Source organism: Nelusetta ayraudi, unplaced genomic scaffold (assembly GCF_046127955.1).
Source record: "Nelusetta ayraudi isolate G7.1 ecotype Tasmania unplaced genomic scaffold, CSIRO-AGI_Nayr_v1 ptg000084l, whole genome shotgun sequence".
NCBI classification, from domain to species: Eukaryota; Metazoa; Chordata; class Actinopteri; order Tetraodontiformes; family Monacanthidae; genus Nelusetta; species Nelusetta ayraudi.
Window position 1 is genome coordinate 161,608 of NW_027466134.1, and position 118,393 is coordinate 280,000.

Here is a 118,393-nt window from a genome sequence, read left to right on the forward strand (position 1 = left end):
TCTTTGCACGGTGGCGGTGTGCCTGAGCTCATTTACATGCTACGCAAAACCCAATTCGCCCGTGTTTTAGGGGAAAAGGTGTCCCTGGGATCAAAGCCACAACCTCCCAGTCTCAGGGTGGACTCTCCACCTCGTGACCACTAAGCTGAGCCTGTAAGGAACTCCTCTGGGACCTGGGCTTGATGCGGCCCTTGCTGCTCTACTCACGGAAAACATTTTAAGAAAGTGCAAAATGGGACCTGTCAGACATTTTATGGAGCGGGGGTGGTGGGGGGGGGGGGGGGGGGGGTTGAAAGCCTTTGGTGCCACATGTTGAACATAGAAGATCTTCTGGTGCTTGGCTACATTTTATAACAGGAGGCAGTTATAAATTTACATATCGCCAAAGAGACTTTCATTTTTTTGCTCTCTAGCCCGACTGACACACGAATCCTCTTTGACTGAGGGGAAAGGGAGAGAGAGGCTTTCACTGGAGAACATCTATAAACCGGCACAGCCTCCCTGTTCTCTCCGTGCATAATGTGACTGTGAATGGCTGCGTCGCCTTCCCTCCTCTCTCTCGCCCGGTGAATGCCAAGCTAGCAGCCAGCCGAGCCCGCCCGCCCGCCTGCCGTGGGTGGAAAAGCTGCTCCTGGCAACCACAAGGGCGGAAGAACAAGAAGAAGAAGAAGAGCTCCCCGCCGAGTCCCCACAATGCCCCGCGTGGCTTCTGCAGGCTGCCCGAGAGTCGCTGACAGACGTGCAACGCTGTATATCCGAGCCCGTGGAGGAGGAAGAGGAGGAGGAGGAGGAGGAGGAGGAGGAGGAGCCGCATTTAGCGTGCAAGGGCCTTCGGAGGAGAGATGGCGAAATCAACCTCCTTAATCCAGCCTCCGAATTTGTTCCCTCCTCCCGCCATCTGTGCGCAGAGCGGCTCCTGGCAGAGTCAGGTCCAGACAATCACAGTTGTCGGTGGGTTGAAAATGATTGCGCGTTGCCAAGTGGCTGAGCCGGGCAAAAAAAAATAAACAAACAAAAAAAAATAAACTGAGGCATGTGGACGGTACCGCACGAGCGCTTCAGTCGGAGACCGGCCACCTTGGAGCGGGACAACCTGCCAAAGAGAACAGAACCAAGCGGAAAGACTTCAAGTTTCCACATTACACACATTTTCACATTTCGATGTTTCATCCGGGCTTGCAAGTGGAGCGGCCTTGCATGATGGAAAAAAAACAAAACAAAGCACAAAACCCACTTTAGATAGGCGGGGACCATCATATCGGGCCCTCCGCTTACAGCGTTAAGCCGCAGGGCTCAGTCGAAGCTTCCAGCTGAGTCCAGTGTTTTCTTTGCTTCCACAAGTTTGGAAGGAGATGGAAAGGCTGAAGAACAAACACCTGTCTGCCGGTGCTGTCATTGAGGGTGCCACTTCCCCACTGTGACATCACGAAGGGCATGCTTTTTGGGCAGGATCTTTCAGAAAAGCATGAAGCGAGTGAAGGAGAGAGAGTCAGTGCCTTTAAAACATCACTAGGTGTGTGTGTGTGTGTGTGTGTGTGTGTGTGTGTGTGTGTGTATTAAATTATACTTAAATGTATGATTCTACAGCAGCCACCAGCCTGTTGTGTAACAGGAACATCACTTAATGTCACATTGTCCATTCTGATAATCACTCAATTATTCGGCGCCACCGACTATTACTCAAAAAATGTGCGAATTGTGAAATGCTGAAGAGCAGCGATACCAACCAACCAACTGGCTGTTTACTGCCCCGGTGCATTAACACATCCAGGGCAAAACCATGCTGCAAAAAAACCCAACTCAAACTGGCCCTCTGAATGTCTGTAACAGGATGATAAACAGAACGAGTGCAGCAATCAAAGTACATTCAGGTGGAGTGTGGGGGGGTGAGGGTGAGGGTGGTGGTGGTGGGGGGGGGGGGGTAAGTTGTGTTGCACAATAGCCAGTGCCTTCACTGACAGACTGGGGGAAATGAATCACTGAGCAGCGGCTCTCTGAAAAGACAGCAGCGACGACTCGCCTGTCATGCCGGCTGATTTTTTTTTTTTTTTCTTTCTTCCTCCTGGATGCATGAATCACCCCACTGAGTGCTAAACAGCGTTTCCGTGAGAGAACAATTAATTTGTTCTCTCACTCCCCACCGGCACAAAAGCATGCCAGCAGCATATTACACTGAAAAACACACACACTCACACACACACACACAGAGACGCCCACTCACCTCAAACCTCACTCATGTCAGCCTTCAGCCGCCTCTTGTGTTTTCCAAACCATTATTTATTATTATTATTATCATTTTTTATATAATTTTATTTTTTTGCTCAAGTCAACCCCTACACCCCCCCCCCCCTTCCCCTCCCCCACCGCTCCATCTTGAAACGTTGAAACGCAACAGCCCCGCGAGCGCCTGAGTGTGTCAGCCGGTGATTCACAGCCTTTTGGAGTGTATAGGTGGGAGTAGAGAGGAGGGGGGGGGGGGGAGGGGGGGGGGAGGGGGGGCACCGCTGCTCGCCGGGGCTGAGAGCGCGAGGACGTGGGCGGCTGGAGTGGCATGAACGGGCAAATCAGGCACCTGGGATGTGCTCAGTAGGCGTGAGGACGGGAGGGCAGGTGGAAGGGGGGATGAAGGAGGTGGGGATGAAAAACTAAATGGCAAAATTTGCTCGGCTGCGCGTGGGAGTGGATGTGGAGCGCGTGCATGCACATCCTCGGCCGCGTGCGGACAAAACCGCGCGAAAGGAGCGGGACGGACGGACGGACGCCGAGCTGTCGTCAGCGATCAGGGATGCAGCCTCTTTATTTGCCTTCATTTTTCGCTTTGCCAGCACCGGAGAGGCTGAGAGACACGATGTGACCTACTAAGAAAAAAAGCCAGAAAGAAAGGCTGACCCGAGCCCGTGAGGACAATAAAAGCCAGAGTTTGCTCTGCCCAATTGGTGTCCTAATTACAGCGGCCCAAAGCGCTTCATCTCCACGTCTCCTGTAATGTGGCCAGCAAGTAAATTGGTAATGAGAAAGCTGCGCCTCCCCCCCTCCTCCTTCCCCCCTCGACTCCAACACTCCCCGTTGCCCCGACTTCGAGGGCCCACGTTCAACGCATTTTTCAGATTTTATTTTATGGTGGCGCTGTGCATAAAAGGCTGTGCAAAAAAAAACACACAAAAAAAAAAGACAACGGAAAACCACAGTGTTACAAACTCATGGACAACATTTTCCCCCTCTTCCTGAATTTGCTGTCCACTCCACACGTTAACATACAAGGTGGTCCAAAACATCAGCATATTATTCTTCCCTTTTCTCTTTCCATCCCTGCATTGTGCTGTTCGTCACCTTCTCCCGGAAGGAAGGTTTGCTACCGTGGCAACTCAATTTTCACACAGTTTCCACACTTTTGCCCCCCCCCCCCGCGCCGTTTTGGAAAAGTGGCTTCTCAAAGCAATTACCAACTTCTGGAAGTTGCCCGAGTGCAAGACTTGCAATTACGCAGCCATACTGTACGTGCAGCCTGAGAAACTGGGTCCTCTGGACTGCACAGAAGACGACACGAGGCATTCTCCACAGTGCACGTCTGCCAAGGTACCAGCTTGGCAGAGAGCGGGACTGACTGAAATGACCCGAGGGTGCTTGGACAGCAAGCTCAGCGCTCTAATTCACAGCACTTGGCATCGTGGCGCAGCAGACAGCTCGAGACAGAGCGAGCGGCGTCACATAAAGACACGGCAGCGAGGCGGAGGTGTGAGTGACAAGCGGACGAGGTCTGTGGGAGACGGTGACGGGCGAACTGACGAGAACAGAAAAACAGGAAAGAGGGCTTTCAGCCTCCGGCTGTGCCAAACGGCTTCCGTCCGTCCCGAAGTCTCAGCGAGTTGAGGAGCTCCAGGCTGCAGACTGAGCACATTAGCTGCACCTGTGACCTTTTCCTCACAACAGACGGAGGATGAAGCAGCTTTGCCTTTATTCCATCTTTCATTGAAACAAACCATGGGTCCAGGCTGGAACTGACTGTTCGTTTAATCATCTCTGGTGGTGTCAAACTCAAGTCCAGTGGGCCAAATCCAACATGTCACATTTGATGATACTTTAAAGTATTGTGACAATAAGTCCTCCTCTTACAAATTATGACTTGGGGGCAGGGGGGGATTTAATGATATTCCTTAATGTCCAACTGACGTCCAGGTTTTGCTCACATTATTCTACGCATCATTAATTCAATGCATTTAAACTATAAGATTCATAATAAAGTGCTCCACGTGGCCACCGACATTATTCCAAGGAGCGTGCCAAGCATGTGCCAAAGGGGTAAAAGATTCAGGCAGCTGCTGCTCTCAGGTCAAAGCGAAATGATAAGAAACCGCACTGATGTCTACAAATTGTCACACGCTCAAGAGTGAGGGAGCTGAGGGAGGAAGCCGGAGAACCCGGAGAGAAGCCACACACACGCAGGGAGAGCAGGCAGACAGACAGACAGAGCAATAACCAATTATGAAAAACAGCCAACATACCAATGATTTACATCATTTGGGAAAAGCAACCTGAAACCACTATTTCTGGTGCAAGATTTAAATAAATGCACAATTACTTTCTTTCTTTTTTTTTTTTTTTTTAAACTTCTGCCCTTTTAGAAACAGGACACAGAAAGCCTTCGTATTGTAGAGGGGGAAAAAAAGTAGTGAAGTGCTGCTTCTGCAAAAATTTCTCTACTTTATACATAAATAATTTGGTGATATGATGCCCTTTAAAAAAAAGAAAAAAAAGAAAAAGAAAAGGCCTCCATTCTCTTTAGAGGTCGAGACAAAGACCAAGGCCGGTCCAATCAGCCTTATGGTGTTCTGTAGAACCATGTTGTCTCTCCATCTGTCAGGCTCTCTTTGGCAGGAAACGCCGTACGTACAGAAAGGCCTCATAAATAACTGATAGGATCTTCCCAGGCAGCGCTGCTCTATTATTCCCCCCTCTCGCAAATGCCACGACCTACTGCCAGCAGCTGAGCAGCACACCAGGAAAAAAAAACACACTCCCTTTTGTATCTCTAAGTACCAGGATGACCATTTTACTGTGATATGCCCCATATGAGTGGAGCAGGGGTCAAGACCTACACTGAACCTATGAGGGTGTGCTCATGCCGGGGCTCAGGCACTAAAATAAAAGGGGAAAATATGTGGCTGGTATCTGTTTTGATCAGGCATCAGGTTGAAAGAATTGGATGGTAGTTTTCTGCTTGTTTTTTTTTTGGGACACTAAGAGGTCAGACAAACTCCTCAACCTCAAGTCCATAAATAAAGAATAGTTGCAAATAAACATTTCAGGACAGCACCCATCTAGTGCAACACGACAGTATTTTTTTTTTTTGTCAACAAAGAAAGGCAGAGATCAGTGGAGTTAAAGTGTAAAATGGTCTTTATCACATTCACATTGCAATAAATCTCGATTTGATACTCTTATATGATACACGAGGGAGTGATGTACACATGATCCTTCAGTACATTAATTCACGTGATTCAGAGTGTTCTGACACACACACACACACACACACACACACACACACACACACACACACACACACACACACACACACACACACACACACACACACACCTGTAAATACTGCTTAAAATGTTCTACAGTAAAAATAATGCTTGCCATAAGAATCTCAATGTTGAGGGGAACCGAACAAGACGAAACAGAGAAACCTCGAGCCAACGCACAAAATCGTGGTAAAAAAAAAAAAAAACAGCTCCCAAGACTGCATTTGATCCAAAAGCTGTGCTGAAACACTACAAGGCCGCTCTGCTGCAGCAGCCTGATGGAAGTCCTACAGTGACTACAGGCCTATTTGGTCATTAATCAGTGAAAGGATGCATTACATACGTTTTTTTTTTTTTCTTTTTAAAGTTTGTCCGTGGAGAAATAAGCTTTCTTAAACATCTTGGAGACACAATTTAACTAGAAGACTCTCAAAAAAAGTGTTTTCATTTATTATTTTCTTTTACAAGTACTGCCTGCCATCCAATATGGACCTAAGGAAAAATAAATCTTAAAAAAAAGAAGAAAAAAACAAACACACACACACACACACACATCCAAGGCATCGGATACACGTATATTAAGACGCCATGGAGAGACGATTGAAGACGCCCAGCCGAGACACGGAGGCCTCGCGCCTCTGCTTTTCATAGAGGTTAAAAAAATACAGAGCAGGGTAGCAATAACTGGCGATTCTCTATTTACACGTCATGACCAATCTCCCGAGAACGGAGGGAGACTTTTGTTTTTTTTGGCACCCGGATGCGACCGCCGATTTCACCAAACCAGCTGAACAATCAAAGGCGAGGAGCTGAGGTCGGGGGAGGGGCTCTGCCTACGGATAAAAATAGACTGATTCCACAATCTCACAATTCTCTAAAACCATCTTGGGGCTTGGAAATCTTATAGTTGAGAGCATCACAGCCATACAGTCTCACACACACACACACACACACTCGCTCGCTCTCTCCCACACACACACACACACACACACACACACACACACACACACACACACACACACACACACACACACACACACACACACAAGTAAAAACAGACATTTGACAATAAAAGACATTTTGAGTGGTTAACCACAGAGGAGGTGACAGGTGGGCGGGGCCACCGCTGTCATCGCGCCTTCATTGGTTGGCTCTGTCCAGGAGAGGCGAGTCCTGTCTTGGAGCCCGGCTGGCATCAGTGGCAGATTTCTGCACTTTATCGCCACCTTGGGGTGGAGAAGGAGGAGGAGGAGGAGACGAGCGTCGGCGAGCCCTCCTGGCCGCACGCTAGAGTCCCCAGTAACGTGGGCGTCGCCTTCTTTAGGCTCCCCAGGTCCCCCCGGAGGACCGGCTGCTTCTGCAGCAAGCGTCCCCAACTCCCGCCGTCCACCAGTTACACAGTGAGTGAAGTCCAGTGAGCAGCCCAGACTGGACAGAGACCCTGAAGCAGCAGATCAGACGCAGAGTGAAGAGTCTCACTCATCATCGTCCGCTGCTTGTCAACGTTTTTTTTTGTTGTTCGTTTTAAATAAAGTCACTCCCCCTCCCTCCCTTCCCTCAGACTGACGTGCATTATGTACTGCAATACACCAAAACATGACCGGTTTCCGCGAAGACGTTTGCAGGTAATGACAATGACAATGACGAGCCCTGAATATGATGCATTAGTGACAGGAAGTGAGCGAGTCGGCGCCGCTCAATCCCGCCGCCGAGCCTGGATTGCGTTAGCGGACAATCTACAGCTTCAATAAATAGTAGAAAAATAAGTTTTCCTTCCTTTCGCTCTACTCTGTCTATATTTATGCAAGTGATGACTCCACCCACTACTTTCGAGTTAGCAGAAAATGCAGTGGCCAGAGAGTCGGAGCGGAGACGGGCCGATCACGCTCTTCATCTTTCTTGTTCTTTCTTTCGGCCCTGCGCCTCGGCCATGAAGAGTTTGTCCTCCCGTACGGATCCCAGCACCCCTCATGACTCGAGGAGTCGCTCCCAGGGGTGCTGCGGTTCTCCTCGCCAGTCAAAATTGGGGGGAGGGTGGGGGGGCTGACAGAAAAATGCGACTTGTGTTAAAAAAAGCACATCGGCTGAATTTCTGAGTTGGTGACGTCGGCACAGTGGAGCTCGCGCAAAGCTCAGCGTCCAATCGCGGCAGCAGCTCCAAGGGATTCTGGGAATCTGGCCGTCCGCCCATCTGCCCGCTCGCCCCGTCCACAAAGTACCGACTGATTGTGCTCGAGTGCAATCGAGCAAAAAAAAAAAAAACACAAAAAAAAAAACACGAAACAAAACTTGTTTTTCCACGACGAGTTCCGTCTCCGATCAGCACTCGGCGTCCACGCTGTGCACGGTCACGGCGGCCTGCAGGTGGTGCGCGTGCAGCGGGTGGTGGTGCGCGTGCGCGTGCCGGTAGGGGTGGAACTTGTGGCTGAGCAGCGCCGCCGTCTGCGGGGGCGTGTCCAGGTCCAGGTCGTCGTCGTGGTTGCCCACGTCGACGCCGGCCGACAGCGGGTCGTTGTTGCCGGGCGGATTCTCGCTGTCCTCCTGCGGGCTCATGGTGCTGTAACCTGGAGGGAGGGAGGGAGGGTGAGAACAGAGTTTAAACTCTGGAGTGAAACCAGAAGTTTCCCCACACGTGATGAAAAAAACACTTAAAGCCAGTCAGAAGCTGCGGTTCTGTCACCCCTAGAACTGCACAAAACCTAAATATTGCAATAAAAAAAACTGTCAATGAAAACACCTAAACTTCCCCCCAAAAAAACCTCTCATATCGCTAAAAGGTTTTCATGTTTTCAGGTTTTACTTAAATTTTTTTGAAAAACTGTCATGGAAACGCAGCAAATGAAAGTGACAGCTTGTTCATTCATGGCACGACTGCTCCTTGTGATGAAGAAAAAAGGTTCAATACAATATGTTCTACGCGTCAATCAACTTAAGGTACACCAAGATATTTTTTTTCAATCACTCAGTCAATCAACTTTTACTTGTAAAGCTCTAAATGACACGCAAAGGCATCGCTAAGCATTTAAAACTGAGCTATTACTCAAGTTGTACAAGGCACAGAGGATTTTTCCCCACTTTAGTTAATCTTGGTTGAGAACGTTTAAAGGACCAATATGATACCTATTGAATACCAACATTGTTCTGGCTGGCTCAGTTTTGCCTTCCTGCTACCATTGGTTTGGATGACTGATTTTTTTTTTTTTTAACTGGCCATTAAACTTTTAAGCACCAAAAGTACCACCAACAGTAGAATCAATCTCGAAAGTTGCAACAGGACTACAAACAAAACCATCAAAATGAAACCAAGTCTTAGGAGCAAACGAACCGAGCAGCGCAGGTTCTGCCAAGTGCGGCGGCAGCACAATTTTGAACGGAACAGAAATATCCGCTTTGGTTGGGCACGTGCGATTTTGAAAGAATACTTTGATGGCGAACGCACCTCCCTGACGGGCTTCCTCCCGCTTCCCATTTCAGCTCCTCATTCAGTTTGGATTAAAATAAAAATGATAAGAAGCAGCAGCAGCAGCAGCAGCAGCAGCAGCAGCATCGAGATTGAAAGCATTTTGCTAAACATCTTGCACATACATTTGGCCTGAGGAGGTGGAATCCCATGCCAACGTGGCAGCGAGGGCGCACTGCTAAATGGAGCAGTGGGAGGGCGCCATCACAGGGAAAATGGATTACTGGGTCACACGACAAGTTTGAACACACAGGGATTAATGTTTGACGCTGTTGCGTTCGGCTCAACAAAGTCGCTGTCGTTGGTGCTGTCGCAAACTTCCGAGAGAGGCATCCGAGCCGCCTGTGACATCACAAAGGGCCGATTCTTAATACTGACTGTATCAGCTTACGTTTTCTGATAAGGGGAGCTGGAGAAAGAAGTGAAGGGTAGTTTGGGGGAGTTCACCACCAAGCTGGAGACGCGTTCATTACCAGCAGACCTTTAACTTGACTGATTCCAGTCGAAACACTCGGAAAAGGTCTTAGCAACCAACATTTATTGGGGGGGGGGGGAATTAAAATCTTCCGTGAGAGTGAAGGTGAAAGACGAGAGAAGTCGGAGATAAAAGCCAAAGACGGACACAGGAAGTCGCCGGCGAGGACGCGAGGAGAGGGCGGAGGCGACGGGATGGAGAGAGGCAGCGAGGGATTAGAGCGGAGAGACGCAGGGAGGCTTCAAAGACGTTCAACACGCGACGGCTGCCAACTCTGAGCGCAGTTTATCCCTCCATCCAGACCAGGAAGCAGAGATTAGACAGGTGCACCGCCAGCCACGAGACAATTTGCAGCTCCCCCCAAATACAACTCGTTGCCAAGACATGAGGAGGGGCTCTGAAGAAACTACCATCTTAGGGCACGCTGGTGACACCGACACACACACTTAGACGCACACTCCTTAATTAGGACTAATCCTCTCCTCCGGACTGTTGGAGGTGACGCGGGGGTGAATTTGTGTGTGCTGGCGGTGAATTGACAGGTGAGGTCGCTGGAAGATCCAGCCAGGTTGCGGGTGATTGCCGTCGTCCCTGAAGCGAGAGAACCGGCGAGAGGGGAACTTGAGAGCAGAGGTCAAGGGTGACCGCAAGATGCACCTCTGCAAGAGTCACTGGGAAAACTGGGATCGCCGCTGAGGAAGTTTTGATTCACTTTGAATTTCCATCCTGCATTCTGCAAACTTTATCACCAAGGTTAGAAGAACCAAAGAAAATCAAAGCATCCCTCTGCATGGTTGGGCGATCAATACCCGTGTGTGTGTGTGTGTGTGTGTGTGTGTGTGTGTGTGTGTGTGTGTACGTGCGAGCGTGCGTGGGACTCGGCCAGATTGTTCTCCAGTGTCCCAAACAGACAAAAGATCAAGTGGGAGACAAGTCTGCAATATGTCTCCTCACCACTAGGTGCCACTAAGTCCTACACATATATGTACACAAACTGTATGTAACGAGTGTCCTGCTTTAAAAATGGAGACGTCTTTGAAGTGTATGCAAACATTTGCAGCTGTGAGACATTTAAAAAATGAAAAATCAAAAAATTGCGCCCCCTCCTGGTCATTTTCGCTTTCAGGCATTTTTGCGCGCACGCAGCCGGCATCAAGCGCCAACTCCTGGCTCTCTTCCTCCTCCACCTCCTCCTCCACCTCGTCCTCCTCCTCTTCCTCTCCTTCGTTACGCAACGCGTGCCGCCAATGCTCTTTGCCAGGAAGTGCGCAGATGCGGCGTGTAGGTGTTTGAGAGCCGGCGTGGGCGGAAGCGTCCGCGCTGGTCGAGTGTCAGACTTTACAAACGCGCACGGCGAAGGCGAGCGGCCCACTCGGAGTGGCGCACAAAAGAAAACAAGGGCCCGGAAGATGTGATGGAATAAAGAGAACGAGGCCGGAGCTGAAAAGCCCAGACAAAGACGCAAATGGGAAGAGTGGAGAGATGATCGGCTTAGAAGAAAAGCATCATCTTTCATCTTTTAGATTCCTCGTATTTTGAGTGAAGTAAAATAAATTAAATGGAAATTTCTTGTTCTGCATTTACGGTCACATCGTTGTCACATGACCTGCCTTGGAATCTGTGGACGGTTGAAAATTCTGAAGTAGCAGACATTTATCGCACTCTCTCCTCAGGGATTCCCATCAGTCTCCCTGTTGTTCATCCTGCATTTAAACTTTTGTTTTATGTTCTTTTAACTTGGTTGCCTCCTAACAAGTGGATCCACTCATTGTATAAATAAAAACGTTGACTGACGCTAAATAAAAAGACGGCAGCTATTCATTTTTGGTGACCTTTTCTGCCTAAAATATCCACGTTTACATTGTCCTGCATTTTCTGTCAGAAGGTCCATGTAGACGTTCACGCCGGTCCTTTAAATCCCACTTTGAAACATTTTACTATAACTGTTCCAATACAATCTGGCCACTTTTTGCCTTCCATCTGTGCCGTGATGCCTCGTTAACTTCGTCTTTCGACAAATCCACCGCAGCTTCGTAACTTTTCCCTTTTTTTGAGGGGGGGCAGGGCGGGGGAGGGGTGGCACTACTTTTCTGTGGATAAGCGTGACGCGTCCTACCGTGATCGCTCTCCGTCCCGGACCGGCCCCAGTACCTCCGCCTGCGTTCTGGGGTGTGGGTGTGGCGCTCCAACACGGCGGCGATGAAGCGAGTGTTGCTGACTGAAAGCGGAGGGAAGGACGGCGGTGCGGTTAGAAACGCTGCGACTGCGCTTGGAGCATCAAACCCCTCTCCCCCTCCAAAAATAACTGCAATCAAGGGCCGGCGAACTACAGTGCACTCACTGATCCCTCGGTCCTCGTGGCTGTCCTCGTCCCTCTCATCTCGCTCGTTATCCAGGTTCGACATTCTCACCGACATTTCTGGGGCGGCAAGGAGTCAAAGGGGGGGGGGGGGGGGGGAGTGCGTGAGGATGAGAGAGAGGTGGCGCTGCTGCAAGACGTGAAAGATACATGAGCAGCTGGTTCGAGGGAAACACAAGCACAAGGCAACTTCCTGAGTCAGCGCATCCAACCAAAACCATGGCCTCTCTCTTTCCAACGTAATTGTCATCCGTGGATGATTGTGTAACCTTGTGAAGGTTCCTACCCTGTGCTGCCAGCGGTGACATGTGCTGGTGAGAGCGCCTGTGGATCTGGTGCCTGTACGCGTACACAGCCAGCACCAGCACCATGATGCATCCCATGATTCCCCCAGCCACTGGCCCCACGGGGGCGCTCTTGATCATGTTCAGAGAAGACACCTCCTCGTCTGCGGGGGAGACAGAGGAGACAGGGGAGACAGGGGAGACAGGGGAGACGTTAACGCTCGGGGGAAATGACAACAGGAGCTCAGGATGCCACTTCATGCTGGGACCCTGGTGCATCTTGGAACTGAATATGAGTCCAGCTTAACAAGAACACAGGGGGGAGAGGATAATAATAACAGTGACATGAATCTCAAGCCTGTCAATGACATCCCCTTCCTTTTTTTTCCCAACTTGCTCTAAGAAAGTGTGGAAACGTACAGAGCTGGAAATCAGCCATTGGTGATGTCACAAAGGGAACTAATAGCTGCCTTTCTCTCTCAAGCACACCCAGGGAAGCTCAGTTAATGCATGGCCATCTTGTGTTGGGATCCTTCAACATGCAGGAAGGACCGACAAAGCATCAGCTTCAGCAGGGAGGTAATATGTGGACATTTTCTGCAGGCCGCTGTAAACACGAAGCTAAATAAGCTTCTCTATGGAGTTTGTTGGAAAGTTATCAGACAAGGCTGCTCCACAGGACTGTGGCATGAAAAAAAATAATTCAACACAGATCTGAAAACCGGTGAACTGTGGAACATTTCACAACAAAACGAAAACGGGAGCGTGGAGAAAAGTTGTTCAAGGCCACAGCGACTCACTTAAAAATGGATTCAATGCTTTAAATAAAGTTTGAGTCAGATTGATGTTTCACCCACCCAGCAGCCCCAGGCCATCTGCGTAGGGACTCTTGGCGCCGACGATGCCTCCGAAGCACTCCTTCTGCAGGGCGCAGTAGGGCTTGTCCAGGTGGGTCTTCCCGTCGCTGTCCACCATGCACCACTCGCAGTCCAGGACGCCGAAACAGTCGCTGGAAGGCAGAGCAGAGGTCAGCGTGAGGAAGAGCGAACGTGGTCAGCACAGTTCCCATTCAGCACTGTGTACATGGAATCAAACTTAGCAGTGCAACAGTGGAGCAGATTCACCTCACAAAAACACAAACAAAGTCACGTTTAATGCTACATGTGCATTTAAAATAATGAAATATTTGTATTGATATATATTGTGATTTTATTTGAAGGCGACCAATTAAAAAGATTCAGTGGCTTTTTTTTTTTTTTTTTTTTTTGCTTTTTACTTGCTGCCACTGGATGGCACTGTGTCGCACAAATGTAAGCTAGATACTCTCACATACAGTGGTAGAAAAATGTTTTTGGACACCTCATCGTGCATTTCTGACATACTAAACTGCCCTGAGAATCAGCCTCAAGTCTCCAGGTGCAGTTTATTTTAGCGCAGGCAACAACGTTCATCCACATGCTGCACGTGCGCTGTTCCTTACAGCTCACAACTGGATGTTTCAGCAAGGAGCCTCCAGAGAACAAGAGTACAAAAACTACAAGAATTTAGTTTTCTTATTTTGTCTTATTAACAATTAACAACAAAATAATTAAAATTTGTTTGTGCGCCTCTAATGCAGCCAAACCTTTTGAAAACACATGAAAATATTATCTGGCAAATATTTAATGACAAGAATTGGACTGAGAAAAATTTGTGAAGGTGTCCAAATTATCGATATCTAATCAGTCACTCAATGACACAAATACGTGCAAGTCATGGTGCACACACGAGTTGTTTTAGTGCGACGTCCCACTCTTCATTGGTTTTAATGCGTGGACGTGTGCTCACCTGCTGGTGTATCTCTGGCTACAGCGGGTGTTGATGCACTGTGGCAGGGTGTCGTGCAGGGCGGGTTCGATCACGTTGAGGCTGACGGGCTCCTGATGCACTTCGCAGCTCGGGTTCCTGCACGACAAAAGCAGATAAATTCAACGGAACCGACTGAGGACGCGAAAACAAGACGCTTCACATTTTAATTTGATTCCCCGGAGTGAAAGACGAGGACATGGCGGATGCAAATGGGAGAAGAGGAGGGAAAATATGAAAGTTGGGTGGAAGGACAACGGCATGTCAGTTTATTCAGCTCAGAACTACAAAGAGAAAAACACAACAACAGGAAAATGCTGCCTGGAGCGACACAAAAGAAATCTGACAGTAAGAAAAAGCTAACAAAAAACAAGGTAATTGTATGTCATCCTGGGATGACTAAACGAGCGGCGTTCCCAACACAGACGTGTTGTCAGGGAGCACTGACGGCTGATGAAAGGAGCCAAATAGGAAAGAGTGGGAGATGTAGAAACAAGGGGATATGGACTAAAAGGACAAGAGAGAGACACAAAGAGGATCCACCCACCCACTCGTCCATCCATCCATCCATCCATCCATCCTCCCTCCCACTAACACGTCTCCAAAAACCAGCAGCTCCTACACGCCTGAACACTGTCAGTATTTCTCTCTCTCTCTCTCTCCCTCCACTGCCTCTCCAGCCGCTCTCTCTGCTCGCCAACACGGCCACGCAAAGTTTGCAGGATGAGTCCGGCTTCGCAAAAGGGATGTGGCAGCTTTTTTTTGTTTTTTAAATTGCTGTTAGATCCCGACACTGCACACATATTTAACGGCGATCAGAAGTCCAGGTTCAGCACTGAAGATTGATGACGGTGATTTTCGGGAGCGAAAGAGCGCTTGCAATCTAAAATGTAACCACTTGATGTCGCCGTTTCTTCTCAAAATCCCTGAATGTTACACACCTTGAAGCAAACTTGTAAATGTGATGTCATATGTGGCTGAAAGGTGTTTTGCACCTACCTGTTCTCGGCATTGGTGAGGTTGCCAGTGCACTCATTGACCTCCAGGGGGCACTCACACGGACACTCGCATTCATTTTGTTCCATTCTGCAAAACCAAGAGTTCCAATCTGAACATTCGCAGGCTTAAAACGATGCAGCGCCTTGTCAGAGCAGCTTTTTCTTCACGGTGGTCAGACTGTGAACACGCTGGGGTCGTTTAAGTGCAAAACGTAGTGAGCCGGTCTCCACGTTGGTGGCCGCTGCACTGACCTGTGGCAGTTGAGGCAGAGTCGGTCCACGGTGCTGCAGGCGCAGAAGGCCAGAGAGTCGCACGTCTCGTTGACAATGCCAGCGAATGCGTTTGTGCCGGGGATTCTGGTCAGACGGTACTTGGAACAGTGGCTCCCGTGTACCAGGTTGGTCAGGTCGCCCTAAGAGACAATAGTCAGAATATTTATGTAGCTGTTTTTTTTTTTTGTTTTTTTTTAAAGACAAACTAATAAAAGAATCGGGATTCGCCACAAGGTGGCAGTGTAGCACCGTCAGACGTTCAATCCTAGTTGAGACAGGCCCATCGTCTGATCCTGCTGCTGCTGCTGCTGCTGCACAAGGTCGTCTACTGCTCATTCAATCAGCGTTGTTCTGACTCACCATGATGCTGGTGTTGAACTTGTAGAAGCGCTGCACAGTGCGATCGCTGAAGCTGTTGCACAGGTTTTTCTTGACAAAGTTGGGGTGGTTGAGGATGTCGTTGGCCACCAGGGGCTCCTGTCGTCGGTGTGCAGGGTGAGGAAGGGAGAGTTGAAAAGAAAAACAAAAAACCAAACACATCAGAAACGGACGCAGGGCTCGTAGAAATGAGTTGAACAAGTGGTGATCAGGGAGTATTTGGCCTTTTACCTTGTGCGTGATGTGCTGCTGCTCTGCGGGGGCGTGACCCTTTGGGTCGATGAGAGTGGGGTGGGCCACCAGGTAGCCTCTGTCCTCCATAATGAAGCACCTGCAAAATATGAAAACATGAACAGACGATTTTTCAGCTAGATCAAAGATCTTTAGTGATAAACAGCCGTCCTATTTCATGACAGCCCCTGAAAGGTCCAGTGTGTCATATTTGGCTTGATTTATGACTTTTATATTGGTAAAAGCTTAATATACTGCCCCAAAATACATTCATTAAGGGTATAATCGTATTACAATAAAATTCATTTGTTTTTCCCACCCTTAGAAAGGTTGTTATGTGTACATAAGAATATACGTATGGCAATAGTTTTGCTTCCATTTAGCTGCCATCTTGCACATATTGCCATATTTCTAAGGAAGCCTGGTGCAGACAATTCAGCTGCCTGCCTGACAGCGTGTTTCGTATTTAGGTTGACACTTTGCATCATCACTAAATCAACGAAGAGGAAGGTGGACAAGGTATCCAGGTTTGGGTGCGCAGGCCACCGTAGCTCTCCAGCAAGCTCAGGAGGGGGTAGGTAGGGTGAGCGACAGACGCTGCAATCTAAAATGTCGGCACTTGATGTCACCGTTCCTTCATCACAATCTCCAAATGTTACACTCTTAACCTTTAAATTCAACTTAGGCTCACACAAAGTGGCCCCTGCTCCTCTTTTTCTCAACTCTTTAAGCATCCTGCAGAACAGTGCTCCTCACCGCCACGCAGCCCCTCGGGGCTAATCCTGTTTAAGACACCTCGCGCTCACCAACAGGGAGCGCTTGAAGAAAGAGAAGGAGGGATGAAAGGCGCGGGGAGGAGGGATAAGAGCCGAGGGAAGGTATGCGAGGGCCGAGACAACAGCAACAGCGCATCGCTGCGGCTGGAATGCTGTGATAATCAGCTTATCTCATCGCTGCTCCTCTCGCTTTCATCGTTTGCATCTCCCCGCGAGTTTGACTCTCGCCCGCCAACACGGGCCAGAAAGTAAGAGAGGGAGGGGGACGTGGCGGCTTGCGTGGAGGAAGCAGACGATGGAAAAACAAAAACAAAAACGGAGCCCAAACACTCCAAATGATCTTCTTCCCTACCGTATCTTGTTGCCCTTGTCCTGATTGCAGATGGGCAGCAGATCCAGCAGCACTTTGTAGAAGTAGCGCAGGGTGAAGTCGATACCCATCACTGCCACGGCGTAACCAGGGGCCATCTGAGAGCTGATGAGCAGCGGAGGAGAAAGGAGAAAAAGGGAGCGGGCAGAAAAAAACAACAACTTGTAAGTCAGAATTGGAATTGTAAAGCAGCCACATGATGCAATGTTGATTTCTACCAGCGTTCGCTGACAGCACGAGGCTGCCTGTGCAGTGAACTTCCCACAAATAGGACGAGTCAGTTCTTTGCTTCTTTTGCATGCTCGAGTTCTCAGAAAGTCAGCGCTGAAACACGCAGTTCTGGGAATCTATGGGACCTTTAACACAAATAACACAAAAGCAACATACAACAGGTGCCAATAGTGACCTGTTGTGTGTTGCTTGTGTGTGTGGCAGAGAGAGAGATACGCACTTTTCGGCGTTATGCTCACTAAACTGGGCTCCAACACAGAAATCCTGATATACAACACACACACACACACACACACACACTGAAGCAGAAGGTTTATAATGTACGCTTGTTAGATGGCAAACAGCTCCTTTTGTGTTCTTGCATTAGACGTCACAGAGCCTTGCACCAACTAAAACCGTGAACGCTTTGATCACAGCCGCGGCCCTCTGACTGCAGGAGGATGTGAGCGCGATGTTCTGCTTTGACTAGCGGGAACAATTAACAACCAGAGAGCTTCAGGAAGCGGTGAGGATACAGTGTCTCGCTTTGGGGCAACAGACACTTGAGGACTAATTAAACTCAACCTTTCGGAACTGAGCACGTACTACTCTGCCATGAAGCTGAAAAGGCCAAAGGTCAATGTTGGTTGTCTCGTTCTGCTGACACCACTTCCTTAAATGAGCTCTTAAAACTGCAGATAATCAGAAAAAAAATCATCTAGTGTGGAGAGCAAAGCAGCACTAAAGCGTTTTTTATAGCCGCTTGAAAAACAACATTCCAAACAACAAGCGGGTTCTAAGATCTGGTTTGCTTACTTGTTTGTTCGTAATTGCAACAATGTGTCAAAGATGGTTCACATCGGCAAAAGAACGTGTGGAAAATTCAACTTGCTGAAAAGGAAGTGACACACGACAGTCCGTGGCTGCCTTACTACTAGTTGGTAAACCTATAGAGAGCTATTGAAACAATGGTCAGTGGTGGTATCACTTACTGGTATTGAACTGAGAATGCAGATATGTTACAAACTGACGACTTGCTGACCAAATATTCAAAAGTAAAAATACTGTTATTTTGCATTTATTTGTCTATTATTGTCTGGTGTATTGTGTCTATTTCTTTGCTGGCTGTAAAACAAACTGTCCATCGGGGATTATGAAGCATCTTGAATATATTCAATTCTTACAATAAAAGTAATCAATCAAACACTTGGCTGTCCTTCATCTCACCTGGAGGCGTGGATGGTGTGGCTGATGGTGACAACATATCCGGCTCCAGCCACATCCAGGTAGGGCCCAGTGAAGGTGATGAGGCCCGGGTTGGCCACAGCGTGTTGGTACCTACAGGTGAAGGACACACGAGTAGACACAAGATTTATGTTAGTTTCATCATTCCCTCCCCACCATTGTCCACATCACTTCATATCATATATTCTTTGTTTGCAATGTGAATCATTCTTTCACAGACGATGTTACGTGTAAAACGCATGCTTTTCTAAAATCGTCATCTTTTTTTTTTTTTTTTAAGTCAGTGCAAGCTCCTCCACCTGTGCACACGAGTTTGAGAAAGCGTTCACTGGTCTGATTAGTGCACACAACATTAAAAATATACACAACTCCCTGACGTCAAAGCTTTCTCCTGGCAGCTAACTTCAACATCCCTGCGTTTGCTCAGAGCCGGGCCACAACAATTTATCAGTGATCATTAACTCAGGATGACAGTTATTAAAGACGCCTCGTACATATAATTAAGTGTCACTTAAAATCAAAGCTGGAGAGAGAAAATCCTAATTCAGTCTCGCGACAAGTACAGCCATGCAGGTGGTGTTCACGCACAAACACTCATTTCCTTTGACGCCTACCTTTCCGACCAACACTGTGAAACACACACGCATGCACACAAACACACGCACATACACACACACACACAAGCACGAATATTCACACCTTTACACCCGCCCCTTTTCCCGAGCCTCACCATTGTCTGCGGGTCGGGTCGAAGGCTTTGTCCATCAGCGATCCCGGGTAAATCCGGAGCACCCCGCTGGGCGTTGCTATGTAACGGCGCACAATGTAGCAGTTGAGGCTACTCATTTCCATTAATGTCATCCACTCATCCGTGACGTGACTGGTCGCCATAACCTCGTTCCTGACGGACGACTGCAGGGATGGAGGAGGGGGTGGGGAATGGGGGGGCAGAGGTGGAGGTGAGAATCCAGGCGACAAGCGTCAGAAAGGTTCCAAAATTCCAAAAGCCAGAAAAAAAAAGTGCAGCCATTATTTTCACACACAAATTGGTTCAAACATCTGGCCTTGCTTTGTTTCCAGTCAAACCCTTTTGGAAAAATTCTATTCAGTCAGCACGTCTGTTGTCGAACTACGGCTCAAAGATGATCACGAGGGCGTCCATGAAGGCCCGGCGGTGAAGAATAAACGGGACGTGATTAGCGACTAAGCCCTGAACCCCCCCCCCCCTCAGTGCCGTTTCCAGAGAGGCATCAAAGTCTGAACGGGGTGATGAGGTCGCGGGAGGGGGGCCTTTAAGAAAAGCCTGAGAGTGAGAGCTGGGACGGGGGAGTGGGTGGGTGGAGGGGGGCTTAAGAGTTCAAACTCTAAACCCCCCCCCCCCCCCCCCTCGGGGGACAGGAATGCACCCGGACTGCCAAAAGCACGTGGGGGACGTGGGAGGCGAGGGTCTCAGAGACTTGTTTGCTTTCTCCGGCCGTGAAAGGAAAAGTGGGGACGGTTCGGAGTGAACACGCGGCTGCCGTACCTTGAGGCCCGGGTTGGCTATGAGCCTGGTGTTGTCGCTCAGGTAGGCGGTGTAGTGCTCCACCATGCGCTTGGTCTCCGGCTGGCTGAGGTGCTCGTAGGGGGAGGAGAAGCTGCCGGCCGACAGCATCACGGTGGGGGATTCTGGGTGGGGTGGGGGGACAAGAGGGAAGAGTTTCATCCAGTCGACCTGCAGAGGCAAGAGCAGCCGTTTCTGACCTTGTGCTTGCGCGTCTTACCGACGGTGGCCAGCTGCTTGAAGTGCAGGCAGGAGCTGGGCTGACCCAGCAGATCCAGACGGTGGTAGAGCAGCTTGGAGCTGGGGGCCGTGTTCAGGTTCTTCAGCTGCTTCACCGGAATCTCGGGCTGCATGTAGACGATGCACAGGATGAACGACGTGTCCTGGACCTGCAGGGGGAGAGACGGAGAGTGAAATTATTTGATTGAATTTGATGCTTTTCTTGCCCCTTTGGGCTGTTCCCATCAGGGGCAGGCACAGCCTAACCCTGTCCTCTGCATCCGTCTGCATCCTTAAATGTCCTGTTTGCTCTTCCTCAAGACCTCCTCCTATCCAAATATTCACCGTCCCTCCTCTTGACATGTCCAAACCATCTCAGTCTGGCCTCTCTGACTTTATCTCCAACACACCGACCGTGCTACTGGCTGTCCCTCTGATCTTCACCTTCCTCATCCTGGTCACACCTGAAGAGCAGCTCAACATTAAGATCTCTGCTACCTCCAGCTCTGCCTCCAGTCTCTAAACCATCCAGCATCACTTCCAGCATCACTTCACATGAATTAGTCGACCTCAAACCCCCCACTTTTTTCCCACAACTGTCCTATTTAACCTGTTTGACAAGCTAACGTTCAGTAGATTTTTGCTCGTCAAGATGACTTTTTGGCAAGTTTTAATTGCGTATTCCTTTTCGTTTTTTTTTTTTGGATCTGCTTCACGCTGATCCAGAACTTAATGTAATAATGTAATAAATGATGAGCGGCTGATGGCTGGCTTCAGCCATTTATTGCTGCAGAGGGATGGATAAAGCAGGCTGCAGACTGCAGGCTGCAGACAGGCCATGCATCTGATTTACAGCCTCCTCTGCAAACTCTGTGTGAACTACGTGCGGAGCCGCCGTGACGCCGCACTGGCTCCCCCGTCGGCTCTCTTTGCGGAGTGTTTAGCGTCAGCCGTCGCAGTCGGCGTTTCACAAGCCTTCAACAGCGTCGTCCCGACAAAATAAATGGGTCTGCTAAAACAGCGACTCACACGCTGTGGACTCTAAATGAGCCTCGCAGAGCTCAGTCCGTTCCCACTGTGAGAGATCGGAACATCAACAATCATTTTTTTTCGGCGGGACAGAAGTTTCTGTCCTGGACTGGAAGTGTAGCAGGGAGGGATCCCCCTTCTTTTCTTCTCGTGGCTGCATCTGGAGAGCTCTTTAGAAACACAGACGGCTGCCAAACTGAAAAATGAGCGCTTCAACTCGAGCGCCTGCGTGACGAAAAACCAAATATCAGAAAGTAGAAACGTGTACGTGTTGTGAGTTCATCGACGCACTGCTGTGGCCATTTTGTTCCAAAGGTGCGACGCTTCAGCCGTGGAGAGGAAAAGCGGAGCTGTGGTGGGCCGCACAGTTTCAGGGTGTGGGAGCGCTTGTTCTTTATGTTTTGTTTAAATTAATATCACCACAGCAACTGACTTAGGTGGAGACATGAAGGACTGGGAGCCCAGAACTCTACGCTGCTTTTACACGGCGGTGCTGTCACGGTGACGAGCTTTAAACCAGATAAAAGGGAGAACATTTTTTTTAATTAAAAATCCTTTTTTTTTTTCCAACTAGACAGAGTCTCATTGGGTTTCACCCTGGTTTCAGTGTAATCTTGGACTGCAGGTGTTTACCAGCTTCCAGGCGTAGCTGACGTTGTAGGCGTCTTTGCTGACGTCCCTCAGCCGGTTGGTGTGCCAGGACAGGGAGGAGTTGACCGGAACGGCGATGATCTGACTCCCCAGGGGAAGGCTGCAAACAAACAAACAAACAAACAAAAAGAAAAACAAAACAAAAGTTAAACAAAATCCCACTTTCTTTTTGTTTTTGCTATTGTAGCTCTACCGTTGCTCTCACCTGAGGATGTTCTGTCGGACGGCGGCGAACCCTGGGATGTTTTCGTAGTGGATGATGTCCGTGTGCAGGGGAGGCTCCGTCATCAGGTAGGGCCGGGTCAGTGACGGATGCATCAGGGTGTAACCTGAAAATCAAACATCATTAATGGCTGCTAAACACATGGTGCCACTCACAAACTCATTAAAAATGACATTTGAATGATGGTAAAAGTGTGTGAAGGTTCTCAGTCATCCAGGTCATCTTAAGGTATCAAGGTAGAAGGCTTAAGTTAGGGCAACTGCACTCAGATGGAGAAGCATTACCAGAGATATTGGCTAAAAGACCAATAGTCACACATAAAACATCACAATATGTGCAAATGCTGAGCTGAGAAAAAATCATGAAGACGCTGGATTGGTCAGAATGTGACCATAAAAAGAAAGGGGGGGGGGGGTCACAGCGTGCATCAGTGGCCTCCTTAAGGCCTCTTCCAAATATTTTCCTTCCAGGCTCAGCAGCCTCCCGTCGCTGACGTGCTTCCCTAATCATATTTACCTGCTCTGTAATTGGCAGCAGGCAGTTTGAACGTGCTGCTAATACTTTCGAACGGGGCCCATTTGTCAATGTTTACGCAGGTTGCTGCCGCGGCCAGCGGGATGCGGTAATGAGCCGTAATTTAATGGGAAAGTTATTACAATAACAGAGCGGCTCAAGGGGAGTCATTGAGGAAAGGCGCAGCTGCACAAATTCACGCGCAGACAGTCGCACGCAACAGTCGCACGCAACAGTCGCACACCTCGTTTCGCAGGTCCGCCGGTGTTTATGTCCACCTTTTGTCTCGCACTGGCTACTGGCATCTATTTTTTTTTTCTTCCTGCCTTATTTAGCGAGACCTTGTCCACACGTAGGTTTCACAAACAGATTTTTTTCTGTGTTTGCCGTTCGGCCTTGCTTCCACATACAGATACATTTTTAGGTCACTACAACAGGAGATTGTGGAAACTCGCTACAGGCGTTTTTTTCAGGGCTGACGGGAAATGCATTTTTTCGCTTTTGTTCGACGACGACGACGACGACAACAGTGCGTGCGCTGCCTTGTGTTTATTTACGCAGCCAACGGCAGACGGATGACAGACGAAGCAAAAACAAAAACTGCGTTGTTCCTGCGGCAGGACTTTCAACATCTGGTGCCAGTTGGCAGTTGATCAGGTTAATTGTCAGAAGTAACGCAACATCACAGCCAATCGTTGTTGCGTGTTTCTAGTCCTGCACCATTTCAATTTGTTTTTCAGACCTCTGATTGAACGTCCAATAAAATTAGGGTTTACAATAATAATAATAATACATTTTATTTATAGAGCGATTTTCAAAGTCCTCAAAGACACTTTACAGAAGTAATGTTAAAAATTTACAATTTAAAAACACACTTAAATATGTATAAACAAATAAATCAAATGCAGTTTAAAGGATTTTAATATCAATGGCAGTTGAAAACAAATAAGTAAGTAAACATTAAAAGCAGTTCAGTAATGGTAATGATGGTTTACCTGCTGGTTTTGCATAAGACAGCCAACACACGGTGTTGGATGTAGATTAGTTTAATATGCTGTCAATGTTTACACTGATTTTTTTTTTTTTTTTTTTTTTTTTTTTTTAAACTCCCCCAGAAACCAAAATCCAACACAAACTTTGGTTGCCGTTGTGGTTGTTGACAGTGTTTTAATCAGAGTTACGACCTGCAGTCCATCAAGCCAGACCTGCTGCCCGTCCTCGCCGTGCAGACACGCCGAGCTTAACCTGCCAACTCCACAGCACCGGCAGTCAGGACGCCTCCTGAGTGGAGGCCAAAGCAAACTCCCGGGGCCGGACGCGAGCACTACCGGCCTGCTCGGCTTCGCAGCGGAGGAGAGCCAAGTGCAACCACCGAGATGTCAGCCGACCCTAATAAGGTAAACCGCGAAAAGCCTTCGGACGGACCCAGAAACAAAGCGCAATTCTGCCGCTGCGCTGCGCAGGAAGCCCAGAAATGCAGGTTCCCACAGCGACGCACAGTGTTGCAACCTGTGAAGATTGAAAGCCGCGAGCGTGCTCAGGAATGTGCGCGCCGCTGGCCTCGCTCAAGTGTGATCTGGATGCAGCAAAGGCAGCGAAATGTCAGCGGCGGCCAATGAGTGGCTAATTTGTTCTGGCCTGTTTGTTGTTTCAGCCAGTGGGCCTGTTCTGGCCGAGCGCAGAGGAAGCTGTGGAGAAAAGGAGCACTAGGGTGGGAGTGTGAGTCGTTCGCACGTCTGTAGACGTGTGCAACTGCAACACTGGGGAGGGGAGGTATATGAGGGCCGAGTACATTTTACTTTTAAAAACCTCTGTCACCTCAAATCTTTATCTTAATTATTATTTTACTTCTTTATTCTACATAATCTTTTACTGTCTATGCACTTCTTATGTAATGATTGCCGATGACTAAGTCACAATCTTCTCCTCTTTAAGCGAGTACCTGTGCGTGTGAGACGGTTCTGAGCGAGCTGCCGTGTTCCTGGGCCACTGACCTTTGTTGTCGATGAGGAAGGTGTAGGACGCCAGCGAGTCCTGGTAGTAGGTGACGTCCTCCAAGATGTACGCCAGGTTCACGTCCACCCCGACCACGCCCAGCAGGAGGTTGGCGAAGTAACAGGGCCGGCTCACCGTCATAATAAAACCTGGAGGGGGGGGGTCCATGTGAACTTTAAACACCATTTATGAGCTGCTGTCCAATCTCAGCACGTTTAACTAATAATACACACAGCCTACAACCTAATAACACAACCTGACTGTGCGTTTTATGGCATCGTTAAATCACAGAGACTATTCTTATCAATATTTAAATCAGGTGAATGACGTCAAAGAAGCATGATGGAAATTTTACGACTTTACTGGTGAAAATGAACGGGAATGAAAAAGTCCAGCGACACCACTGACGTTCAACCTAAAAACCCTCCCACGATAACCTTCACACTTCCGCTCACCATCTCCCATTGGGTCGGTGTAGGGCAGGCTGAAGCGGGCCAGGTCGATCATGCGGTTGGGCAGGTTGATGTAGAAGCGGCCCACCGTCGTCTCCAGGTTACTCAGCTGGTTGAGGACCATCATGCTGCCCTTCACCACCGGCATGGACGAGGCCCCCGTCGACCCGGAGGGGCCGTCCCGACCGAAGAGCCGGTCGACGCCGTATTTCACCGAGTTCTGTTCGGCCAGGTCCCTGAGGAAGGCCAGTTCCTTCAGGCCCGTCACTCCCTCTGAGGATGATAACGAGAGAGAACGGCGTTAGGGAAAGGCAGGCGGGAGGCTACGATGGAATTTCTTTGATTTAATGAACCAATTATAACAGGAACATTGAGATCTGACATCCTTTTGCCTTCTACTAACTATACTTTAATCTCTTTATTATCTCATTGTTTTACATTCTTAGGTCACACTTTGCCCCTCAAATGACCAGCTTTTATTCTAATTTCTTCAGTGCATGTTTTGTATTATTGGACAGCCGTTTTTCCTTTCGTTGTCATCTGTGGTGGTGTTTGAATGGTTTGCAATTTGTGGCAGCGCTGTGAGCTCAAGGCAAATTTCCCTTTAGGATGACAAAGTCCACCAGAATCAGAGGAGATGTTTCCAACCAACCCATGAAGGCGTCTAATACCCTACACCAGGGTAATGTAAGCTGCCTCTTACCGTCTTACGTGACGCCCCTGGTGGCCCCCACTTTGAAAACCCACTGCCCTACACCAGTAATGAAGAGCAGACGTCGAGCACTCTTTCTTCCTTCTGAAGGAACAAACCAAGTTGATCCAACAGCAAACGAGAGGCTTATGAACCAGCAGCCATTGAAACTATCTCATTCTCGCACAGGTCACTCGGTTCAACCCAAGACTCAGATTCAAGGGAATAAAAGCACAATAGGCAGAGCGCAACACATGGACTTCTGGCATCAAGCAGCAGACATTTCATCAGCGGCGCCATGCAATCCTCCGCCATCGCCAGCTTTTCCGAGTAAAACGCGCCAGACGGCAGGCCTCGTCCACGAGGTGCAGCGGGCCAAGCCGTAAATAAGTCCTTCATCGAACTGGAAGACGTCATGCAGCCGAGGCCGTTAACGCAACACTCGGGACTCTGCGTTTCTTCACGCCTCGGAGGGAACGGACGACCTGCAGCTGTCACCTGGAGCACTTTGGCACCCGGCGGACTGCCGGAGAGGACACGGCGCAGAATGTGAGCCAGTGTCCAATCACGGGCCGGATTACAGCGGAATCCCTCTTTAATGCCAAGGCTCCAGTCCGCTGATCATCACGCTGAGCGACTGAAGGGAGGGCGAAGGCCTCGCGGGTGGGAACGTCACATATTAACAAAGGGAGACATTTTCTTCTTTCCCCTGACAGTGCTGCTGTTCCGTCCCCACTCAGTCAAGGGCAAACACATTCAAACACAAGAATTTGAAGCCTAAATGAGGATTCCCCCCCCACCCCCCGACAGACTAAGAGCTGAAAGCAGTCTCTGATACTCAGCGCACCTAAGTGGGATATTTTCCGAGGGCTACAATTGCTGTCCATGTATTCATTTCTAACGCGTCGTACCTAATATCAGTGGAGTAGATGTATGTAGTGCAAGCAGCCGCTGACTGACTGACTGCCAAATGCTGTGACTGCACACTGTAGCTCCCACTGTGTGATTCTGAGGTAAACAAAAATGGATTTCAGGCTTTACTTTAAAGACTGGAGAGGAGACAAATCTCAGATCGTGCACTTTTTTGGGGGGTTGTTAAAGTCCCAGGCACGCACGCACAAACACACACACACACACACACAAGGGATCTTCTTTCAACCAGCACTTTACATTTGGCAAGAGATGCAGGGAATAGTACAAACAGACAAACAAACACACACACACACACACACACACACACCGAGGACCTCTCAGCTGCGGTGAACAGCATCAGCAACGAGACAAACGTTGTTGTTTTTTCCCCCCTCCAGATATGCATTGCTAATAAACTCAGAGGACGGTAGATTCGTGCGTCCTTTTCATCACGGAGCTCTTTAAAGACCAAGGTCCTCTGTCAGTCAGAGTGAGCAGCCTTTGAAGCCTCACTCTCTGCTCTCTTAGATCTACCTCATTTCCATTCTCAGACGAGAGGAAAAAAAAACAGGATTTGTATTAATGGTGGACTAGCGCATGTGCATCTGCAGGGAGCGTGTGTGTGTGTGTGTGTGTGTGTGTGTGTGTGTGTGTGTGTGTGTGTGTGTGTGTATGTGTGTGTTTCAGAGGGAGGCAGGAATTAGATGCGACAGATGGATGGACAAGGACCACGACAGACAAAAAGGGCAAACACACACACACACACACATAAATGCAGATGAACAAAAGCCTTTGAGGTTTCTGAGCACCTGTCTAACCTTCAGTTTCTTCTGGACTCACTGAACCCAAGAATGAGGTAAAAACATGACAGGAAAACCCAGAACAGCCCACAGCAGTGCCAAACAGGAAAGAAACTACAAGCTGCATTTCTTCTTTGAATTGATTTTCACATTTCCAAAAAATAAAAACTTAATGGGGGAAAAAAATTGACTTACAAAGCATGTGTATGAGAACCAAATAAATTAAATTGTTGATCTAAATATTTTGATGAATAGACTTCCGCATTCCACTGCCAGACAAAATATGAAAAAGACAAGGTGTGTGTGTGTGTGTGTGTGTGTGTGTGTGTGTGTGTGTGTGTGTGTGTGTGTGTGTGTGTGGACTGCTGGCAACATGGCAGAGTTCCTAGAATCAGTAGGATAAATAAACATGAGTGTCATGTTAGTTGAAGAAACAGCAACAGTTTGTTGTCATGCATCGCGCTCTCAAAACTCAATACTCTCAATACAACTGGAGAACGTAAAGCAACCCCCCAAAAATATATGAATTGTAGATGGAGATGAACACAAATGTATTTATCCTCAATATAGAAACAAATCCTAAATTACTAATTTTTACTTAGCTAGCTACCAGCAGACAATTTTCTTTAGAAAAACGGTTGAAATTCAAGGATTTAATGGAAGTTCATTTAAACAAAGAGTCGCTTTGTTGTGCCAATCAGTGACCATGTACACAAGGAAGAGGATTTACACATAGTGAAGAACTGGAACTGTGAGGGGACACTCCACTTACGGCTGTTGTGGCCAATGACCAATCACAGTCACCGCATTCACAAAACCAATCAACAACCTGATCAGCTGATACTTTCAATACAAAAACAATGACTTCGGTAGTCATTTGAGCACCGTTAACCACCTGATCCCAACCCAACACTACTTGCGTGACTGCCACCCTACCATTCATGAGCGCGTAGGTGAGGATCATAACCGAGTTGTTGAGGTGCCGGTTCTCCTCCCGGACCACGCTGAGCGTCGCTCTCTTCTCCTGCTCCGACGACTCGCGGGACGTGAGGCCGGACGACAGGTAGATGATCACCATGTCGGTGTCTGCGCCGCGGGAAAATAAGATGAGACGATTTCATGAGTTGAGCTGTGCAAACACGTCTTGCTGAGAGAGAGAGAGGGGGAGAGAGAGAGATGCACGACTCTGCCGTACTTGCGCTCTGCTTGGAGAGGCTGCTGGTGTTGCGCAGCAGCTGGAAGGCCTTCTGGAAGCCCGCCGCGTGCTGCGTGGCTCCATCCGAGGCCTTGATGTTGGAGATGAAGGTGCTCATCTTCCTCTTGGTCTCGCTGGTGGCCGGAGACAGCAGGCTCTTGTAGCACTGGTCCAGCGAGCAGGAGCGGACCAACTCGCCCACCGACAGGATGGAGACCTGGAGAAGCCACATCAGAGTTGTTCCTTGCCGGATGTGAAAGTGGACGGGGGAGGATTTTCGTTCCCTGCCCTCTCCTAACCTTGTCGTGCTCATCGACGGCGTTGAGGATGACCAGCGCAGAGTCTCGGGCGATCTGGAGCTGGGTGTCGGTGACGGACGCTCCGTGGTCCACCAGCACCACGATGTGTTTGGACTGGGGGCGCACGGCGGCCACGTACACCGGCCTGCAGGGACACAAGCAAACATCGGGATCGGATGCTGCAAAATGCTTCACCAACAAAGATTTTTGGAAGCGACTCCTGAGCCATCTGAAAATTGTCACACTCTGTGCTACACATCGAATTAATGAAGCACTTTGACTTTGTGAGTCACTTTCGTGCGCCCTTTTAAATCTTCAAACAGGATCCAAGGAGCTTTTAGTGGCAAAGTTAATGAAAAACAACCAACAGATTAACAATCAAAACAATGGGAGTTGCTTCAATTATTCGTTTTTTTTTTTTTTTTTAAGTTGTCGCCCAGTGAAATAAAAATAAACAAGACTGCTTCTAAAAACAACACACACACACACCATGTGCTCACTGCAGTTGACATAACAGTCCAGCTTAAACACTGAGCCATGTTGCTGATGTACCATCAGCTAAATGAATGTGTTCGCAGTGACGGGGACTCAGTGCCTGCGTGTGTGTGGTCTGCTGGATAAAGGCGAGAGGTGCAGCCACAAAGCCTCATTCACACTTGGCAAGCACGGCCAGAGTGGCATTTTCCTCGAGGCAAACGTGCCAGCCAACTTGAAAGGAGGCAAAAAAAAAAAAAAAAAAAAAAAAAAAAACAGAAGAAGAGAGAGAGCAGAGAAGCCGTAAACAGAGAGGAGACAACGGCAAATAATAATAATAAAAAAAAAGGGATCAGAAAGCGATGGAAGGACAGAGGTGTGAAATTCCAACAGGCTTCAGCCGCGAAGGGGGCCACATTCCAATTCCAGCCGAGGGCATGTGTGGTCGGGGAGCGGGGGGAGGGGCCAGGCGGTGGTACGAGAGTGCCGTGTGATGTAATCTTATACACAATGTGAAAAAAAAATTGGCGGAAGAACAAAGGAAAAAAAAAACAATGAGTGTGTCACAGCGTGGCTTGTCAACAGCCACATGACCCTGATGACCCGGTGTCGTGCCAGCCAGGAGGCAACCCCACACACACACACACACACACACACACACACTCCAAACAAATAAATACTGTAAATGAGGGGTGGGGGGGCAGCTTTACCTGCTGCGGTGCTCATAACTTCCTTTGCACTGGAACTTGTGGGCAGGAAAGACGGTGAAGATGCCCTCCTCTGAGCTGAAGTACTGCCACTTTATGCCCGGGTTGGACTTCAGGTTGTCTGCCAACACTAAGTGGAGAAAAGGAATAGCAAATGTGTTATTTAAAAAAGAAATAAGATAAAAAAAAAAATGAAACGGAGGAAGGGAGGAAAACAGTGTGAAAAGGAGAAGAAATGCTAGGGAGAGAATGTCAGCGAAACAACAGAAATCACAATCTTTAAGCGTGAACACAGAACACTGTATTGAACGTATTGAATTATTGAAGGGGTAGTCCACTGAAAATACATGATAAACACACTCCTGCCAAGGGGGAAGTGTATTGGATTTTTTTGGGGGGCTAGAAACATGGTTTAACTGCAGCTGTTTCAACTGCTGCGTCTTTCACACACTTGGGCGACATCATCAATCAATATGGACGCATCTTCTGATTCTCCTCTGTTTTTTTTTTATGTGTTAATATTGGTGTTAATTGGGTAGAATTCTTTTCACCAGGGAAAATCGAGAGAAATGATTTAAAAAATGTCATTTGTAAATTTTGGAGGAACTGTGCCTTTAAACATATAACCACAAAACCAACCATTGCACCCCTACTGCAGTGCTTCAGCGTCACCTCCAGCTCAGACAATCTTTCATTGAGAAATATTTCTATTTGAATTAGCCGCATCACATTTTGCTCGGTCCAACACATTAATATTTACCGCGGTTTCTGGAAGTCATTAGCACCTGCGTGTACCCACCAAACTCTTTTGCCCCGTGGCCGACAATTTGTTATGCTTTGGATGCAGGTTTCCACGGTCACGGCTAGAATTTCAAACATCTTATTAATTAAGTCTTTGCTTGTTGCCAGACTTGCTAACCACCATTCTTGCGTGACAGCTGGGGCCCAAACAGCCCCGAAATGTTGTTCTTGGCTCCATCCCACCGAATTAATCATCTACCAAAGAGGGGCCCCTGTTTTGACCCTTTCCAATCCTCCATCAGGACGAGGATTTTTTTTTTCCCCTCCCCGAAAGTGAAAGGGAGAAAAATCTGATGGTAAATATTGATCTAACGAACACCCCGCCTCCCCCAAAAAAGAAAAAAAATCCAAAAGCTAAAATTTCATTTATCTGCACTTAGACACACATCTGTCTGCATTTGCTGCAGACAGCGCCACTGTCGCCCGTCATACATCATCCCGGTCGCCGCGGCTCGCATAAACAGGAAACACTCGGCTGTGTTGATAGTGGACAAAGGGCTTTATATACAGCTGTCGAGCTCTGGTGCTTCACTCCGCCGTGCATAGTTTAGTCATCTGGTGTAAAAAAAACGGACACGTCCAGGGAGAAAGGGGGTCCAACTGACACCAAGTTCCCACAGCCGTGATGCGGCCGATTGGTCGGAATTTGGCAGCTTTGACGAATCTGGACGTGAAGCCTCGTGTAAAGGTGCCTCAGACTCGGATTCGAGGGCCCAGAGTCTCTGCTGGTTGCACACTTAACACCCGAGCCAAACACCGATGACTGATGGTCGCCAGCACTGGCTGCCGTGATAAATTTTTTTCTCCAAACCGTCTGGTTGTGAGGTACATTTTGTGATGTAAAGCTAGGACAAAGTCGACCTGTCTGCCATTCTCATTTGTATCTCGTCTTGCTCAACACATCATCAACATAGTTGGAACGGTAAAGACATGACAGTTTGTCTCAGTCTTAGGTTTGATGCTTGGAATGGAAAAGAGGTAGAAAACCTGCAGAGATTCCAATCAGCTCTAGCAACTCAACTCCGACACCTTTCTCCCTCTAAATTATCTCTCAGCTGACCTCCCATCCTCCTTCCTCTGGTCAAACATGGTTTTGGACATGTTTGACTCCTCCAGCATTAGCAATATTCTACATTGAAGGCACTACTTATTTATCAACTTGCTGTAGTGATCTATATGTGTGATCCCTCCTCTCCTGGGTTTTCCTCACCTGGTTGGAGGATATAAAGGCAGAGAGCGTTGCCCCTCTTGAAGATGTAAAGCCATTTGAGGCTTATCGTTTTTGCGATCCAAAGCCATACAGATTCTCTACTGGTTAACTACGCTAGAGAATAGCACTTTTAGTTCTTTTAGAGATTAGTTTGGAAGTCAATTCCGAGCCTATATTTACCGCTATGCAGCGTGAATAGGTAACAACTACATCAGTTGACCGTGCCATGTTGGCGTCCAACTAGTGTGACATCACTGAGCCAAGGTTGTCAACAGATGATGGCGTCACTGAACTAACAGAGTTTGTTATGAAGAAGCCGTTTGCTAGCTGCTGCGCAACAGAGTGTACAGTTCACTTGCCAACACACGTCGTGGGGGGCCGACTCCCATAACAACACAACACAACGGCATGTATGCTGCTGTGGTGTGTTTTTAAAGGCAGCTCAGAGCGGGGGAAAAAACACACCAAAAAAAACAAGTCGTGACATGTTAAAAATGAACTAAATGAGGGAAACAAGTTCAACGCCTTCCCAACGACCACTACTGCTCACAAATCAAGGAGCGAGCGACCAGTTCCAGACACCAGAAAAGTCAATAAACTTGAGAAAACCTGCAGCCATAAATCAACATTAAATGTGAAGCAGTTTATATAGGGGGGAAATAGAATGAAAATTGTTCCAGTACCAGTGTAAGCTAGTATGGAAGACACATAAAGGTGACTTCAAACTGATAAAGTGAATGAAATAATGGTTGGCAGCATGTGATCATTTGACTGATCTCACTCGTTAATCTTCCAACAGATTTGTTAGACTTGGAACCATTGGGAGCACATATGGAAACTGCTGCTTGATTGATTTTATTTTTGGAGTCTTCTTATGGGAACTGCAGAGTTCTGGAGACAAACACAAGGCTCTGGTTCCTGGAACACTTTTCGGTAACACTTTCCCCTTGTATGACAAAGGCAGATGTAACTCATTGCTTCACCAGCGATGGCAGCCCATCAGAAAAAAAAAAGCAGCCAGGAAAAGTTGGCTTTTAGATCCAATTGGTCCATTTTCTCCTTAATGGAAGGCAGACATCCGCATGTGGCGGCAGGGACGTTTAGCTTAGCGAGCTCATCCAATCTGCAGCTGCAGTCGAGGCATCACAGGCGCGATGAGGACACCATCAAAGAGCACATCGTTGTTCTTGTCTCCTCCGAGCTGCGAGGACAACGTTGCAGCACGCCAGATGAGTTTTTACAGCGGGGAGGTGAAACGAGGACAGGACGGAGCGAAGCCTCGGCGAGCAGATGATTAAAAACGTGACTTGCCGAGCGCAAACCTACACAGAGTTCAAAGTCAGGCAGAGCATTTGATGTTTGATTGCCGAGAGAGACCGCAATCAAACACCAACTGAGAAACTGTGAAACGGTGTCTGAGTGGTGTGAGCTGGTCTGTATTTGCTAAATGGAGGTGATTTTGGAGAATATTGAACACAAGTTACACCAGGATGTGTTTGCTTAGCGCGCTCATGTGTGTGTGTGTGTGTGTGCGTGCGCTCATGTGTGTGTGCGTGTACCTGAGTTGAGGTCCCGTCCAGGGTTGAAAGCTCGGCTGTTGACGTTGGGGGAGAGTCTGTCGCAGCAGATGGTCTTGGAGACGTTGGTATTGAAGTTTCCATCAAACCTGAGTAAACACAAACAGGCAGAGTTGGACAGTTTTATTTCAATTTGAAGTGTCTGTCTGTCTGGCTGTGTTTCTTTTAACGATAGAGCAGTTCAGCAGGTTCCCTCAGCTACATTTCCTGCGAGAGCCAAGAAAACTTGACGCTGTGAAGACTGACGTGACAAACTGTACAATATCGGATGAAGTCAGACGTTTTTCCAAAACAAAGTTAAGACCACAGGGTTGCCAGATCATCTAAAATAATTAATGAACCGAACACAGCCAAAACCTGTTCATCAATCTTTAATTGTACCGGGTTTCCTGATTTTATTCACCTTCTGGAAAAGATGACAACATCGGGATCACATGCGAACAGCCTGGAATATCACACATAATGATGGAAAATGAGAACAATAATACTTGTCACCATCTTTAATACCTACTTACTAGTGAATGAGCAAATACTTGTTAAACTGTCTCAGCAGAGTTGCCATTCCAGGGCTGTGTTCACACCATAGCTAATAAAATGAAAAGAGAAATGCATTTTTTGGACTGCTTCTCATCCACTGGTATTTATTTTGACCCAGCCGTCCTGGCCGGCGCCTGAGGCTGAGGCCGGTTCAAAATCTCATCGTGGGAGCCATTTTCACGCAATTAAACAAGCAGCTGCTAATTTGCTGTAAATGCATCTTTACGCTGCTAAGCAGTAAGACAAAAGACACTGCCGAATACAGACACACCCCTTCATGTCACTTAAAAATGAGACATGGGTTTGCAACAAACATCTTTTCTTTCCCCCCTCTCTTGTTTAGCTGTGCAGCGATGCGTCTCTGCATTTTGTGTCCAAAGCCTGGCTGCTCGTACTTCGCTTCCTCCTGCATGCGGAGTCAATAGTGGACAAAAGAGGAGGAATGAAGGAGGGAACGTTCTGCACTGCACCAAGCCCGCTGCCTTTGATCCTTCCATTCCCCCAACGCACGCACGCACGCACGCACACACACACGCGCGCATGCACACCCTGCTACAGCGCGCGGGCAGCTGTAAACGCACACGTCGGCTAAACACTCTCTGGCGCTCGCGGAACCCTGGCACTGGGACCAGCCTGATTGACAGGTGCTCTGATGTGCTGGCTGCGTTTGAACTTCACTCGTTTATAGTCCCATAAGGCCACAGTCATTACCATTCTCCTTCAGCCCGCTTTTGCATAGAAGGCTCGGGCAGGACGCTCGGCAGAATGCGCGCCAGATAAAAAATACATTTGCAGCCACTTTGAATTCTACATAAAGAAAAAAAAAAAAAAAAGGAGCATGCGAGTCGAGGTTGGGGGAGGGGAGGGAAGGGGGAGGGAAGGGTAAGGCTGGGGCTGATCAGGCGTCTTAATGAGAGCACAGTCACACACAAAAAAAAAAAATCTATTTTTTTTCACCCAGGAGAAGCATGGGAAAAAAGAGGGAAATAAAAATTTGCAAGCTGGATCTGATTCACAGATGTTGAGCGAACGTGCAAATAGAAAAACCTGCTGCATAAACGCTCCAAACCGAACGCGTTTAAACAATCCTTCCACTATTAATAATGCATTGCGTGAATGCGCGAGCGCCACAACTCCCGATAGGAATTGTTCTCAGCGAGGTAATTAGAAACGATCCGGTTGAAGGCTGTTTGACAGCAGCGGTGATGAGGCTGTGGTTTGACTTACACACAGATTTCTCTGCTTTTAGGCGCAAATACATTGCTGAACAACCAAAAAGGGGTCAATTTGCAAGAGATTTCTGCATTTTTTTTATTTTAGAAAGGCACACCCTTAGTCAGCCACTGCAGACTGCCACTTCCTAAAGCTGCACGCTAGATATTGTTGATCAAATCCATGACATCAAGGTTTACCGAGCAGCAGGAAAATGCACGGTGTAAATTCAGAAGGGTTGGCAATCTTAAACCATCAGAACGCCCAGCTGGTACCATTACCTTGAAGAGGCTTGCTGTTGAGAAAACCACAATGTCTAAAGTAATACCCCGTCCAGATGTGTGTGCAATCCTCTGGAGAAGAACACAATGTGCAATGGGAAATACAGCGGTAATGAGAAATCAATTTTAAAACTAAAAAAAACCCCACTGTTTTTTGAGTTGTGTTTCATGCGACTGAAACAGTGCAACTAAAGTTAGGGGGAGTTTGCGGGTGTAATTATCTGCATGCAAACATTGGCAAGGCACTCTGGAGCTGACCTTCTCATCCTGACCAATACTTAATTTCCATCTGTCACTTGGAGACTCACACTGTTCATTAAGCAGGATCAAATAGACTCAGACTGGGGATATCATTTGGGGATTGATTACAGGTGGGGGTGGGGGTTGGGCAGTAAAGTATCCGTGGGGTCCTGGAGGGCAGACCCTCGGCCCTGGCTGACCCGGAGCCGATTCCTGCAGTCAGAGGCAGCAGGCAGAGTACAAATGTGGGAAAGGGGAAAATTTCATTAGACTGTGAAGTTCTGGAACAAAAGCTTGTTTAGTTCCATCAGCCCAGCCGTCTCAAGATCTCACACAACCAATCACATCCATCACACTCTCATCTAAAGTATTTCATTAAGACAGTACGCATTCACTTTAGACAATCTGGATCCAAATGTGTTTGACCCTCCAAAATGTGTTAGACTGGCATGAGCGCTCAGTAGTCCTCTATTACCTGCACGGCTGGAAGAGATGCAACTCCAGCACGATACAGTTGCTAATGCGCGAGCATAAGCATGTTAACACAACAGGGGCGTGACCTGCAACCAGCGTGACTGTTCCTCTCCGCAGTGGCGGCTATCTGGAGCCACAAAATCGGCAAAACGTGTCAGGAGTTGACCGAGCTTCACTAGCACAGTCTGGGCAGGAGCATCATGAGGTCTGGAGGGGACATGCATTTGTGCTTCAGTACGGTGTGGAAAGACTCGGCAGGTGTGTGCGCGCCTTTGGAATTAACGATTTAATCAGCGTCCTTTAAGTTGTGACAAAACCAAGGAGCGACTGCCACACGCTCATATTTAGAGCCAAGCCGCTGCTAAAAGAAATGATAGCAAGGGTGCTGCAATACCATGATTTTTCCTTCTTTGAGGCCTCCTCTTTTCAAAAGTCTCCAATGCACTCTTAATTAGATGGATATGGCAGGCAGATGTTCAGTAACAATCTGCGTGGTGTTTCAGGTTATAGAAATGATTCCTTTTTCTATAATTCCATAAAAAATGTCCATAAATGATGTGAGTCTGACTCACCCTCTGACTGCTTATGCAAAGACCCAAGTAATTAATTACATATATTTGACTGTTACATTTTCAGATGGCAACGGCCGCAACTTGGGCATTGTTTGTAATTGCAGTCATCTGGCCTCAGTTTATTGCATTACATGATGCGATCTAATAAACACAAAAAAAAGATCTGCTAAATCTATTGCACCCGCTGAGCACTTATGTATTTAAAAAAAATAAATAAATACTGGAATAAAAACAGGAATGTTACGCCACTTTTACGTCCTGCTGTATGCAAACGGTGAAACCTTTTGTAACTTTCATTCTCCATCGTCCATTTCGCTAACCTCCCATATAAGACACTTCCATTTGGTCCTGTGGCCGCTTTTCTATTTTTCTATTTTCAGTATTTTCAGCAGTGTTAATTGTTGTAATACGTAAAGAAAAACTAAGGAAAAGCTAAATCTGAACTTATCCTCTTTCCACTGTCCTTGCAGATGTGATGAAACCGGGAATCTACAGCTAAAACTTTCAAGTTTGTCATATTTACAAACACTTTCTATGGGCTCCTTACCAGATTTAGTACATATAATAATAATGGTAATAATTATAATAATAATAATAATGATAATAGAGACAAAGAACTGGCTGCCATAACAGAGGTCTGTAGAGGAAGGTGGAAAAAATGGTGGGCAAACAGTCACACCTGTTGGGGTCACTTAAAACAAATCCCCCAGTGGTCTGCCTGGTATTTAGCTCCGTCCGTCTCCAATGCGTTTCAAGAGGTATCACCACTGCGCTGAATGAGCAACTGGAGCAGCATCAACAGCGCAGGGCCGCTCACTGGGGCCACGTGCAACCTTGATCCACTCTGTAAATCTGCCCGATCGCTCGGATGGACAGAATTCCTCCGAAGAAATCGGAGCTCCGCATTTAATCTTTGTCTTTAATTTACGAGCGCAGGTATCCGTCTGCGAGTCGTCTGTCACAGGATGACCTGTTAGCAGTGTAGCGAGGTTCCAGAGGAACATTTCTATAGAGACAGTTCTTCAAACCCATGGATGTATCATAAGAACTGGATACCGGACTGGCAACATGGAGGTGCGCCGATTTTGTTTCCCAGTGGCCACACGAGATACTGCAGCAAAAAAAAATTTTTGGATTGCTTCAAACTCACAAGCTACAAGTCTGGCGGAGAAAAAAAAGAAAGGGGAAAAAAAAACACCTGGTGCACATTGGACAGGATGTGATTGCATCTTTAATTGCCATGCACACAAAGCACAGAGATTTCCGAGACGGTTTAGACAAAATCAGACGCTAAGCCTTGGCTCGGAACGCCCACCAATATTAATTGGAGCAGTAAAGAAAATGTGCTCTAAACACAGTAATCAAGGCGGAGTTGGCGATGTTGCGCGGCTGTTTACGGCAAAACATCTGGGTAATTGCAGGGATTGATGCAAAGTCTTGAACAATCACGGCCCTTTTTGGGAAAAAGCGTCTTTCCTTTTTATCTAATTCGTCATCGGCTAATTTGTGCACACACACACATGGTGGGGCGATGGAACCAGGGTGGGGTGGGGTGGGGGTGGGGGGTTCGGGAGTTGCCGAGTCATGGGAAACCTTTTGCGGCAAGGCAATGCCGTGACCAAACTCCGGATCACGGGAACATCGATCCTCTTCCAGACCTGCTGGAAACCCCCAGACGTCCCCAACCACAACCACCACCACCACCCCCACCCCACCGGGTGCACTTCACACTTTTCAACCGCGCAGCACAGGGACTGTTGGCATGACCACCTGGAGTCGGCATGTTCAGAATATTGCGCGCGTGCACACGCACACGCACCGTTGGCTCTGCCGGTCGCATGTAGTTGCTATTTTGAGACGCAGTTCTCAGCGGAGGCTGAGCAGTGATTAAAGCATACCGCTGTGCGCTAAGCACTGCCCTTGGTGGCCTCCTTGTGAAGGATAGCCTGCTAGTTTGACAGCTAACAGACACAGACACCCTGTGAAGCACCTGATCCCCCCCCCCCCCCCCACCTCCACTACCCTTCCACCCACCTCTAAACCGGCTGACCTGACCAAGACCCCTGTGGAAGCAGCTGATTCCTGAAACTAATGAAGGACACTCAGAAGTTGGGGACATGCCGGCGAACTACCTCGAAATCTATTCTGATCCCATGAAAGCCGCTTTCTTTTTGGCAGCTACTTTTTAAGTTTTTTAAGTATTAGCTTTTTAAGTTTGGGCAGACTGGTTCCGGCACTGGGTCTAGCATTGGGTTTAATTGGGACGGAATCTATTTCTCTTTTGTCAGACGGACGGCGCTGATCCACATCTCCAAGTCATATTCCATCCCAAGTCTTTGAAATAAGGATAAAAGGGGACAAAAGCAGGTCCAAACCAACTAACAAGGTGGACCAGATAGAGTGGCCATCTCGAACCGAGTGTCAGGTATCAGCACATTTTCACGGGATGGGAACTGAATCATTTGGTTCAGGTTTTCAGCGAAAGTTTTCCAGAAAAAGAGTGGGAAAAGGAGAGGTTGTCGCCCAGCTCTGCTGGATTTGCAACTGAGGCTGCATTCCCACTGCCATTATTATTATCCTCTATATGTTCCGGCTAAAACCAGCTTTGAGCAGTATTTCAAGTGTTTTTTTTCTATGCTTTTATATTACTAGCACCCCCCCCCCACCTCGTGTCACAAATAAAAGTTCCCATCGGCTGTGAACATGCATTGGGGGATTTGTTAAGCCAAACCGACACAGAGGAGGCTGCTTCTCCCGAGTTCTGAGAAAAACACGGCTTCATTATTCCACAAAAACGCCCCTTGAAGCACCAGCCCAATTCTGCACCAACTCCGCAAGTGAAAAGCGGGGGAGAACTCGGTGCCTTTCGTATCACCCTGAACACGCTTCTTTGAAGTTTCAGGACGCATGTCCTCCCCCACCATCACCCTCAATCTTCCCATCCTTCCTCTTCTTATATAATCTCCTCAGCAAGAACCCACTTTCAACTTTCCTTCAAAGTTGAAAATGCAAATTTTTTTTCTCTCTCTCTCTCTTTCTGTCTCGGTCCCAGACATGTTGGAATATATAAAAAGCTCGACTCGTCGTGGGAACAACTGTTGCCCGTACAGTGTCTCGAGCGCGCCCGCGTGCACGGTACAGGTGGCTGGTGGCCTTGGGCCAGGCCGCGCCCTCTCAGCGCGGGAGAATGAAAGGACAGGTGACCTTGCAGCCTGTGAAGTCTGCAGATAGAAACACTTCAGAGGGCAATAACTCGGCTGATAAAGGCGAGGCAGACAGAAAGGGGGGTGGGGGGGGTGCTGGAACAGGCAGCTGCTGCTCTGTAGATTAGAGCCCAAAGCAGCTTTTCCTCTCTCTGAACGCAGCTTTGAACTTTGTTTTTTCGCCTGCTGGAAAATGATGATTGGCTGAGAAGGCGGGTGTATATGACGGCGCGATTTCTAGACAGCGGCTTTTTTTTTTTTGCCAAGTCGGCACCTCTACTTCACAAAGCGCCACAGTTTATGTAAACGGCGCACGTTAATAGGAACGGTGTCGCAAAATGGCTTAAAATCTCGAAACGTCATCATTTGGTGTCACGTGTTGTGTTGATTTCCTAATCCTAATATTTCTCTGCAGCCGGTCAAGCATTTATGAGAGGGAAACTGCATGGTTTGTATGAGTTATGTAAGTACGTTTATTAAAGAAAATCTACACTGTTTTTCTGGGAATAATTCATCAGTTGCATGATGTTCCTCTGGAGTCCACGATTAATTTACTTAACTTTCGCTATCTTATGGCTGTCAATTACTGCCTTTCCACTCATGTGTTATGTCTGGGAGCAGAGCAGCGATGGCCTGTACAGCTCACAGCTGGGTGACCAAGTGAGCGCGTGATGCAGCCAGTGCGACAACCAGCCGGGCGTCAACAAATGTGTAACAAATGCGAAAAGCAAAGAAAGGGAGGGGTGCGAGTCATTTGTGGCACGAACCATGCGGCCTGCGACGGGGAATTTCAAGAAGGTCTTCGCACGTCAGAGCCAAATATGTAAAGTTTGTTGATGAACAAAACACACACACAGAAAAACAAAGGGGCGAACTGGCACCACAACTGGCAGCTTTAGGAGTTTATGAAAGAGGGCTAGAGTCTTAAATGGTGCGCCAGATATCAAAGTGTGAAGGGCAACAGAAGGGATGAAAGAGGAAAATTGTGATTCTTGTGTGTAGCTGAAAAAACACAATGCAACAGTCAGACAGCCGAGCGCAGAGGGTGTCTGTGTGTGTGTGTGTGTGTGTGTGTGTGTGCGCAAAGTGACTCACTCCATCATGGATGCGGGGATGAAGCAGCAGTCCTGGATGGCCGTCAGCGGGGAGGTGAGGTGAGCCGTGTACGAGGCCTCCACCACCTGCTTGTTCCGGTTCACCACGTCCAGGTAGCGGTTAAACTTTTCCCGAATCTTTTTGGCCAACTGAACAACAGACAGAATGAGAAGCATTAAACATGGGGGGGGGGACTTGCGATTGAGATTCTAGTCCACGTTAGGTTCCGTTTGCTGCTCAAAACAAACAAACAAAAACGTTTGATGTTTTTTGCTGCTTTGATGTCTTTGTCCTCTTTACTCCCGCCGCCGTTAGCAGTGAGCCACTTCCAACGTCCGCTGGCAAGAGTGACTTTTACTCACACAATGTTTATCTTAATCTTCAACTTTTACAAAAGCTGCCAAACCGACAATTCACTCACTTCTGTTTACACACAAACAGAGAGACACACACACAATTCAATCAACAACCCCAAATGAAGCGTATAGCGAAGAAAATAAACAAATAACAGTCGTGAAAAAAATAAGTAAAAAAAAACAAACATCATAAGACGCTGAGAGACTGGGGTCTGCACAGAGTGTGAAATCCATCACTCTTCAAAGGAGGATAATGAATGTGTGAATAATGTTCCATCGACGCACCTCCAAAATAATTCACTCCACACACACACACACACACACACACACACACACACACACACACACACACACACACACACACACACACACACAAAAGAGTCAGGTGGGAGAGGCACACGAAAGAATACAGTTCATTTCAACAGCAGTGTTCAATTTGTTCTTGTTTACCCGTTTACAGATTGTTTAGTGTTTTTTGGGGGTTTTTTTTGCAACCTAGGACAACTTGTGCTGTTACCAGCCTGCGGACGCTGCATGCAGAGCAGCTCTGCTGCAGCCTCACGACGAAGGACTTGAAAGAACCACTTGCTGCAGCCTTTCACAACAGCTTCCGGCTCTCGCTCCTTTGAGATTTTTTTTTTTTTTAAGGGAGTTTATGGGGCATTATGAGGATCGTAAAGGCCGTCCAGTTAATCTAAAACATAAAAAGAATGTAATGCGTAACTGATTGTCCTCTAAACCAGGAAGTGATGTGACCTACCGGTTAGCTCCTGATCTGTGGACTAATGACTTGCAGGGGTTTTTTTGATTTATTTTTTTCAGCTTTGCATTACTGCATGAAAGCAGACTTCATATAATTGCATTTATACTCTTGGACTGCCTTGTTATACATCCTGTGTACGAACTGGGAACGAAATTATCCATAAAAGCGCCAGCGGTTTGAACTCTCTGATCCCATGACTTACTTACTTTACGCAGCCAGCCTGGCTGGCTTGACACAAAGACCATTAATACTGCTCAAACTAGACGTCGGAACATTGAAACTCTGTTCACATCCCATAATTATCGGGGGCCTGCGAAAAGCCAGAAACGGCCTGCGACCCACTGACCGCCTGTGCACCTCATCAAGCAGCCAGTCCGCCTATTAGGGGGTTTAACTGGGGCCTGAGGCGCAGTCCACATTCATCCCGCCAGGGAACACACACACACACACACACACACACACACACACACACACACACACACACACACACACACACACACACACACACACACACACACACACACACACACACACACACACACACACACACCTAACATGTGTGCTCTCGAGCACTGCCATAAAGTTTAACGTGCGCAGTGCGCAGGGCGGGTGTTACACCGCTGCAATTAGAACCAAGTATTTAGCGAAGGGAAGCGGGCCGGCGCTCAGCTGCGAGGTCGGAGGGAGACGACTTGAAGCGAGGCCAGAAGGTTAACCCCCCCTCTCCCTCTCCGACCATCTTGCAGCTCCCGGCGGGGCCGACTGCAGCCGCAGAGATGCACCGAGGGCGACGGCTGCACCCTGCAGTCACGCATCGTGCACTTTTGCGGTGGAATCGGTCAGCCTCTGGAACAGTAGGCCGAGTTCTGCACAGTGGAGAAGCTGCAAGTGAGCAGCAAAGTGGAATTTCCCCCCTGAAGTCTCCTTCAAAGTGGATTTTTCTTTGAAATGAGGTAGCGCATTTCTACTAGCGTGAGAGGGGGACGGTGATGCTGAAATGACTGCTCGGGCTTGGCTCCCAGTGTGGTCATTAACCCAGCGCTATCAGTGTGAATAAGTGTCAATGTCCTTTACGACATCACATAGGGCCAAGTTCCAGAACTGTAAACTGGAGTAGGAGTTTTATTTTGAAATTCCGCATGTACTGTAACTGGACAATTAAAAAAAAAAAAAAAAAAAGGTTGGCTCTGAAATATTTACCCCTGTTCTGAATGAACTAATGTGGGCAGCAAAGATCATGTGAGTCTTCTAACTGTTGAAAATGAAGGGGCTGCTTCACAATGCGACGCACGTAAACTCGAAATGTTTCCGAAAACCCAGAGTCGGCTCGCCACTCAGATTATTGCCGTCTCTGTAAACACAATCAACGCTGCTCTTCGATTTGGTTGCTTTTATTCCGCTGATTGCGAATAAGGTTTCTGAGAAAAAAAAAGGAAAGGAAAAGGAAATGCTTCTGCGCTTGCGGTTGTAAACAAACCATTTTTTGCGCAATTAGGAAGTGCGCTGCCGGGAAAAACAGGCAGAGAGCGACGCGTCGGTTTCAGCCGCTCGGCTGTCGGATATAAATATGTGCGAGGTGAGACACACCGTATATCACACACGTAAAAACACACACACACACACACAGCCACTCAGTCATGGGAGAAATGCAAACATCCGCCTGTCTGTTCTTGCTGGTGGCTGTTTACCAGTCTGGTGTTTACTGTCAGCCCTCCAAGATCACATGAGCCCAACACACACACACACACACACACACACACACACACACACACACACACACACACACACACACACACACACACACACACACACACACACACACACACACACACACACACACACACACACACACACCAGATGCCAGTGATTGTTAGCACATTTCTTCGGTCATAACAAATAAAAATCCTCCGTTTCTGACGAGAAGAGACTCAGCCGTAGGCCCTGCGTTCACATGGAACCAGATTTTTGAGCTTTAAGGGGGGTGTGGTGTGTGAATGTGGGGAGCGCACAAGCTTCAGGACTACAAAAAAACAAAAAGAAGACAGAACTTCAAGGCCGACGAGACAGCGGCGGTGGAATCTTAATGAAGCCGGTGTTTCCTCAGTACAATTGCGATTTGCAGGCGTTTCCATTGAATGGTGTGAAGCGCAAGAGCCGTAATTCCTTAACGAGAGGTTTTTCGAAGTTTAGGGGGTTTCCATTACCAGTTTACCATTGCAATATTTCGGTTTTGCATGCAGAAGGCGAGGCGCCTTTGTTACCCACCTGCTGTACTTCCGTCTCGCCGTTTGATGTCTTCTCGGTGTAGACAAACGAGTTGAAGATCCTCTGTAGGTAGAACAGAACGGGGAGGTCAGACTGGCAGCAAAGTCAAAGACAAACATCCGGATAATGAACAATATCGTTGGGGTTGGGGGGTGAGGGGGGCATAACATTTGATCATTTAGCAACACACTTTTAATATGTTTTTATTTGTCTATTTGTTGAAGAGGTATTTTATGCATTTGAAGGTCGCATTTCAGGCTCCGTTCTCCTGTAGGGAGTTACCACCTCACTCGGGCTGAACTGGGGGAGAAGAGAGAGTTGGCTGGACTTTAAAGTATCTAATAGAAATAGTGTGACTGTGATTAAAGGTCCCATGTTATGCAAGAGTCACTTGACTGATGTTTTAAGGCCGTCATGTGCGTCTATCTGGCCCAGGAATGTCATAACAAAGCATCGACTTTGTCACGGAAAGCTCGATCTCGACGACCGCAGGCAGGAGGCGTGAAAAAGCGTTTTCTGGGTCTCGGATGTTATGATGTGAAAACGCACTCGGCAGTCGGCGCGCAGCGCACGACGTTGCACACAACACACAGCGGAGACATAGCGGTGGCCGCAGAGTCAGACTCCCGACGCCGGTGAAGAAAAAGAAGAAGAAGAGTCTTGTTTGGTCCTACTTTTCGCCAGTTGATAAAAAAACCGTGCACGGTGTGATTTACAGTGTTGTGCCCGAGCGCATTCAACCCCGGCTAAAACGCACCGTAAAAAAGGCTTTAATATTTAGCGGAAAACCAACCAATCTGGCAACCGCAAGTTGCCTGTCTGTCCGTCCAATAATTACGTCACTATCAGTTGTCACAACAACATCCTAGTACACATGGACGAGGAAGGCAGCACCAGTGGCTCGGAACGCTGCATTAGCGTCTTGTGATTTGTAACTTTTTATTTATTGAAAAAAAAATATACAAACCAAAAAGTGTTTTTTTGATATCAATATCGCAATACCGACCCCAAAAATATCGATTTCGAAAAATATCTCATCGCCCATCACTAAGTGCCAGCACTGCCAGCCAGACAGATGAAGGCGCTTATCTGCTGGAAAAACCGGTCCTCGAACACACCATGAACTCTTTCATTAACACCGGGCGACGGTCAGAGCGTCATGCGTTTAAATATGAGGGTCAGGCAAGAAAAGAAAGGTTTTCCCTGAGTCACAGGGGTGACGTTAAGTCTCCCACTTCACCCTCCAGGCTGGGACAGTGAACGAGAGCCTGATTTATATTGTCCGACCAAACAGGAAGTGGAACTGGAGATTAGAGCGTGGAGAAAAATGAGGGCCAAGTGTGACCTCAGCCTGAACGCCTGCGAGAGAGAGAGAGAGAGAGAGAGAGAGAGAGAGAGAGAGAGAGAGCCCCCGGGGAAGCAACACTTTCAGGGTAAATAACACAAATGTGCGTGCGCCTTTGTTCAGACGGTCCCGTGGGTCCCACCTGCCAAGCGCTGCTTTTCTCCAACTCGCCGTCACACTTTCCAGACGTGCGGCAGCTACACACACGCGGCGTTAAAACTAATGTTTGCGTTGGTGGCGGCAGGTAGGCAGGTGTTTCGCTGCAAGCAGCGGCAGCCGCGCTGCACGCGAAACCTTAAATTACCTGCTTCCACTGCCTGCCGTCTGCCCGCGCCTATTGTCAGGCACATTCCTGGGGAATGTGTGGGGGGCAGAGAATAAACACCCAGAATGCACCGAGTCAGGGTGAGAGCAGAGCCCACTCAAGAGACATGGTTATATTTTTACATGGATGTGACGCATTCGTATTGTTAAAGAGTTTTTGACTGGTAGTGTACATATACATATATATATATATATATATATATATACATATATGTATATATTTCTATTTTTTGCTTTTTTTGCTTTAATCTGTCCAGCTTTAGCCTGAGTTTAAAACTTTAAAACTCTCACATTCTGGCTCATCACAGAGCAGTGGCATGTCGACTGTTAGCCTTTAGGAGTTGCTCACCGGTTCAACAAAAAAAAAAAATCTGATTCCTGCATTTGTTTTTGTTTTTTTTGCTGTAACTGTCCTCCTATTTCCAGAGGTTCTCTTCATAATGGATTTGAGAAAGCCAATGCATTTGATAGGCGTAAATACAAAAACCCCTTGTACAAAACGCCAAGCATTTGGCCGCTGCATTATTAGTCACACGCAGGGCCAGCTGTTCATCACAGGTTACTAAATCTGTCAATGGGAGAGATTATCTCCGGAACACATGGCCATCATTTGTAACCTGGAAATCCCACAGAGTGACTCACTGTCCTGGGTGTTGACAGCACGTTGAGCGGCCACAGACAGGAGGCCTTGGAGCGTCTGTGGCCGCTGCAGGTCGCCGGGGTCAGTGAATGCAGCAGGAATTTCTCCCTGGGACACGAGCGCTCGCAGGACTGGAGAATCCCACGGTCTGTTCTCACTTCGGTAATGATTTCTAACTCTGGACATAAGCATTTTTCATATTTGGCACAGTGGCTTCGATACTTAAGTGCGCCGTGCTGCCAGCGTAGTAGAGCGGAATTGTGCATGTGGCTCTTTAAGCTTGTTCTGGATAGCAGGCAAGTTATCAAAACTGTTATTTCCTACAAAATTATGATGGACAAGAAAAAAAGTAAACAATCTCTGTAGACCCTTTCTCTCTCTCGCGCGTGCGTGCGTGCGTGCGCGCGCACACACACACACACACACACACACACACACACACACACACACACACACACACACACACACACACACACACACACACACACACACACACACACACACACACACACACACACGCATATTTTACTAGCAAGTTATTTGCAGTACGAAAATCAAAGCCGAGACTGTCGACTGTTCCACACCCCACTAAGTGGAAAGAAGGAACAAGTCCATGACACACAACTGTAAAATAAACACAAACGGACGCACACCAACAGGGCCGCTACTACTTCACGGGACGCGTGTGTGCTTTTGAGATGGTGCACCAACAAACCGAAAGGAAAATAGGACGAGGAGGGGGAGGGAAGGGGGAGAGGGAGGGGTGGAAGCACCGGGAAGGAGACGGGCTTTGTTTCCTTTAAGCCGGCGATTCTGACAAAAAAAAAAAAAAATACAGAGAAAAAGAAAAACAACTGGAAACAAATCCTGCAGGGAGAGAAAACTGCTGTTGTTGATTAGGCACAGGTTAGCCGTCTCTCCCCCCGGTGCCTGGAGTGTTTGTTGTTGGAGCTGCTCTGCGGTTTTCACAGCTATGTAGCAGCCAGCGAGGAATGCTCGCCTCTGAAACCTGAGAGGCCCGAGGCCGCCTAGGCCACCGCGGGCCCGTGGCCTCTCGTGACCTATAATCAAACACTGCAAACGCTCATAGACACACTCGCGCACCAGCTCAGAGCCACACACAGGCAGGTGTGCGCGCCTCGCACTTCACAGGACGTCTCGCCGCGCTGGGCATTGCAGGACAAATAAACAGGAGAGATAACACAAGTTTAGGTAAACTAACGCTTAAGTGGAAACTGATGACAAGTCGGCGTAGTCCTCTTTTTTTTTCTCTCTCTCTCTCTCCCTCCCTCGGTGGCCATAACTTATAGCAACTCTGATATGTACAGTTGTTCCATTAACCTTTCGCATTTGCTAAACCGCAAAAAAAAGCAGCCAGAAACCACCACAGTTCCCTCAACATAATCCATCATAAAGAGCACCACGGTAGAAGCGCCTCATTACTCAAACTGGAGCTAAAGAGTTTGGTAGCAGTGGGCATGTAGCACGCAAACACAGCCGCAATCAATCTCAGTGACTGATGAACTTGTTCCAACTGAGGCCGACGATAAAGCTAGCTGGGCACACGGCGAACGGTCGGAGCTGGTTTTGACTCGACGGCTGAACTCGTTACAGTGTCGAGTCCAGATTCCATTTCGTCAGGCGCCGCGGTCCGTTGTTTTTCCTGAACGCTCAGGTGATTTTCTGACACGTCAGACATGTCCAACCAGATTCCCGGCACCACCACTTTCTCGTAGGCAGCGATAGCCGTCGCACTGACAATAGTAAAAGAATGTACCTCAAACTACACTCCCCAAGTCTTCAAGGCCATTTTCTAGTCCACATCTGCCAGCAAATCTTCTAGAATCTTTTGAAATAAAGCGTAGCGGGTCGCATGAATGCTCTGGCCTTGTTAGTAAATGTTGCTGGTGCTGAAATTGCCTTGGAACATTAAATTAAACTTGACCATCTGTCAACATAAATTTGATAGATGTATAAGAATATATCAGATATATTAGAAGTTCTATAGGTAGGAAAACCTAAATACTTTTATTGAACTGGGAGTATGCACTCTTATAGTGTAAATAAAGAGTATATAAAGCATTTAACAATAATAAATTTTAAAAAATCAGGCCAAATTTTACACATTGGACCTTTAAGCAGCATCTTCAACAGTAAAACACGCCAGAACTGCATTTGAACTGACCACAGAGCAGTTTCCTCTTCCTGTTTTTATCCTCTACTTCAGAGTTCACCAGAGCATCAACTCACAAAGAAGTCTGGTATTGCAACAAACACATGGGCAGTTCACAGCTACAAACAAGTAGAGTGCAGTTTCATTCCGAGGCTTTCCCAAATGTATCCACACAGCACTTCAACCCTCTTTCTTCCCAAGAGGATTACAGCTAATTTACACATTACATGAAAACATTTGCAATCATGGCGATTTTATGGCTTTGGATGCTGACGTCCTGCATCCGACCACACTCGGCCTTATAATTTTGCCATTCCCTTTCCGGCGCTCTTTCTTTGCACATTGTAATAGCTACTAATTTGCATGGTCCAACCACAGCGGCCCTCCATGTGTGCGCCATCTATTTAATTTGGCCTGTCTGTCTGTTCCACGGTCGTTCTTTCCTGGAATGCCATGAACTAGCCCTTTGGAGCGAACGCCTTTGTTGTCTGAGGCTCCACAGATGATGTGCATGTGAGCACCCACAGCATTAGAACAGACAGATGAGCAGACGAGCAAAGCTGGAGCTTAAAATGAGGAGGGTGAAGGAAGACTTGAGGAAGAGAGGAAACAGAGAAGCAGAAAGGAGGATGACAGGAAGTGAAGGCCAACGGCAGTGGTCGGGGACAGTTTGGGAATACACCAATGAGCAATTCCTCAATGTTCAAAGGCTCAGGAGGAGCTGCAGGCAACACTGATCTAGACCTACACAGATGGGTATGCCCAAAAGCACCAATCACACATGCGTGGGCGAGCATTGCCACCATTCTTTAACGTTAAGTGGCAGACAAACCGGTTAGACTCCCACATGCGATCAGATTGAAATTTAGATTCCACTGAGTGTTTACACGACGTGATTTGAATCTGGTCCTCGCTGAATCCAATTATACTTATGTACCCATGTAAACACACCTAGTGGTAAGACAGTTCGCGTAGTCCTGCTGACATGTGTGTGTTCTGGTACACACTGTTAAAGTCAGTGGTAGTGACACACAGGCTAAAGGGGTACATTTTTATGCTGGTTTTACCTCATTAGCTGCCTTCGCTACATGTGTCTCATTGTAGGAAATATAGAAATATAGAAATATATATATATATATATATATATATATATATATATATATATATACATATATATATATACATATATATATACATATATATATATACATATATATATACATATATATATATACATATATATATACATATATATATACATACATATATATATACATATATATATACATATATGTATATATATATATATATATATATATATATATGTATGTATGTATGCCAGTGCCTCTTGCACTGTTTGGAGCTGCAGAGCCTCAAAGACTGGGTTCCTTACAGCTGACAGATAAAAAGACCAAAAAGCCCAGGGGACGCTAACCGCCGCTTCCTCCTCGCTGCCGGTATACGGCTGTGGCTCCGTCCTTCCTTTAGCGCTCGATCCCCCCTCGGCTTTCCCTTTATCCCTCCCTGCTTCCCCGCCCTGAGCCAACTCTCCGCTCATTGCACTACAAAGGGTTGGACCGGGGGATGTGAAATCCAAGCTTCGCCTATGACGTGTGCGTATGTATGTGTGTGAGTGTCTGTGTGCGCGTGTGCGTCTGTGTGTGTGTGTGTGTCTGTTTTATTAATTATTTTTTTCTTGGACTCTTTGCCATGTCTCAATACCCAACCTTCCACCTAAGTGTCATTTTTTCCCTTCCTGCCTGAACACAACAAAGCAGAGTCAGGAAACAGCCAGACGGGGCGCAAGTTTCTGGATTTCTCGCAACAGAACAAAACAATTCTGAAATAATTGCAGCAGCAGTTTATAGCTCCATAACACAGAGAGCAGAACCGCGGGGGGAAGGAACATTTGCATTCTTTTGACTGCGGGGGGTGGGGGGTGGGGGGTGAACCTGGTGAACTAACCCAGGGAACCTCGCAAATGCTTCCAAAACTTTGCCCGATCAATTAAAGCCTCGCGATTCAAGCAGAGCCCAGTGAGAAATACAATCGAGATGGCCAGTTGTCGTCAGTAGGTTTCAAAACAAGACATTTTTTCTCCCCCTTCTACGCTTCGACGCACAGCGTAAAGTGAGCTGTGCAAATTAATCTCATAAAAGAAGGCTGAGTGAAACTGGCTGGGGCTGCTTAGCTACTGCCCCTACAGGATTCATGGGAGCATCACCATTTAGTTGGTTCATTAATAGCCAAAAATGTCTGTATTTAAGTTATTTATAGACAACAAACACAAAAAGCACATTGACAATTCTGACACTCTCCACCAGAAAACTGAAGCAATGAGCAATTTCCTGCCACCGAATAATAATCCATATTTTCAGCAGTGAGGTGTCGAAAATAAACCGGCTGGAGTTTTCACTGTGTCACTCGGTTGACACAGTGAATCAAAGACAGAGAGAGATGGAACGCACGGAACACCTTTTTAATATTTTATTGTGAATGAAAAAAATCTGGGTTTCAAGGCCTGCTTGATGAATGATTTCATTGCAGAAAAGTTGTGTGCCGCTTTGCAGAAAAGGAGTTTTGACAGCATAACAATTGTAAACATTTTAAATGTATTTTGTAGACTTTATAAGTGTTCTAATCAAACGTACATATTGTGTGCATTCCAATACAATACATAGAATCATTTCATTCATTATATTTTGGGTTTTAATTCTAATATTTGCACCTGTTTCTATTCAGTGACCGTCACCGACTGAGGGGTTAAATGTGACAGCACTCAAATCTGAGACAAATTTCCCCAAGAGGACAATATTGTATTGTATTGCAAGTGGATCTCCAACTGTGACTAAACTGGCCACAGGGAAAACAGACTATTTCGAAATGTGGAATGGAGTCAAAGAAGTTTTTGTCCATTAAATAACCGGACATCTGCTAGCTGCTTAGCGGAGCATTTAGAGAGGAGTATGAGATCAATTAAATTAGCATGAATCAAACTAACAAGACAACCTGAGGCGATGCTTCCAAAAGCTCAGCCCCAAACATTGTTTGTCTGGGAAGTGCGGGCATACTTGTTAGTCAAGGTTTTCACATACCAACTATGATTTACTCCTCTAAAGATCGGTCTTCCCTTTGTGTATTTATATTGCCATTGAAGTTAGTGTGCACTTAAAAAAAATAAATAAAAGGGAAACATGCTGAAGCATGTAGAAATGAGTGCTTTTACAGCACAACAGAAAAACAACTTGGTAGTCATAGCAATGGGATTTAAAAATGGGTGAAGCAGCTCAAGGTCGTTGCACTAAAAAGCACAAGCTTCTAACTTCACGCGGTTAGGTTTGAGGTTGGCAGAGAATCTTTGCTTTTTACTACAAAACTAGTACCAATTGAATTCACTTACTACTGCTGAAAGGACTGGGCAGATATAAAACGGGTGTATGGAGTTTTCTTTTTTAACTTTCATGAAACCAAAATAATGATTAATCATAATGATAATAATATTAAGAACAAGTCGCCGGGCATGCACTCTACAGCATTTACAATCAGTACTGTTTCATGTCGTACTCATATAAACACTCATGGAAAGAACACACACCACAAATGCGGAGTGTCATTTCTGACAGGGTGTGGACTTGTGTAGCTTGGGTAGCCTAACTCTGGTCTCATCCATTCTCGTGCCAAAACGGGTGAGTGGAGGCAGGGTGAAGCTTGTGAGCCGCAGGAGCTGCGGTAGTGAAATAACAAAACCCCCTTTTGTCCAAACAGATTCAGAGCTACGAATAAAAGAGGCCCAACGATCCAGTCACGGGTGGAGAGCCTGAAGTACAGACGTGAATGGAACCAACACACTTTAATGACCAAGTGTTCGGGCAGCAATCAGATTGTGGGGTACAGCTGGGGGAATTGTCTTGTTTGGTTCCATTGTCCTTCGGCCATCGGTGTAGACAGGGGAGGAAGACTTGGAAGAATTGGTAAACAACAGCGGAGGAGCATTGACACTTGCGCTCAAGGAAGACACGAAGACTCGTTGCAAGTGCAGGTGTTGCGTTGCAGCTGACTGAGAGCTGTCCCAAGGGGTTGGGATCGCCCAAGACGCACCGCTTCACAACCTCGGAGAGTCACCACTAGGCGAATCCAAAGGTCTACCCGTCGACTTCCCCCTCCCAGCCGTGAGGCTCTCTTTCGCTGTTGGCACGGGTTGTTTTCTCTCCCTCTCACTAGACGGGATCTAATGCTTTCCACATGTGCAAGAAAAGTAGGGAAGCGGAGAGGGCATAGAGGGTGAGATGAGGGAACTGTGGAACACACGGGCCGGTCGGACAAGAGGAGATGAATAGTGCAGCTGCTTTGCTCCAAGGCCAGAAATCCTGTTTATTTCATGCTTTTGGCAGTGAGTGAAGACGTAACAACGGAAAGCATACTGTTATTTTAGCCTTTACTTCATCGTTGGTAATAAAAAAAAAAGGGGGGGGCGGCAATAAAACCTGAGAAATGCTGAAAGGGGACCGAAGGCGTAACTTAAAACACACAAATGATCCATCGAGGCACTCAGACCGCTGGCGAGCAGCCTGCAGACCTTTCAGTAAATTCTGAAGATTCAACCCTGTAGGTCTGAGATGGTTTACCCTCGTAACTCCAATTACGTTTATTACCACAAGCATTGTCCCACTTAACACAACATAAAAGATACCATAATCTGTCATCTGTCCAGATCATCGGTGCTCAGCAGTACATTGCCTTTGAGTTCACATGTAGGAAAACCACGAGGTGAAGATTCCTGCGTGATCAACGCTTAGAGAGAAACATTGCTGAATGCTAAAGCACTTTTTTTTGTATGTATTGTTTTTCTTTTGAATGTATGACCATCCTATGGTGTTGTATTGTGTATGTAATGCAGAGTTTCCTGTCTGCACATCTAATTTACTGCCGGGGTACAAATAAAGAACCCAACATTCAGCTGGTCGGCAAATAATGTTGATGTTGTGGGAAAGACGTGTCGTCCATTCCGGCAAAACATTCACTGAGATGGACTGACGTGTTTGCAGCCAGTTCGGACAATCTACCCAATAGCGACATAGCATTATGGTGAGGTGGTGCCTTAGCATGAACATTAGGGTGTGTGTTCTCCTGAGAACATGTTGTGCATGTGGCATGGGGTGGGGGGAGCACTTCTCCCCCCTCACACAAGGCCCTTTGATGTAAAAGCAGTCGAGTCATTAAAACGCTGCCGCAGGCCGTGGTTACCGTGCACTAATCACCCATTACTAATTAAGAATGCCAAAAAGGTATGAACAAGGCAGCACTTGATGGTTGCAGTCCTTGTTTTTATGAGATTCACGCTAGCACCTATGGCACTTTGATAAAGCCAGTGCTTCAGACAACAGGGAAGCCATTCTGTTGCTTATACAAAGCAGCCAGACCTTGTATATAACAGGCCCAAGCGCTGTGAACAATTCCCGTTCACACATATCCACGCAGTACAATATATCAGCACGCAGCTCTATATGCACAAAGTCAGTGGTGCATCATGGGAATAGCAGCTCACTGTTAAAGTGGAGCCAATGTGAAAACTTTCCAAAGATGGATCAAAGCAGCATACCTGAGCGCCTCTCCTGGGCTGATAAAATCTGGGAGTGAGGAAGAGGGGAAAACAAAACCTCACACACTGCTCGCATATAAAACATGCATGCTAGATAATGAGAAAAGCCTGGGTTTTTTTTTTTACTGGGGCTTCGGATGTTTCTCGATTATATAATTGTGACATAGAGCAGAGGAGTGATTGTTCTGGAGCCATTATATGAACACTATGCATGCATACTTTGTGTTTGAAAATAAAAGAGTTGATGTTTGGGCTTGGCAGTGGGGGTCCGCCACTGTGTGTGGAGGAGAAGTGCTACAGTTTTGTTGAAGTCGTGCATTTGGTTTAGAAACCAATCTTCAAAATTGAGAAACGCTTCCCTCCATATAAACTCAGGACCAGTTGAGGGCAAGTGGTTGGCAACACAGTGAAAGGATTGGTTTCAGTTTCTGATAAAAGAAAGACCTTTGGACTATTTTCTTAAACTTCGAGTAGCAGGACAAATTACACAGCTAAAGCAAATGGGCAGCAATGCAACGGAAACTAAGCATGAGTCGCCCAAACCTTTAACCCCAGGCCTGGGCTTCAGGTCCTCCAGAGGGCTCCGTCTCTGCCTGCCTGCCTGCCTGCCTGCCTGCCTGCAAGCCAGCCGCCTGTGGCACCGCAAGTTCCAGTCACACCCTAGTGGTGCGCCCTGCAAAGGCCAGAACTTCACACTGACCCCTCACAGATGTCAGGGAGATCAGAGGGAGCGTGTAGGGAGAGGTGAAAATTCTCTCGAGGCTGACAAACTGAGAAAAGGCAGAGAAGGGCGAGACGGAGACACGAACCAGAGGTGCCGCGCTAGCAGCCAAGAGAAAGGATGTTGAGACACGGCGAACTGGACTGTCTCCACAAAGTGCCCTGGATTATCTTCACATTCCTCCGCTGTGGACTCATCTGTGGGCTGCTACCTGCAGTTTTTTTGAGCCTCAATACATGTTTACAAGGGTCCGCGCTATGGATACAATGACACAAATGTTATCGGATTGAAAAATAAATAAATAGATGAAATGTTTAAGACAAGACCTTTTACGTTAGGGGCATCGTGGCAACTGCAGAAACAAATTGCGGCAAAATAAACAAGCGGCAGCAGGCTGTTGCAGTCTCACAGATGACGTAGACTCACCCCACATTCAGGCAGCGAAAACGACCCATCCACTTGTAGCTCAATCCAATTTGATGCTTTTCGAGTTCACAGTGGCAAAGGCTGTTTGGTTGCAGCCCGCCGTGAAGATCAGCAGCCCAGTCTCCAAATTGGATCAATCATTCATGCATCAGCTCTAGTTTCTTTGCTTGTTATGAGCGCAACAGTCTATTGCAGTGCACATCCAGCTGGGCAAATACATATTTTTCAAGGGGGGCTAAAACAGCCTTAGCCACAGCAACAGGGAAGCCCCCTGCAGACAACCCGAGGAACTGCAATCTTTTCAGGGCGTATGAAATGCATGGGAGCTCCATCATTTGCACCGAAAGCTTTAGAATAAAACCAACCTCTATGCGAGCATTAAAAAAAAAGAAGAGGAAAAACACAGCAGGGCGTTATTTTACAACCCTTTTTTGGGCAAACATCCACTTGCAGCGTGTTGGAAGGGATGAAACCCTAGCTTGTGCGGCAACAAACTTACAAACCAACTAAACGTTACGGAGCACTCAGCGGTGGAAAAACGAAGCTGCCACATGGTTCATGTTTAACATCTTGCACGGCACAAGAATACCTCACTCTGTCCGACAATGAGCCGTCTTGAACCATCCCAACAGTCGTAGCCATGAGGAGCTCAAAATATCTCATCGACCAAGGCATAACTGCAAATACGAGATCCTGGAAATAAAGAAATAAAAAGCTAAAAAGAAAAATAAGTAAAGATGTACACAATGGTGACCATGTATCTCGACTGTGGCACGTAAAGAAGCAGGGCATTGAAACGATGGGGCGAAGTGAAAGAAGAAAAAGGGCAAACAGAGGGTAGAGAAGCGTTCCAGGGGTGGTCGCCTTCTCGGGTTTCTGAACATGATGTGAGATCATGTCTGGCCCCTGTGACAATATCTTCCTAAGGACGGGGGGCTTTGTTCCCCTCTGTGTATTCTTAGCGCACTTACACGCCTTGATTAAGAGAAAGGCAACCCCGTCACTACATATATATATATATTTATAATGTGCATGTGAGCCCAAGTAAAATGAGCACGGACCTGCTGGGATTACAGCCAATCAATCTAAACGAACCAGCAACAGCTGCCTGTATCACTTTGAAGTGACATCCAACCTGACGTCATGATTGTCTCAGTAGAACCAGTGGAGGCTGACGCTAAGGTTAAGATTAAAGTTAGGGTTAGCGTTTGAGTTTGGGTTCACAATGCTGAGTCAAGGGCCCGAGACAAAGCGACTTTTCTGTGTTTTTTTTTGTTTTTGTTTTTTGCAACCGTGACATTTTGGAAGATCACTGCAACGAGATACTCAAGCATGTGTGTGACCGTTCCTGATTGGAAAATAACACCACACAGCTTGAGACTACACAGCGCGCCACAGCATTAGCCGCCGTGACATGAGACGGTTAGCCAGCAGACGCAGGGTTTGTGTTGGCTAGCGAGCGCGCCGGAAGGGGGTTGGGAGGGGGGGGGGGGGGTCGAGGAAGGAAAACATGAGGCCCATGCCTGGATGAGTTACACGAATGGCCGCACTTTAATGTACAGCCACAGGGCTGCATCAAAACTGAGCGGGGGAAAAAAAAAATGAAAAATGTGTTCGGCATCTTGAAATAGTGGGGGAGCAAAAAATCAGCTATTGTTATTCTAGCCCCCTTTTCATTTTTGGAATTGTGTACACAGTCAGCGGTCTGAAACTGTAGCTGTCTGTATACACACGCGCACAAAGACACCAGACAAGGAAAATAAGGAAAGTCTCATATTTGACCCCTTCCTTATAGCAACAACAAATACGTTCCAAAACAATTAAAAGGCTTATATTGCCCCTGTAGGCATAGGTCCATATAACTGCGAGAATATAAGTGTTGGGAAGATTACTTTGGAAATGGAATTAGTTACAATTACAAGTTACCGTATCAAAAATGTACTAGCAGTGTAACTGCGATTCCGTACTTGACAGGAGAACCAATCAGAAGGCTTATAGAAATATCAAACTTTCATCTGTGGGGGGGGGGACAGAAAAGGACGGCGCTTGTGCCAAACCAGTGCACAAGAAAGCCATGCAAAGCAACAATAATAAAATGATTTAACACAAATCCCAGTCTTTTTGCAAAAATTGGTCAAATGAAAATTAAAATTGTAATCATGAATAATTCCAGTAGTAGTAGTAGTAGAAGTAGTAACTGTAATTTAATTACACATTTTTTCTGGGATGTACAATTCTCTTTATTTTGTAATTGAATTACGAAACTGCATTACATCTGCATATGCAACTCGCTACTACCCAAAAATGACCATATGGGCGTTTCAGGGACGTAACAAATTCTTTTTAAAAAGACCCCAAAAGGGAAGGGAATACATAATGTAAGTGAATAATCAAGGTGTTTTGGTTTTGGACGCAACATAGATACATGATTTTGGTTTTGTGGAAGTCAGGAAATAATAAAGCAGAACACCTTCACTGCAGTCAGCACACCATTCATGTTTATGAGCTGGGTTTGGAAAGGCTCTGGTAAGGGAAGCCCATCATTTTTACCACGGGGCTCCTCTTGTGGGCTGCCACAGCACTATGCGAAGCAGCCTTTTAAATATATATAGACTCATCTCATCTCAGCTCTCACTGGATGGAAGCTACATGAGAAAGTGAAACACAGTAAAATAAATTAATGGGAGGGAGGGAGGGAGGGACGGAGGATGGGCCGTGTGAGAAAACACATCTGGGTGCTGCAGTCAGGGAGAAAGACTGGTTCTCCTCTACTGGTGGAAAAGGGTAGTGCGCCCTGAAGCGACTGAGTGGAGACAGATGGCAAAGACTAGCGTTTGTTTTCATTCATCACCAGTGTCGCAGTTTTAACAAGAAGCAGGCGATTAATTTTGTCAGACAGCCCTAAGTACAATGTTATGCACATTAACACAGTGGCTGCAAAGCCATCATAGCGGATTTCCTGCAATGTTTTTGATGACATTACTGCACACTACAAAAACTTGCCCTATTTGTGAGCAAAGGCAATGAATGCACCCTTTGTGGCGTCACCATGGACAGGCAGGTTTACTGACAACAGCCCCAGCCACGTGCTGTCCAAAACCGGTCAGTGTCTCGTGGCCCAACTTGAACATGGTCAACTTGAAAAAAAAAGGACAGAAGGCTGTAAACAGAGGGCTAATTACGCTCACTTCTGACTGAACAGAATGAATGTGACGTCTTAAACGCATATATTCATACCGAGGCAGAGGGGTCAGTCGAGCCATCCCACTTAAAACCGCACCACTTCGCCCGAGGCTGGCTGTTCCTCACGGTTAAGCACGAGGTTCTTTCGCTCGGCCTGGGCTGGGAGGGTCTGTTGCGCCTCTGTCACGCCTCGTCAGGCTGAATTAAAGTTAGCGGCGGAACTCTGACGTCGTGCGTGAAAAGAGCAAGCCAGGGAGGTGATACGATGAGCCGTGGAGGCGCGATTTTTTTTTTACTTGACATGTTAAGTTTAACATGTCAAGGGGGGGGGGCGGATTTCAATTCAGCAAGCAGAGAATACAGGACAAACAAAATAGTCTCCCGAAAACAATTTATGGGTAGGTTGTGCTGGGGACTTTGCTCCATTGACAAGACAGTAAATTACTGATATTGATGATTTATTGTGTAAAGAGTAACCAAAATGTGTCTGAAAGAACTTTTCAGCTTGCACAAAAAAGAAAAAAGGACAAAAAAAATGGCTTAATTACAACTAATTAAAGTGTTTGTAACAGAATTCAAATTCTTGCAATGGCATTCATATGCAAAATATATTTGGGGTAAAAAAAAAAGAGACAGTTTACGCTCATTAATACTTAAGTAAACCACGGGGACACACAGCCTGTGTTTCACGAGCGTGTCAAGCCGAGCTGGTAGACAGCAGGCGGGCCTACAGGGGGGCTGTCAGCTGAATATGCATCAGGTTTCTCTCCTGCGCCGTCTAAACTTTGGAAACCTCCCCTATTCAGATTCATGAGTCGATCACTGCCGTGTGCAGCAGCTCGAGTGCGAGTTCTTTCAAAGGGGTGAGACTCGGGGGGTGGGGGTAGGATGGGGGAGGAGGGTGAGGGTCCGTGGTCCCCGAGGACGCTGACAAGTTTCTGGTATGGAAATGTGAGGAGCTCTAGCTGTTGTGAGTATGCAGAGATTTAGAGCAGGGGTTGGGGACAGACGACAGATCCTTAAAACACACATATACACGCCTAGTCAGTAATGCTTGTGGTTTGTAAACTCATTAAAAACCTGCAATTTTCAGACATAATGTTTTGGTTTTTTTCATGTATCTGATTTTTTTTTTTTTTCTTCAAATGGTAAAATATTAGCATTAGCTGCCTGGAAGCTCCTGCTGCTTTACTCTGCAAAAATCAGAAGCATAAGCACATCATCTAGTCATTGATGACAAGCTTCCCAACGAGCTGGACATTAAATATTAATGTATTCTCTTGCTAAAATTATCTCCTTTGGTTATCTTGCCTTTTGCACCAGGAAACAGTGTGGCCATTTAGAGCGGCGATGGAGGAAGGAAACCGTTCGCAACAATGTGTGTGCGGGCACACACGGAAAAGCTGGGCTTGGATTAAACTCCATCTGCATTTTTTTTTTTTTATTAATGCACACGCAATTACACTTTCTTAAAAGGATAAATGAGCCACAAAAAACAGACAAAAAATGTGTGTGAATTAGACACTTTCCTTGCTTTGAAATATTTCCCCACCTTCGCCTTAATTTCAGGGACGTAGTGAACAGGTAAAAAGCTGAACGAGAACAACTTGACATTTCTCAGAAAATATAAAATAGGACTGTAATTTTAATAGGAAACCAACAACCAAGCCAGTCTTTTGGACGATGCATCATCTGTGGTTTTCTAATGTCAAATGTGAAAAAGCAGAGGGCGGTAAAGTGATTTTAAAAACAGTGGGATTTCCATTGCATACCCATTTGGGCACAAGTTCAAATCTTACTGAGGGAGCTGGGCGAGATTAAGAATGTGTCGATGGGATTTGTCTCCGGTACGGCTGCCAGGAGATGCGAGTGCAAGCCCAGCTGTCGGACGGTGCCAACGCCGTGGCTGGACAGAATGAGAAAAGCTGGCGCTGTACCAGCCTACCAGATATGTCAACAAGGCAGCCTTCCTGCAAGAAAGGAGCTGGCCGACGGCAGCTAAGAGGCTCAGGGCGGATGAGACTTGGTTCAAAAGGTACGATGAGGTTTTGTGGCGAAAATGTCGCCAGCTCTTCTGCGAGGGGGAAAAAAACATCCCCGCAAACAAGAGCTTGTTTTCTGAAACTGATCTTGTCACTATTCCACTGGCTCTAGACCTTTAACCGAGCCTGACCGCTACTGATTCCAGTCCAGATGGATAGAGTGCCTTACACAAAGATACTGTAGATTGAACAATGGCACAAGGGGACTGGGGTTAGCTGAAGAGGAGACTATACTGCTGCTGCTGCCAGAAACACAAAACACCCCATCGGACTTGATGGCATGCAATCAGAACAACCTTATCGACCTTCCAGATATTTGATTTGAACAATACAGGAGTTTAAGAGTGGGAGTCACCACAAGGGACAACATACCATAAAAAGTCTTCCAGAAAAATCCTTAAAATAAGACACGCAAGCCGTATTATTAAATTGCTTTTCCTGCAGGTCTGCCACTCATTTCACTTCTCTAAAAAGCTTTGGGTTCAACTTCTCCCTAAATAAACTCCCTTTAGCTTTAGCATGAGCCGCTACACTCACAGACCTGATGGCGAGGGGAAATCTTCGAACCTTGGGATTGAGAGTATTTTGACTGGATCAGATCGCATTTCTGATCACCGCCAGGAACAATGAGAACAACATTCTTTTGCGACCCGGGTTCACGTTGGCGTGCCTTTAAAGGAACGTCGCCATTCAGACTAGAAAACACCAGGGTCTTTTGTAATGCTCGTCTACTATTACTTGAGTCAGTCCAGATCAAATAAGTGTCTCACTTGACAAGCAGACGAAAGACTTAGAAGTCACCGATAGCTAAACACAGCTGCAACCGCGCCGCACACGCAGATTTATGTGAGGTATGGCGGTGTGCATTTGTTTGTGTGTGTGTGCGCTGGGAAAAGGACGGAGCATGAATGTGTGTTTACATGCGTCTGGAAGTGACTGGCACTCCAAGCCCTGCCTCCTAATTAGCAAATGGTACGACACTTCCCCAAGAACGAAAGCACCACGACCCGTTTCATCCTCCGAACAGCCTCGTCTTACAGAGACGGGAGCAGGAGAAGTCAAAAGTTCAGCTCATTAGCTCGGGTCACTCTGTGACTTTTCTTCAAAGGGGTCGATGGGCAGACAACGAGGCGTGCGGCTTCAAATGGAACCACCCACAGTCACAATTATGGCAAGACAGAGACGAGGGGAGCAGTGGAGATGAGAAGATATCGAAGACAAAGAATTATGAACTGCAGCGCAGACGGTGCTTTATTAGACGAGTCAAAAGCCTTTGAGGTACGAGAATCAAAGGAACCTGGATGGAAGGAGATGGGGCACATTTCTTTTCTTTTTTTTTTTTAAGTTTGTTTAGCTTCCTTTTATCCAAATTATCAGTGCATGTGACCTCTAGATCTAGAAGCAAGTGCATGGCATAGAGGGAGAATCACTGCACCTTAGGATACAACCTGAGGACATACCCACCCTGGTCTCGTCAGAATACCAAAATCAACACTTCCCGCGCAGCTGTAAGAAGTCTGCTAGCGCTCAAGTCTCTGTGTGTTCATCACGGCAGAGATATCGAGGAGACCAAAGAGGATGTGTTGGGGGAGGCAAGAAAAAGGAGACGAAAGAGACGCCACCAAGATATCAGACAGGTAATTCCTCGCAAGAGGGTGCCTGGGAGGCAACCAAAGCTGTACGGTCCCAGGACTGCGCGCCGACTGTTAGCTTTGCGAGTTTCAATTAAAATAGAGTTAAGTCATGGAGAGGCTTTAACTGCATGCAACGTTGAAAGACATTGATTGTCCATGATACTGCGGCACAAACGTTCAGCTGGTCGGAATTGTTTGGCCTGAAGCGGCAGTGCTTCCTCAATCAGAATGCCGGATACAGCAAAACATGCAATCGTTGCACCAATGATTCCTCATGACCATGAGTTGTGGACTGTACGGCTAGGTTTGTTTATGTGTTATTATGTTTTCCTGTCATTTTTTTGCTTAGACACCCTAATAGCGAATACAATACTCAACTGTTCAGTTGAAAAACATTAATAGCTCCTTTGAGGGTCCTGCCTATCCAAGAGTTCCATTTTTCATGGAAACTTTGCCACATAACAGACGGTTTGCGCAAGAAGGTCGGAGACGCCGCTTGGGTGAAAATAGTCATTAATGCGACCAATATTCTCGTCTCCCGGTGGAAAAAACAAATATGTGGATTTCAATAAATGTCAAACTGTGCCCTTCTAATTTCCACTCATTGCTTTTGGCCTCTGGGCATCTATGCTTTGATGCCCACAGCAACCAACCATACCCATATTCTTCACATCAATGAGCGGTTTAGGCATGTGTTACTCATGACCGCCTTGGACCGTAAAACTGGCATAAGTCATTACGTGCAAATGAGTGTGCGGAGAGAAACTGAACCCCACAACCCCTGTGACCTGGCAGCCTGAGAGGCGTCATACAATTCCCCGCCATGATGGAGAAACGTGTAAACCGAAATGACAACGCCTGCGCTTTGTGTTGCGGCGCTTACGAGCCATTTCTTGCCACCACAAACCTCCTCCAGTCTTCTTCCAGACGCACCCAAGTGCACCTTTTTTCAAGCATTTTGCACCTTTAAAAGCCCTCTGTCTATGGAGAAACTCCCAAGAATACTGCTAATCATAAGGTACACATAGGCCTACCCCCCAAAAAACACCACCAACGCATCTTACACTGTAACCAGGCACAAAATGAAACTGCAAATTCGAGTCAAATTTGGGAAACTGCGCTTCTCTGAGACTGTTGAGAAGCTAGGTTTACAACGAGTTTACAGACGCAGTGCAGAGAAAAAGAAGAGAGGCATGAAAAAAAGCGTGTGATCTGCTTCTCAACACCAGGAGCTCCAACTCTGGCCTCATCGAGAATGCAAAGCCTCTCCTGCGCGAGCGTGAGGGGGGGATGGGTGCCCTTACAAATTCATGGTGGGAGGGAACTGCTCTCCCTACTCTCCTTGCCCTCCCAACTGGGTATTTTGCTCATTGCCCCCTTGCCTTCACCAGCAGCTCCCGCCCCTTCCTTTCCCCTCTTTTTTTCTTCCTTTCAGTGGGAGTTCATTTTGAGACTCGCCCATTGTGGCGAGTGAAGGGGCCGACTAGCTAAGGGGTGGCCCGGGGTCCCTTGGCTCACACTGCTGGGTCAGCCCCGAGCAGAGCTCGCTAAGTAACACCGACTGGAATCCAGGGGGAACGAGGAAACAAAGGCTGGATGACCAATAAAGATCCTTTTCTCTCCCCTTCCAGTCGAGTGTTTATGATATCGCGCTGTGTCCGTGTGTGTGTGTGTGTGTGTGTGTGTGTGTGTGACATCGTGTGAGGTTGTCTGACGAAGGAGAAGACCGCGAGTGAACCGCAGACAAAAAGTAAGAGGTAATCCGGAGAGAAAATAATTTAAGACGTGATAATGAGCTGATTAAACTCGGCTAGCTAATTGGTTATCCCGTCTAATAAGCAGAAGAAGGGGCTGGCTGTCTTCACTTCAAGCCTGGAGGCCCTCAATAACGCGCATGACCCAGTTCAATGCAGTAAAATGGCAATTGCGAAAAAAGTGAAACTTCTTGGTAACTGATGATAAATGATGATATTAAAAAGCAAAAAATTTGATTTTCTGGGATGTGGGATTATAAGGGCTTTGCTTGCATCTTCAGGAATGAAATGTGGAATTATTATATGACTTTTATGGGACTGAAGTGGCCAATTATTAATCATGAACAGTTTTAACTGTACTAGAATAAAATTAGAAATTTAGATCACACAATGCAAACTTACTATGATTGTATTAATTATATCAAAACTATGAAAGTACATTTTCCAAGCAGATCATGCTCAGTGAACAATGTAGTGTCTTAATTTTTCATTAATTAATCAATTAATTCATTCATTAATCTTAATTTCTTTTATGAAGAAACTGCCCAATCTGAAGACGATCACCTCCCACTGACGTACAGATGATTGGAGAGTATTTGAAAACCCAGTCGTACAAACAAACACATTCTGGATGTCTCAAGTCTATCAGGCCTCTCTCTACTTACGTTTTGATTTTTCCTCACAGTTCTGAGGGTCACACCTATGCGATCACATCCCGTTAGTGACAAAACAGTTTAATCTGAGGCCTTTAAATAAAGAGTCATTGCAAAATTTAAAAACACATGTCTTTCCCTCTGCCTTCAGTTGTTTATGTCCATGTGGCAAACAAACCGAATTACCAATGAATGTGCTGCCACACATGTAAAACATACCGGTGTGAGCCTTCCTGACATTATCATCCTGCTGTTCACTTCGGTAAAACTGATGACGACAGAAGGTCTCTGGACAAACAACTAAAAATTGCTTCAACCAGCTGATCTAAAACAGCATTTTAGTCTGACAGCAATCACAGAAAAGTCCCAGCCTAGATCCTTAATGCAAAATGGGGCAGGTTAAAACGTGATGCAGGCGATGAGAGACGTCGGGGGAAAGGAGAAAAGCAGACAAAGCAGAGGTGAAGGCTGTGGAGGCCTGCAAATCACTGCAAAACCACTTCCAGTCAAGGCCAAACTGGGAGGCCCCCTCTCTACAGCTGGGGCGATGCAGAAGACAGGAGAGAGAGAGAGAGAGAGAAAGAGACAGAGAGACAGACAGACAGACAGAGAGAGAGAGAGACGGCTAGATAAGTGATCTGGTAAAGACAGATTTAACCCACAACAGCTGGTGATGAAGGGAGAGAATAATAGTTTTTATGGTGCATCCTTGCCACAGCGCAGCATGAGGCCATAAACAGCGCACCGGACTGTATTAATGCAGCAAAAAACAAATGAAAAAGGATTGGATGAAATGAAGAGGCCGAAAAGCTCCAGTAAAAGGAAAACACCCCAACACACAGACACACAAAGACACAAGAGGTTTCTTTCTCGGTCTCTTCAAGTGTGCCTTATGAACAAAGGAAAGTTGGGGTTGATTAAAACAACAGAAATCCTAACCGTACATACAACACACAACATTACTTCCAGGTTGAGGCACCTCTACTTACCATGATTCCAAATCAGAACGGAACGGCACAAATCCTACGACTGCAGTCGGGAACGTCTCTAATCATAATGCACCAGAACTTCACTACGCACCTCTACAGGTGAACTTCGTTTGACCCTTCTCCAAACTTCTGAACGCACACGTCCAACAGCTCTAACAGCTAACTGCAGAACACGCTGTTCTCTGACAGCCCTCTTCATCACGCTGTTCACATTTTGACATCATGAGACCTGGAGGGCGCGCAACAGTGAGGTCACATGACAAGTTATCCAGACGCTGACGTTTATTTATCGCACTATCCCTGCCAGCATTTCAATTTTGTCTTAATAAATTGATCAAATTGAAGAAATGACCATTGCATGTTTTGGTTTGTTTTGTTCTTCAGCTTGGAAATGGCGTGCAGATGTCAGCATACGCCAAGAAGAGAAAGAGTTCTTTGGCATTTGATCCTGGCTTCTTTTCCCCTTAAAATCCAGAAGTGACACCAGACACGTTAGATCCCAGTTTTGTCCAACAAGTCCCGGAACTTTTTTTTTGTCCTGAGCGCGATCAGACCGAAGGCTGGAGACACAGTGGTGCGGCGCAGTTGTACTCTGGGGCGTCTGAGCCTCGCAGTGAGGCTAGGACTCAGGCCCAAACACACAAGCAGCCCCACATTTATTGAAAACGTGCTTTTTGCTCGGCTCTCCCCTGCATTGTGCCTGGACGATAAAGTTAAAAGTCAACAGAAGTAGATTAGGGCCTGGAATTTTAAAACACTGCAGATGGCACTAAAAGAGCCCTGCGGGTGCTGGCAGGCATCCCTCGTTTATCAGGAAAAATCAAACATTATTATTTTCACTGAAAATTTAAATTTAAAATCAAACAAGTTTGGTTTAAAAAAAAATTCAAAGTAATCAAGAGCCGATTGCTTCTGCACATTTTCAGCCTAATTTTAACTCAAAACAGTACTCGCAAGCACAAAGTGTAAATTATTAATTAACACGCGAGCGTTCGTGTGTCAGTTTCAGCCTGGGAAATAAGCTTTTAATAAGCCTGTGAAAGCAAGAAGAATGAAAAAAAATGCTTCTGGCAAGAACTATAGAAAGAGAAAAATGTGACATTTAAGAGGGAAAAAGAGCAGAGGCGGTCCCACGTGGCCTCAAACGTCTCGTAAATCCCTGAATATTTATGGTTGCGTCCTCTGCAGCAAAATTAAAGTCTGGCTAATGCAGAGCACCTGTTGCTCAGGCAACCTGCACACTGTATAGGGACAAAAAAGGATAAACTCCAGTAAATTGTCATGCTAAACCCGTGCACACACACTTTTTTCCAAAGCCAAACTTTTCTGCGCAATTTTGGACTTTTGTGAATGTACAAACAGGCTTCAGGGTCACTTAAGTGTAATTAAAACTTTTCGGCAGTTGGTTGATATGTCACAGACGCGTGACTGTTGGAAAACGTTTGGCCCAATATGGAGCCACAGGTGTCTATGGGCTTGCCGGGTGTGGAGGAAGAAGTTGCAGAAAACAAACTATCAAAATGATCCAAACGTGCCTGCGTAAATGTGTAACTTTTCAAGGCGCCTCTAGCGATCTGTGTCGGACTCTTGAGCAGAGCTGATGCAAAAATCAGTCTGAAGTCTTTGTGCGGGGCAGGCCCGGATCTCTGAGGTCCTTGCACAACACAAGGAGCAGGTTTGCCGTTGACATCTGTGTTTTTGCGACACTCTGCCGCAGCCATGTAACGTGCAGGGGCTTTATGCAACCCCTCAGCCCCCGGGGGACAGGCAGCATTCCCACCGAGATAGATAAGGAATGCGCTCGGAGCTTTTCTGGCGCGACGGCGCTTCTGCCCATTGGCTAAGTTTGAACAATACGGCAAACTGTCACGCATGGCCTCTCTGGGAGCGGAGCTCCTCCACACACAAACTCTCCGTCGGACCGGGAAAGCGGCAGAGTCCATATCCAGACGCCGTGATAATAAAGCAGAATAGACGTACATTATTGATTCCAAATTGTGAAATAATGCCATGTTATGGTGTGCAAAAGCAAATCTGCAGCCATTGAAATTAAGAGTGTGAAATGCTTAAATAACTAAGAAGTCTTTTTGAGCAATTAGCAAGAACTCGATAAACCGCGATAGTCCTGCGTGTAGCGGGGCGCCCCCAGGAGGCTCGTGGTAACTTTGACTGTTTGAGCACACCAGCCCAGGCAGCCAGTGCAGCATCAGACGAGGAGGCTTTGAAGCTGCACTGCGGAGAACCTAGCAGGAATTCTGATGTCCTGCCGTACACCCAGCCAAGCCTCCTCCTCCTCCTCTTCCTCCTCAACTCCAGCCGGATCTACGGCTGATTCAATAGTGCGGGGGCAAGGGAAGGCACAGGGTGCAAGCGGTCGAGAAGCAGACAAAGGAGGAAGGTGAGGGAGGAAAAATGAAGAAATGTGGACACGAAGAGGAAAGGGGAGGAGAAATGTTTCGCTTTAATTGTACCTGGTGATGCTGCTTATCAAACCCTGATCTTAAAGAGGAAAAAAAAAGTAACTGCTGGACGGCGGACGAGCCTTGCACGGTCATCAAACCGTGGCGCTCTTTGGATTAAGGCCCTTCCAGCCGAACTGTGTAATTTCATTGTAAACAGTCGGCCCACAGGGGTGTAAACACGAGGGCGCTGGACTTTTCGCACCACGGCCACTGATCTCTGTTTTTAGCCTCAGCCTACGTACTTAAAAAAAAATTAAATAAAAAAAAAAATCCCATACACTCTGGTGTATTTCCCAACCAGCGTGTGTTGGTGCGGCTGGAAGGGTGGGCGGCGGTCCAGGTGGGAGAGGGCAACCACACACAAGATTTCTTTTTACGACACCAAAGAAAAAAGGAGGATTTAATATCACGCTGACGATCAAATGCCAGGGTAAAGCCACCATGATGTAGTGTTACAATGACAATATGATATAAAGCATTAATGGTACAGTGTATTAGAGAAGTCTACCAAAAAAAGACCAAGTTTTTACAAATATCTACTTTTAGTTTTTTTTAAATCGATTTTGTTTTTCACTCATAGCTATCAACCCAATGGGCTTTGAAGCAGGGATTTAAAAGTTCTTCAGCAAATTTTTTTAACAGGATGGTGTTTTATCCTCCGTGTTCAGACAACCAGGTAAAATTGTCTTATGTCTGTTTCAAAAAATATATATATGCATACAAGAAAATTAGGTTTTAAGCATCAGCCCGACAGCTGAATTAAAGGTTTTCTAGTCAGAATAAATATGCTAGTATACAAATAATGGAAACACACTAGTGTAGCTACATTCAAATCAATGTTAACGCATCCCACAACATCTTTACACCAACACGCCGTCGCAGAAGTTGACTCGGCTATTTAGGCACCGCCTCCTCCGCCGAGACTTGACTGAACTCAATAACAGATTGAACAAAGTTGACCCAGTGACTCAGATGCAGTGACAACGGAGGCGGAACAAGGTGGTGGTGGTGGTGTTGGGGTCCTCAAATTACACATCTGCCGGAGAATGAGGGGTGGGGTGGAGCAAGGGTAGAATTACGGTTCTGAAAAGAGATGCTGGGCTCATGCTGAGGAAGGAAAACACACCGGGCGAAAGAGGGAAAGAGGGAAAAAAAGAAAAGAGCGAAATCAGAAAAGTCCACTGCGGCCTGTTCGGACGGAGGCTGGCTTTTGGGAGGAGAAATGACAGAGTAGAAAAACCGCCAACTCTTCAGCTACAAGGAGCTTTTTTTATTGGGATGTACATCCCTGACATTTGTTAGAGGGTAAAAAAAATAACCGATGTGAGAATTCCACGAGACATCCCGCTTCAATGAAACTCCCGACAGCAGCTCCGCGGCCAAAACCAGATTTTCACAGCTTGTACGGCGACACGCGATGGCTTTACAACTGCCTTCCCACGATGCCAAGTGCATACATTCATGAATCATCCACTAATGATAAAGGGGCAAATTAGACGTTAAACGAAACACGTTTATTACGTTCCGCAGAACTAACCTAGGTGATCAAATTCCCCACACGCACAGCGAGAACAGAAACCAGGACAGATGATTCACAGGGATTAAAAATAAATAATAGAAGATATTCTGAGAAAAAAAATGACGGGGGAGGCGCTGAGGCTGCTGGAAGGATGAGCAGCGACAGAGACGGATCCAGGGGGATCAGAGGGAGCCCTCGGAGCTCGGTCCCAGAGCTGCAATGAAGGCGGCTCGCTGTGGAAGCAGAGGAGATGAAACGGCGTCAGGGGGCAGGGGCATGGCCCCCCTGCCGCCTGGCCTGCCTATGTGGGGGGGTTGGGGGGTGTAAACGCCTCTGAAGTCCCCGACACCCCCTCTTCCCTCTGCACCACCCGGCACAGCACCCTGAACCTCCGGCCATTTGGTGGCTCTGCAAAAAACCTGGCTCCTCAGCCACCAGAATCATTCTCGTTAAGAGTTGTGCTTTTGAATCCTCATTCACTTATAATTGCATGTTGCACAAATTTGTTTATTTTAATAAAATGTCTATATCATTTTTAACTTTTTATTTCCATAAATTCCAAGGTGATTTTTTAATTCCTTTTGTCTGACCAAAAAGGAATTTTTTTTATATATATACCAAATTCTCGTGCATGTTCACGTTTTCCTTAAAAAAAAAAAAATAGCCTTTTTCTTAAACGACTGTATTTTAAACGAGATGTCTTTCGACTAATTAGCGGCACAGGCGACTAACCGGCGAGGACAAAACACACAAATCAGCGTCAGATGAGCAGCAGACAATCCCAACTGCAGCACACACAAGCGGGGTGTCTGCTTCCTCCATGACGTGCACTTTTAATATTTTTGCTCCTGATTCGTTTCAATTCAAATCATATTGCTCACGACCTCGTTCTGCCTCTGGTGCCAGCGAGCTGCGGCCCAACTAAGGTCACAATCGATTCGGTCCTGATCCACCGAGGTGATGCTCAGCCGACTGAGGCCAGATTCTCAGACAGGTGACACACTGCACAAACGCTAGCGTTTAAAATGAAGAAGAAGAAAAAAGGAAGAGTGCATCTGCAACCGCTGCAGATCATTCGGCGAGTCCGGGGTTCTTCTGTTCGCCTAATTGACGAATTGCAGTTCGAAAAATACTGTTTGCATTGACTACCATGCGACTGGATGCTCATGGAGGGAGTTGGGGTGGGGGGTGCATAAAGGTGAAACAGCAAACCCCAGCAGCGAGCTGGTGTCCCACAAGACCGCGTCCCAACTTCAAAGTGCCGGTTGTTGCGACCATTCAGCGCGTCGCGTCGACAAAAACTTACCTAGTTAGGTGATTAGCCACGTTGTTTCGGTGTGTGTATGTGTGTGTGTGTGTGTGTGTAGTCTGGGTGTTATAAACACGCTCAGAAATCTCCCTGGTTTCCTTCCGTCCCTTCTTTATTTTTTTTAAGACAGCAGCAAAACACTCTTACCTGCATGGTGAAGACTCCCAGCTCCTGGGAGGACAGCTTCTTCATTTGCTCGGCCAGGACCTGAGCCTCCTCCAGGATGGAAAACTCACTCTCGGCATCACAATATCCACAGGAGAGAACCGAGAACGCGAGTACGAAAGCCCAGGAAAGAGCCAGCAAGCCTCCGCGAGAGCCGCGGAGTTTATCCCGGAAAGCGCCGCGTTCGCTCGGCGTCCAACACGGCGGTTTCCCCGCTGTCCGCCTCGCCATGATGGCTGTGTGTGTGTGTGTGTGTGTGTGTGTGTGTGTGTGTATGTGTGTCCGCGGGTCTGGTGTCGTCTGAACGAGAGGTGGAAAGCACAAGGGGAGGACACACACACACACAAAAAAAAAAAAACTTTAAGGAAAACTACTTTTACAACTTTGCAAGGCAAAGTACGCGAGCCCACTCTTCCCGGTGCGAGGCACCACCATTTCCTGCAGCGAGCGACGCCGCGACTCCCTGAAAAAGCTCCAGAGAAGAAAGTAGATCCATGCGCCGAAAAGTGGTTTAGGTGGGATTTTTGGTAGAAGTTTTGAAGATGTGCCGTACCCGCGGCTCCTACTCCTGGTAGTCTGGTGAAGTAAGTGTGTGTGTGTGTGTGTGCGAGTCGTAGGTCCTCCACAATGGGGGTGAAAGTGGGAGGCGGGGAAAACACAACAGTCCTACCGGCGCCTGGATCTCCCGATCAATGGATCAGGCTTTTTAATGGTGCCTTCAGGTGCCGCTGGGCCAAAGCGCCCTTTTGGTGGCTCAGTCTCTTCTCGCAATGAGAAATAGCAGCACGGGGAATTAAAACTGTTTTAAAGGTCCTGCGTGTGAACATCGAATTGTAACAGAGGTTCCCAAACAATGTGAATACCTATACCTGTTTTTTGATATTACACCATCTCAACTCTCTTACACAACCCAGAGCAGGTCCACATCCTGGGCTAGCTACAAGAGATAGTTGGTTGCTCAACTTGGCCTACTCTTCAAAGATAGACTTAATCTTTTAGAAAATTCTTATCATAAATTAATAATAATAATAATAAAAAAACATTTATTGGTGGACCTTTATTCACCATCTGTCATACACTAGTTTTGGGGAATTAATTTACGCAATTCCAAAAATCCTTTGCATTGCCAAGAAAAATAATGTACTAAACATCAACTATCTATTTGAGAAACATATTTGGATATTTAAAACCTACCGTAACTTTTACAAACCTGCTTTCATTTTCATTTTATTACTTATTTAGGTTTTTCAATGTTTTATTTTCCTTTAACTGCAGAGCACAAAAGTTGTTTTAAAACTTTTGCCTCACTTTGATATTATAATCTTAGCGCTAAATAGTTTTGAGTTATTGGTTTGAGGTTCGTGAGCAATCGAAGATTCAAATAGAAATCTTTGTAAATTATATAAATAATGAACAAAATTGTCACTGGGATTATTATATTCGACCATCGTATGGAAAAAGCAGCAGCAAACGCTCCACTCCACCCAGAATCCAGCTCTTGTTTTAGTTGCAACTTCGATTTTAGCTGCTTTGACTGAGATCAAAAGTGTGTGTGTGTGTGTATGTGTGTGTGTGTGTGTGTGTGTGTGTGTGTGTGTGTGTGTCACGTTTTGATTTGCTTCTGCAACTTGAGTTTTAAAAAAAATCCAAGCAGATAGATTATCTGGTGAAGAGTCTTGTGAATTAAAGCCATTTGTGAGGTAATCCAGCCCATCCAACAGTTGACCTCCAATCACTGCTCTCTCTCTCTCTATTCCGTCCGTGCATGCTTGCAATGTCATCCTGTTTGGAGCTGATGACAAACGTCCTCTTTCCTGCCATCCTCCCCTGTAACATTTCTAAAAATGTTCTGGTTAACCATCGATGCACTCAGGTATTTAAAAAAAAAAAAAGCTGTTGCATGGCTCTTTGATGTCCCTCTTTCTCTCACACACACAAACACAAACTAACAAAAAATGGGTACAATTGATAAAAATAGGTTAGAAAAGAGGTCAGTGGAGCCGAAGTTTTCTAGAAGCAAGATAAACCTTCACAAATGGCATCATATTTTCTGAAATAGTTATTTTGCTGTCTGCCCTCTCATTAAAACCAAAAGTAGGTTATAGACATTCTGTATTTAAGCAAGATGATATATACAAAACACATGCCTTCGAAGCACAAAGGTAAAAGTTATTGCCGCAAAAATAAAAATAAATAAGAGTAAAAAAAAAACTTTGAATTGGAAGATTAATAAACTTTACCAATTCTAACTTTGTGTATCATTAATAGACTGAAAAACAGACGTTGATTTGGAAAATGCAAGAAGTGAAAGTAATTGGAAACCCACAAAGCACTGAAAAGCTACTGTCCCGTGGCTGGCTTTTGCTGATAAAAACCTAAAGCTGCAGTTCCAGTAGGTACAGGACAGGACAGGGCAGGGCAGGTGGGACAAGAATTATAAATTAAAAATTTCTGATGTCCCCGGTTGTTCCATTCTACAGAGAGCACTGAGGCAGGAACATGCGTTGTTTTCTTCCACAGCAGAGTTGACAGAGACCGAAGGACATAAGAAACGAGTGATGCATCGCTTCCTAAAGGGCTACCCCGCCAAATCAATCCGTCTTTCATGCATTCGGAGTCGCTGAGCACGGGAGCTTGGGCCAGCTGTAGGTGGCGTCATCACAAGGGTGACCTGTAGAGACAAACAATGACTCGCTCATTCACACCTATGGGCAGTTTAGACTCAGCAATTAACTTAATTTACATTTCTTAGGGAACTTTGGACCCACCCGCCATGCATATTGCACACCAGATGTGCTAACCCCTGCCCCACAATGTTGTTAGCCATCATGTTAGCCACCATCTGCATGGTTCTTATGAATCAGTATCACAGTAAGATGCTGTAAACTAACGCCAAGGAGTCTTTTAATTTGTTGAATCAAGGGTTTTTCTTGAAATGGTGATAAATACTGCTCTGTTCACTTAAAAGACCTCGACACTCATCGCTTTTTCTTGATCTGTACACAATTGTCCATTAAAGGGTACGTATTAAGGCCATTTCCCCATTGAATAAATTCATTTCAATGGTCTACTTCCAACAGTAAACAAGGTTTGTTTGGTCAAAAAACTCCTAGTGTGAGCTGCACAGGCTTAACAAAACAAATGTTTCTCTCACTCACCCTGAAGAGGCTGTTTTGGCTCTCTTGACTAGCGAGCGACGAAAATGGCTACCAGCTGACACGGTCAGCGGACAGTGAAGGTACACCCACATTAAAAAAAAAAAAAAGTCTGCAGAGGTGTTACTATGATACTGTGACGTAGAAAGCCCCCCAAAAGAGGCCTTTTTAAAATTATTTTTGCACAATGTGTGCTGTTTGTAGGACATTGCAGAAGCCTTTGTCTTTGGATGTTGGCCACCGTCTGATGTTTAGATTCTTTTAGGATGGGTTATACACTCTGCAATATTCAGTTGTTTCCGTCATAAGAACGCCTGCATGTTTTTGACATCAACTTTTGACCTCTAACATCAAAACTATAATCTATCTGCAAGACATTCTTTCTCTATTAGAATGGAAAAGCAAGAGCTTATTTTAAAAAGCATTTCATTTCCTGAACTGGAACCGATTCAGCTCGTAATATTTGTACAGTGGAGAATCTATAAAAATCTTGCGCAAACACTGTGAAGTACGGATACATTCAAGTAATTTGAAGCAGATGAAAATAACTCAAACCAAAGAGCCTCAATTAATGGTACTTTTTTCTTCTCTCAGCCATCGAGGAAGGGCAAACCTCATCAAAGGTCTGGTGAAGGTGGAAGAGGTATTTCTGGAAATACAGCTATCTGTTAATCAGCAATTCTGTGTTTGTGGCCTAACAAACGTGTGTGTGTTCAAGGTTTACGTCGTCAGTCTTTTTGGTTCAGACACCTTCTTCCAGATGACCCAGCGTGCAGCACTTGTGACGGACTGAATGAGGCCTCACAACAATGGGACATTGTATGGCTTCTTCTGCAGTGTTGGTTAATGTAACAGCTCAAGTCTGCTTGCTCCGAGGCGGACTCACCCTCAGATGCACATTTGCATGAGATTGTGGCGAGTAACAATTGTGCCAGATTTAAAATGTTCAGATTGCACCCATATTATTTTCTATTGAAAAAGAAAAAACACAGTTGGTTGAAATAGATGAACAGTTTAATTCTGTGTGACAGAAATTGTTGGCTTGTGAGGAAGTAAATTATGGTGCTACTTATGAGTAAAGACGGTTTGAGCCATTACAATGAAACAAAATACTGCTGTTCGACTGGCCCATGTCAAGCAGCTCAGCCAGGGCGAAGCGTCTGTCTCTGAAATTACAAACGCTGTCTGCCTGGAATATCTCTGTGGCAAGAGTGCGGCTGGTTTGTTCAGAGCAACATGTTTCATTGGGGGGGGGAACAGCGGGTGGAGGTCTTCATTAGCTGAGACAGAGGGATTTCATTTACAGACCTCATTTGCATCATTTTAATTACACCATAGTTGTACAATGCCTCCTGGTCTAGGAAGATAAAGTAAACGCGGACAGGAGAAAGAGAGGCTAATTAGTGGAGAATTTTAATTTGAAATTAAATCCTGAGATATTGCAAGATGTTAAAAATCTATTTATTTAATCTATTTTTAAATATATATATATATATATATTTTAGAATTGTATCAACTGGTGCAGGTGCAGGGCCAATTTAGAGCTCTTAAAAAACACCTTTACTTGTCTGGTGGACAGGAATACTGAAGTGTCTTTGGACATTGGTTGCGTCCACAAAGGTGATATTTCACCCACTGTGTGGATTGTGGCACTAGTTGTCATTTTGTAATTCACATAACGTAACACAAAGCAACGCAACATAACGTAACCATTCTGAATTTTTACTCGCAGAAAGAATCTCACCCATTGGATGAAGTCCATTCTAAAAAAGACAACTGCAGTAAGCAATAACGTGCCTCCATATTACTCGTGTAGCGACATGTAAGATGAAATACTGCGGTTTTACATGTTGCATGTACAGGATCAGGCACAAAGTGCATATGTTGCTTTTCTGATCTTCCATCATTTAAAAAAACAAGAAAGAAGCTAGAGGAGAGTCTGTGTGTGGATTTTTTGGGCTCAACTTTGCATTTTTGTTTGATGTCGTACCCGAGAGTCTTCCGGTGTCATGAATAACACTGCAGCAGCGGCAGCATACACTTCATGCTTGTCATCTGTTTTATTTTATTTTTGTTTGCACGTGGCTGCTGCAAGCCACTCCAACCAAGTGGGATTCATTTTCTGTGAAACTCCAGAAGTCTTTCATGGATTAGAAAGTGACACCAGAACTTCCATTGACAAAGGATCCCTTTTAAGCAGGATTTTACAACAGGATAGAAAACTTCTGATATTAGAGTATTGAGATGTTGCGGTGGGGGATAACTTCACTGCACTGCACTCCACTGCACTCCAACTGCACTGCAGGATTCAAATGCAACGGACTGAGCCTGGCGCTTCTCCAACGGAGTAATCAGTTTACTCAGATCCCGATAGTGACATGAACAAGGCTGTTAGGCAGTCACACCGACACTATTCGTTGCAAGAAGGCCCTTGCGTGATATTAAGAGATATGGTACACATATATGATGTGACAGACCTACAAGAATGTCCACCGTAGCAGTTGCACAGAGGATGAGCACGTCTTGTCCTAAGAGTGGAATGCATTTAAATGCCTTGTCGGCTACATTTACAGCATCGGCGATGTTGCACAAAAGATTTATTCACTGTTGTGAATGGTTTTTCTGAAGGCAAAGCTGAAAGTTTGTAACATACGACGAGTGGAAACTCTGCCTGCAGGTTCGACAACACGCAATACAAAAAAGGATAGGCAGTAAGTGACCTAATTTACTCTCTAAACAACCAACGAGACCTCGAGTATCACTCTCCTTATTTTAGACGTAAACAGCCTCCGTGTTCCCAGCTCACTTGAACTCAACTGGCAGCATCACAGCTTCAGTTTCAGGGACACTGGGCATCCATCCATCTGCAGACAGGAAACGCTCCCGGGACAAAGCTGGGCCCAGCTCTTTTTAATGCATGACAGACCCCTGTGCTTCACATGGCCATGAAAGCACAAGGGAGGGGGGACCCCCTTAAGAAGGAGAGGAAATGGATTTAAAAGGCAGAGAGGCTCACATTGTTCAAAGGTTTCAAGGACCTTGCTGAACCCTTACGATGAGCAACTACTACTAGTTATAATTACAACAATTACTGCAGTTTTCAATTTGTTATTAATGGTATAAGTGATATGAAAAAGAACAAAAACATCATATAACGCAAAAAGCCTTTATGCCTAATATTTTTGTTCTTATTTAAATGAAGAAGAAATACAGTTGCAAAAATATGTGTAAAAAATAGTCAAGGGATACTGAATGCGCCCTGCCTGTGCAATTTAGCAATTAAAAGCAATTGAATATAACATTATTAATAATATTATTAGTAATAATAATAATAATAATAATAATAATAATAATAATAATAATAATAATAATAATAAGTAGTAGTATTAGTCCTTCTAATTGTTTTAAAATTATATTTTCATTTTTGTATATAAAAGAAAAATATATTGTCTAAATATTGTCTAAAATATGTCATACAAATTATATTTTTGGAGCCGTATATTATCATTATCATTATCTTTATTTTTATTGCTAATAATAATTTAATAATAACAACAAGAAGAAGATGCCGCTGAAGGATAAATATGTTGTTGCAGCTTAAAATCCATCAGAAATCAATAAAAGAGCAGCAGAACAGGCAACACACACACACACACACGGACCAGCAGTGGATCTGATTACAGCTGGGGCTGAGATGAACAGGCTTAATGTGATAGTATGTCATACACTAACAGTGACCCAGTGCAAACATCAGTGGCGATAACATGAAGGAGCAACCCGCTGCCAGATAAAACTAAGCCAATCAGACGCAGGGGGGAACTACACCGCTAACCCGATAGGGTTTTAATGAGCTGCAGCACTATATCCACCACTTCACACATTAGGGTGAGTTCAGCTCAGGAGCTTCAACGGCTTTCGGGAAGAACAGAATACGGGTCGAGGTTCAAAGATGAAGTCGTCAAATGGCTCAGTTTTGTGGAGCTCCTCTGCAGCCATTTCCGTTGAATACATTTGCTCCATGTAAGCAGTGGTAGTGGTAGTTGTGGTGGTTGGGGAGGCAGGCGGGGGGTTGGGGAGGGCTTAAAAGCAGGCACCATCCTGTTACCATGGTAACCAGAGTCTTTGAAGTTTTTTGCCCCCTTTTTCTTTTTACAGCTGGATGTAACAGCAGTTTCTGCCTGGTTCTCTCCTCGGTTTTGTCCCACTCTCTCTCTCTTGCTCTTTCTCTCTCCCTCCGCAACATCAAAAAATTTCCCTTTGAAGGCTTAAGCTGATTCCAAGTGAGACCCAATGCTATTTCTGGCCCTTTTCAGCGCCGGGTTCTGCAGCTTTATCCTGCGTTGTGTTTGACATCTGCGCGAGACGCACGAAATATGACTAAGCGCGGGCTCACGTATGCGAGACGTATGTGGAAAACCAGGAGGCCAGACACATCGGCCCAAATAAACAGCCCGGTGACAAAGCTGCTGTCTGCCAGCGCTGATAAAGAGAGCGTCGTTTTGAATGTGTGTGTGCTGCCTGCCTGCGAGTGTAGACGGTGGCTGTAAAAGACAAAGAATCAAAAGAGGGAGATGGGGGGGAGAGGAAAGGACGACGAAAGGACAGCGGAAGGAGAGAGAAAGATGGGGAGGGGAGGAACTGATATGTGCCATGTTGTCTCTCGCTTTATGTATCACATGGATAAAGATGAAAATATGAATTAAAACATCCACACACACACACACACACACACACACACACACACACACACACACATTTGTGTGTGTGACTTTCAAAACCTGCTCAGCCACGGTGACCCAAATGCAACTGAGTTTAGCTCTTGGCTCAGTCCAGCACATAGTATACAGGCCAGGACTATGAAATTAGGGAACAGGTTGATTTTCCTCAAGCAGCCTGAAGAAACAGGCCCAAGAAATCAGCCTGGATGATAAAAATGTGGTGTAGTGCTTTGAATGTACTTGACACATGATGGAATCTGAGATAATACAAATCTGGGTGCTTCTGCATTGCCTGCATTATTCAATAGTAGTAGTGGTATCAGTTGTATTACTATTGTTATTATTTAGCAAAACAGCAGCCCTTACACAGGATAGACTGAACCTCCATAAGTGCCATGGATTTGGTGTGTGTGTGTGTTGGATGTCAAAAACCAAATCCAACAGCTTCGTTGGCTCACAACAATGGTAAATCTCACCATTCACCTCATGGGTTAAAATGTAAAGAACAGCATCAATCATTTACTCCAACATGCAATTAGCTTTTTCAAACTGCGCAAGAAATTTTGAAGGTATACTTAGCTTGCTGTCTGTAATGCAAAGCAACATCCATCTAGCAGCCACTAGCCGATTAGCAAGATGCAAGAACTGTAGCTCTCTGCTGCAAAACCAACAAATGGGACACATAGTGATGTTTGTGTGTCTATTATTTAGCTCAAGCACAGTTCAAACTCAGAGACAAACAATGTTTGTGCAATGCTAGGCTAACAGCTACGATGCTCATGTGCTGCTGGTTTCTTCTGACTCCAATGGTAGAGCCTACAACCCCAAACGCAGATGACTCCATTTTGTGTGGTACACACAGAACAGCACTGTTGGAGTCTGGAGCACTGCAAAGAAACCCAGTCACACCTTTATCACCAGGAAATAGAGAGACTGATTGTAATCAAACATCTGATCCCGACATGATTTTGCAGAGTGGAGTTGAAAGAGACCTTGAGTCTACGTACACAGCACACTCTGCGCCTTCTAGGACTTTCCACAAAGGCATGTTTGTTGAAGTTAACGCATTTCATTGGTCAGTGCAAGAGGGAAGATAAAAGAGGAAACATTTCTCTGAACAAAGTATTTACTGTATGTCTTGCGGCCAGCTATACAAAAGAGAACGCTCCATCAAAGCTTTTTCCCTATTTAATTTTTTTTTTATATAAGTGGGTAACCTTTGACAAACACAAATGGCATTAATTACTTTGTCACGTGTCATTCACTGGTGCTTCTCTTCTCCAACACGAGGTGCCAGACATCCGTGAAAACAACCGACGGCTGCACCTAGTTTTAGGCTGGACGCTCCCTTTGAAGGCACCATAGTGCATTCCTCTGAAATGACAAGATGTATTGCGATGTGCATGTCGTCGGCTCCTCTGTTTGGGCCGCCCTCTCTGCAATTATCCTTTCCTTAAATATCAACACCGAGCCAAATGAAGGCTCGCTGTGTGGGCTGTGATTCCTCCATGGCACCGAGTCAAGTTAGAATGCGGAAGGAGTGACCCAAATGAGAAAGAAAATCTTTTGAAGAACACACTGAGATGTGTTTTTCATTATATCAGAGACACGTCTGGTCTCCGTTGCATTTGAATGCTCCCTCCGCTGTTCACATTGACGGGCCAACCTCTGATTAGCTATTTTTTTTTAAATTTATTCCATTATTTTTTAAATGCTGCCAAAAAATCTCTACATGGTAAAGTTAATGTAGAAGTTTCATTGCTTGTTTATACATCACAGGGTGACTTCTGCAGTATCCCGGCACCCAGAAAAGCAGGGGGGGGGAGCCAGCTGACCTTTCCCTGATGCCTCCCTGGGCCTGGAGGGGCCCCGGAGTGGAGAAATCTCAGACCAGAAGGCTGAGTGGAACCAGACTGATGGTTTTGTTGGGAAAGGAGTTGAAGTGGAGAAGAAGGGTGGGGGGTGAATAAGGAGTGGCGGACCTTGCTCTTGGAGTTTCAGCGCTATGGTTCACAGCTGGAAAGAATTAGATATCTGTTCCAGTGAAATGACGGATGGATTATAAGATCGAGTGGTAGAGAAGAGCAGGAACCGTTCAGGGAATGAGAGACAGCAGGTAAAAGGCTGGGAAGCACGCACCTATCACATCATATCTACTGGCAATGGTGTAAAAGCGTCACAACAACTAGCTCGGCTCGTAAATCGTGCCAAAATGAGCTTTGTTTCAAAGATTCCTACCAGTTCTGCTGGGAGGTTGGAATTGTTAGACTTCAGCAAAAAGGTCTCAAGACATCCAAAGGCAATCTGACGCCAAAAATCTGAATTCAACCCCCAATTTTGAGTTATAACATGTTATATTTTCTTTTAGATGCGGACTACATATGCATTACGGCAATAAAAATGAAGGCAAACATTTGCATGTTATCATGCATACTGTCTCCAACTTGAAGCATTAATCAGAGAAGATAGCATGAGGTGCACAGCGCCATAGTGACTGCAAGTACATCTTACACTGTGCTAAAAAAAAGAAAAAAAAAGAAAAAGAAATAACATACAGTGATGTTTGTAAAGAAAAATCTAGAAGGGAATCTGTGCAGTGGTTTCCCCTGAACTCAATGAAGAAACTCATTTAGTCCCTGTGGTTGATTCAGATTTTTAAATGAACACAGCAACCAGGTCCACCCAAAGACCTGCCCATGATTTACATACTTTTTGCTTTATGCTATTTATATCTGCACTCCAAGAGCTATTCAAATATGTTGGCTCTGTCTACAAAGTACAAACACACATTAAGACTCCTTTTTTTTTTTAGTGCTGCATTTAAAAACGCCCCTGTTAATGATTGCCATGGCCCATAAAGGTATTCAATGCCACAGGGTGCCAAATGAGTCAATGAGCGTTGTTCTGTGAACCGTTCAAACACACTAAAGACATGCAAGTGTCTGTGTGTGTAAAACACAACAGCAATGAGGTGGTTTGGCAGCAGCAGCAGCAGCAGCAGCAGCAGCAGCAGCAGGGAGAGCCAGCTCGTCTAGCTCTGCCCGCACAGATGAAGTCTATCAGCACCTCTGTGAGAAGCTAAGATTTTGGGAGGGGTCATGTGATCTCATTCCGTGAGGCATGAATAGAGAAAAGGAATGCGGATCCATCTCAGTCTCTATTGTTCTCCTCTCATGTTTCCACGTTTGTATCTCACTCGGTATCTGTCTGGCGGTGAAGAGGATCGTTAAACAGCTGAATGATTTTGTTCCACGCCACAAGCTTCGCGTGACACAGACTATTATTAATATTTTTTTATTTTTAATGTAATGTAACATTATGTATAGATGAACATTTGTACTCAGTCCTCTCAAATCAAGACTGAACAATCTCAACACCATGAAGTCTGTATCAGAATTCTACACTTCAAAGCAAAATATTGGGGAAAATGATGGCATCAGACTCTCTCTCTCTCTTCACTCTTGAGCAAACAAAAATACAAGACAGACTACAACCTGGACAAGCCACTGGTTTGTTGCTGAGCTGACACACACACACACACACACACACACACACACACACACACAGAAAGAGAGCGAGAGAGAGAGAGAGAGAGAGAGAGAGAGAGAGAGAGAACCAAATACTCCTAATTCAAACCCCCAGACCATTTACAGGTCACCTCACTAGTTTATGGTCTATGGGAGGAAGCTGGTGTGCCTAAGGAAACCAGGTAAGGGTTAAAAAAAACCAAACAGCTACTCTATTTGCCATACAATTTCACCACTAGATGTCATACTTTGCACTGCATGGACGGTATACCAAAACAAACCGGGTCCCTGCACATACTCTAAGAAATAAAGGATTTGTCTTCCTGTATACCTCACTTTGGGGTACCTAATAGAGTGGTTGAAGTGTGCATATACAGTAGGCCAGTCAGCACACTTTCTCTGGCCCCTGACATTAAGAGGACATCTTCCTCCATTAAACTAATGCTCACTGGAAATGTTCTCTTTTTGGGACCATTCTATTGAAACCCTCGACTAGAGGTGGTTGTGTGTGAAAATCCCAGGAGATCAGCTGATTGTGAAATACTCAGACCAGCTCATCTGGCAGCATTAACCATGTTCACCACCATCAAAGTCACTCAAATCCTCTTTCTTCCACATTCAGTTTGAACTTCAGCAAGTCAACTTAGAATCAATCGAACATTTTTGAATACATTCAGTCTTCACAGTTTCTTTTTTCTGTAAGGATGACATTTTGACTACAACAAGGTCTTCAGTCACTACATCACATGTTGTGATCAAAGGGTCCATTACAGAAAATGTATGTATGCACTAGATATATTTTTGGAGAGATTCATCCGTACTGATGCAAAGGAAAAAAAAAAAAAAAGCGACTTCTTCATTTTCATTTCGAAATGCTCCAAAATTTTGAATGAATTCTTTGTGTGGTTAACAATTTGCATGGAAACTGGCAGACGAAGAAGATGACTTCTTCATTCACCCGACCACTTCCAGCTCTGTCAGTCCCCAGGGCAAGAAAAAAGAAAAAAAGCCACTGATAGCTCACTTGACAGTTCAAAGGCTTCACTTCACTTCCTCTGCTCAAGGTCAGAGTGTGGCAGCACGGACAGCAGGGTTCAAGCGGCTATCGGCCCCTCAACAAAAACAGCTCGTGTTCCCAAACAATCAGGGGCTTGTTGGAGTCTTGCAGCGCTGCCGTGACAGAGGGACACGATGAAACTGTATCCTTTTCTCTTCCGAACGCCCACCCACCCCCGTCACCTCCTCTTGGCCATCAAAGAGGAAGCCTTCAATTGTCACGAGCAGGAAGTTCTCCGTTAAAATCACAGACAAAAAGTAAGAGTTGCACTGTGAGTTTTAAGCTGCTGGCGTCGTGACGACATCTTGGCCAAACAGCCCCCCCCCCCATAGACAAACATGCAAACACAGTTAATGACAAAGGTGAAGAGGGGGAAAGGGAAGACAAACTGAAAATGACATAAAATGCGACATTGATGAAGGGATGAGAAGCTACAAAGAAAAGAATAAAATACAAGACACAGGTGCTGAAGAATTGACAAACGATGCAACGATAGAGTCGTAGCTATTGATGATATTATTTTGTGATTGATTAATCTATTGCTAATTTTCGGTGATTTGATTAAAAATTCAACAATTGCAAAAGACGTCTAAAACTGGCAAACAACTTGTTGCCCATCTATCCTCTATCCATCTTACCACTGTCACTGTTCAAACCTGTTTGCGACATGTGTAATAGCTCTTAACCATTCACCCTATTCCTTCATTGCAGCTCAATACACCTAAACTCAAGAGGATTAGCAAAGCCTCTTGGACAGAGGCATCCCTCAGGGATCTACTGTCATCTGGAGAGAGGGAGTGGTCTTCCTCAGTTTCACCAACTAGTTGTCAGAGGTTAACCTCTCTGGCTTTCAGGAAGAGAGATTATGGCTGGACAAAACCTTGAAAATATTTTGTACCCTTTTCTAATTGCCTTTATTTAGGTCAATTCTTATTGATACGCTTACCTCCTAAGTTCATTGACCGACATGAGGCTGATTGGCATCTCTAAATCATCCACAGATATGGGTGTGAATGTTTAGGTCTAATGTTGCCCTACGATAAACTGGTGGTTTGCTCGGGCTGTAACCCCGCCTTCGCTCCAAAACAGCTGGGATAGCACCTCCTCCCAGATGTAAATAAAAAGTTCACACTACCTGTTTTTTCTCCTGGTAAATGTGCAACTGCATGTTGCAAAATTGCAAGGCTGTTCCCTTTAGCACTGAAAACGACTTAGCTTATGTAGATTTACTGTAATACTTAAATACTATAAATATATCCAGCAATCAAAACTCAATAGTGAAGACAAGATTACATCATTCTACAAGATGTTAGCAAAAGGACTCATCCGAGGAATCATGCTGGAAAAAAAGCAAAAAAGCATGAATAATTACAAGGAACTCTGGAATTCAGAAAAAGCAACATTTCCTGAAGGTTCCGGTGTTTTTATTTGTTGTATTATGTGAGAAACTTATATATAACTAAACTATAACTACTAACTTAAAACAAATGACGGTGCCATGACGGTCTCCTCCACGTGAGAGTCCTTTGTTAGCTTAAAGTAAGGCACTGCAGTGAGACTCATTAAGTAGCTTATAATGTACAATACGCCCTTTTGTACTTTTTTTTGTAAACAAGCATGATAAACAAGCAGAATCCTTTTCGAGCCTCAGATTGACTCTGTTGCTGTCGTTGTCACATCGAAAGTGCACCACCGCGTGGTGAAGAAAAGCTATAGCAAGCGCGAGGAAACTGCAGAAATTGTGTTTTAGTGACACGCAGTGGAACGACACTGCAATTACAACGTGAGGTACTGTATACACAACAACAACAAGGGGGGAAAAAAGAAGCTAATTATTATCTAACGCGCCATCCATTCTTTTAACGAATTTATGAAGAAACACATACTGGTTCCATGGTTAACCAAACAACATTATTTAATAAAGGATTTCGTAATACAAAACATCTGTGCAAAAATGTTCAGACACAATACAAAGACAAGGCCTCTCTTGGTCAAACGGATAAACACGTAAACCTTCTGTTATGGGGACAAACTGACTTTGTCTTGAGCCGGATATCTGTAACACACACAAAGGCAACATTTATGCTTTTTTTCCGCCTATTTTTTTGTTTTGCTGTCAAATACAAAAATGCCTAAACTCAATTAAGATTCACAGTCTTGTGTACAAGTGGTTTTGTTTTCCGCACCGCTATATTAGTACACACAAAACGTTTACACGCCAGTGGAGGCCGAGTGTCTACAGGGTCTGATTCCGAGGCTGCAACCAACTGCTTTAGAAGAACAAAGGAATAAAAACAGCAATGGAAAAATCGATCCAAATGACTCAGATACTGAAAATGTGAGTTGGTGAATAAAATCATTCCAGCTTTTTATTTTATGGACAATCAGCTGATGCTATGAGCATTAAATAAATACTTCTGGGCTCAGTCAGATTTCAGTTTGATCGCTGCCTTGTGTTTTCACCACTAGTGTTTTCCACCTCATGTGACCAGAGCCGCTTCTGCACGTCACTTAAAGGTTCAATGTACCTTTATTTAAGTGATGCTGGTCAGGACATGCGGCGAAAATGATTGTCTGCTAGACCAACAAGCACACAAATGGTCCGACTGAATCTCTGATGAACACTTTATGATGCGTCTGCTCAAGTCCTGTGGTTCGATAGAGGTTCGATCACATGAAGTTCAATGAGACATCATTACATTCTACTGGATTTTAAAAATAGGAAAAAGTGTGCACTTGTTATATGACAAAGTCAATATGCAATGGGTTGCAGACACCAGACTGACACACATTTAAAATCGTGTTAGTGTCCATCTACTGCTAATAAAAACCCTAACAACTCCAAGAGAAACATCTCATAAAAGCTTAAAGATTATTATTTTGATGAAAAATTCTTGTCACAGGCAGATTTCTTTTTTTTTTTTCCAATAGGATGCTTAAGCAAAGGGTGGAGACATTAAAAGCAGAGACCAAGGTAATTAACTATTATATTGTTTCAGTACTCTTTTCCTGCTGTGCTTTGAACCAAACTGCTACAATGTGCTTCAAATGTGTCCAAATCTCAGAAGGCAAGTGAGACGATTAACATTGTGGAAAGGAGGGCAGGCAAGAGACGATGGCGTGAAGGAACACCCTGTGAAGAAAACTAAACCAAACCAAACAAAACTAAACAAAAAAATCTCTGGAATATAATTAAAAAATTGTGATAAAATGTTGTGTGAAAGGGAACACTGCATCAGTGACTGAAAGCGGACTCCTGCCCTGCCACGGTGAACAAAACGTTTGCCCTGAGACCGATCCAGTTAAGGAGGAAACGACAGCTGGAGGATTGAACTGGTCCTCAGTCAGACGTCCACTCTGAGCGTTGACTCTGAGCGTTGACTCTTGCATGAGACCTAAACTGAAATGATGAATGAAGGAAGCTCCCGGGTTCCATAATCCCCCCCCTCAAAATGAACAAAAAACCTGAAAGCTGAGATTTGGGCTGCCGTGCTCTTTTGTGATGCTGAGATCCTCACAAGACATTCTGGTGTCAGATGATGATGCAAAGGATGCCGTTTTGGTGCCGATGATGTCGCATGTTGGCTTAAACTTTTGTGTAAATCCGACTTTGGGAAAGGGAGCTGTCAGGTGAGCCTCCGTCTTCTTCTGTTCCCATTCTTGATGTCCTGGTGGTCTCCAGCGGGTTTCCTTTGACCTCACGAAGCGACAGCAACATCTTTGCGTTATTATCCAGTCTGAGAACAAGAACAGAGTGGCAGCACCTGCTGGAAGGCACCTCCTGGTTGGGGGCGAGCTTGTCCCCTCACAGTCCATCGGCCGGGGCCGTTCTACAGGACACCGGGTGGACCTGATCATTTTTCATTTTGCATTTCTTGTCCTTGATAATAAAAAAGGTCCTTTGAATATATATCTTTTCATTCATGAATTCAGGACTCAGGTACCGTATTTACACAGAGGTTAAAATAATAACATTTCAAACCATGGTAGTAAGTACACTTTGAAAAAAAAAAAAAGGAAGGCATTTAAAAGTCAGACAGCGGTGTATATACTTGTGTAGCTGTGGGCAGTGTCTCTTGCATACAGCCTGCTCTCTGATCAGTCCCGTCTGATCAGACCTGTTCTCAGAGGTTCCAAGGTTGAGACTGAACTCAAGTACCTCCCGTCCTCCTACAGGTCCGCGGTAATGACCGTGTCGTACACTAAAATGTCGGGATCGGCGCCGAGCAGCGCCGACGTCTGCGACATGTGGTCCAGCTGTCCCGCCCCCTTCTGGGAAATCTGTCCGTACAGCTGGGGCTGCCCTCCGCCGCCGGGCATGATGCAGTGGGAGAGCAGCGGCGTGTTGGCGTCGTGGTTGGAGCCCGTGGTGGACGGCACCCCGCTGACGTGGCCCGTGCTGGTGGAGCCGCTGGCGCTGCTGGGCGAGCGGCTCTTTGGTGGCGGCAGGTGGTGCTGGATGACCCGGGTGGGCGGGACGGGGGCAGAGAAGTGGGCGGGGAAGGCGGCGTAGCCCTGCGGGATGGGGTACCCGTTGACGGGGATGAAGCGCTGGTGGGCCTGGGGCATGGCCATGGGGGTCCAGGCCGTGATGGGCCCCATCTGGCCCGGAGCCTGGAGGGCCTGAGCTGGGTAGAGGTAGCCGGCGGCTGCGGCGGCGGCGGCGTAGCGGGGGTTGCTGAGGTTGCTGACGGGGCTGGCGCTCAGCGAGGTGGTCTGCGTAGTGGCGTTGCCTCCGCCACCGGAGGGCGTGCTGGAGCTGGCGTGGGACGACATGCCCTCCCAGGCACGAAGGCGGGCGTGCATGTCTTTGAATCGGGTCCGACGGGACGGTCCCTCCTGCCAGCATTCGGTCATCAGACCATAAAACCTGACAGAGAGAGAGAGGAGACGGTGAACAGTCAGGAATTACATAGAAGAAAGACACTGAGCCAAAACTTTTCCATAACCACTACTAACCTGGGTGGACAGTCCTCTGGGCAGGGCAGCAGCTGCCTCTTCCTCACCATCTCCATCACTTCCTGGTTGGAGAAGCCATAGTACGGCTGCAGACCGTAGCTGAAGACTTCCCACAGCACCACTCCGAACGACCAGATGTCCGAGTCGGTGGAGAACTTGCCGTAAGCGATGGCCTCGGGGGGCATCCAGCGGATCGGCAGCAGGGTTTTGGGCTGAAGGCAGTAGTAATCCGAGGAGTAGATCTCCCGGGAGAGGCCCAGGTCGGAGATCTTGACGTGGAGCTGCTCGCCCACCAGGACGTTACGAGCTGCCAGGTCTTTGTGGACGTAACCGTGGCTGGCCAGGTACTCCATCCCTGCAGTTATCTGTGTTTGAGCAATCAGACAGAAGGTCACCATTCATTTCTACAGTTGTATATTTCTATATTTCAATGTTACTATATTTAGTATAATACCATTACATATTTTTCAGTTGCTGAGTGGATGTGAGAAACGGTATTCAGTCTTCTGTGTGTACTGCAGTATAGGTCATAAAGTTGGCTTTGACTTTGTAGCTTTCCACACAATCAAACCCCAACCTTAGCCCCGCCTCTTTCCGTTAAAAGGATGCCGATTGGTCCGGTCATATTTGTCCCAGCTGAAAACAACTTGGACAGACCAGATTTCACAGCTGCGCTGCTAGCGACCCAGCTGCCTTGCTGGACTCACTCTATTAAACCTCAGAACCAGCGAACAGGTGTCAGGTGCTACATCCTCATTCTATTTCCCACCTGTATCGACATGTGAAGGAAGTCCCCATGGTCCAGGCTGGACTTCACCGTGCCGTCCTCATCGCTGCTGCACCCCACGTCAGAATGAGGCGAGCGCATGATGAGGAACTCGTGCAGGTCTCCCTGGGGCAGAAACTCAAACAGCATGCAGACGGGCTGCTCCTGGGTCACCACGCCCAGCAGGCACACCACGTTCGGGTGCTGCAGCTCTGTCAGCACGGCTGCCTCCTGCCAACGGGAAAGAAATGGGAACGTTAACACCCACACAGGCTTGGGTGGAGATTCTGACATGCATCATTTGAGCCTGAAAGTAATCTGTTTAGACTGAGTGAATAAAGGCCGCTTTTCTTTCTCCGTGACACTGACAGTTTTTGCTTACTTTGCAGTTTGTGCTTATTTTTAGCTTTCATTGCAAATTTATTTGAACAATTTCCTTCTAGTTTGAGTTTATTTTTGGAGCCATTTCCAGTGAATGAATGGGCTGTTGGGTGATATTCAGGTGCAACAGGTCTGCCATCTCCCACTGTGTTTAACATTTGTTCAAATATAAGCAGTCACACTTCAAGTTCAGTGGTAAAAGCGAAGTAGGATAGACTCTCGTTGTTTGGAGCAGTTGATTATTTCAGTCAAGTGCTAAATTGAAGCGATGCACTTTTCTGCCAGCTCACAGTCCTTGGCTTTCGCGGCCTCGCAGCTGTTGCACACAAAACGGTTTCATGCAGAGAGGAGGACGGAGTAGATTCAAAGGTCCGCCGGCAGAGATCAGTCGCGCACCTGCTGGAAGTCGTTCCACTGCTGGGGGCTGGAGATGTCCTTTAAGGTCTTTATGGCCACCAGCTGAGCCGTGTCCATGCCTGGCAGATACAGGTGACCCTTGTAGATCTTCCCCAAGGTGCACTCGCCGAGCTCCTCCATGAAACGCACCGCTGACAGGGGGAGCTCTTTGGCCTTGCTCTGCTGAGGGACAGAGGAGACAGACTGACTGAGATCAGTGGGCAAAGACCTAGAAGGGAGTTAAAGGGGGACATTTCATGTATGTATGTATGTACTGTATGTATATACACACACACACACACACACACACACACACACACACACACACACATACATCATGGGTAGTTCAGGCACACTTTTCGGGTTAAGTCAATGAATTGATGATAAAGTATAATAACCTAAGGTACAAATAACCTAAAGTACATTAAAAGATGTGTACTTGAAGATATGTATATATATGTACATATGTATATATGTATCTATATATATATACACACATATATATGTATACACACATACATATATCTATATATACACACACACATATATATACACATATACACACACACACACACACATATATACACACACACACATACATACATACATACACATAGATATGGCTATATATACACATATGTGTGTACATCTTTTTTTATTACAGATTATATTAGGTTCTTATAAATTAATTGATCACTACAAATGAATGTAATCCAACTGCCCACTTGACCTTAGGGAGGACTGATTTTAAAACACTGCTGCAGCAGCAGCTGGAGAGGCAATAGGGCCAACAAAGAAGGACTTGTAAACAGAGACACTGCCTTCAAATCATAAATCTGACAAAGAGGGAAAACAGAGGATTTGCTTTGTAGAGACACACTGACCAACATCAGCATTGGGTCAGAGTTTTAAAAAAATGCTTGGAATGTTGCTACAGAGCTTGTTTTATATGACCTCTAATAAATCGCAACGCTTTCACTCCCTGACAAATGACCTGCCGACTGTTGCTTTACGGCCGACGTGTTGTTGTTCTCTTCGACAACAAAAGAAAACTCTCAGGATTGGACAAGACGTGACTGTGTGTAGGGCGCCTCGGCTCCAGGAAATGAATCTAAGCCTGCGTAAGAACTGGAAGCATGGCTCCGTGTGCGAGTGTGTGCGTGTACCGGCCCAAGATTAAAGGTGAGGAGAGGTTGGCAGAGATTTTCAGATTCCAGGAACTTTGGAGATGAATAATGAAATTCCTGGGCGAGCAGCAGGGAAACTGAGTGATCTCCGAGGGGGGCGCTGTGGGTATGCGGCCTGCTGGTGTTGTGTGACGCACACCTGCTTTTAGTTACAGCCTTTGCTGCACCCCTTTATTTCTTCCCACACCCAAACCCCCAGATCCCACACACGCACAAACACAGATGAGTTTGTGTATACGCATGTTTGTGCATATAAATGGCTTGTCGTGGACAATGAACCCTGGGTGACCCCGCTGAAGAGCCTGGTGGAGGAGAGCCAAGCGCTCGAAAAAGAGCTTGAAAATGCCGGAATTTCAACATTTTCTACTTTGTAGTGTCGAGAAACCAGATGAGACATGGATTATAGGCCAGCACTTAGCTGGGTAAAAAAACAATGATGCCAAAAATGCATTGCTAAATGCTTTGATGAGTGTGAAACATTATCTGTAGGCCTTTTATTTGGTCAGAGGAACATTTCAATCCGTCTTTATTTTGTCCCTTACTGCCAATTTGTTACACTGAATAGCTTCTAGATTCCAATGTTGGGACACGTGAAAGAGTTATTTATTAAAGGGGAAACTTCAATGATGACCATTGGATATGAAAGACAGGAAAGAGCTGCAATTGAAAAAGATGTTAGGATAGTTCCAATGTTAAACCTTGAGCAATTTATGTTATGATAAATAATCTCTGATTGTTCATATGTGGATACAGATCTGGTGTGAAGCAAATATTGACACTTAAGATTTTTTCGGGGAACATTTTCACTCACTTTGATTCGTAAGTGTGGTAATCTTTTTGTTTCTGTGTTTTGTGTGGACCTCAAGAAGAAGTTTCTGGAGGTGAAAATGAATAGGGACCCTTAATAAATAAACAAACTAGCTGCACTGCAAACCTCGCCAATGCAGCTTTATTTTTCTCACAATTTAAACACTCCACAGACAGTCACTTGTAATGCATTGACTGTGCTTAGTGACCAAAATCGCATTTCAAGAGTTGTGGGGACAACAAGGCTGATGATGCGCCGGGGCAACGTCATCGCAACCCGTGTTTACGTAAGATCGCTTCGTTAGCCGTGCGAAAGAGAAACGGATGGCTTTTTTTTTCTTCCCCACTTTATAGAGAGCAGATGGAGGAAACATTTGGGCTCTGCGGGACCCCGCGGTGACATCATCAAAACGCTCCCGAGTCACATGCGGGTCCAATTAAGCTGCTTCATAACATCACGAGTTTGAATATGAGCCTCGGCTTCAGAGCAGCTCGTCGCCAGGTGCGAAACTGCAGCTTCCCGTTATGATAAAACGCCGACTTTTCCAGTAACGTCATGTATTGACTGTAATATCATTATTACAATTTTTCCAATAACATCCTTTCAAAAAAAAAAAAAAAAAAAATACCCCTGGTCACAGCGTTAGCCTACCTTCGGCTTGTACGGCGCCGTGAGCATGGACATCTCGACATTCTGCCCGCGCACCGGTTTGGGCTGGCGAGGCGCCGGAGGCCTGGAGGACTTCTGGCTGTTGCGGCACACGCAGATGAAGAAGAAAAGCAAGGCAATGGCCAGCGGGATGGCCACACTGGGAACGAGGATGTACAGGATCTCCATGTTGCTGCCACCGGACTTTTCCTTATGATCTGCAGGGGTTGATAAAATCTCAGTAAAACATGAAATAAAAGAGGAAAATGAAGTATCTCTCATCGGAATGACAATTTAGCATTAATTTAGCACTCACACTAACACATTTTAAGACAGCCACCCCATAATTTACTAGTCTAGCCTCCTCACCGCAGATGGGGATGTCGCAGAGCTCCATGCGGACCGAATCGTCCAGCGTGAAGCACCAGGGGGCCTCGTGCTTGTTGCCGGGGTTGCGGCAGTAGGAGTGTCCTCCGTTCAGCTCCGGGTAGCGGACGGCCAGGTAGGTGTGGCTGTGGGGATACTGGGAGTTCCACGGCTGACACTGGCGACCGGACTTGGTCATGCTGACCGTGCCTCTGTACTCTGCACCGCTGCTGTTGTAACACTTGTGATCTGGAGGAGAGGAAGGTGGGATTGGACATCAGGTGTTTGTTGTCTTTTGGGGAATTAATGATATATAAGCACAGCAAGGTGCAGGAGAATGGACAACATAGGCCCTAATCAACTAATGAACCAGTAAACCTTTCCTGACAGTTTTCCAGGAGACAGGGGTTTAATCCTCTCAGTTCATTTCATTTCCAGTTTGCATTAACTGAATTTCTGCATCATTTCTGGGTCAACAAATCAAAATGAATCAAAATGAATTTTGGACAATGCGACCTCTTGCAAAAGCTGTTGAGCACCAGTAAACACGATTTATATACAACATTTCTTTAATACAAAAACTATTGAGTTTCTGGAGATCTTTGACAGCAGCTAGGCATATTTCTACTACGCATTGCTGTAACTGCAACAATAAAATTGTTCATCCATTCATTTATTTGAATGAGAGAGGTTTCGTGCAACAGTTTGCCAGCTCGGTTGTTTTGCAAGAAAGATAAATTGCAAAAGTGTTGCAGTCTTCAATAAAACAATAAATCTGGTGAAATGCAGAAGTCTTACTCTTGTTTATGGGCTCGGCCATGGGGATTCCAATCCTCAGGCAGTTGGCAGCCTCGGGGCTGTCGGAGGCAGCCAGGTCCTCGCAGTTGGGGAGCTTGAGCCTCTTCAGGATGAGCGGGTTGGAGCGGGCGATGATGTACTCCGTCTTACACAAGTCGTTCTCCAGGATCTCACACTCGTCCTTGCACAGGTCCCGGGGTTTGTCGGTACCGGTGCTGCGGTCGCACGTGGGGAAGGCGAAGTGGCATAGGGAGGGAATGGCGAACTGGGAGCAGCGGTCGGACAGGTGGTTGGACGTCCCGATCATGGTGAAGGCCGCTGGAGACACAAGCCACACGGTCACATCTGTGCTTAACAATTTTAAAGCACTTTCACAAAAACAAGAGGACACGAGGTCAGAAGCTTTTAAACAAATGAAACAGGATGGGTTTCTGACGATAAAACCTGCAGCTGCACAGTGAACGTTCCATTCCAGCGTATTACTAACACATGCTTTGCTGTGATTGCTAACAGAGGACGAAAAATCATTAGGTGAAGCGAGCACTTCACCAAAAGTTTCTGGAGCGCACGTTTTGATAGCGTGACACCAGCAAATGGGAAAGCTCTGAGTGTGGAGTGCATGATTTACATTACTACTGAAGTTCTAATGGGACCATATGGCAGAGAAAATCTCAATAGCGAATCGCTCTCAAAGTATCGGACGAGACGCAGAGCCGTCCCCTTCGCTCCCCTGAGGAGCACACATCAGTTCAAAGTAAACCGTCTTCATTACCATTCTCCCAAACAGCTCTCAGCTGATGTCTTTAAGAGTAACGGTCTGTTTTCATTAAATATCCAAAGACCTCCCCACCCCCACCCCGTGTTTATCTCTTTGCACTGACACACAAATGGTTGTTCTGATAAATGATGTCTACAACTGGTGCTTGTGACTCTTTAAGGGAGAAAATGGTCTGTTTTTTTTGTTTGTTTGTTTGTTTGTTTTTTTACTACCAACGGGACCTTTGATGATCAAGCAGCATCAGATGAAAACATATCAATTTAAAATTTACTGCAAAGATCGACAGTAAACGCAGCAATATGGCATTACTATCAATGTGACTGGCTACAACTCTATATCTTCATAGACAAGACAAAATTACAGACTTGGCTGAAGCAAATATGCACTTCATCTGTATGGCTGAGTGTACAGGGGACGGTGTGTGTGTGTGTGTGTGTCCCACCTGTGATTTGGGTTTCGATCTCGCCTTGCATCTGCAGCGAGTCCACGAAGATGCTGCGGTTGCCGATGAAGCGGGCGCAGGCGATGCCTCTGTAGGGCTGGCAGAACCCCTCCTCCTCAAAATCCTCCCTGGGACAGACACGGGGGAGAATCAACACGGTGAGATTGGCGAAGTCGTTGGGCATGTGCTGCAGTGCACAGAGCTACCGCTAGAGGCCAGTACACGCCACGTTTGAGAAACCGCCCGAAATCAAACGGAGTTGCACTTCGGCGAAGAGGGAGGAAAGTTCCCCCTCGATGCTGCTGATCCCTTGAAGAAGAAAAAAAGAAAGAAAGAGAGAAAGAAAGAAAATGAAACCGTCCTCTGTTGGTTGGCTGAAGATAAATTACGTTAAGTAAAGGGGAAAACACGTCCCATTTCACAGCAGAGATTTAAACCGCAACGGGAATTAACGTTTGGCTATGAGACTTAATTCCAACTCACTGCAGAGATGCAATCATGAGCTCTAATCTGAAACACATGCAGGGGCGCGCGCTCGACCGTCGTGTTTTTACAACTTTTGGTGACTCTCGCCTGTTTGTCCCATGTGTGCACTTGATGCCGCTACACTCCGCTCCGTCCTTCCACTTGTTTTTTGGGTTTTTTTTGTTTTTTTTTTCCCCCAAAAGCGAATTCGCCTTCTTCTCTTTCTTGTGCGCACGCACAAACCGCACGCTGTCCGCGCGGTGTGAGATCACCGCGCATGTCATGCACTTTAAATTGTGCCATATGGGGGTGGGAGACGCCGAGACCCAGGCGTAACCGCAAGATTGAGGGAGTTGCGCATCTCCGCTGTGCACGCAGCAACAAACAACAACAAAAAAAAAAACCAAAAACACACGCACCATATTGAAGCTATTGGCTGATTTCAAGTGCGTCCCGGCGCTGCAGACGCTGCCGAGCGGACTTAATGGCAAGCAGAGGCGCACTGTGTTTGTGAAAGTGACCAGGCAGACCGCGCAAGAGGAGCGAGGCGAGTGGGGGCCGCGTCCTCGGCTGGGACTGACCCGAGTAAGAATAACATAAATACAGCTTTGTTTGGCTTAGACACGTCGCTTCATTTCCCCCGTCATGTTTAACAGCAAAATAAAGCCCCCCGAGGCCGCCAGCTTCATTATCATCCAACTGTGTCTCCTGCCCGTGCCAGTGAAAGTCAGGTAGTTTACGAGGGACCTAACTGCGTGTGGATGACGCCAATTACCCCGCCATCTGTGTAACAGTTCTCAGAGGCTTTGCGGGCACAAGTGGAAACAGGTAGGGCGACGCCGCAAATACAAACAAGAAACACTTGACGGCTGAAAAGTCCTGATTTTTGCGCTGGCTGGCCAATTCACCTGGTGCACAGCGCTCGGTAGCGCTCGGCCCAGCAGTCATGGGGGGCCCGAAACATTTTTTATATAAAATTTTTATATAAAATGCATGCAGACTTTATTTTTATATATATATATTTTTTTTTGTAGCCCGGGCCTGGGACCTTTCTGTGTGGAGTTTGCATGTTCTCCCTGTGTCTGCGTGGGTTCTCTCAGGGTTCTCCGGCTTCCTCCCACACTCCAAAAACATGCACGTGAGGTCAATTGAACACTCTAAATTGTCCGGAGGTGTGCATGTGAGTGTGAATGGTTGTTTGTCTCTATGTGGCCCTGCGATGAACTGGCGACCTGTCCAGGGTGTCACCCTGCCTTCGCCCTAAGACAGCTGGGAGAGGCTCCAGCAGACCCCTGTGACCCTGAATAGGAATAAGCGGGTATAGAAGATGAATGAATGAATGAATGAATGAATGAATGAATATTTTTGTAATACTGGAATAGATTAAAAATAAAGTAGCTGTTTGTGTCTAAATGTTACATTTCTTAAGCAGAGGTTGTATTGAGGGGACGATTTATAGTCGTTGGACCCAAAATTGTCCGTTTAACCCGTGGACATGGTCAGCAGCAATGATACTTTTTTTTTTTTTTTTTAGAACTCTGACTCTTCTCTTCTGACTCTAACAGGAGTTGCACCCAGTGTGGTGTTCTGCCATCGTAGCCCATCCGCTTCATGGCGTGGTCTGTTTTGAGTTCAGAGTTTGTTGTCTGCTTACCTCAAATGTAACCAATACTCATGTCAGTGGTATTACTTATTTCTGCAGGCGTATGCTGACCAAAGTAGTATGGGGGGGGGGGATGAGAAATGGCCCCTGGGGGTTAAGACTTCAGTGCATGTGCGAGAGCGGTGTGAGAACTGGGTCATTAAGTTCTTTGTCTCCAAGGAGCTTTAAGTGAATGAAGGGCCAAGGTCAGCTCTCCCTCTACCCATGTCAGCTCATGTTGAAATGGCCTTTCCAGACATCAGTAGCAACCAGTGGTCTGCAAAATACCAATTCCTAGGAGATATGGTTACATTCAATTTATAGCCCAATGCATTTTTAAGCAGATCTTTATCCTTGGACTGTAGCATTTCCTACTAAAATAAGCATGATGCTAGTAATGAGTTCATGTTGTGGTCTGTGTGCAGACTGCCCTTCATCTGGCCACAAACTGCTGCATCTTCAGATATTTTCCCCTCTTTTGGCAAAGAGCTCCATCTCCTTAGCCTAATTGTGCCTGGCATTAAAGACGGCAAGGGGATGAGAGTAATGAAAAAGTAGCCTCTGTGAAAACTGGAGGAATGCTTTGAGGGATTGGTAGATTTATTGGGCTACAACCTCTCGAAATGTAATGAAGCAGAATTTGAAAAGCTGCCTGGAGAGCACACAGGAATCGCGCGCGCACACACACGCACACACACATACTGGTCGGTGCACGCATGCTAACAGAAAGCCACACTCAGACAAGTAAATGACAAGGCAGGACAGACGATCCACCGCAATCCAGCCGGATCCGTGCAGGAAAATTACAACAGTGTCCGGCCCGGAGCTGCCTCACCCGAGCCGCAAATCACCCTTCGGCGATTATTAGAGTTTAATTGCTTTCACTCTTCTGGAACCACATTTAGATGGAGAGTGTTGCTGCAGAAGCTTCTGCACGCTGCACAAGAAGCCTTCTTGTGCAGTCTTGCAAGATGAATTTCGTGAGAGATGGGCAATGAAAAAAAAAGCCATGCAATTAATTTTCTGATGATTTAATCAGCTCCTTTTTAACAAATAAAAAAAAAATCACACCTAAAATCAGATGTGTATAACTGAATAAACACACCCAACACTCTCTCAAAGACAGGACTACTCAGACTTGCTGCCACCCAGTGCAGCGCCACTGAGTGTGTTGTGTGTTGTGTGTTGTGTGTTGAGTGTGAGTGTGTTTTTCAGTTGCACCAAACTCTTCGGGCATCATGACCTGCACAGTCTTCCACTTTTTCCACGGATACAGTCTGAAACCGGACAGTGTGGAGACTTCAATTATGAGCTTTGGTGTGATTGACTCAGTCTGACTTGGAGTAAATCCACATCTAAAGCGGTGCACCAAGTACAAGTATGAGTACAGGGCACAGTGTCTGAACTGTGAGTTGAGTGTCTGCGGCGAGCCCTGAAGGGAAAAGCAGAGAAGGGAAGGAAGAGCCTCTGAGCGTTTCTGATGCGCCTTTCTGGAGTTCCTCATTCGTGCATCAGCCTGCGCTCGTCTGTGCTATTCCAGGCAGGCAGCAAGATCGGAGCGCGGTTGCTATTTGTGTAAACAGCGGATGACTGTCCGGGCCGTTTATTTTACACACCAACGCCAGAGGCCCTCTGTGTAATGTTTTATAATACTTAATTACAAGGAGAGGCTTTTCCCTCAGAGCCCCAATCTATAATCCAGATCCAAACAGAAAGGCGAGCCTCGCCGCAGAACCTAAACAAGCGATTGAGCACATCGATTCAACGTCCACTTATATTTTTTCCGACCTCGTTATTTATTCAGGGAAGCGCTCGCCGTGCTCCGAGCCCGCCGTCCTTGTTTTTCTTGTTCCGCCCCTAATTTACGGTCGAGACGCACACATTCACACCTGGGTGGTGCCAGTTCAACCCAGCAGACAAGCAGCGCTGTTTTTTTTTTAGTTTACTTTGACTCATTTCATTGTGCGTTTCGCCGAAAACCCCCGAGAGTAAGCAAGTAAAGGGAAAATATCCATCAGAGGGACACTCGTGCGTACAGCTGGGTCACTCTGCATGGCAGCAGGAACCAGGATGAGAAGGTTAACGGAGGGAGAAGAAAGTGATGAGTCACAGTGTTTCAGTGCCACAACGTCACAGCTGAAGACGGACGTAACCAAAACACATGGCCGCCACCCCTGCGCGCTCACAATGAAGGACAAAATGACAGGCACAGAGTTTCACAACGGTCTTAAAGGGTTCTGGTTGAAGGGGACAGAAGTTCAGAAGGTTCAGCGTAATGTCAACAGAGAATGGATGACTCACCTGGAGCCATTGGGTGAAATGAAGAGATTAAACACTTGGAATGCTAAGTTCACAATACACCCACATCCTAAACTTCCCCAGTCCCACAGGTCCTGCCTCAGCGTTGACCCCCCCCGCCCCCCGGCCAAAATCAAATTTCAAGTGTCCATTAACGTTTACTCGCGTTGCACAAAACCTCTAATGGCCATCCGGAAGACGGCTTTTACAATTATGTAGCCGCAAAAGGGGCTAAATTCAATTCATGTTTGGAGAAGTCGGGCTCTGTTTTAGACAATGAAGTGCGTGCGGTGAACAGCAGCGCTGCAGAGCAGATCGCAACAAATGCTAACGAGCAGGAAGCGGCTAAAATGGACGTTTTGGATATTGTGATGGCACGCTGAGGTGAACAATAGACCAAATGAAAAAAAAATAAACAAACAATAATGGCATGCTATAATCTATTCAAAAAAAAAAAAAAAAAAAAAATTAGAACAATGAGTGAACAGTGGGCTCGTGGTTTGATAAATGATTATTCACCTCCCAGGTCCAGACATTTGAAAGAATCAAGAAAGTGGGTTCTTCACCAATAAAGAACAAAAAACTAAGTGGACTTTAAATTCCATGCTGCATGTCCTGACATAGAAGGAGAATTTATGTTTTTTTGGATTTCTTTAAATGCCTGATCGTCCGTTCACCGAGGAGCAAACAACCTCTTTTGGCTCCAGACTTCATCCTCAGATAGAGTCTCGCCCGTTATGAGCAAAACCAGGTCTTTTGCCTGTAAACTCAGGCGCCTCTCAGCCAGAGGTTGTGGGCTTGGATGACTGCTCCGCGTTGACTTCTGGGGCTGAGAGGGATGTGAAAGTCACCACTGTTTACTTGCGGACATCTTGCGAAAGACGGGACTTGAGGGTGAGGACACGAGGGGCGGATCCCGATGACATTTTAGATTTCAGGGTTCTGTTTCCAGGGGCCTGCGACGGGTGTTGAGTGAGGAGGAGATGAGCTGCCTGCAGTGAGAGGCTGCTCCACAAAGAAAGGAAGAAGCCCTTGAACTTGAACATGCTTTTTTTTTTTTTTTTTTGTCTTTTGTATTGAGTGCAGTCAACCGGCATGAGAATGTTTTTGATATACCGATACCAGTTTCTTTCAGTATTTTGTATTGGGTGAGTAAGATATGTTTAACTAATTATGAACTATGTTTTTAATTGAGTAAATATCACGTCTTGTTTGTGCACCGTGTCAGTGAGAAGTCCATCTGGAAATATTAAGCAACAATTAAAAAGGAAAAGGGTTTTGCAGGAGAATCAAGCCTACTGAGGAAGTTCTGTTCTGGTCACACGGTGGTGGTGGTGGTGATTTGTTTTGTTCCAACAGCTGGAAATTAACAAAAACTGGCTGGATTTCAATAAGAATTGATGGGTTTTTTTGACCTATGCACACAAATAACAATAGTGCAGATTCAGATGAAGAGGCCGATTGAGGTAACGAAGCACTGCCTGGAATTGGCCCCTTGGCAAGAATGTTTATGGGCTAACATGAGCGTGTAGCTTTCCCCAAATAAAAAGAATTGAATTATCTAAATTTCTAATTCCTCATTCTGTGTAATTGAATCTAGTGTTTTATGGTTTTTGTGGTAGAAAACTTCAACAAGAGCTGTAAAAAATTGTAAATACAGTATAAATGCATTAGAGCCCGGCAGTATATCAGCAAGTTTCCACCAAAAAAATGAATAAAAAGAAGAAATAAGCAAAAACACAATATCAAAAGGTATAAGGTGGATGGTGACATTGCACACAAACCTAATGGTACAATTTAAACCTGACCACAAGAATGCTTATTGATCATAACACGTAATAAAACATTTTTATGTAATATTGAATACAACAGAAGTCAAATTGACATCTTTTAGAGTCCAATAAAAGGTCTGATAAATTGCCACTAAATGCACTTTGGAGATGGCCAATAACAAATGCAAAACACTTGTGGGCCTGGAACTAAAGTGCCGGGTAGAGGATGAGAAGGTGAAACAATTGTTGTGTTGTGTGGTTGCTGTACAATAGCGGCTTCATATCCTCCCTGGATGCGGGGTCTGACAAAGAATTTTGAGTAGATGAAAGTCTGCAAAACATTACTGAGCCTGTTTATGATTGTGTGAGACTCTTCTCAGCAAAACATAATACACAGATGTTGCCAAACTCAAAAGTTTTTGGTTTATGTGCCCTAGCAAGTGTAAGTCACACTAATACATTTTGGACTCCAATTACATTTTGGATATTTTAATGTATCTTAATTCTAATTGCAAAGCCGGATGTGGAATGTATGGTTGCAGAGGTTTATAGCTTGTTGAATGATAATTGAGGTCAGTTCTAGTGTGTTCATTACAACGACAGTAAATTTGGTGAAGTCGGTAACAGAGTAAATGAGACAGTGTTTGCATCAACTGGGCTAAAGACAATAAACCAGCGTGACGTGATTACGTTCCAAGCCAGAGTGAATTGAGGGCACTCACTCACACGCTAGCAGTTAGCAAAATGTTAATGTTGCATGGCAGTCAAACAAGTTTCAGTAGCGGGGGGCGGGGGGGTCTCTAACATCACAAAATGCAGGAGGCAAGTGTCTCATCAGGTGTGGCTGCATCAGCCAGACACAAACAAACGCAAATGATTTTCTTTGTTTGGCATTGTAGTGTTAAGCAACCTCCATCCAACCACCCACATCCAAAAGTTCCACCTGAACACTGGAACAGTGCATGTGCAGAAGAGAGTGTGTGGGCAGGTTCACTTAAAATGCAGCCCAAGTATGCAAGTCGCTGCAGAAGTTGTCGCTGTTTTTGCCCACACAGGCTGGAAGTCACAACCGTGGATGACGTTAAAAAAAGAGTTTTAATAACAGGCTTCGCGCGCTGGGGAGCACCCGACATCAATCCAGTCACTCCTCACAGTTCCGCCCGACTTGGTGACATCACTTCCCAGCAGCGCTGCAGGGCATCGACAATCCGCGGAAAAAAAAAAAAACGCCTTGCGAAGGTGTCAATCAGCCCGTCAATTAGTGTGTGTTAGTGTGTGTGTGTGTGTGTGTGGGGGGGGGGGGTCGGTGTGTAAACTCGGCAGACACGTGCGCACACAAACAGACGGAGCACGGTGGCGACAGCCGGAGCCATTAGCAACTGATTTGTTTGGACCAATAACCGACAGAGTGTCTGCACAGAGCCGCCTCCCTTAATGGTCCAGTGTGTAAAAATTTTTAAGGAAGCCCTGTGTTTAAGGTAGCAACGTTTGTGGTATTCAGAGCACTTTTAGGTGGGCTTCCTTCAAAAATGGCGGCACAACACGGCAGCTAACTAGGAACAAGACCCTTATTGCTCTATGTGTATTGTTCTATATGAGAACCATTCTAAAGGTAGGAAAACCAAATGACCAAAAATCATAAATCGAGCCTAATTTTTCCACACTGGACCTTGAAAAGCGAGTGCAATGAAAAAGAAGAGAGAAAAAAAGAAAAGGAAAAGTGCGCGCGTGCGGCAACAGAGAGGGAGGGAGAAATATTACATCTAGCAAAAACAATTTCATTAATACAATAGTAAATCACATGCAATTATCCACTGTGGGTTCATGATTTATCTAAGGTGTCACAACGGGATCCCACCCGAAAACAAACACCGACGTTCTTGTTAGCACAAAAAGAAGTCCCGCCTTTAATTGGTCCTCGCAGCATTCCTGCACGGCAACATCCGTGTGGAAATACGAACAACTGGAAAAGAGAGAAGAGGAGTTGAGGGGTGGTGGTGGTGGTGTGTGTGTGTGTGTGTGGGGGTGGGGGGGTCGCCTCGAGCAATTCTGCTTCTGTGATTTAGCGATTCAGCGCACACGATTCACATGATTTATGACTTTGCTTGCCCGCATCACAGAACTGGATCTGGAAACACAGGGAGAAGAGCAGACGTTTTAAAAAAAAAATAAAAAAATGAAGACGCGAGGACACATGTTTCCTGGCTGACAGGCTACCGACGGCGATGAAGGGAACAAGAACGCACACGTTGGAACGCAGAGGAAAATTGGAATAATCCTTGACAAGACCAATTACGAGTCGCTAAAGGGATGTAGTGTGCGTGAGAGTGCGTGAGTGCGTGCGTGGGTGTGTAGAGAAGCACTGAAGCTTTACGGAGCCCATAAATAATCCCGCTTTACCGCTTTAAACACACACGGTTCGGGTTCGCACCTTTAAAACACACTGGCCCGGTTTAACAGAGCCGACTTGTGAGCGTCGCGAGCCTTTGATGCACCGACATCAAACTCTCTGCCGCTCTCTCCGAGGCCAGAAAACAATCGACAGAGGATCCCTTTTTTACGAGGGAGACATGCGGCTGCAGGACTGATGACTGGCTTATGACTAATTATGGGCTGAAACAACTGTAAGTGTTTAAAAACGGAAAATGCCCGCTTTGATGAACGGATCGCTGCAGTCTTTGCCTGATCTGCCCGCACATGAAAGCCACATCCGAAGTTTTCTGGCCCACGGGACGCGAGAGAGCAATTACGCCGTTCCAAATATATCTGGAAAGCTGCAACAATTGATGCATTTGGCCGTTTTATCTTTGCCACCAGTCACAGACCACAGCTGAGTCCACACGCTACGACAGGAGCGGGCTTTCCAAAACGAGCACAGTCATTTTGTCTTGGGTTGAAAAAGTTAACTTGTAAAAAAATGAAAGTCACAAAACAAACAAAGGGAATATAAAATTTAAATTGATCGCTACATTTATATATAATATAATATATATATATGTATATATATATATATATATATATATATATATACATATATATATATATATATATATATATATATATATATACATATATATACACACATATACATATGTGTATATATATATATACATATATACATATACATACATACATATATGTATATATACATATATATACATATATACATATACATACATACATATATGTATATATACATATATACATATATATATATATATATATATATATATATATATATATATATATATATATATATGTATATATATATATATATATATATGTCTATAGACTGATTACAAAAATGAACTACTATTGTGGATTGAAGCAAAACCAAAAACAACCTTCTTTTCCTTTGGCGTGTTTCCCTTTAAGGCCTCTATCTAAACTGACCAGCTAACTTCATATCTGCTTTCACTGCATGCATAAATCTCCTCCTCTGCTCTTCCTCTGGACCTCCTGCCTGCCAGTTCCAACCTCGGCGTCCTCCTATATTCACTGTTCCTCCCCTAAACACATCCAAACCATCTCAGTCTGGACTCTCTGACTTTACCTCCTAAACGTCTAACTTGTCCCTCTGATCTTCTCCTCCCTGACCCTGTCCATTCTGGTCATTCTCTGCATTTTATATTTCATGGCCATGGCAGTCTGTGAGAAGTCACAAATATTTATATTCAATGTTTAATATTCTAAGTTACATGTTATTTAATGATTCATATGAAATAGCTTAGTCTGTTCTGGTTTGCATTTGGACTCATGGCTACATAAAAATTAAAATACACATCTTTAAAATGTCCACCCGGCCTCAAACAGACGTCTCATGTAACCGGTGGGCTGCGCACAGGCAGAAACACAACCGTTCATCATCTTTGATCTTCCAATAAAAGTGGATTTGCGGCCTTTAACAACTATTCAAAACACTGGGAACTAAGCGGCGCATCATTCACTCAGTGAAGCAAAGGCTTCACACACACACACACACACACACACACACACACACACACACACACACACACACAAACTCAGGGGTCTCGTCCATATTTTACAACTCTGCCCTCACGAATGTGTTTATGTAGCTCGCGCTTGTGTTGAAAAACTGCTGCGGTTGCGACACAGAGGGGAGATGACCGGGGGAGAGGAGAGAATCAACCGCTACTGTTCCACCGTCCTGGAAAAAAAAAATGTTAAAGATGTAGAATTTGATTTATAAAAACTGAAAAAAAAAAGATTAACGACGACGATGACAAAAACTTTTGAAAATGGCTTTTGGAAAAAAATGGAGTGAACGGAGCAAAAGATGACTCAGACGTCCAGCACCGACAGTCGTCAGTCGCCACCTCTGCTCGTCTTTCATCCTCTGGTTGAGTTGCTGTCGAACAGGTCAGCTGACAAAGGGAGCCCACCTACGTGCTGCCCCCGGGGGACCAGTTCAAGCAACTGATACCTACAAAACGACTCGTCACGGCAAAAACATGTCCTGGAGAAGAGACGCAGGCACAACAAAGGGTCTTAAACTGCTCAATTATTGGAATGTGTCGCTTCTTTAAATATATCCAGTACATCTGAGCTGCTATTTGAACAAACACAATTCATTGTCGGGTGCTTTTTAACCGTTTTCCTGCCTCCGCACGAACTGATGCGTTCCCTAATTCTATAAAGATGTGATTCAAGGCGGTGCACAAGGTCAGCACTGTACATATCCTAACTGTGTATCCACAATATCATCAGGGAGGCTAATCAGGTTCCTGTAATAAGAGCCACGTCATGTCCCATATCTCTCATCAGTCATTTGGTCATTCCATTCTTGCCGAACTTGACATGCGAATGTCTAAACCTCAGCACCGACACACACACACAAGCACACGCACACACACACACACAACATGCAAACCCGGGAGGCGCCGGCGGCAATAAACACAAAGCCCGATCGCTAAGCTGACTTCAATTGGGAGGACGTGCTTTATCAAAACCCTACATCCAGCTGGATTGATTCTGTTAAGCTCGACAAATGACTAAACATCCCTTGGCTCTTGACCGCCGGGTCACAAGTCCAGGAGGCAAACAAGAGCTTCTATTTATACCTGGGACATGCTCAGAGTAACACTGTGCCTCCGTGTGGCTCCCCGAGAAAAGAAAGAACACTTTCTCTGCATTCCGGCACATGTGTGTGTTCATAGGCGGTATGGGGGCAAAGTTCAGGGAAAGCCCACAGACCCCATCTACGCCTTGTAACCCTCAGGGAGACATCCTGAGACACACACACACACACACACACACACACACACACACACACACACACACACACACACACACACACACACACACACACACACACACACACACACACACGCACACGCCATACCCTCTTCAACAAAGCTTTTTGCAGACTTAACCTTGACCAGACATGCCCACAGGATCACCAGCAGACAGACGCGAGGTGGTGGGGCTGGGGGTGGGGGGGGGGTTCTGGTGTAAAGGAAACAGGAAGCGGGCCCAGTCCAGGCTGCGTGTGAAAGCCGCGTCACACTGGGCCGTGTATGAAAGTCCCTGCGTGCGCTCAAGTGTGTCAAAACAAACTTGCGAGCGTTTCAGAGAGTGATTTGTCGTCAACGGCGAGTGAGTAATTCACCCCAATAAAAAATTCACTTGTGTGTTGTTTTGTAACTTATAGGAAAAAAAAAACCTGCTGAGCTTCATGGATGAAAAGAATTCACTCCAAACGGAGGCTTGAAGGTTTAAAGGAATCAAGAGAAGCTAGAGATGACAAGTCTCCATGATGCTCACGTGATGTCACCCAAGCATTGGCGACCTTCGAGAGAGGTGACTTAAAGCAGCTCTAGGTAACTTTTCCACCATAAAATTATGATTCCAAACTCAGTAAAGCGGTAGATAAACGATTAATAGGATCAACGGTGCCGCCTCGGCAGCGAGAGGGGGGTTGTGCCGGCTGTAACTGCACTGCGCAACTTTCACGTTTATTTAGAGGCAGTCTCACAGGCTACTATTACAAATACACAAGATTGTAAAATGATGGAATGGAACCCAATAAGTAACCTCGATGAAAGACGAAGTAAGAAAAGCGTTGAACGTTTGCTACGACGTTATTGTCGTAGCAAACTCGTAGCCAGCTCAAGTTATCTCGAGCTGCTTTAACGCCAGTGCAAAGTCACTCTAACCGCTGCTGTAGACAAATGACAACAGGCTTTTTCTTTCCAAAGATGAGGTGTGCTCGTTGCAGCAAGCTCTAGCTGACCTAGCGTGCGCTCACATGAGCGTCGGCTCCTGTCTGGCGGCTACATGGACTGCTTTGGCTTGAAGCGCGGTGCTTATGCTGCCATCTCCAGTCAAAGTGGGCCGCCAGGTCTTTCAGACACTCGCACCACAGCGCACGAGCGGGATAGAGACAGACTTTAAATTTCTTTTTTTTTTCTTTCCATCAATGAACCCTTTCTTCTTTAACATCTGCTTCAGAGGTCGTTTCGGCAGACCAGCAGAGAAAAACGCCACCAGAGACGGCGATGCCAACGTGTGCACTCGCATTCCCCCCCTTCGACCCGGGCAACATTTAGCACTGAGGCATCCAGTCCTGTGGAAGGAGGCTGCCGCGGCATCTCCAGTTTCAAACAGCGCTGGCTGCCCTCGGGCCAGGCCGTGTCAAAGGGCCCGTCCCCAAAGGGGCCATATTAGGGCCCTGATGCCCAGTCAATCAGCACGGCGCTAAAAAAGAATCCACAACAAGACAGCAATTAAAGCCCGCCGAGAACTTAACCAAACAAGTGTGAGAGATAGGGTTTGTAAAAGTGACCGCGTGTGCACTTCCTGAACTCCGCGGAGCCGCGCGTGGACATTTAATGTGTGCACATGTGTGCTGTGGAGGAGGAGGGGGGGGGCAGGGGGGTCGAGCACAGTTATCTTGAAGACACGGGAGGGCGCAGAGGAGGTGGATCAAGTCCAAAGTGGTCTCAGCAACAAGTCAAATCAACTTGCGGCCCACTCCACCAACTGAGCCACAGCTGCCCATGTTGCAGTACCTGAGTGTTTTACATTCAGGTACTGCAGTGGGGATAATCCAAGCAACCAAAAACTGCCTTCCTGCCCCTGCAGGTGAAGTGCCGCTAGTGTAATCTCCCTGTGCTGTGCCCACGTGACCCAAGCGCTAACCGTCACCATGGCAACCAGACAAAACAAATCAAACACTGAGCAACAGGCTAACAGCCGTATACTGTACGGCTCCTATAGTCAATGCGGTTTATTCCATTTTCTAGCTATGTAATTTAAAATGACAACGGTGGCGTGTTGACTTCCTGTAGCCCCTATAGCTTCAGCTCCAACCAGACTTTGAGAACACTCACTCACACAAAGCCTGGAAGTGCCACAGTCTTCCCAAGTAAAATATTTGCTTTTTTTTTTTTTTAAACCGCATCCCATATTTAGGGAAGCTAAGCCGACCCCCTACCCCCCCGTGTTAGTCTAATGTGGATTGTGTGGCACGGGACAGCGCATCCAAAAGTGAGTGGGGCCTGTCATCCCCTCAAAAATCTGAAGGGATGCAATGCTTGTGGTGGGACGCAAATCATCAGCCATCTGGGCCAGAGGCTGAGAACCACAGCAGTGTGTACACTGGCACCGCGTTGAGGAGAAGTCAAAGCCAAAAACCGTCTGGGTTGTATTCTTTCATGCACTACACACACACACACACACACACACACACACACACAAACTCGTCTGCGTTCAGAGCACATTGTGACCGAATACGGAATAATAGCAGAATGATAAGAAAAGTCCAAGCTCACCAATTATAGCCGTTTCGTGTCACTGAAACATGCAACTGCAAGGCTCTGAACCGGAGCCTCAGTCCATATTCTGCTAAGCTTTGGGATTGAGACACAACCTCCAGGCGCTGGCTGGTGGAGAGAAAAGTTTACTCCACAGGCCAAAAACCCAAGATGGGGTTGGATCCATCTTTAAGCGCTCCAGTGTGAAGCGTTTTCGGTTTATCTTCTCAACTGCGAAGCCAATCAGCGTCTTTTCCTTCGTGGAAAAAACCGGGGAGGGGGAACTGCTGCAAGCCGCACTCAATTAAAACACAAAAGAAGCCAGAGAGAGGATGCAGAGCTGAGACACTGAGCAGCAGATGTTGATAACCAGAGAAGTGCTTCCTGTTGGGGTCAGAACTGGATGGTATTTTGAAAATAGAAAGAGGACCGCGGATGTGACAGAAAGCTTTTCTTGAGGGGTAAAATATTTATGAATTTATCTTTCTCTACTGTACTTTACTGTACACGTACAGTTGGCAACTCATTTGCTCTGAGCAAGTCGAAGCAAGAGTAAAGATCAGCTTAGTGACATCAAGTCATTGCACGCCCTGAAAACTGCTTCCTTAAAATTATTTGTCAGTCAACACTCAAGTCAGCACTGCTGCGGGTGACAGACAGACATAACACACACACACACACACTAAAGCATTCGTCACACAGTGTTTTTAATTCTTTCATATTTCAGCTGTTCACCTGCATGTCAACAGCTGGCTAATTGCACAGTCATCCATCGAGCGCTAGGCTGTTTTTTTTGCCCCCCACACACATGCACACACGTGCGCAACAATCAGAAATACAGGATATACTGCACACCATATACAATCATGCAAGAAAAGTGAGTGTTTATACCGTACAGAGCTGGAACACACCTGATTAGAGAGGCCGTTGTGAGTCATCGAGTTACACCCAAACAGAACCCCGACTGACACATTTATTACCAACCTGGGAGAGAGTTTACAAAAGCTTTACACAAAGCCGTAAACATATACATATAAACGACCGGTGCCATCATCGGCCAGACAGGATGTACGAGGTGAGCTATGGCCGAGGAATGTTGAGAGGGAACATTTTCAATCAAACAAACGGACGTATATCGTATAAAGTCGTATAACGAGGCCACGCAGGACAGACGGCTAAGAAATAGGAATCTGCTTTTTGTTAAAGGTGCACACTTTTATTGTCCATCGCAGTCGGCAGAGGAGCGGACATGAAAAGAAGAGCGGGAGAAGAAGGAGACGGCTATTTTTTTTTGAAATGGCTTTTTCAGCCGATGCTGGGAGAAAAGTGGATTGGGTGGGAGTGGGGTTGGAGGAGGGGGGAGGGGGAGGGGGAGGGGGAGGGGAACTTTAAACAGGCTTGACAGCCGGAGCGCAGTGATATTAATCTTTCATAGCAGGCGGGAACACCCCCCCCCCCCCTCCCCCCAAATGTTTAAAACACAAACCAAAGACTCAGATCAGCTGCAGCCTCGTGGTGTGTTCATAACTTCTGTCAAATCAGAAAAAGAAAAAATCAAGATACTTCCACACTTCCAAAGTTTTGTAAATACAAGATCAGCCGTATCCCGCAGATCATAACAGAAATTACGTCGTAATTAATTTCAACCGTGGTTTTTAGCTACTTAGAAGCAGCCAAAACAAACACAACAGTGAACGATCATCGTATTTTCACAAATGTAACAGCCGTTTCATTAATTTGAAGCCATGTCGTCACATCTTTAATGACTGTGGGTTAAATATTTAACTTGCCCACCTGAGCAAAATGCTCCACCACATTAGGTAGCTGTAAACTGCCTCTCATGCTAGCTTTCGCGTCAATTATACCCAGTGATTTGATCCCCAAAAACTGCACAATATGGTTACATAGAGAAGCCCAAGGGACCAAAATAGTGGAGTAATGAGATCCCCCACCCCCGACCAAAAAAAAAAAACAGCACTCTCTTCAAAGGAAAATGTAGAGTTAGAATATACAGCAATTCCCACTGGATTGGGCAGCGTGAGCCTCGGTTGGATGGAGAATCATGTTCACTCTTGAGGTTTCAAACCTAAGACAAGCATTCTTTCATGGATTATCTATAACCCTGTGATTCAGTGGGCTGCAACTCAACAATAGAATGCAGGATTTTGGGACTTCTGCGTTGGCCTCCTTTGTGAAATGGGAAGCTCTGTCCATCCGGCCCATGGTTGTAATCGGCTGGAGTCAAAACTTCATCATCCACCGGGCACACAAATTGAATTCATGATGTGTTCAAACTCACCCTTGTTCCACCAAAAGCTAGACGACGGGTCTGCTATGAGCCACATATTTTCGGGATGATGGGGAACCTTGACAGGCCATAAATTAGTCTATTGTTGTTATTAAAAACAGATTATAACACGCAACCCTAGAATTTAAGGATTTTAGTTATGAAGTTATTAATCCTCTTCGAAGTGTGTCACTTTTTTTTTCGAGTTTGTTAGATTTATGCACTCCTTAACCCAGACAGAACCATTAATGGTCTCATTTACCCGAGTGAGCGGCAGTCAACCGAAACCAAAAGCCGTGCTTGGCAGTCTGACAGGGCACTGAGTCGAAAGGAAAACGGCAAACACTTCCAACGCTGCAATGAATGTCGCGATTTAATCATCTACGTCTAAGTTAATGTGCCTCGTTTCCACTTGGCACAAAATAAACAACTGTATTCTTGATAAAAAAAAAAAAAGAAAAACGGCCATCTGCACGCTGAAAAACAAACAAACAAACAGCTGAGGACACGTGCAGCACAAAATCAGGGCCAGTTCTGCTTTTTGTTTTTGGTATCAAGGGAAAGGATCAAGCTCGGCCTGTGCAGAGTGCTGTCGGGGTGGCCAGTTAGCAGGCAGGCAGGCCTCAGCCCAGCCAAGCGCCGTGAGCCGCCTCCCTCTTATCTATGCTATGACTTAAACCCTCCCACTTCTGGAATCCACACAGCTAATCACACCTGAACGCCTCTAATCCTGGGATTAGACGAAAAACCATACAGCTCTTGGTGTTAATGGTACCATCCTCTCCCTGGTCTGCCAACACCGTTTCTCCGACGCTCCCCTCAGACTCCCGTCATCTTCGTCACGCTCCCGTTTTGATGCCAGCGACAACGTGTAGCAGCAAAGCAAGAAAGGCAGAACAGGAATGAACGACCGGGGTCGCTGGAACCTAAACACCCGACTCCCCCACCCCCCAGACCAGACCTTCTGTAAAGATTCTGGGGGAGGGGGGGAAGAGTGAAAGAGGATGTGTGTTGAGAGGATAATCACTGAGCCCTGACAGAGACTAAAGGTAGATAATAGATAGGTAAATTTAGTCATACAACCCAGTTGATGCATATTTGTGAAAAAAAAAAAAAGTCCCAGAAAGATGAAAAACCCCAAAACTTCAGCGCTCAAGGAGGAGCTTAGGGAGAACCGTCCTCTGCCTCTCTATGCCGACGATCAGCTGTTCTTCTCTGAGCGCTAGCTAGGTGAGTCACAGTTGAAACCTCCGGGCTGTCAGTCCCTTGTTAGCCTGCGGCAACTTTCACAAACCTTAACCCCGCGGAAACACACACACGCACTCCCGCACACCACACATTGTGTACTTAAGCCCCAGCGCAGAGAGGATGGAAATCAGAGCGTAAGGCTCAAACAAAAACAACAGCGAGGACACAAAGTTCATGTTGTGTTCAGGTTCAACAAGGTGGGTGGCGAAAAATGTCAGAATCTGCGAGCGGCGTTCACAATCACAGCGCCCTCTGCGCTGATTGTGGAGATGATGGGGGGGGGGAATCTGCGGCAACGTTCAGGTAAATATGCTTCATCGAAGGTGACAGACGACCAGCCAGATGTCTCTCCGGGCGAGTTTTGACATTGGCGCAGCTGCGCCATGAGGTCGGCAGCTGCAGGTCATCACGCGTCTTCATTAGTTGACCCTGTCTCCTTGACGGCCTGCCACCCTTCCTCAGTGCTATTAAGCGGGCTGCGGCACTAATGATGATCAGCAGGTACGTGAAGCGCGGCCGCCTGTCAAAGGAGGCCCCTGTCCATTTACACGAGGGCCGTAATGACGGTAATGCGGACGGAGAACGTGCGCTCGCCTTTTCGCTTGACTGCTAACACTTCACTCCCCAAAAGTTGGCAGGGAGGAAAACACACGCACAAGGAGAACTTTGTAGAGCTCAACGCTGCGGCCCGGTATGCTAAAACTGTTTTTAATGGGATGGAAAATTTTGATTTAGGGCAGACTATGCGCTGAAATGACTGCACATCTTCTTAATCGGGCTGATTTCCACCAGCCCTAACTCTAGTTTAAAAAAAAACAAAAACAGTCTTTGCCAACTAATAAATCCTTCATGGACCTTCATGGCCTAAACGGAGACCGTGACCGTTAAAGTTCCATATTGGGTCTTCAGATCTTTATTATAATTTATTTATATTCAAGTGACAAAGCCTTTTCTAGTTACTCAGAAATCTCTCAAAACAAAACATATTTAGCCCTATGTTTATTGCCTCCTACAGGAACTCTTGGTTTTCTCCTCCTGCTGCTTTGTTGAACTTTAATATAATATTCTTTAAGTGTGCCCTCTGTGACATCACAAAGAGCTGAGTTACAGCACTGCGTGTTTTAGCATGCACTCTCTGAAAAATAAGTAACCGGTGGACTTTTTCCATTTCTGTGGAGTTTATCGACTGTCTAGAGACACATTCTTGTTAGTGAAGTCGGGTTTTCCCATTTCGGCGAGCAGTATTTTATGATACTGCTTTTCTCTTTCTTTATAAGACCCCCTTAGAGACAATGATGCTATAAATTTCTGAGTCAAGCATTTCATCTGCAAAAATAACACGCTGCGGCTCGGCTGCACGGGAAAAAAACAACCCAACAGCATTCCACAACATGTAAACAGGCAAATGGCCGAGGTGAGCGTGCATGCATTAAACTTGTGTACATGCACGCTTGGTGTCACCGAGTGTGAGTGGATTTACTAAGTGCCTGCTCCTCGCTCTGTGCCAGGGAACTGGCAGCGAGCAGCGGGGCTCACTTACTGAGTCACCGGGTTTGATCCTGAGAGGAGCTGAGCGGCTGGGAGAGTTCTGCCACTTTAACCCACAACATTCGGCTGATGTCAAAACAGAGCGGACAAAGCGGGCCGGGCCCAGTGTTTCCGCTCGGGCAACGGCGTTTCTGTTGCTAACAACATAAAGACGTTTGAGTGGAAACTTTGTCTCACCCGGGACTTTGTCGATCTGCATTTCGCTTAATTTGATGCGTGTGGTGGTGATGAGGATGATGATGATGATGATGATGATGATGATGATGCAGAGGGACCAGAACTGTTGGTTGGTTCTGGAATACATTCCGACAGCTCGCAGCTAACTGGGCGACCCACGTCGGAACAATCGGTGACAGATATGGGTCGCGAGTCAATTACGCCTCACGTCAGTCACCATTTGTGCCGGAGAAAACGTCACTTAATGGACAGAGACAAAGCAAATCGACTCCTCGTAGCGTTAACTTCGTTACGGCCTCGAAATCAGACAGAAAGTCTGCGATATTGAACGAGGGGCACAAGTTTTTGAATTAGTCAGCATCAAAGGAGGATTCGCCGGATGCCTTTTGTCCAATCGAAATGCGTGATTGGAAGCAACTGTAGCATAACGTACTTTGTTACACCGAGATTCCACGTCCAAACAGTGGACACAGCCGACTTTCCAAGTTTGGCCCAGTTAGTATTCAACGGTTAAACTGCGACGGACTTTTTGAAGGACTTTGAAGATATGCACAAGTGTGACTGTAAAAAAGGAGGGTTGACAGGAGAGGATAATCCGTCCAATTTTCTTTTGACCCATTCAAGTCGGCAAAAAGGAGATTATCAGACAGCTCGAAAGAGGCTGGATTTGTTTTTTTGGTGGAAAAAGAGGGATTGTAACCCCATCCAGTCGCCTCGTGAGACGCACACAGAGATAAAAAAAAAAAAAAAAAGTTAAACTCATGCACAGTATTGACAATAAAATCCAAACGCACTCCCAATTGTCATAGAGAGTCCAACTGAGAAGAAACAAACGACCGAACATGGAAACACAACAAACAAGACGCAGCAACAGAGAGGCGCCAGTGAACTTTCAGAGTTTGATCAAGAGTGACTGTTGCTCGTTGAACTTTATTCTCCCTCCAAAATGATTCTCCATAATTTCAGTTTTCAGCACAATCGCTCTGATCTAGCCAAAGCTTTGATTTTGAAAACTGGGGGGAGGGGGGGGGGGATAAGTAACCCGTGACATCTCTGTCGCTCTCCCCTTGTAAACCGTTCAATCTCCCTGCAGTTTTAAACAACAACAATTTGTGAAATCCGAACCCCGTTGTACCCGTCTTCCGCTGACAAAGAGGAGAGGAAAGGAAAAGCCCTGGTGGAAAGACTCGGGGTGAATCATCCCGCTAAGTGCCGCACTGACAGGATGACGGAGAGAAAAAACGGAGGGAAGGAAAAGCAACTTACGTGGGTCTTCCTGGCTGAGGTGTATGGTGCGGATCTGGAAGGGGGAGACGAGGGGATTTTATTTTAGTTTGGCTTTCTTTTTTTCCTTTTTTTATAACAGGATAAACAATATTGCTCCCAGATTTTTTCTCTGAAAAGGCTGCCAGCTACGAGCAAGAATTATGTGAGATGAGTGCTGGTAAAAATGGGGGGGTCGGATTTCTAGGAGGAAAAGAAAAATGTCAACGCCAGCGTGTTAAACAACTGTGATGAAGGAGGTCTCGCTGCAGCAATGCAAATACCAGCAGCGGGCCGTGCGTTTCACGTCTCGGCCTTCGGTCTTGTCGTACTTCTTCCTACCTAAATTATTACAACACGTAGCACCATCAATATTGTCAAAACTCCAAAATAAATGGCCATTTTAAGTTGAGGACAAGTTTGTGTCAATAAACTTTTTAACATTTTTGATGTTTCATAAGACACCAGCGAGATAACAATGAAACAAACCATTGACCGAAAGTAAAAGTAAACAGATTATTTGCATTTGTTTTTTGAGAGAATGCAACAGCAAAACAATTTGATAATTACACAACAAATTGCAGATCATTCTGCAATTTACCTTCTCCTGCCATCAGATGCCTTGGGTTAGTTAAGTCTTTCAAGCTCTTGTGGGTGCAATCACAGTTCAGCATAAGACATGAGGCCAGCTAGCTAGTTGGCCTTTGTATCGAGATCCCATTGGTTATCACTTCAATTGACTGCGGTCAGTTCACTTACAGCCGAAAGGAGCCTTTAATGTTGATTCTGAAGGCCTCAGGCAGATTTCATAGAACCTGACCACACAAGCTAGCTGAAATATAATTGGATAAAAACTCTTTACACCAATGGGAGCAGTGCAACCAAGTGGGTAATATGACTTGAAGAAAGCAGACTACGGAGAGTAACTTTATCTTAATATTTACTTGGGAAAAGGAACTTTTCTGAGGAGGTTTCGTGCAGCAGAAAAGACCTCGCTGGCCCCCTACTGGTCAAACACACATCAAGGTTCAGGGTTCGAGTTTGGGATCTTCCGCTGCAGCCTGGAGATCTTACCGAATTTAACAAAGAGCACCCCCGTGGTAGAGACGGTGCCGTGGGCGTTGGTAGCCACACACTGGAAGTAGCCGGTGTCGGTGGTGTCCAGGTTGCGGATGCGAAGGCGCGAGCCGTACGTCGTGGTGCGGTAGGACACCCGCCTGGGCTCCTGCACCACGGGGGCGTCGTTCTTCAGCCAGCGCACCACCGGGGGCGGGTTGCCCGACACGCGGCAGAGCAGCTCGGCCGTGTGGCCGAGAGACGTGGTGATGTTGTTCATGGGCGCCTCCAGGCGGATGAAGTGGGAACCTTTGTGGGAAGAGAGAGAGAGGAGAGACGTGAGGGAGGGGAAGGTGGCTTTTCAGATGAAAGGGGGGGAAATGTTTTTTGATTTAAGGCGAGAGAGGAGCGAGGATTTCGTCCGTCCAAAACAAAACCGATGGGGCTAAATTGCAGCCAGATACGAAACAAGCGTCTCTGCCGCACATGTTGAGAATCTGGCCGGAGCAACTTGTCTTGCGGTTGTCACTGTTGTAACACCTCGTTCCATTTTTCAGCGTGGAAACACAGAGTCGGAACGAAGTTTCCAGAGCCGGAGTCTCCACTCCCGTGCTCCTGTACGTCACCTGCACAGTGAGTAAAAACTCAAACCTAACAATAAAATTTAGGAGTTTTGAGCCTGAGGTTGGCCAGAGGACGCTCGCGCACGTCTTTCCGCTGTAAAAGAAAGTCAATTTGAAAAAAAAAAAAAAAAAAAAAAACACACCGACAGCTAAATATTTTTTCAACATTTTTCACCAGGACCACATTTTTCCTCGAGGTGGTCAGGCAGAAAAGAAAGTGGCGGGCCACCTAAGAGTTTAATGTGCAGGGAAAACATTGGCGTTAATGTCAAGAGAGACCTCTGGAAAGTTTCTCCGACCCTAAAAACCCATCGCAGGCACGCAGCAACGCTCCCGCTCGCGCCGCTCGGCAGCCAAGACAAACAAGCGCGTATAGGTTGGAACTTCAAGAAACATCCCTCGGACGAGCTTGGATTGGTCCGACTTGGAGGGTGCGTTCGCTCGCGACGGAAATCTCCCGACTGGACGACGCGACGTTGCAAGAAAACTCGGGCTCGCTCGCATCGCGGATGGAGCTACTGCAACGTTGTGGTTTGGGATTTGGGACGGTGGAGGTAGAGATTTGTCGGAAGGTTAACGCGTAACTCCAACAAAAAC

The 118,393-nt window shown here is 46.1% G+C and overlaps 2 protein-coding genes across 4 annotated transcripts in view; both read right to left on the bottom strand.

Moving 5' to 3' along the window:
* Nucleotides 1-7,073: 7,073 nt before the first annotated feature.
* Nucleotides 7,074-72,335, bottom strand: cachd1 (cache domain containing 1). Its single transcript, XM_076045307.1, has 27 exons — nucleotides 71,639-72,335; nucleotides 44,719-44,781; nucleotides 41,335-41,483; nucleotides 33,703-33,809; nucleotides 30,136-30,262; nucleotides 28,952-29,096; nucleotides 28,653-28,869; nucleotides 28,394-28,543; nucleotides 25,058-25,327; nucleotides 24,602-24,751; nucleotides 22,077-22,200; nucleotides 21,854-21,971; nucleotides 20,193-20,361; nucleotides 19,955-20,097; nucleotides 19,160-19,341; nucleotides 18,412-18,522; nucleotides 16,957-17,079; nucleotides 15,829-15,928; nucleotides 15,580-15,696; nucleotides 15,199-15,359; nucleotides 14,948-15,034; nucleotides 13,931-14,047; nucleotides 12,961-13,112; nucleotides 12,106-12,267; nucleotides 11,802-11,879; nucleotides 11,577-11,678; nucleotides 7,074-8,089 (listed from the first exon to the last, which is right to left on the bottom strand). The coding sequence occupies exons 1-27, from the start codon at nucleotides 71,885-71,887 to the stop codon at nucleotides 7,845-7,847; spliced, it is 3,918 nt and encodes a 1,305-aa protein (XP_075901422.1). The 5' UTR covers nucleotides 71,888-72,335; the 3' UTR covers nucleotides 7,074-7,844.
* A 13,667-nt stretch (nucleotides 72,336-86,002) lies between these two features.
* Nucleotides 86,003-118,393, bottom strand: part of ror1 (receptor tyrosine kinase-like orphan receptor 1) — a 114,807-nt gene continuing 82,416 nt past the window's right edge. For 2 of the 3 annotated variants that reach the window (XM_076045458.1, XM_076045456.1), the window contains 10 exons: nucleotides 117,192-117,482; nucleotides 116,121-116,154; nucleotides 95,643-95,770; nucleotides 94,423-94,740; nucleotides 93,628-93,873; nucleotides 93,262-93,476; nucleotides 90,616-90,798; nucleotides 89,842-90,069; nucleotides 89,073-89,437; nucleotides 86,003-88,983 (listed from right to left, as the gene is read on the bottom strand). In XM_076045458.1, the coding sequence (XP_075901573.1) occupies nucleotides 88,284-88,983; nucleotides 89,073-89,437; nucleotides 89,842-90,069; nucleotides 90,616-90,798; nucleotides 93,262-93,476; nucleotides 93,628-93,873; nucleotides 94,423-94,740; nucleotides 95,643-95,770; nucleotides 116,121-116,154; nucleotides 117,192-117,482 (2,708 nt within the window). In that variant the 3' untranslated portion in view covers nucleotides 86,003-88,283. The remainder of the gene's footprint in view (nucleotides 88,984-89,072; nucleotides 89,438-89,841; nucleotides 90,070-90,615; nucleotides 90,799-93,261; nucleotides 93,477-93,627; nucleotides 93,874-94,422; nucleotides 94,741-95,642; nucleotides 95,771-116,120; nucleotides 116,155-117,191; nucleotides 117,483-118,393) is intronic. The other variant, XM_076045457.1, reaches the window with a different exon arrangement.

Bases quoted from the DNA above. Each gene is read 5' to 3' on its own strand.
- cachd1 (XM_076045307.1), bottom strand. From the start codon at position 71,887: ATGGCGAGGCGGACAGCGGGGAAACCGCCGTGTTGGACGCCGAGCGAA. The intron at 29,097-30,135 runs GTAAAGCTGCCC...GTGTCCCTGCAG, and splicing joins AGTTATGAGCACCGCAGCAG to GCCGGTGTACGTGGCCGCCG. The intron at 28,544-28,652 runs GTACGGCAGAGT...CCCGCGGCGCAG, and splicing joins CCTCTCCAAGCAGAGCGCAA to ACACCGACATGGTGATCATC.